General features: G+C 38.1%; 1 protein-coding gene across 3 annotated transcripts; it reads left to right on the top strand.

The window, feature by feature from the left end:
- Positions 1–30,497: 30,497 nt before the first annotated feature.
- Positions 30,498–108,454, top strand: MEI4 (meiotic double-stranded break formation protein 4). 3 transcript variants are annotated; one of them, XM_057412509.1, is made up of 5 exons: positions 30,498–30,548; positions 39,327–39,575; positions 50,786–51,345; positions 66,932–67,024; positions 107,187–108,454. In XM_057412509.1, exons 1-5 carry the CDS (start codon positions 30,503–30,505, stop codon positions 107,436–107,438), a joined length of 1,200 nt encoding a protein of 399 aa, XP_057268492.1. In that variant the 5' UTR covers positions 30,498–30,502; the 3' UTR covers positions 107,439–108,454. The 3 variants fall into 3 exon arrangements, with proteins under 3 accessions (XP_057268492.1, XP_057268491.1, XP_057268494.1); XM_057412508.1 differs by having other exon boundaries at positions 66,932–67,063; XM_057412511.1 differs by lacking the exon at positions 66,932–67,024.
- Positions 108,455–144,179: the final 35,725 nt, after the last annotated feature.

Raw genomic sequence — 144,179 nt, 5'->3', positions numbered from 1 at the left:
TGGCCAAAAGAATTGTCGTGGTTTAAAGCCTAGCCAGACAGCTTGTTCACTCACTCCCAGTAAGTGGTGCCAGCCTGAAAGCAATCGAGGGCCCCCTGGGGCTCTTCCCTTCCCCGCTCCTGGAGGGATGGGGAGGAGGATCGAAAGAGTGCAACTCCCACGGGTTGAGACAAGAACAGCCCAGCAACCAATGTACAACACAAATCACCACTGCTACCACCAACGACAACAATGGTAAGAGAAAATAACAAGGGAAGAGAATACAATACCACCGGCCAAGAAACGAGTTCCACCCGGAAGCCCGTGTCCTTCCGGGTAACTCCCAGTTACCCCCCCCCTCCCGCCCCGCCCATGACGTGCTGTGGTATGGAATACCTCCTTGGCTAGCCCGGGTCAGGCACCCCGTCTCTGCTTCCTCCCAGCTTCCCCTCCTCCCTGGCAGAGCATGAGCCTCACAAAGTCCTTGGTCAGGGTAAACATCACTTAGCAACAACCAAAAACATTGGTATTATCAGCACTGTTCCCAGGCTGGAAGTCAAAACACAGCACTGCACCAGCTACCAAGAAGGAGAAAAATTGACTGCTACTGCTAAACCCAGGACACTGGACTTGTGAAAAGCATTCGACACTGTCCCACACGACATCCTTGTCTCTAAATCAGAGAGACGTCAATTTGATGGATGGACCACTCAGTGGATAAAGAACTGGCTGGATGGCCGCAATGCAAAGAATTTTGGTCAATGGCTCAATGTCTGGCTGGAGGCCAGTAACGAGTGGTGTCCCTCAGGGATGGGTGTTGGGTTTTGTTTAACATCTTTGCCACTGACATGGACACTGGGATTGAATGCGCCCTCAGCAAATTTGCCGATGACACCAAGCTGTGTGGTTCGGTTGATACGCTGGAGGGAAGAAATGCCATCCAGAGAGATCTCAACACACTTGTGAGGTGGGCTGGTGCCAGCCTCATGAAGTTTAACCATGCCAAGTGCAAGGTCCTACACCTGGGTTGCGGCAACCCCAGGTACAGCTACAGGTTGGGCAGAGAAGAGATTCAGAGCAGCCCTGTGGAGAAGGACTTGGGGGTGTTGGTCGATGAGAAAATGAACATGAGCCGGCTTCAGTGTGCACTTGCAGCCCAGAAAGCCAACCGTATCCTGGGCTGCATCAAAAGGAGCGTGACCAGCAGGTCGAAGGAGGTGATCCTGCCCCTCTACTCTGCTCTCCTGAGACCTCACCTGGAGTATTGTGTGCAGTTCTGGTGTCCTCAACATAAAAAGGACATGGAACTGTTGGAACAAGTCCAGAGAAGGGCCACGAGGATGATCAAGGGACTGGAGCACCTCCTGTATGAAGACAGGCTGAGAAAGTTGGGGCTGTTCAGCCTGGAGAAGAGAAGGCTGAGTGGAGACCTTATAGCAGCCTTCCAGTATCTGAAGGGGGCCTATAGGGATGCTGGGGAGGGACTCTTCATTAGGGACTGTAGTGATAGGACAAGGGGTAACGGGTTGAAACTTAAACAGGGGAAGTTTAGATTGGATATGAGGAGGAAATTCTTTCCTGTTAGGTTGGTGAGGCACTGGAATGGGTTGCCCAGGGAGGTTGTGAATGCTCCATCCCTGGCAGTGTTCAAGGCCAGGTTGGACAGAGCCTTGGGTGAGATGGTTTAGTGTGAGATGTCGCTGCCCACAGCAGGGGGGTTGGAACTTGATGACCTTAAGGTCCTTTCCAACCCTAACTATTCTATGGTTCTATGATTTTAGGTTACCCACAGAAGCTGTCACTGCCCCATTCCTGGCAGTGTTCAAGGGCAGGCTGGACGGGGCTTTGAGCAATCTGATGTAGTGAAAGATGCACCTGTCCACCGGCAGAGGGGGTTTGGACTAGATGACCTTTAGATGTCCCTTCCAGCAAAAACCATTCTACGATTCTGTCTTCTGAGAGGAACTTGGCTTTCACAGCCTAACAAAATGTTGCCTGTCTATAATAACACATGTTAATATACCAGCGAAAATCTATTTGAACTAATAGCCACTGCTGGCACAAGAACAAATGGGTATAAAGGACTCTTAATAAATTTATACTGAAAAGAAGGTTTCTAAGCATCAAAGCAACTATATTTTGGAACAGCTTTTCTAATTGCAGCACAAAATTTAGTTTGGTTAAACAGCATGATCACAACCTAGATTAAATGATGTGATTGACCAAAATACCAGAACTCTGATGCTTTCCTATGACCTAGAGAGAAAATATTGCTGATTTTTTCTTGCCTCGTTTAATGTTTAGTTTCTGTGTCTGTTTGTTAACAAGAGTTTGTGAACTTGATTATACATTGCTCTGCTATTATTTACATACTTAACTACATCTTTGTCATTAAATATATATGAACTGTTTAATAATATAAGTAAAGCATTTTGTTATTTCAGTAGGTTAGATATTTTGCCATATATTTTTAATCTTTTAGTTATATTGATACATTTCAGTTTGGCATGCAGATGTGTAATGGCCATTCCCCTGTCAGGGTTTTATTGATTGTGATAGTTACTGGCCATTGCACCTCTCATGTCATTTATGTAGGCCAAATTCTCAGTGACCCTAAATCTGTTATCATATACATCTTCTTGCTTCTATTTTGTGGCATGGCAAGGAGCCCAACTTGTTATGAGGAAGATTTCCAAAGAAATGAGTATTACCTGTCTGCATGACAGTTTGGACTCGCAGGGCTGAGCCTTTCCCTGCACTGCTGTATTTTTAAAATCCACATTAATGATAACCCTGCAAGGTCTTGTACATGCTGTCACAGAGCCTATCTCAATACTTAGTATTTCATCTGTTAGAATATTTGACTCTCCTCACACACAGTTGGGGGACCAATTAAAACTCCAGAAAAACTATATAAAGTTTCTCATGTAATTAGACGTTTCAGGGCACGCTATTAAGGGCCATCTGTTCTCCTGGTTGACTGAGTTCAACTAAGAAATGAGATGTTTCCTTTTGTACTCAGGGCTCCTTATGTCTTGAGTCTATATTTGATTAATACTGCATGGGGGTGGGGGTTTAATTTATTTATAATGGTCTTAATTTGTATAGTTGGTTAAGTATGGTTTACCTTCCTACCAGGTAGGAAGTTGAACTGTTTAGCATTTGAGATGCTCTTTACTGTTTCAGCACAAACAAGTCTCTTGGTCATTCTTCTAGGAGAACCACCATTGCTTTTCTCTTGTTTACAATCTCCTCATCACCTGTTTTTTTCCCTTTCCACCAGTGATCCAATTTTGCAATGGAGTAAATGGTTACAACTAAAGAGAAATTGCCCTTTCATGCATTTTGAATTTGGCTATTAAAGCCAAGCAAATCTGAGCAGTACAGCAAAACATATGTTGTAAAGTTATGAAAACTGGCTTGCTGTCTCCTCTCTAACATCTGTGCAGTCCCAGTGAAGGCAACCTAAAATATGTCAGACTGCCGCACATAGTGGAGATACCCAAATTAACTTTTAATTTAGATAATTCTGCTATTCTGCTAGCCATGATGTGTCAATAATGTTAAGAGGAGAGTTCAGTCATTTTATATCAGTGCAGCTGGTTGTCTACACTTTTTCCCCCCAAGTGCCTCTAAATCCTAACAGAGCATGACATGCAGAAATACTTGTGCTTACATTTCTAAAAACAACTGATTTCTTCAGCTAGATTTTTGCACCGGCACACACATATTTAAAGTACAAACCTGGCTCCCAATAATGCTTTAATTTCTTGCATAAATTTGTGCAAATAGGATCAAAGGTCTTGTATGCTCTGCATATAGCAGTTTTCACAAACCTGTTCCAAGCTAGGACATTTGGTTATTCTGCTTTGGTTACAGCACTGTGCTTTGTCATATCTACTGGGCTTTGCTATTTCATCTGCTTTACATGCAGCAGAAGCTACAGCTATACGAATATTCAGACAACACGTTTATCCATTCATTCATACATTCCTTTACTCAAATGCAATACTGTATGAAGAATTAAACCTGAAATATGAGTTTATAATGCACTGTTGCACACTTAGCATTGCTAATGTCTCTGCTCTAGCATCACCCTTAGGCATGTAATCCCTGGCACTTGCCCACGCTGGATGGCTTCCTGTCAGTTTTAGGAATGGCTATCAAAATCCATAAGCAGTTTAAAAATAGGATAATTGTAGGCACTCAGGGTAGGATCATCTCACAGGAATTTAGAAAAAGTTAGTTATCAAGGAATGAGTTAGCTGCCTTTTGATCCTTTTAGTGTCAGCAGAGAATAGCAGGGATTTCCAACCTGCAACTATTTTCCCTGACTTAGGGAAGGTGTGTAATTAGGAACCTCATTTGGAGTGAGATAAATCACCTAGGAATCCATATCCCTCATCACTATGAAGAGCTCAACCTTTACTTGTCTAACTTTTAGCCCCCTGAAGTTACCCCAGCACACAATGTGCATTTCCCTGCCCTGAAATACAATGAACTTGGCATTTTTCAGCTATTATTAGCTGACTCTAGAGATGTTCTTCCTCCCTTTTGAGGAGAAAGGGCATGCATTGTTCTACAAAGAAAATAAAAATGCAGCCACTGTGACCATGAAGCTACAGCTGTTCATGATGTACACCATAATGAACATGATTAATACAATCGTCTGGAATTCATTATCTATCATGAAGGAGATGTGGATAGTTTTGGGTGTAATTGCAAAGAAAATTTAACTTTCTTTCTAAAGAATTCTCCCTGAAATTAACTTTTTCTTTATTATTATTATTTAAAGTGAGTGAAGTTGCTTGAAGAACACAACAATAGCTATTAAAACTTTGACAGATGTTCTGCTCTGGTGAAATGTGAAACTGTGTTAATTTTAACTCAAATAACATAGAGATAAATTGAGCATGTCAGAACTTTTTGTTACAATACTTTTGCAGACTGAAATACGTCTTTGTATTTTTTCCCTCCAGGAACTACTTTGTTTCAAAATTGTAATTATTCTATAATAAAAAACCTGGAAAAATGAACTATGATGGATTTATTTTTTCTTTCTAGAATGGGTCTTTCATAAAGTATCTGAAAGCATCAAGATTAGGGGAAAAATAAAATCATCCTAGAACTAGAATTTTCGTCCCCCTTGGATCTCTACTTAAAGGGTCATCTTGCAAAGGTGTTTTCACCTTGGGAATGGTCAAGTCAGCTGTCTGCTCCCTTGATGATAATAATGTGCATCAGTTCTCTCAGTTTTCATAAAATGGAGGATGGAATAAGTCACTGCAAAATGTATCATTACTACATAGTAAAAATACCAGGTTTATGGATTTTTCTTATATAATTTTCCGTGTGTTTTAAGACCCGTATCTTCCAGGTTCTGCAGTAGTGGCTGTGCTTTCTCAAGATTTAATAATCACCAGGAATCCTTAACATGTTCTTTATCATATTTCTCCATTTTCTTGCTTCATAAGACTACACATTCTCTTACAGAGGAACTGGGGGAAAAAAAAAGTTTAGTCTAGGTTTGGAAAATGGCTGTACTATGAGCAGGCTGGAGAAAGGTGATCTTTCTGTCTCTCTTAGCTTTTCTAGGCCCTGGCAAAAATATCTGGGCTTTTCAGGCTCCTCCCTTCCTCCTCCTTTTAAGCAAACTTAAGGGACATGTTTGCTTATAATAGAGAGTGAGTTGCTAAAGATTCAGTAGTCTCTGCTTTTCAGTCATGAATGTAATTTTCCATTTCGATACTTTACCTAGAACCACAGTGGATCCTTTGTCTCTCAGCATTTAAATTGAGATTAGATTTTTATCTAATGTGAAAATTCCTCAGTGGTATCTGTGTTTTCTGAGCTACAGAGGAAGTTACAGGAAATCACTACAGCCTGATCTGGCTGGAAGGACCTGTGAAAAGTTTAGACCTGTTTTTAGTGACTATCTTACCATGAGGTTGCTCCTCCTGCCCCTTCCGGAGAAGACGGAAATTGCACGTGAAGTAATTTATCCCCCTTTGGCAGACTCCCAAAGCCCCGTGTCCCATATGCCTCAACCTGTGAAGCCCTGAACAGCCTGGGTGACTGCTGTCTAATCTACTGCACTTCCTCACCGTCTGGGCTGAAGCAGCAGTAGGCACAACCGGGGAGCTCCTGCTTTGGGCAGCAGTTGTCCAAGACACTTGGGGAGCTTCATCATCATTGGGGTTAGCAGGTTTTTTTTGTTTAAATCTTGTTTTAGTAGAGGAATAAATTAAAATGCATACGTGAAAGCTCCCCTGTTAGGCAGAATATTTTAGACTCTGTTTTCAAGCTGTATTTTTATTAAGGGTATTAAAACCACAGAAAGAGTTTGTCATAGAGACTGAATGTTAGGAATATCTTAACAGGCAGAAAGAAGGATGAGTGAAAGCTTAGCAAACTAATATAGGCCTGAAAAATAAGATTTGATGACCTTTTAATCACTGGCTTTCTCAGTTTATACAGGAAGATAATTTATTTTCCCAGTGCTCCAGTTTCCTTCTGTACGGTGGGGATAATAACACCACTTGAAATAAGCCTTGTAGGGAGAAATGTTAAATATTGGCAGTTGCTTACAGGTCTCAATCAAAGTATTACACTATCTATTTACTTAGGGCAAGTAAATGCTACGTGTAAATAAAGAATTTCAAAGTAAAATAGATTATAAAATCATGACACGGTAAAGCACTCCTCTGATCATAGGGTACCAAAGGACCTGTGGTATTTTATGAGACATCTGTACCATGAGCTAAAAAAACAATAGGACATTAAAGAGCCTTTGACAATCTTCAGAGGGAAAGGGGAGTTATCACCTTTACATCTGAAATTCCAGATAATTACATTTTAATTAATCCGGTTAGGGATGCTATTTCTCACTTTCTCTCCCAAAGTGCAGCATGATACCACTATGCATTATTGAACAGATGCCTTACTTGACCCCAGAGATGACTTTTTCTTGGTGGTGGATGAAACAAGTCACACGCATTCCTTGACTAAATCACAGAGATATTGTGAGTAGCTTAATTAGATAATGCTCAAGAAGTGTTGTGAGATACTTGGATTAAAAGCATTATGTAAGACCAAATTCAGTATGAGTATTAATACAGTCTTGATCCAAAGAGTAATCTGAATAAACAAACTCTTTGTGAGTCACATACAAAGTGCTGCTTTGCTTCTCCATATAAAATATCTCCCACAACATTTAAAACATTTCTGTGGAGCAGAGGAGGGTAGTGCCGCTCAGAAGTGACAGGGATACGCACTGCCAGATGTGAGTCATCGCTGAACTCCAGCACTCATTTCTTTGTTCCCATTTTAAGAACAAGACACCTTGTTCCCTATGACAGAGTTGCCTACAGATGCCTTCATGGAACAAGAAATAAGGAACCTGCCAGACGAGGTAGGGGGTGGTTGTTTGGTTTTGTTTTGAAGTCTGGGGGATTATATTAATTCCCTGTGCAGATCTTTGATGACATGGCACAACCATCCTTGTCCCTGCGTGAAACCCTGCCATTTCCGGTATCAAAGAAATGTTCCCCTTGACTTCAGTGGAATCAGGATTTCCATCACGTACACGTTTCAGTATCAGGTTCTTTCAGGTAAGGAAACATGGAAATGAGGGCAATTATACGAATTTATGTAGCCATGTAGTCGATTTCCCTACAAAACTAAAAAAAATCAGACTGAAGCAAACTGACTTACAAATGTGTCTTGAGAGTTAAGTGGCAAGCACAGGTTTCCACTGCAGCTTTTTGCTTGGTAAGTTTTCTACATTTTGTGGATAGCTAGCAAATTTGGTATCAGATTTATTTTAATGAAATCTGAATGCATGGAGATTGGATTTCTAAGTCTAAGATTTCTATATTGCTAGGGTAGGTCCTTTTGCTTAAATACACATATCTATATTATACTGAAGACATCTTCTCTAGGATGAACATGAGTTGCTTCTATGATCTGCACTAGCTCTGAGTCTACAGCAACTAACTACATTAAGTCACGTGACTTTTGTAATTTTGTATTTACTTTTTAGTGAGTATTTTAGTATTTTAATGAAACGGGGAAAGTTATTTAATGTTACTGAGCTAGTTACAATAGAAATGTTATCACTGAATTGTGTTTTAACTTTAGAGGCAGTGTATCTATATCTGCACAATCCTTACTTTGAGTACTACCTAACGAAATATTCAAATTGAATACCCATTTTCTTTTCAGGTACTGGACACATATCTCTAATGACTACTCTTCACACAAACTCCACTTACAAGGCCAGATTTCCACATGCAGACTTCCTCGTTATGTAAAACTTGAGCTGACTGCCTAAAGCCAAGCATACAAATGACATTCTGAACATTTAGCTCGTCTTCTTCTTTCTGTTTACTTCTGTGCTTCATTATAATGAGATACATGTTTTTATGTATCAGGGATTATAATTACTTGTGTCCACAGAGCAGCTCACCAGAGAATAGAATTACTGCTTATATGTGGCTCAAGGCAAGAATTAGATTGCAAAGTCTGACACGGTCATGACTCTTACATTTTAATTCATCCACCTTCTGGAAGCACCTAACAGATTACCTATGCCTGTCCTAATTTTTCAATACAAAGCGATTAATCTCCTGCCTCCATAACTCATTCCTCACACCTGAGAATGAAGTTCACCTTACTCACAAAGACACAGAGCTATCTGAATTGTCACCTGGTGCAGGAATGGGTATAACACTCAAGGCAGCTGGCAATGTATGCACCACAGCCAAAGTCACAGAAAATTCTGAGGCCACAGAGACATGACAGACACTGGTGGGTACACAGGGATGGAAGGCATTCTCATCTTTTGGGACAATTCAAGCAAGGTCTTGGGGCAAGCTAGGTATTTACTGGGGAGACTTATTCAGGCTGAAGGTGACATATCCTTTCCTCATGCAGATCAAGATTCAGTTTGATGAACTGAGGATTCCTTCAAAACAGAGGCTACCAGAGAGCCTGTTCCATGTGCTCTCTGTAGGTGTCATGCATGCCCATCTATTTCCAGGTCCAGAAGTCAAAAGCACCTTTAGCATGGGAAGGTGCTGGACTACCCCTTACTTACCTGCAGAATGGGAGCAGAGGAAGGCTGCTGCCCAGTGTAAGTACCCATTCCTGTGCTGTTACACCAGCCTGTGCACTGCTGACACTTCTAGCTTTTTCTGTTTTCTGTCTGGTGCAGTTTATTTTCCTCAGAACTCTCGTGCTTCAGAACAAGAAGTCTCCAGGTTTTAACACAGTGTATCTGATAAGGCATTATGGTTTGTGCTATATGTTAGGCTAAACCAAACAAGTTAATCTATCAGCCACTAAAAATTGGGAATGTCTTTTCTTTGCCTATTACTAGTGAATTGTGGGCCTCCACATCACTGAAAAATATCTAGTACTCAGGTTTTCCTGGGATGGAATACTCTGTGTGAAGATTTCCTCCACAGCACAGAGCCCTGACCATCTACTCAAAGCTATATTGCAAGGCATGTATGCACAAGCTTATTTTGGGAACTACAGACCTAGCTGTAATGCAAGGGTTGGCCAAGATTTCTCCATAAGGCCTTGAAAAGGTATATGAGCTTCCAAACATATGGCCATCATGCTGTCCATGCTTTGACTGCGTGAACGGAGGACCCACTTCTTCCTCTATATTCACAGAAGCATAGTCTAGTTAGAGTTGGAAAGGACCTTAAGATCATCAAGTTCCAACCCCCCTGCCATGGCCAGGGACACCTCACACTAAACCATGCCACCAAAGGCTCTGTCCAACCTGGCCTTGAACACCGCCAGGGATGGAGCATTCACAACCTCCCTGGGCAAGCCATTCCAGTGCCTCACCACCCTTACAGTAAAGAACTTCTTCCCTATATCCAATCTAAACTTCCCCTGTTTTAAGTTTTAACCTGTTACCCCTTGTCCTATCACTACAGTCCCTAATATTCATATAAACTATTACAAACCAATAATAATTTCTCAGAAATTTGTCTCCACTACAGAAATGCTGGAAGTGGTAACAGAAGAGTGAATGAGCATGTTGTAAACATTGCTTATTCTGCTTTAATATCTCCTAGTAATAAATGTTCACAAACAAGCACAAATTAAGTCCATTCTGCATATTTAAAATTTATTTTACTTGCTTTCTCTTAATAAGACTTATGACTCACTATACAATTTTAAGTGTTTTTACAAAATTGCTTCAAAAGAGATGATTCTGTAGAATTTGCATACACTTGATAAATACCTTTGGAAGTAATTGTTCTTCTGCATCCTGTTAGTTAGAGAATAAAGACTGCTTAAAAAATTCTATTGAGACAATTCCTTATACCAAACAATAAAAACCACACCATTAAAAGAAGATTTAACGATGAGAAAAAAGTCTTTTCATGAGGGCACAAGTCTTGAATAATAACTTCAGCTCCAACAGTGATTCTCAGTTATTTAATGAAATCCTAGTAAGCAGTACTTTATTGCATATGTGTCAGGCTTTTTCAGGAAGAGAAAATGAACTTTGGTGCTAATCTGTGCTCTGGGAGTGAGAAGCACTGGGAAAATATTATAGCAGGGCATTTCAAACTTAATTTGCTCAGTTGTTTTTGAAGGTAGCTCAGGTGCTGATAGCATCAATTCCTGGTTCTCAGGCTGTGCACATACGCAGGGGAAAATGTACCACTGTCCTTTCCTTCACCACCCACTGGTTATGATCATTCATGTCGATACACAGTTCAGCTACCCAGCTCTCTCCCCTGCATCACTGTGACCCAGCTGCAGATTTCACCCACCTCCCATATTTACCCCACACCCTTCCTTCCCATCACACACCAGCCCCATGGTCAGCCAGCAAGCTGGAGTCTGGATGCATGCTGGAAATGTACGTCCTCCTATGCTCCAGCACCATGGCACAGGGGATGGTGTCAGGACAGTGGGTTGTCAACGGCTGCCATGGTTCATGGGAGTGAGCCACTCTCATGATTACCACCTGCCTCCTCCACGCAAATGCTCAGGTCAGCATCTTCATGGCTGCTGCTCTGAGATGTGACTGTGCTGTCAACAATACCTGTAGCCCAGCAGGGCAAGGTCTGCAGTAATGCATTAGGCAGTTGAGGTCACAATTCCTCTCACCTTACCCCAACTTTCTAAAGGTTAGAGATCTACACACTGGTCTGTTCCTCTTCCAGCTAATGGAAGGAGACAGGAACACCTGTGCTCAGAGCTGAAGATCCAGGTGAACCTCACCACTCTCCAAAGGTGCCTGTCCTCCACCTACAGGGACATCAGCTGGCTAAAATTAACTGCATGTGGCATAGCCAGGTGTCAAGAGTCTGCAGAGACAGAGCTTGACCTTAATGTGCACCAAAATGATTTTATCATTAACAGAACCTTTCTTGGCAAGCAAGTTTGTTCTACGTAAGAAAAGATCTGCATATCGCTCTCCCAGAATTCAGTCCTAATACTTTAAATTTCCTTTGCAGAGTTTGAGATGTGAAGCAATGCAAACAAAAAAGTGTTCTCAATTATAAAGACATATTGTCATTAGAAGATAATGAAGTAACTTTCTAAACCATTTTACAGCAGTTTGCCAATAGCACAAGCCCAGACTGAACTAACTCAAAAGGACTATAAATACTGATTTCTGAAAATTAGCAAAATAAATAAAACCATACTAACATTATCTGAGCAAAATTAAAGCTGGAACCAAGAAAAACAGAAGCATATTATTTGCATTTCTAAAAGATTATTGCTAGAAGTATACGTATGTCTATAAGTACAAAGGGGAAATGGAAACTGATATTATTCATAAATCAGCACATTTAAGGTAATATTACATAAGTAATGTCACAGAGTATTGATCCACTTAAAAGCCATAAAGCATAGAATAGTGCTCTCATTATAAGAAGTGCTTCATGATAAATAAGAGAACCACTGAGTAAATCATTCTCATTCATAGCCCACACGGAGGTAGATAAAGGAAATCAGTGGGACAAAAATCAGCTAAATCTGTCAGTGTTCAATACAAAGTTGTTTAGTGCCAAATTAAACTTTCTCAAACTTTTTTCTTATGTCATTTCTCTTTGATACTTTAAGTTAAAGATGTGTCCAAATAGAAAGCCTGTCATATCTTTCATTTGCAAATAAGAAATAATTTGATTAAATACAATTCATCAAATGGCACATCTGGTATCAGGATGTGATTGTGAGGCCCTTCCTGTACAGTGAATTACTTTTGAGCTTTTTTTGAGAAAAAAGTTTGCTTTCAAGCACTAGAATTTACTTTTTACAAATATAATCCCTGTACCTTCTTTTTTTCTTTTTTTTTTTTTTTTTTTTCTGATGGAGTTGTTTTGACTGATCTCAAAGTTTTAAAAGACAGTGAAAAAGCTCTGTTTCACTGAAGTGGAAGCCTTGATCAGGCATTGTTTTTCCTTCTTAAAGCTGAAATAAGTATAGAGGCATGCAACTCAGCACATTTACATCAACCTTTTCTTCTGCTCATGAACAAAGAACTAAGGTGTGGAGGAAGATGAGGACTTTCTCTGGGACAAGAGAAAACAATAAAACCTTCATAGTTTCTCCTTAAAATCCTTAGAAGACCAGCTCTGCCTCCCCCTTTGTGATTTATGGATGGAGGGTTTTGAGCTGGCGGAGGCTGGTTAGCATAAGGATCTGTCGTGGTTTAAACCCAATCAGGCAACTCGTTCACTCACTCACCCCCTTCTTTCCCTACACCTACTCCCGGAGGGATGGAGAGGAGAATCAAAAAGAATGCAACTCCCACGGGCTGAGATAAGAACAGCTTAGTAACTAAGGTATGACACAAATCACTACTGCTACCACCAATGATAATAATGATAAAGGAAATAACAAGGGAAGAGAATACGACATCTCACCACCAGCCAACCGATAACTCGCCCCCCCCAGCCCGACCAAGCTCTGACCGATGCCTCCTCCAACCCTGCCGTCTCCCAGCCCTTCCGGCTAACTCCCAGTTACCCCCCAGGCATGACGTGCTGTGGTATGGAATACCTCTTTGGTCAGTTTGGGTCAGGTGTCCTGTCTCTGCTTCCTCCCAGCTTCCCCTCCTCCCTGGCAGAGCATGAGACTCACAAAGTCCTTGGCCAAACCAAAACATCGCTATCAGCTCTGTTCCTGAGACGAAAGTCAAAACACTGCACTGCACCAGCTACCAAGAAGGAGAAAAATGACTGCTACTGCTGAACCCAGGACATTATCCACCCCTTATTCCATACCATTCACGTCATGCTCAGATCCCACATTTTCAATATACCATCACTCTTATCTTAGTGCATGGACTAGTAGCTATAAAGCTGCTGCGTCCATCTGGTCCATGATGTCAGGCTCCATCTCTTGTAACAGTCTTCCAGAGCAGGAGAGACTGTGTGCAGTGTTCACGCTCATGAATAACCTGGGCAATAGTGTCCATTGCTAAGTCCACCCCTCGATCATGAGTCCATCTCTATGTTGCATCTCTGCTCTGATGGCCTGAAGTGCCATGGGCCCACCAGGCTTAAAATAATTCACTGTCCCCTTCAGCAGTTTCTGCAGCTTGCTGCTGGGGACTCCATACAGCTGCCTTCCATCTCCGACGCTTCCAAAGCACTGGAGGGGCCCAGTGGACTAGATACTTGCCCATACTGTCCCACACACCCTGCCACTCATGACTGTCCAGACTTGGGGAAAATCTCCTGGTCCTCCTATATAGTTGTCTAACCCCAGACAAGAACCAAACCTGACTCTGCTTAACTTCTGAGATCAGACAAAATGGTTGTGGGTAGAACACAGTCTGTGTGTGTGCCAACATGCTGATCCCCATCACAAGTCAGCAGGCAGGTCCCAAGGATACCCAAAGGCCATTCAAAGCCTTCAGAACTCTCAGTTGATGCTGCTGTACTTGTCACTGGGGCTGGTGTAGCTGCTGTGCTTGCCGGCTCTCCCACCACCAGCTTCTCTTTTCCTGAGTCCAGCTCTTCCTTCTCTGCCTTGCTGGGAAATGCTGCGTGGTCTCCTGCATCCCCCTGGGGCTCGGCGGGCGGCTTCCGGGGAATGCTCTCGGCCGTCGCAGGGCTGGGCTGCTCCTCGAGGCTCGGCTCCTCCGCCGCCTTCTCCCTCTGCTCGGCAGCCGCCTCCTTTCGCTCCTCGACCGCCCCGACCTCCTCCACCGGCAGCCGTCCCCTCGCGGCCTCCGGCCCCGCTCCCGCCGCCGCTTGGTCCCCGGGGCCGCTCTCCCGGGCCGCTTCGGCTGCCGCCAGCTCCCGGGGCCGCTCCCCCTCGGCTCCCCGCGGCCTCACGAAGACGGAGGCGAGAGTGAGGGCCAGGACGGTGAAGAGCAGCCGGACGGCCAGGTACAAGTCCACGGCCACGTCCGTCCCGCCCTGCTGCTGGAGCCCCCCCGTATTACAAGCCATTGCCATAAAGCACAGTGAGACAAGAACCTTAGCCCAGGCTCCACACTTGATAAACACTAACACAGCAAATACCGGCTCTACGTAAGTTACAACGGTCTGAAGCTGTGAGATCAAGAGGAACAACTCTGAGAGCCAATAAATCAGCATTGTGACGAGTGACTATTAATCCGGTCAGATCTGTCGTTATCTCAACCCTTCGTGCCCCACGTTGGGCGCCAAAAAGAACTGTCGTGGTTTAAACCCAGTCAGGCAACTCGTTCACTCACTCCCCCCCTTCTTTCCCTACCCCTACTACAGGAGGGACGGAGAGGAGAATCGAAAAGAATGCAACTCCCACGGGTTGAGATAAGAACAGTTTAGTAACTAAGGTATAACACAAATCACTACTGCTACCACCAGTAATAATAATGATAAAGGAAATAAGAAGGGAAGAGAATACAACATCTCACCACCAGCCGAGCAATAACTTGCCCCCCCCAGCCCGACCAAGCTCTGATTGATGCCTCCTCCAACACTGCAGTCTCCCAGCCCTTCCGGCTAACTCCCAGTTACCCCCCCCAGGCATGACATGCTGTGGTATGGAATACCTCTTTGGCTAGCTTGGGTCAGGTGTCCTGTCCCTGCTTCCTCCCAGCTTCCCCTCCTCCCTGGCAGAGCATGAGACTCACAAAGTCCTTGGCCATACCAAAACATCGCTATCAGCTCTGTTCCCAGGCCGAAAGTCAAAGCACTGCACTGCACCAGCTACCAAGAAGGAGAAACATGACTGCTACTGCTGAACCCAGGACAGGATCATTTACTGAAATGAGGAAAAGTAGCTCTTCAGGTCAAATACTTCCATACCCTTGCCTTTTTTCAGTAGTTAATCAATACTGTCTTCTGAGACAACATGTTTGCTGATTCCTGTTGCAAGAAGGTTATTGCTGCAAAAGGGATCAACTGACAGATTGCAGAGTATGTATTATCAATTTGTATGAGTTAAATCTTTGTTGGCAGCCACTGATATAACTGACATAGCTCATATGGTTATTCTTTTTTTAATTGCTGTAGGTGAAAGCCAGATTTAAACCCAAGTCTTGGAGGTGTTAAGTTTCATGGTTACCTACCACTTCAGTAAACAGCCAGCTTCACCCATTCAGATTTCATTTAATCATGAGAAAAAAAAATAAAGAATCTAAGATTTTGTTTGATCTGCTTATAAACATTTTGAGATCCACTGCAAAAAATCAAGGTACAGTAATATTACTGATTGATACTTACAAATTAAGCATCAGTGAAGAAAATCACTGAAATGTCTGTAAGTCCCCAAATTCTTAGAAGACTGGATTTCTTCTAAAAGACTCTTTTCTCAATTAACTAACTTGTCCATGCTCAATAAAACTGAAAAGCTACTAAGCTAAGTTAATAATAAGCTAAGTGAATAAAGTTAATAACTATCAGAAACTGTCTGCTTTTTTGTTAGTCAGCTTCTTCTCAATCAGTTGTAACCAAGAACCCTGGTGTCTTACTGGGAATACTCCTGCCTCATAATAGCTTCTTACAGTAGACATTTCAACACCAAAGTAAGAAATGGTTTCCATGTAGCTTTAAATTTCCATTTGTTTCCTTTAACTATATAAGGAGATGGAATTTTATCCTCTCATATATTAAGAGGAACTACAAAAATTTAGCAACAGCCTGGATAGATGGTTACACATAATGTATTGAGTATTGCAGTAGGATGGGACATGCTATATAACACTATTCTATGATTCTGTGCTGCGTGCTGTAAATGTCATTGTGGTGGTTTAAACCCAGCCAGACGGCTCGTTCACTCACTTCCCCCCCTTCTTTCCCTCCCCCTACTCCCAGAGGGATGGAGAGGGGAATCGAAAAGAATGCAACTCCCGCGGGTTGAGATAAGAACAGTTTAGTAACTAAGGTATAACACAGATCACTACTGCTACCACCAATGATAATAATGATAAAGGAAATAACAAGGGAAGAGAATACATCACCTCACCACCAGCCAACCGATAACTCGCCCCCCCCAGCCTGACCAAGCACCAACCCATACCTCCTCCAACCCTGCAGTCCCAGCCCTTCCGGGTAACTCTCAGTTACATCCTGGGCATGATGTGCTGTGATATGCAATACCTCTTTGGTCAGTTAGGGTCAGGTGTCCTGTCTCTGCTTCCTCCTGGCTTTCCCTCCTCCCTGGCAGAGCACGAGGCTCACAAAGTCCTTGGCCAAACCAAAACATCATTGTTATCAGCTCTGCTCCCAGGCTGAAAGTCAAAACACAGCACTGCACCAGCTACCAAGGAGAAAAATGACTGCTACTGCTGAACCCAGGACAGTCATAAATCATTAAACCCTTAAAGGTCCTTAAGTAATTTACAAAATTTACTGGCTAGTCCACAAGTCAGTGTTTCAGGATTAATACAATACTGTTATGGGTTGTTGAACAAAGTCAGTGGTCAGTTCCCTTCTTTTTCCACTACCTTACTTTGTGGTTGTGATTAGCTATATCACCTAATGCCTTGTTGAATCTCCACTTGCCAGGTTTGTTACTATGTAGATATATTTCCATTCCCTATAGCCAAGTACCCACAGAATAACATGAATACTATTCTCTTTAAAATGTAGTGTCATTATGAATACTTAAGCACGTAAAAATCAGATTCACAGGCCAGTAAATATGGAATCAAGTCTATCTCAGAGGCTATTGTAAAAGTCTTATCGTTTTTCCACTTAGGCTTGCATATTCATTCAGTCATATGATTGCATCATTCATAAAGAATACTGGGATCACATCCTGACTTTGTAGTTTCTGTTGGCTTTGTAACAGTATACACTCCGTCATCTTAGAAAAATAAGAAGGGAAAAGAAAGAAAATTGTGTTTTCCGTTCATCATTGTTCAGCACACAGAATGTTACTCAGAGCTATCTGAAGTTCTATCTGAAAAATTTAGCACTAAATGGTTATTGAAATACACAAAGAACACACAGGAAAATTCTATTAACTTGATTAAAATGGAAATACAGATGTCAAGCACAAAAAAAATCCCACAAATTATTAAATATTCCTTTCATATCATCCTGTCCTTTATGGAAACTGTGAATGTAGATCACCTCTTTGTTGGAGGAAATTCCAAGCCAAATGCTATTACTGCCTTCTCTCATTTTAGAAGAAGTTGCACGATGTCAAAATGTTTTATTCCTACAATTTATCTGAAATTTTATTTTTCAGTATGCCTCTTTGTATATGTTGAGAGATATGTTTTCATGAAATGAATGGAAAGAGGGCAGTAGGAATGAAAAATGAAAGTCAAGGCAAAAATAAACTATAGTCACGTGTATCTGTAAAAATGCCAAGTATCCTTGACACTGGGATAATTGGCTGCTTTGAGTGAAAAAGGGTATAGAGAAGGCATTCCTCACTCAGAAGATGTATCAGCATTCATTGGTGATTCCCAGGCTTACCAGGTAGCAGCAGGAAGCCCACCTAGAGATGACCTGCAGTAGCCACATCTTTGTGTCCCCTGCTCTGGTCACTCTTGTTATGTAAAATCTCTGATGTTGTGACCAGCATAATGTGACCAGTCCTGCTTGTCTGGAGAGGTAAGACAGGAACAGCATGTCTTACATGGTGCTGGTGCAAGCAGTGTTTATCTCTTTTATATCATGATTCCCTTGCATCACTCACTGATTCAAAGAATGCAATTAGACTCACCCTAAATGAGAAATCCCTTTATGTTACATCCATGAGCAATGCCGTTGTATAAATTACTGTCAGTGAATAGGGGATGGATAAATAGAGGTAATTTTCTGGTGTGCATTCCTCTTTTATTAATAATATCAATAAGCAAAACCACTTGTCTTCTTAGGCAGGCTGGGGAATACAAGCAACTGCAACCGTTCATTAGCTCATTTACACAAGTACTTTTTGCTAAATATGCACATATTCTTGTATCCTCCTGCATGAACAAGATAAGATTGCTGGAGCTCAAAAGAAACAAAAGACAAGCCCAGAGGGACTGCAGATATTTATTTAATCCTACGACCATTTACCTGATTTTCTTAAGCTATTTGTTCACTTCAATTTAAACTCACCTATAACAAGGAATACACAAGTCACCAAACTTTGAGATTTAGACATCAAAACAAGTGTGTTTTAGCTGATTGAGTAAATTGAAAGAAATTTCACAGTCTCTGGCACATTAAAAGATAAAATTCTCCCTTCCCTTCCCCTCCCCCACATGCTAACACCTTGTCTCCAGAAACACACCACATGAGAAAGAAACTTGTCAATTACCAAAACTTTTAACACAAGACTGGCATTAGACAGAAATGTCTCAAAATTAATATAGTAAAGAAATATGGTAGTAATAAAGGCAGCTTTATTCTTTATTTTAATATTTCCTCATTTTGGTTCTTGGTTTGCAATATCGGCATCTCTTTAGTCTAAGCTACAAAGAAAGCTTCAGGATAATAGATCTTGCTTTAGGCACCAGCATTTGAAGGGAAAGGGGCAATTTAACATTTTTAAGTCAGTGGAACTGTGTGTGGGCAGTAAGGAAGAGGGACTTATATGGAGATTTACTGTGAAACAATTATGCTCCTGCAAGCTCTAAATCCCTCTCCTACTCACAATTAAAGACATAGATAACTTTTTAATGTATATCAGCTGACAGTTCAGATGATGGAACGCCAGTATCTATCATTCTCTGTTTACTTCTTAACTCTATATGGGGAAAATCAGCCATATGCAGAATCCATTTGGGACAAAAAGAGTTTGACTAGCAGTGTAGAGATCATTTCCAGTATGAAACTGTTCCATCCATCAGCTCTCTCCAGCAAGACACGACTGAATGTTTCATCTGCAGGCAGAGGAAGAGATATCAAAGGAGGAAGCAACAAGATCAGTGAGAAAGGGGAAACTCCTTTCAGGCAGAATTTAAAGCTCCTAAATGACTTCCCAAAAGCCTCTGTATGGATTGTTGATGGTTCTTTTTCTTGTTTTTTTTTTGTTTGTCCTTAGAAAGGTTAATTGCCAGAAAGCTTGATTTCAACTTGCAAGTTTTTATTCATAGGGAGAGAAATGCAAAAGGAAAGAGTATGGGATATTAGCAGGTACAATGAATCAAATCTTGAAGACTTTTTTTTGTTTGTGTTTTACAACTTATCCAAAACTCTAATCAAACCTTGCAGAAGCTTTAGTATTTCAGGAATTTGGCCTTCTGTGTTTAGCTGTGAAGCTCTTACCTCCACTTATAAAACAGAAGTACATTATTTATTTGTACATCTAAATTGTTTATTTCAGTAGTAAAGTTTGTCCAATCCACCAACAAAGATCACCTTTAATGAACATTACTGCTCTCTTCTAGCAGAGAAACCTATGAAAAGGATCCTGCTGGGTCCAAAGTACCCTGTGCCTCTCTTCCAGCTTTTTGGAAGCAGAGAGGCTTGACCACTGCAGGAGCACGGAGTTATTGCCTGGGGGATTCCACCTGTATGACACTTGGATTGTCAGTTTAAGCACTTTATAATCCTGCTCTGTGTCCTTGGCTTTTCCTCTTATTTTACAGGATGTAAAAGGAAGACTGACAAACTAAACTGTTCAAATAACAATCCAAATTAAAAGTTTGGCTTGCCTTCAAAATATCTGTAAAAATATGCCTATTTTCATATTACTTTTGAAATTTCTGTATCCTTCCTCCTCCCCTTCTCTGTTAATTTCACAGGAGATTCCTTACTGATCATTACTTGTCATAAAAATTTTGCAAGGAATATTTTTAAGGGGAGTTTTATGAAGATGGCTAGTAACAACTCACAATGACTACAGAGTAACTGAGGAGACCTACAGCTTGTCCTCCACCTATCAACATTTGTGGGTTCAAACCCATGCCTGATGCTTGAGACATGCTGTACATGCAAAACTGCATGAGGCAGTTTGCACATAGAGTCCATTTGCCTAGGTTATCTACTTGCCTGGCCCAGCAACTGCATGGAAGCCTGGTAGAGTCCTGCTAAAAGCTGAAAAGCATCAGCTCCTTCTGTTGACCTCAGAAGGAAACATAACCGTTTCCTGGGCCCTGACCCAAAGGCCCACCATTCTAAATGATATAAGGAAAGAGAAGAATGAAATTGATATGCAATCTTTCTTGAAAAAAGAGTCTATTCTGCCCATCTACCACTACTGGAAGTAACACCTTGACCTCCAAAACATTTACTGCAAGAGACACACAATCTACAGACTTCAGAAAATCTAAGTACCTTATATAGTGTTGTATCTCCATGTCAAAACCACTGTGTCACTTGTGTTCCCTCAGGATTACATTTGTCTCACTGAGACTGGCAGCACACTAGGACAAACAAGTAAAGATGGCAGGTACTGATCAACAGTGAAATTACTTACTTCCTTTTTATTCACTGACCCATGATTGAAGTGATTGAAGATTACCCTCCTAGAAAATCGTATCAAAAAAGCAGGTTCAGCTGATTTTCACCTCACTGGTTATTTAGGTGTATGTCTTTGCAACAGTGCTTTTGCTTTTGGACAGAAAGGACCCTCACTTTCATCTTAAAAATTTATATCCATATTTTTTTAATCAGCTCAATCATACCTGAGTAGCATATATTTGTGCAGAGACCTGCATGAAGAAAAGCAATAGAAATAACTGTAATAATTCTTGGTTCTTGCTTCCAGTTTCTGTGCAGAAAGTTTTCACAGTTCTTTTTATACAGTTTCTGTGTCTTGATGTTAATTTCAGTTGTTATTCATGTCTATTTAAATAAGAAGAAACTTTTTATGCAGCAGTGGGTTTTTCATGTTAGACATCAGAAGATGACAACCTTTTGAAGAGATTTAAAAACATACTTCAAAATGAGATACTATAGCATTTGGTTTGGCTGAGGTGGAGTTAAATTTCTCCACAGTTGCCCTCCTAGTGCTGTGCTTTGTATAGGTAGGAAGAAAGATGTTGATAATACATCAGTGTTCTGGCTACTGCTGATCAGTGCTCACACAGCATCAACAACATGTCTCACCAACATTGCCTCACTTCACCCAATAGACTGGGAGTGAGGGAATCCTGGAAAGGGATGTAGCCAGGACAGCTGACCCAAACTGACAAAAGGGATATTCCATGATGCCTGCTCAACAATAACAGGAGAAAGTGAGGGGGGAAGATGACATTCACTATTACAAAGTTTATCTTCCAGAGCAACTGCTACATGTACTTAAGCCCTACTTCCCCAGAAGTGGTTGCTGATGGGAAGCAGAGAATAAATCTTTTGTCTTTCCTTTGCTTACAGTGCCACCTTTGCTTTTGCTTTATTAAACTGCTTTTATCTTGACATATAAAGTTTTTCTCATCTTATTTTTTCCCCCACCCCATCTCTCCACTCCCCATCCCCAGGAGGTAAGTGATACAGTGGCTTATTGGGCACCTGACACCCAGCCAAGGTCAACCCACCACAGCTGCCAAATATTTTTAACATCTTAATATTTTCAACATATTCTTAGCAACTTCAGAATCAAAAGTGGATTTACCTTTATAAATTTTGTAACAAGATAGTTCTTGAGGTATTTGCAACTGGGACATTGGAGAATTGGCTACTAAGCAGAAGATTGCTTTTGGTTTTGTTTTTTTCTTTTTGAAACTGTTAGAGGATCATTCCATGTACTGTCACCAAAAAGCAACATCTAATCATCATGCAGGATACTTTAGCTTCTCAGTGATTCTAGAAATCAAAAATCAACACTACCTTTATCATACAGGGAAAAATAACAAAGAAGATAGAAATATTTCCTATGTACAGGTTTTCCCTGTGAGTTTTGTGGAGGCTTAGAACTATTTTAAGAACTTCTTATTTCATTGTTTTAAACTGAAAATACAAATCCACATTTTACTATCTTTTTCTTTTTAGCTTGAACTGTTTTAGTCATCTAACAATCCATTGTTCACAATTTTCTGATACTAGTAACTCAACATTTCTTTTCAAGGACTTGCTTTGAAAACTAAGCCTTTGTAAAAGTCTGATTTGAGTTGCACTTATGATAGTGAAGGACCCGTCAGATTTTCAATTATAAAATTTTATTTTCAAGGATATGTACATCATCTTTGAATACATTCAGGGACATCTGAATAATCCTTTTAAAGTTTCCTATATTTGATGGGATTTTTCAAGGTTTCTGTGAGCCACTTCGATATTTCACAGGGGCTTTCTTAGCCCTGTGGTGCAAGCTTACTGCATATAACTCACGGAACTATAATTTAAGCATAGAAAAACAGTATGGGATGGCATTTCACACAGTACTCCAGAGCAATTTTTTCAGTTATTTGGAAGTTCTTTTAGAAAAACGTAAGTACTCTATCCTGCAAATGTGCAGAGAATTTAGAATTGTGGAACAATGGTTTGGACACATGCTAAAACCTACTCTAATTTATAATCAATTTTCTCTAATTATCCAGTTTTTGAAAACTGAATTAACATCAGTGCCTCAAGTGTTTTTGGAAAATATAAATAGTAGCGTTGTGTATGGCCCTTCATTTCACCACAGAAGGAGAAAAAAAACACTGCATAATTTCAACCCATTGAAATAAGTCCTTCAGAAAAGAAGGTAACTAAGGCCCTGTGAAATTTACAGGTAATGAGTTTTGAGGGCAATGTAAATGGAAAGCAGCCACTTTTGAGAGAGAAAGGCAAATTAATGGAAATAAACTTCCCCTTGATACCCCCAAATTTTTTGTTGCTTCATGTTCTCTGTCAGCTTTGCTAACCCCTTCCCTTATGCTTTACTGAAGACAATATTTTTCATCTTTCTACATTTAAAGGAGTTTGCTATCTTTGCTCATTGACCTATTTCAACTCCGAATGGAGTGTCTAATGACTAAGAAGTGACCTATTTCCTACGGAAGATAAGCTGAAGCCATCTTGAATACAGAATCATAGAATCATAGAATAGTTAGAGTTGGAAAGGACCTTAAGATCAAGTTCCAACCCCCCTGCCATGGCCAGGGACACCTCACACTAAACCACATCACCCCAGGCCTCGTCCAACCTGGCCTTGAACACTGCCAGGGATGGAGCATTCACAACCTCCCTGGGCAACCCATTCCAGTGCCTCACCACCCTAACAGGAAAAATTTCCTCCTTATATCCAATCTAAACTTCCCATGTTTAAGTTTTAACCTGTTACCCCTTGTCCTATCACTACAGTCCCTAATGAAGAGTCCCTCCCCAGCATCCCTATAGGCCCCCTTCAGATACTGGAAGGCTGCTATGAGGTCTCCATGCAGCCTTCTCTTCTCCAGGCTGAACAGCCCCAACTTCCTCAGCCTGTCTTCATACAGGAGGTGCTCCAGTCCCCTGATCAGCACCATGGCCCTCCTCTGGACTTGTTCCAACAGTTCCATGTCCTTTTTATGTTGAGGACACCAGAACTGCACACAATACTCCAGGTGAGGTCTCAGGAGAGCAGAGTAGAGGGGCAGGATCACCTCCTTCGACCTGCTGGTCACGCTCCTTTTGATGCAGCCCAGGATTACGGTTGGCTTTCTGGGCTGCAAGCGCACACTGAAGCCAGCTCATGTTCATTTTCTCATCGACCAACACCCCCAAGTCCTCCACAGGGCTGCTCTGAATCTCTTTTCTGCCCAACCTGTAGCTGTGCCTGGGATTGCTCCGACCCAGGTGTAGGACCTTGCACTTGGCATGGTTAAACTTCATAAGGTTGGCATGTGCCAACCTCACAAGCATGTTGAGATCCCTCTGGATGGCATTCCTTCCCACCAGCGTCTTCTATCAGCCCTTCCCTCTGCTGCTGTATGAGAGACAAAACTGGGCGAGATAGACTCTGGACTCACCTACTGTAGCATTTCTTACGTTTTCAACGTATGTGTGCGTCCATCCTTGGTGTTACTCAGTAATGGACTCAACAGATAGGGAGACCTGGGTGAAATTGTATTGATTGACAGCCTAAGGAACGAGCTGTGGGACACTGGGATCATCTCTTTGGCTTGGTATCGATGTTAAACTGAACTAACTCCCAGAGCATTCAGACAGTCTATCTGATTTGTTTTCCACAAATAAAATAAAAGTAGTGAGAACAGGCCGGTCTTCATGAATACTGACAGAGCAATTCCTAGCTCTGAAAACAAATGTAGAAGTAATTACTTCTGAGGAAGAGAGGGATTCTAGCATACAAAGAAACACCAGTGGCAAGATAATAGGTTTCTTTGAACTTTGACAAAACTTCAAAACTTTGAGCAGTCTGGAGCACTTAAAGTATTATTCCTGGAAAGGCATTTAATAGGAAGGAATAGTTTTCAGAGGGCTACTAAACACTTCAAATGATGAGAATGTCTGTTTCTTACTTGTTGTAGCATCTCACTCTCAAAGGCCATAATTGTGGTTGAGAAGATATTTTTGTTATGACATTTAAAGGTTTAAGAACATGATCTGTTGTGTTAATATTGTTCATGTCTGTTCACTATACAACTATGAATTATTATGAAAGTGTAGTAAAAATCTAGTCTGGCTGGTTCTGAGTTACGGAATATGAGCAACCAGACTTCTGCATAATTTGAAAAATGTTTAGATTCCCCTTTTACGCTCCAATTCATGTAACTTATTTTGACATATACCTGCCTTTGGCACATTTGACAAAATCTGGTTCTGAAATAAGCAAATTATGCATCTTAAAACTGCCTACCTCAATCACAACTGTGCCACATTGCATATTTATTAAAGGCCACATTTTCCCTTGTGAAAAATTTGTGTGTATATGCATGACTCTCAATGAACTCACACACATATCTCTGTGTAGAACACAGCGATAAAGCATAAATAAAATAGTAGAGTTGAAGAAGGAATTAAAATGATGAAAGCTATTGGAAAATAACTCCCCTCCAAAGGCAAAGTGCATGGGAATACAAGAGGATTATCTCCATAAATACATTTCTTGGTCCAATTGCACCTTAGGTTCTCACAAATAAGTGCAGAGCAAAACTTTTGATTAAACTTCAGTTTAACTTTCCTACAGACTCTAAGGAATTATATGTATAGCACATTTATCAAGTATCACATGTACTCCACAGAACTCAAGATTTCTTTTTTCTGAGATATGAATTATCCAAGTAACCTACATAAGAATTTCACTCTGCTGACTTGCTGCTTTTTCTGTCATTGTTCTTCAAATCCTAGAGTTATACAATCAATAGAGCTTACAGTAAAAAGCAACCAAATTTTAAAGTTGAAATGAAAAACTGTGCATTGATTTTACATACCGTAACTGAAAAATCAAACTGAATTATTTCAACAAAAATTTAGAATGTAGTTGGAACTAAACTTAGTAGAATTTAATTAGAACTGAATTTAGCTCATTTTATGAACTATACTTATACAAAGGTTTTCATAGATTTAAATAAAGCATCCTTCCCTCTAACAAGGGTTTTAGTTGTGTTGTAAGTCAGCTGTGTGGCACAACCAGCCTGATATTGCACACTGCATGACCTGGATAGCACTGTGATAGAGCACAGGTATGCTGTCCAATCCAGAAAGCAACCTCTATGTTGCTGTGCAGTACAAAGACTGTGGATACTTTTTAGCAGAAGACTTCTCAGCACTGCCTACAAGTCTCCTGGGAAAAATGACACTGACAAAGGTAAGTGCCGAGAGAGGAGCTTCTTGAAGGAATCAAAATTCTTACCCACATACAAGACTGCCAGGCTGAATGCAACTTCCTCCAGCGTAGATCAGAGCAGGTATGTCCATATACAGTGCACAGCCTCCTATAAACATCTGATTTTAGGTGTGGAATAGAAAATTCTCACAAAATGCAGATGGTAGCTACCTTGAACACTAGCACCACTACTCTTGTCTTAAGCAGGCTAGCATCTGGCAATTTTTGTGCATGAAGTGTAATGAAGTGAGTATATTCCAAGAAGTGAAACGCATTTTATCAAAACTTATACAAGACCCATTCTAGTCAACAGAAAGACATGGATGTTGTAACCCATGGCCCAACTCACACCCAATATTTGCACAGAGGAATGCCAATCAAAATGACTCAGGTTTAAACCAGAATAATGTGGATATTTTAATGCACTCCATTTCCTGCATTGTTAGGCAGTTAGGGAGGACTGCTCAGATGCTCTTGGATCCCAGCCTTGTGTGTGGAACTGTAATCTGAATTTTGTATACCCTAGGATAGCTATTTGATAGCAATTACCTCTTCCTCTCTCTGCTTTACAGACTTCATAAAGAAAACCCTGTGGAATTACAATAAAAAGTACTAAATTAAGTGGAAACTCTTTTTATATGTCCTTACTTTAATTTTTCTTTCTTTCTTTCTAAGTGTTTGCTGTCCTATACAGGCAAAAAGGAAAAAAAGCTTTCACACCAGTGTTTTGCTAGTCATCGCTAGATGGTGAAATGCAAATGCAGAAAACTCGGCTATACTATCAATCACATTTATTTTTAAACATCTCTACACTAACGTATGACCATCATTCTGATTCCTCACTAACATGATTTTACCCTTTTTCTTACCTGGTGGGAAACTTTTAGCATTGATTTCCAGAAAGTGAAATCCTTTGAGGGAAAGTTTTTCTCCTTCTTTAGTACATATTGTATAGAAGAGAATGGAATCTGCTGTCATTACTTTTATGTAAGTGATAACATTTAAATAAAGCACTGTGAAGTATCTATTCATAACAGAGCATACTGTCAAAACTGATGGCATGTTGCCTCTTAATGGTAGCAAGTTTTGTTTGTTTTGTTGTTCTCACATTATGTCTAACTTTTTAATGTTGCTTTTATAGAATGTGGCTTTCATTGCATCAGAAGCTGAAGTGTTATCTTTTTTCCTGATGGCAATGTTTTATTTCTGAACAGTAACAAAGAAGTCATTGCATAACTCCCTGAACATCCTAAATCAGATGATTTGTTTAGAATTGCAGATTATGATCAAAAGGACTACTTGAGCCGTATTTCTGTCATCAGAATTACATACAGAATAGTCATCACAAACATAATCTATCTTGAAAAGAGCATGATGCTGAGTAATGAAGAACTCTGATGTCAAAATTTTTATTTTTAAATAAATATGGCACTGTAACACAGAAGAATGAAAGCTCAACTGAGAAGACACTGAAGTTCCTGCTCATGATTTTCACATGCTTTTCTCAAGATGGTGTATCTCTTGCCCCACATCTGCTGAACAAAACTGCAAACTACAGCAGTTGAGACAGCATATTTCATATGTGTTTTCAGACACTTCTAGCTCTTGGGTAAATTCAGATGCATAAAAAATATAAAGATGTCTGATGAATTCTGAAAGATTGCAGCTCTCCAAACACAAATTGTTGTTGATACTGCAGGCATCAAGCAAAAGCAGGGCCTGCATGTCTGACAGTAATCCAATCCACTTACTTTCAATAACTGATTGAAGCCTGTGTTTTGGAGCTTTTTCTCAGTTGACCACTAACTTGTTTGCAATTATTCAGCACATGGATTGGTTAAATACTGAGAATTCATGACTTCTAATGTGATTAAACACCTGCACTGCTTTTATGTATAGTTATTAATACAGGCAGCTAATTATTTTGTATGACCTTTTACCATTAATATATCCTTTGACTGTTCTGGAGATCAAAAGCACCTTCAGAAAGAGAGATCAAAAAATTTATCTGCAACTAGTAGAGTCAGCTTCCTTCATGATCTACAGACTGTTTATTTCAAAGCTTGATTTAACTGTTGGTTCACTTGAGATTACATACAGTGCTAATCATCCCATGTTTTGATACCAGAATGAGAACTGCGTTTATTTATTGGCTTTAACATCAATTTGCACATGTGCACAAATGCATGTGCAGACACACACATTGCTCATTTATGAAAAAGTACTATTAGATTATGCAATCACTGTGAATATTTAGTGCAGAGAGTTAATACAAGTTCTATAAATAATTTTTGTAAAGTGCTCTTCAATAGAACAGGATCACACATCTCAGTGAACCTGTGGCTGATAGTTCCCATATTTGCTGCTTTCAGATAAATCGGCTTTTTTCCGTTTTGAAAATATTGGGATGCTTCAATTTATTTTAAAGGCAAACCTAAAAACTGTAAAAACTGTAAAAATGTATACATTGGTTGGTATTCTGAAAGTTGGATGCCATGATTTCATAACTTCAAGACACGTTCGTTTTAACTACTACTAGCCCCATATAAAATAAGGTATGTATAGGGGAGGGTGTTAATCTAAAATTTATCTAGCTCTTAGATGTTTAAGTACAGGATAATCATGCAAAAAAACATCCCTCCAGCTGTGTAACGGTAGAAGTTCTCAGGATTGTTACGTGCCTCTCAGTAAGCCTACAACTGCAAATAGGACTGGTACTCTAACAAATAGCAGAGACACCTTCTTTTTTAGAACACTAACAATGTTGCCTTTGCCCAGCTCTGCTTTTGAGATTCAGCTCTCTGTATATAAAGCCCAGATTTGTAGCAAAAGCATTGACGTCCCTGCCTCTTTTATTTCAGTCACAGTTGAAGACGTGGATGTTCCTATCTATGTAATAGCTGTCCACTTTGCAAAGCATCTGCACCACTTACGTGCGCAAAAGATGCACAAATAGTGATAAATTGTAGCTGCTGATTATGTCATCATAATAAAAGGCTAGAGAATGTTTTATATTTTTTTTCTCCTGGGTTTCACTGAGAAAGTAGTGCTGCCAGAATGAAAATAGTCTCTAAATTATTAAGCGTAATTTATTTTTGTCATTTGAAGTCTAAAATGAAAGTTCTAATGTGTTAAGAGTTTTCTGTACTTTGGATGGTAAATTTATTTTTCCAATTAAAAACAAATAAGTACATTACTTCAGAAGTCTACCACTGTATATATTGATAAAAAGTTAGCTTTTTTAATAAAGTTATTAAAAATAAAGTTAGATTTCCCAAGAACAAAAAAAAAGGGGATGAGAATTTTAAAAGTACATCGTTTGTCACATCTGAATACTTCTGTCTTTAGAAAGATCAATCCCCCCCACTTAAGAACTTGATGTATTGTGACAAGCCTAACTGCACCTAATGCATCTGACTTCATTACTTATTTCTTATCTTTCCTCCTATCCTCCATCCTCACCGTTTTCAACTGAAAAGACTCCATCTCTGGCCAACAAGTCTTAACACAGCCTTTTCAGCACAGTTCAGGTAAAGAATGTAATTTCACATACACAATTTCTTAAGTTAACTGGTGAGCTTTGATCAGTGTTTCATCTAAGAGGCAGCTTCTATTTCCAATGTACTGTTAAAGAAATACTGTTTGAAATTTTATTATCTTATTTGCTCTTAAAATATCCAGATTTAGAAAGTGTCAAGGCCAGGCTGGACAGGGCTTTGTGCAGCCCTGTCTAGTGGAAGGTGTCCCTGCCTGTAGCAGGGGGGTTGGAACTGGATGATCTTTAAGGTCCCTGCTAACCCAAACCATTCTGTGATTCCATGATGTTAATCAACAAAACAGTTCAAGAGACCTTCATGCAATTTATAGCAGTAAAGATGCCACTACTGCTTTAAGTAAAAGCATGAGGGGCCCTTTCAGGTGACTGAGGTGAGCTCAGGCACCTCGACCATTAGCAGCCTGACGGTGAAAAACAAGCGTGGGGCCGGAGGCTGCACCTGCTCCCCTCCACAGAGCCAGGCTTGCCCAACCCCTGCCAGCAGCTACGCTCCCTACCCTCCCCGGGGGAAGCCCAAGGGGTCTTCAGAGGTCTCCTACAGGGCTCCCCTGTTTCCCTTTCCCTCACCTTCTCGATTAGAGGCAGTTTTTGCCTTTGCATCAAGGTGGCCTTTGTCCCTCATCTCGTCCGTGCTTTGCGAGCAGGAAGTTAGGCCCACATCATGAGATGAACACAAGTAGACAGAGGACTGCCCGTACTCAACGGCTGCCACCGAAGTACCCCAGGACCGGGCCTAGGCGAGGGGCTGACGGGGCCCAGCAGGGGCAGTGAACTCGTGTCCCGCCCCCCGGAGCGGCCCCTTAACTCTGGGCGCCCGGAAAGGCCATTCCCAGCCTCAGCTTGCTCATCTCCATGGAGCCGGGCAGCGGCCCCGGCGGCGTGGCTGCCGCTGCAGCAGGTGGGTTGTGGCTCGGAGCCGTCGGGGCTTTCCGGGTGGCAGCGGCCTCCCTGCGGCTGGGCGAGGGCTCCGGGCGGGAGGCAGACCTCTGGGGAGGTGCCCCCCAGCCTGCCCGCTGCTCGGTGTCGTGGGCTGCTCGGCTCAGCCGCGGCTCTTGCGGCGTCTGGAGACATCGTCGCGTAAACCCCGCGTCTTTTGGTGGAGGTCGGGGGTCTGCCGAGACAGCAGAGGCGGGTCAGGCTGGATGAGGGCGGTGGGGCTGCCTCTGTTTGAGGGCAGCGAGTGGGGAGCCTCGGATGGGCAGGCTTGGGAGTTCAGGGATTGCTTTCCTGAATGTTGTTTATTTGGTTTGATTGGAAGGAAGTGCCAGCCTTCACATGAAAGCTGCACCACTTCTTTGTTATTAATGAAGAAGCCATGTATTTCTTCTGTCTGCATGTACTCAGATTCTTAATTTTCTGATATCTGACAATTCTAATCTTTTTTTTCCCACTCGTTTCAGCCGAGTCACAAGTAAGAACACTGTATTGTCACAAAGTTATATAGGGTCGATGTTCGAATTTGATTAACATTGTTAGTGCTCTGCTTGTTAGAATAAGGTTGCATTAATTATGCAAGGACAACGGAAAAGAGTTATAAAAGAGTTACTGGAAAAGAGTTATCAGTGTTTTTACCTGAAACTGATTACTGGTAATTGGGCGGAATTAAAGTGTAAAAAAATTACTTGTCTATGGACTTGGCTGCAAATGCTTGGCAAGTCACTTATTTGCCTCACTCTTTTCAGCTTTCAGTGCTTCATAAACTAATATTCAGACACTAAGTATTTAAATGTGGTTATAGTTATGTTAGTATTTATAGTGTATGTAAGACTTCATTCTTCATTGCATACTGCATGCTTTTTGAAGTACTAGATTTTTACTGTTCCAGCTGTTCTCTCCTCCTTGTCGTCTTGCAAAGATTTGCTTTCTTTTGAACAATTTTATCTTTCATTCTGCCCATATACAATTTGTGTAAGAAAGCCAAGAACAAGGCTTTTAAAACGCAGCAGATGCTGTTTAGTAACTTAACCTGAAGGAAACTTGTTCACTGAAAGATACCAATCTTGCAGATTAGAAAAACTGTGGAAATTAACCAGTTCAGGTAAAGGCTGGAAGTGTGCAATTGAAAAGGAAATTATGGTGATATTTTAATCAATACACTTCAATGTGGGAAGAGGAAAGGTGCGAAATAATCCCCGTATAATACTCCAAACTTCATGATTGCCTTTTTTTTTTAATTAATTCTGCTTTGAAATTCTTCATTTGAGGGCTTATACAGTCTTTGGGATATGTAGAACTTCAGAGATAACAGCTGCTTTCTTGTTGCAATTTGAGTATGTTCCACAGTCGAAAATGCCAACTGTAAATATACATTTTCTGTAATTATTATTAGCACATATGAAACTTAGACTATGAAATTCAGGCAGTCATTTACAATCTCATAAAGCTGTAATGAAAAGTATATCCTCAATTTGCAAACTAAATTTATATCCATTTATATCTGTGATATCCAGACGCTTAAGTGATCACAGTTTTGGTACAGAAAAGAAACCTGTGCTGGCATAAGAACGGATAAATTGACACCACTGAGTTGCACTTTGATTTCTGAACTGTAGGCTTTATTCCTTTTTCTGCATGTCTTCAAGAAGTAAGAATAGTAAAGGGAAACATGGTACTCTGTGCTAGATTTGTTAGATATCATTGGAAGTGATACAGCAAAAAAGGCCTGTTTGAAGAGAAGAAAGAGTGCAAAAGGAAGAACTTGCAGCTTGTACAGAGAACATACACATAATTTAAAACAAGAAATCTCAGGCCTACATTAGTGTTTTTCACTTGGCCTGTTCTAATGCTAGTAGAGCAGAGGTGAATCCTTTAGGACTTCTGTGGTGCATAAGCTGTCCTTGCTGTCAGTACTTTGTAATGCTTTTTCAAGAAAATTGCCAGAGTTGAACTTCTGAGTGATTTGGGATTATTGTATGTTAAATCTGATATGGTATTTCTCCTCTAGATGGGCCAGCACAACAACATGTTAGAAAAAAGTTAAAAAAAACCTGTCAGATGATTCTGTTCAGAAACCAAAGTGCCAGACTAGTCCAAACCTGGAGATAGTCTAAGCATATAGTTATGGGAGTATCAATATACTTGTAGTATCTTAAGTTGGGAGTTTACACAGTTTCACGTGGGAGGAAATAGTTTCCTCGTGTGATCTCACTGAAGAGTGATGCACAGTAACTTTATGAGGGGCCAAACTGATTGGTTTATTGTCTTTTAATTCTGGGCATACTTGATGCTTCCTGTGTGTTTTGCTTTGCATTTGTATGCTATTTTGTTTGTGCACAGACAGTGTTTAAATATTCACAAGGTTATTCTCACAAGATTTTTCCATGATTTTGGGGGTTTTCTTCTAGAAAGCTCCCCCCCCCCCCCCCCTTATTTCTACCACCACCTCCCCCACCCCCAAGATATTAAAAACAGCTAGGATTACAAATTTCTTTTAAAAGAAGGTGCTGATTTTAAGCTTGCAAAATTTCTCTTATTAGTTAGTCACTTAAATAGTTTTTTTGACTGTCTCAGCTTTAGGTGCCTGAGAGGCACCAACTTGTCTCACTGAAGTTAGCTGTCCACAATACATGTATGTGGAGCTGAGCTAGTTAACTATCTGTATAATCCTGGGAGGGAAATGAGTGTGTTCACTGGCCATGACTTAACTTCATCACAAAGTAGATGCACAAATCACTTGGCATATTTTCAACATTTAAAATACCTGTTTCTGTCCATTGATCATAAAGGAAGTCTAGACAGCAAGCTCAGCTATAGCCTTCTAAACTGAGGATTTATGTTGTTAAGAGGAGAAAAATCATACCTCTAAAAAGTTACTGAAATACTGAGTGATTATGCTTGCGTATGTCTTTAAGTGCTATGAAATGCTTATAATTGAGGATCTTTAAAGTCTTAAATTTTTTTTTATGTTATTTGGTTTTGGAGAATTTATACGAGTTGATTTTTAGAAGCAAAAGTTATTTAAAGGTTAAATGGTTAGAAGAAATGAATTCTGTTACATTTTAATCAACTTTCCTTGTGCTTTTGACATAGTGTATTTTAAATATTTATTGTTTTCAGTATCACTTTAACATCTTGACTCCATAAAAAATATAAATGCTGGCTTAGTACCACAGGCTCATTGCTTGTGGAACTAAAAGCAACTGAAAGCAATAGGCGTGTGGTACTAAAAGCAAGTTTTTCCCTCAGTTAGTATGTCCACATCAGATATCTTTGTGTATTGTGAGTGTAGGTTGTTTAAAATTGACACTGTGGAGTAGCCTTGGTTTAATATATGTTTTTACAATAAAAACTGCTTAATTGGAACACAAGGCATACTTTAGTTCATCTTGATTATGCAGCTGTCCCATTATCATTATTTATTGTCTATACGAAAGACAGTATTATGTTAGGCATGCCAATTAAATCAAGTTTATTTTATTGTTTCTTAATGTTATGGCCTTATGGGTCTGCAGCTCAGCCCAGTTCCGCTAGAGCACTCACAGCATTTTGTGCTCTATTATAATGAGTCAATATCTTGGTTGCTATTGTATAATGCAGAATGAGGTTACAAAGATGTGGGTAATTTTTTCACCTTTTTCTGCAGCGTGTAATTGATAGACTAGTTCAAGTAAAAATGGTGGCAAAGAATCAGTTTTTCCTATTATGTTTGTGCCTTTAAAGACACACCATATATTTAAATTTAGGAAAACAATTTTTTGGCTGTTACATACTATTTTTTAGGGTTGATAAAGATTTTTTAGTCATGTAGTAGTGATGAATGACAGTTGCCTCTGTTCTGACAATAGATATCCTATCTGTTTCAAATGTGAAGAAACTGAGTTGTTCAATGGCTTGGAAGTTAAATGAGTTACAATATACTTTGTGCCTTACTGTGCTAAATTTTAAAGTATTCTATATGATCTGAATAAAAAGTAAATGTCCCATTGTAAGCAATTAGGTTTTGTCTATGAGATTTGCAGAAGTTTCTTCCATTGTTAACCATAAATTTCATGGGCAAACTTAGAGACCATGCCTAAGGTGTGCGATTCTGTGGCATAAATGAATATTACTCAAATGTTGAATTGCTTCAAACAAGATTGGTTTTATTCTGAGGTGCCTTAAATTGCAATATAACTTAGCCCAGTTTCCCCAGTTGCTCTGTGGCTTCCCTGTTTCCAAGGTCAGACGGAAAACTGTAGCGCTCGGAAAGGTAAATTACCTAAAATTACCCACCTCCCTTACCCATAAAAGCCCCTGAAAGACTTCTTAAACACTCTAGAGCTGAGGATTCACATGTGCAAAGTGAGTTGCTCATTCCTTGTTGGGTGGGTGCAGTACATGCTGCTCTTCCTCTGGGTAGAAGAACCAAGAGCTGGCTGGGAAAGACCAATGAGCATGGGCCCAGGAGCTGGGGAAGGCTTATCCCAAGCTCACTGGCTTTTTCCTCAGGGAGCAGACCATTTTGATCTGACTGCGGACTTAACTGTACCCCTTTCTAGATTACACCTGTCTGGGAAGCTGATTTGTCTAGTTCAGGAGTGCTAATGCAAAGAACAATGAAGCAATCATGCCTGCACTTCTTTTAAAGACAGAAAATTATTGTTAACCCTGTGAACCTGTTGTTGACAGTGGTGGATTTCTGGCATGAGGCAAAAAAAACCAAACAGCATCCAGGGTACTTTTTTTTTTCCCTCTTGAGACTTAATTTGGTAGCAGTGAAAGCAACTGCTGTGAATTCAGGGGCTGGGCTGTTCAGCTGTGTGTAGTTAACAGTGAAAAAAGAAACGAGGTAAGAGAGGAGAGGATCTTCTGACAGCTGTGAGAGATTTCTAGGAGAGGAAGGCATGTTTTTGTACCAGTATAGGCTCAGAAATTGTATTTGTTTCTTGAAGATGTCACATGTTTGACCTCAGCTTCCAGACTTTGACAGCATGTTATCCATATGAAAGTGGGGTCTACTAGCAAAGTACATAAACAACCCTTTTGTGGAGTTGCAAGGTTTTTTGAAATAGGATATTTTTATCACTTGTTAAAATTTCTTTAATGAATGGTTTAAGTTTAGATGCAAGTTTCATGGCTTTAATTGATGTTTTCAATTTTTTAATAACAATGAATCTTTTAAGGCTTTAAACAGTAATGTGTAACCTTTGACACTTGGAATGGAGCTGATTATGAAGCTTCCGACTGAGATGAAAACTGAAAAGGTGGTCATCTGAAACTAGTGTTTTGTTTTTTGCTGATTTTTTTTTTTTCTAATTAGTGGGAAGTGTTTCTTCTTCACATGTTGCAGAGAGAGTCAAAACCAAGGTGAGACTTGCCAGAAAGGTATCTTGCTGTAGTTAATGGTGTAATATGAGCTGCTTCATTGAATGCAGTTGCAGAATGCTGGGACTAGCAGGTTGAGAGTAGGGTGGTGCTTATGAATCAGATTTATCCTGGTTCCCTGTGTTATCCTGTTTACTGTTTATATCTGTGGTCCTGAAAGGATCTTACATCACCTCTTAGTTTCCCTTGGTTATGTAACACAGAGCTGTACAGGACAGTTCCCGACTTCATGTAATTATTTCTGCAGCTAACTAGCTACTCAGCAGCCTTCCATGGCTAGGACCTCAGCAGGGCAATGGGTCCTCAGTGTGCTCTCCCTGCATGAGAGTTAGAAGGCTGGAGAGAGAGGGAGGTGTCTCTTGCGTAGGAAATCTGGAGACCCAGTCCTGTTTGACAGCAGTGTTAGTTGTGCCTATCCTCTGAGTGCGCTCACAGTATCAGCTTGTGGGTTGAGAGGTTTGCATAGGAAACTTGTCACAGGGCAGTATCTGTTGTTAGGCTCCTAGCAGAGTTTTCAAGGGGTTACTGGTTCCCTCCCTAGCACTGAGTAAAGGGTCAAGTGGAGCTTTGTTAGTAAGTAGTTATTATCCCTGAGTAACTTGGATACCAGATGTATCTTGGTGGATAATTCTTGATCCTGTCAGTTCCTGTTGGACATATTTTGGCATTAGGGGCTAGGCTTAGACTGGTGACTTCTTTCTGCTCTTGGCCTAGTTCTATTCCCAGATTTCTGGTTTGGTTGTAAATCTTCTTTTCTGTCTAACTACTGGTGTCATTTCTGTGCTGATATGAGCAAAAATGTTGTTGAGAAAACTCTGTAGCTGCCAGTATGCTTTTAGTGGAGTGCATTTGCATTTGGTGGTCTTTGGTGCAGCACTTCCTGAAAGGAACAGAGGCTGTGCAATTTTTGCTAATGCACAGTTGGCCAGCATCCCTATACTTCTAGCAGCATCATCCAGTGTTATTTTCTAAAAGATTTTTCCAATGGTTTTTTAGAGAGCACTTGTCCCTTTAGGAAAGTGTGAAAAACTTGAATCAATTCTTAAAACTCCTGCTTTTCATTCCACAAACTTCTCTTTTCAGAAGAGCTGTATATTTTCTAGAAAATCTTTACAAAATCCACTGTTTGTGGAAATAGGTATGGCACTATTTTTAATAATTACCTGTTTTTAAACTAGAGATTTTGAGTTTACAACAGAATTCTCCAAAAACTTCTTTGATTGTATCTTGTTCTAAGAAGAACCAACTTTGTGATGTGCTACTTTTTCTTTTTTTTTCTTTTTTAAAGGCATGTTTACAAGTAATTATTCCAGAAAATGAGTGATTCTTCTTTTTTTTTTTTTTTCCAGAGTGAAGGTACCTCAGTAAATTCGTTTGGTGTAAGGCACTTCTACTATAGAAATGGGTCTGTATAAAATGCTAAAAGGCCTCCATCAAAAAAGATATCTTATTACTTAACTGTATGTCCTAACTATTAAGGTGGAATGCTATTTAAGGTTACAGTGATTGTGATTTGTGGATTTAGATTTGTGGGCTGAGATTTGTAAAGTGCATAGTGGTGAAGTATCAGTGATCAAACAGCTGTGACTTTTCTTTGTGGTACTATGTCATGTGAGTAGAAACAAACAGAGCATGATGGAAAAGAAGGTGTTGATGGTAACTCTAATCATAAAAGGCATCTGACCATTCTTGAAATGCTGAAACTAAATACCATCCCCTGACCCACACTGGAACGTTGGTCCTTCTGCAGCTTCCCCTAATGTAATTTAAAGGAAGATGCTACTACTGACAGAGCATGTTACAAAGCACAAAGCAACTCTTATTTGTCCTTTTTCAAAACTAAGGTGAATCAGAAAGCTTTTGCAAAGTAGTCTCTGGAGGCATCAAAATGATAAACCAGCAGTGAAATCCATTTGTAAGGCATCTTTCTGCCTGCCTTAATTTGTGGCTCTGCTCTGTAAGGAGCTTCGTAAGAATGGAGCTCAACAGACACTGAGTAATACCTGGGTGAAATTTCTATTAAGAAGATAATCTGGGGAGCGCCTTTCAGGTTCAAAGCCAAAGATTTTGGATGCATTACTGTTACTTACTTATTCTTCTTTCAGTGTGATTCTATGTATTTTGCTTTATTCACAGTTTTGAAGGCAGTTCTATTACTTTCATGGTTCTGTATTTGTCAAACGTTTCCTTTGATGTATAAGGCAAACAAGAGTCTTATATCAGTTTGTTGTCCCACAGAGGTGCTGATCCTTTGAGGCTGAGAATTAACTTCAGCTTTTCACTGGTATTCTCAGATATGAGTGGAAAGGTTGTGTGAAAGAGATTTTTTACAAGTAAGAAATGTTGCAAAACATACCGTTTATTTCATGCATAACTGCTTTAAACAGTAGGTATAGATAGTAGAGTTCAGTTTCTAAAGGCTTACTCTCCCATTAGCTTTCAGAGTACACTGGTGGAATAGACTAGGTGTTTTTTGCCCTGACACAGTTTCAATTGGAGAACAGATTAAAACATAGCTATAGGTAGATAAATCCCAACGAATATTTGCAGTCTTATTCCTTGTGCTCTGTATGTTTCAAAGTGTAACTGACTGGCGTGTCTAAATGGACAGTATGCAAGGAATGCACAGGAATTGTTTGTGTGTTTCAGAAGCATTTGAAAGGTGAAAGAAATATTCAAAAGGTAGCTCTGGGTCCTACAGTGACCTTTACCCCATCCTGACTGTTTGCAACATAGCTGATGAAACCATCTTCATCACTTACTTTACTAGCCACTTGCATTACTTTGAAGATGTCTGCAGAGACCTCTCTGCAGCTTTGAGGCTTAATGTTAGAACTGCAAGTGTGCAATACCAGGTGTCCAAAATCAGAAACTAACAACAACCTCAGAAGTGTTATCTTTTGAGTATGGGGACTTTTTGATATACTTTCAAGAAATTGTATGTATTGTGCTTAAGCTAAGCATAAAGAAGTGCAAATGCATTCTTTTTCTGGGGGAAAGGGTCAGGGTTTTTTTTTAGGTTCGTGTCTTTAGTGCTTTCATCTTTGTTTTAGTGGAGGTAACATTTGCATTTAATATTTCACTAGGATAAACCTATTTGAAGTGCTTTCTATTTCCACAATTATTCTCAGACACTGCCTGAATTTTATTTTTACAGCTAGAGTGCAGTTCATGTATGTTTTATTCTCACGTTGTGCACAGATGCTTACATTTCTTCTCTTTTCCATGATGATTTAGAAATGCACTAGCAATAAGATAATTGGTCTCACTGTTGTACAGTTTTCAAAGCCAAAAAAATACCTTGCATAATTTCCTTTTAGCACAGCCTCATAGTGAAGTTACCTTTTTATTTTTTGTTTTTCTAATGTGATAGAAATCAAAGGCAGAAGAGAAAACGAAGTTTGGTATTTGAAAATATCAAAACTAGCATTGGCTTTTGCAATTATCCACTCAAAACCACCAGGGAAGAGTTGCAAAGAATACACTGAGCATCTTGCCAAAACTGTGTCTAAACGAGATTTTGGATGGAAATCGAAAGTTGAAGTGCTGGAAGCTGAAGTTCTTAGATTACGTCAGGAGCTTCTTTTGAACAAGATCTGTCCCAGGTTCTGCTTGGAAAATGGTAAGTTTCTGAAATAGTTTCTGACAAGTTTATGCATTGAGATTTTTAGTAGGTTCCCTGATAGAAAAGTTGATGCAGCTTTACTGCAATGCTTTCATACTGAAACAGTAGCTGCTTTATTGCCTTGTGAAAAGATTTCTGAATTCTAACTTTGAGAGGGGGAATGTATTAGACTTTGGCAAGAAGCTCTAATGTTTTGTTTTGGGGTTTTGTTTGTTTGGTGGTTTGGTTTTGTTTTGGGGTTTTTGTTTGTTTGTTTCTTAGTAATAGACCTTTCTCTCTAGAGAAGTGATTCAGTGATTGTTCATACTTAGTTACTGTTTGTGTTATTGTTTCTGTGTGTTCTCTGCAACCCTGTTACAGACATGATCTTTATTTAAGAATAAAAGTAACTTTCAAGCTGCTGTTTGCATCAGGTGTCTTAATGTTGTGAAGAACTGACTGCATTTGATGCATATGATTAGGAGAGATTTTTTTGTGGATTGAGCAGAACACTGGAAACTAAATCAATTCAGCTGAAATTTCAGTGTTCCAAGGCTAACTTCTTAAAGATTCTTTACCCTAAGCTGCTGAACTGAATAATACTATCTCATTTCGCAAAGTAAGCTCTCCTGGTTGCAAGACAGGTGGAGAAAAGCAGCTATCCCTAGTGGATAATACCTTTGAAAGACCAAAAAATGCTAATTTTCATTGCCCTAGTCACAGTGAAGTTGTTCATAGACCTAAAGTATGGTAAATCTTATGTAATATTCGATGTCTACAGCTGCACAAATTTTTTGCGCTTTCTTCATTATCTGTACAGGGAAGTAGCATGCTTACTCTACACTTTGTTGTTCATTTGACCCATTGTGATATTCACTAATATGGGTATGGTGAATTGTCCACAAAAGACATTCCTTTCCAGTATATCTCTGCTACCAACAGGCTGGCTGGCTTTGAAAAAGTCCCATGCTTCACAAATCAGTTCAGGAAGTGCTCTTTGTAGATATGTCTTTTTATTTTTTTATGGTCTCAACAGCCTGTTCAAACATACCTTGGGTAGCTGACCAAGTCTCATTTTTCAGTCAAGACGAACTTTTGTTTCAGTCTCTGTTTACCTAATGGAATCACAAATAGTAAAGGTGCATATGTGGTATTTATAATCCTTCTATATTGCTTCAGTTTCCCCTAGGTACAAAACCAATGCTCCACTAATTTGAAGGATTGGCGTATAGCTGCTTTTCACTTCAAATGTTTGTTTATATTTATGATTACTGTGTTGATAAATCTGTTAGACAGAAAACCTTTTGACATTTGAAATACTTATGGGAGTTCACATCAGCCCCACCTGCTGTCCAAGAGGAGTAGGGCACAGTCTTTCCCTTCAGTTTCTCTTGAACAGTTGGGTGTAAGAGAATAGTAAGAATGTGTGGAAAATCAGAACTGTATCATAATTTCTGTCTCTTCATACAGATTTCTCTTAATATTGAAAGGGCACTTTTGAGTTCTTGGAGTCTAGTTTTGAGACTGCCATTTTCTGTGTTTTCTTCTCTGTCTTCCTTTTGACTGTTTGTTTTGGTTTTGTTTTGTTTTTTTTTCTTCCCCCTCCCCCCACTTCCCCTCCCTCTTTAAACCTTGGTATGACATATGAACCCTTCTGATAACGGATTTGAGCCACATGTTATTTTGGAAAGAATATGTTCTTCATCAGACAGATATAAGTGCTGAATGAGCATTCATGTTTACAGTTACACTGGAGACAAATGCTCAGTCTCTTGCTTTGGAGTAAAGAGTGTTTGTTACTGATAACTGATAGTATTATCTATTAGTGAGGTCTGTGCTCTCTGGTGGTGATAAAGTTCATGATGTATATTAATAGCAGAACATCTGTGGTTGACATTTAAAGGTTGTTGCGAAGCCTGCCTGTAACGGGCCATTTCACCACTGGCATCATCTGCTCTGGTGGGAAAAAAAATCCTCTCTTGTGTGTTGTGCCAGTTTTGAGAGTTTTTGAGCCCATGGAGAATAGAAGCTAAAGGCTAGCCAGTGCTGAGATGAGGAGCTTGAACCTAAGTTGAGAGGAGAGGTGGTCTAAGTGGTGTTCTGTCCTGTTCATGTGAAGGCTACTACAAATTCATCAAGCCATTGTTCTAATTTGTTGTTGATGGTATAGTGCCCAAGTTTACCTGATAACACACTGGAGAAGTTGTCTTTAAGGCAGAGGATAGCTGTGCTTGTTCTTGTGGTCAGGTAATCCACAGATACCTTGGATCCTTTTCTTCCTGCACTCATTTCTCCAGCCTCATTTTTGGAGTTGATGTTCTGCTAACAGCAATGCAACTTTTAAAAGAATTCAAACCCTCATATTTTCTTTGGCTGTTTTGTATTCTCTAACAACTCCATAGATGCAAAAATACTAGAGTTTCACAAAATCCACCACTGGAAAATCTTACACAGTAAGGATCAGATACTGCATTTGCATCTGCTGCTGCCTGTTGTGAGCTGGAGGATTTGAGTCCTTCAGTCAAGGTTCACTTTGCAGCTGTATCTTCCTTTTCTGCATTCTGACTTTCCCACCTGCTGTTTGTAATAATAATAGTAGATCTTTCAGAGGCTTCTGGAATGATTAGACTGCCCATGGAGTTTCATTGCCCTGATGTGAGAAATTTGTGAGCTCTTTGAAGCTGTGATGCCTGTTTTCCTTCTCCATAGCTGCACACAGTATGGATGCACAAGCACATCAAGTAGAAAGAACAAAGTATCCCATTTTTAGAGTTATGTTGTCTGAATTATTTTTGACCCATGTGAGTACTTCTTTGTCCTAAAAGACCCTAGAAAAGTTTGGGGTTCCTCACTGAGGGGGAGAAACATGCTTTGCTACATGATTAGGTAGCATGAGTTGCTGTAGTTTAATGTGTTGTTTATAAAATCACCGTTGGTGAATATATACCGTGGTATATATTCACTCACTGTGCTGTGTCTGGAAGTTCCTTATTTGACTAAGTCAGCAGCTGTCTTTCTGAATATGAGGACACTAGTACTCATTTTACATGATGGTGCTTTTGGTTGCATGTCAGCTATCCAAGAAGGAGGAGAAGCAAATCTTTTTGTAATTGTCATTTCATTATTCTTCACCTTGCCAGCATTGTCTTGGAAACTGTCTCCCTGAGAAGAAAAAAAAGTCACATTAAGCAAAGTTTCTTACCTTATTTTGGTTCAGATTGAAATTTCACAGAAAGGAGGAGAGAAGCTTGTTGGTGTTTTTCCAAAAGGAAGAATATAAAATATTTTGAGCATTCTGTTGTCACTTTGCTTTGGAGCTACATGAAAAGGCAAAGCATTGATGAATTGATGGATTTATGGATTGAAGCACCTGTCCGCTAAGACAAATTCCTTAGCTGCTATCAGCTCATCAAATCAACAGTCATATTGTTTCTTGACAGCTTCTGTTCAAGAGATCTGAAAAGCCTGCAGCTGTTACTCCATCCTGAGAAGGCAGAAATGCAGTACTCTACCCTTTTTTGCCAAGCATGTATTTTAGCAATGACAGTTCAGAGGATATATGTTTATTGCTGTGGTTGCTTTTAGGCTGATACTCATGAGGGTTTCCAAATCAGTTATCCAGGGTATATGTTTAGCAAAACTTGTATTGAGTATGTATTATCTCTTCTTCAGCTTCACCTTCAGTCTTGGTTCATGTTACTTCCTTCTTATGCTGTGGGTAGGAATTTACTGAACTGTTTGCTCCTCTAATTAAAAAGGAAAAAAAAAATCATTCAGATTCTTTCCTTCCCCCCCGCCTCCTTTTTTGAATTATTCTTCCTTATACAGATCAGTTAGAGTAGAACTTAATCTGTCATGCCCGAAGTCCCCTCCTGTGTTCTTAACCTTCACAGTAGCATATGGTTGCCAGCCCACCCTACCATAGTGTGCCTGTGTTTAGGGAAATGCTGAACTCTGAGTCAGAATGTGATTAACATGAATGTCTGATTTTCAGCTGTGTCTTGAGGCTGTGTTTGATTTCTCAGGATACTGTCCCTGAACTTCTGCTTCCTGTGTCAAGACATATGGAGCAACTTGTATCTCTTCAGGAAATAAGAGCCAGAGACAAAAGTATTTTTGTATCTTCTGCTTCACTCCTTAACTTGGTGTGTTTCTCAAGGCAATTAGTTGTACATGGGGAAAAAGGGAACGACTTCCTTTGTAGATAAGTATAAATGAAGACACTTCAGTCTTCTTCTTGCTGAAGCTCAGACTTGCTGCAAAAGCAGAAGCATATAGAATTGGAATCAGCTAGCTCATCAGCTGAAGTAAAACTGATTATGGACGATACACAGCTCCAGTTTACCAGCAGCCTTGTTTTGGGCCACAAAATTCACCTGCTGCTTCCTTTTGTACTTCCCTGTAAGTCATAGCTTGTGTGTTCCTTGCCCAGTAGGAACAGGCATAAACTCTGGGTACTAACCTTAAAGAGCCAGCATTTCCTCAGTAGGCAAAGAAGACACCAGGTAAGTCCTGCTTTGAGAGCAGGAAGAGTGATAGCCAGTTAAATGTTTTTCAGAATAATTTGGTTTCAAGCCTCTGAAAGGACAGAACTCTCCACTATGACTTAAATAACCTACCTTGTGATGTTTCCTCTGCCTGCTTACATTAAAAGGAGCAGTGAGAGAATCTAATTGATAATAGATTTTTATTTTTTTAAGCTCGTTTTCAAAGAGATACCCATGAGATGAATTCATAAAGATCAAACCAAAATGTATGCAATTCTTTAGTGCATATGTTCTCTGTAGGCTTGTAAAGGAATCTTCCTCAACAGTGGGGGAACCAGAAGTCCAAATCAGACTAATAATAATAAAAACAGTCTATTCTAGGAGAAATTACTTCTCTCACCAGAAAGAAGATGAAATGGTGTGAAATGTTTAAAACTGCCCTGAATAGCACTTAGCAAAGATTTTATTTTCTATGACATGGTAGTAAGGTAGAGGAATATAGGCTAGAATTTTCATCTCATGCTTAGGAATGTGATGTTTCTGCATAAAGAGATTTTTCCTTCCTCCCTGTGCTCCCCACATCCCAAAGGCAGCCTTCTCTCCTTACACATCCATAAGGGCAGCCCAGTCTAACAAAGAGCCATCTCAGCCTTTTTTGTCTAAGGCATGATGGTGTCAGACAGACAGTCCTTCAAAACTGAACTGTCATTTGTCATCTTAAGTGTACTACTGTACTCCCATGCTTCTGCCAGTGGTACTAATGCACATCAGCAGCATTGCAAGTAATGTCTCACAACCTAAAGATTATTTTTTGTAGGAGGAAATTGAGAACAGATACATGAGATGACAAAAATGAAGTTAAAGTGTGTTTAGCTCTGATTTATGGGACTGTGGCTCTTGGAATATGATGATGAGATAAATCTGTTCCCTATAATTGTAGTGACACAATGGGGAACTTTATGAAAGCTGAGGCCTTTTCAGGATAATTAAATAAGTTAATTTGCAATCTGGAAAAAGCACCAGCTGGAGTGTAATGATTCACTGAAATCTCAGTACTGCTCCTTCCATGGATAACAGGTCTGTTTTGGTTTCTCCCTTTGAAAGCAGATGCTGTCTATCTTATCAGATGGCATTGCTACAGCTGTTCTAAGCACATACTTGGGGCAAAGGGACCCAGTAAGCATCCTTTTCTTTCCAGATTTCTGTGTAAGGAACCCATTCAGAGGCAAAACCAACCCAATTGTCTCAGCAAGAGAAAAGACATTATTATTTTATAAATTCCCTGTATAGGTAAGATGCATAGCTATTTTTAGGAATAAGGTTCATAAAAGCAAGTAGAATTCATAATTTATGGTAGATTCATCTCCTTTCTCCTGGGTAACAGAGTTATAAGTTTGGTGAAAACTGAATGTATATGGTAAAAGCACATTAAGAATTATGGCCATGGCAATTAGAATCCTGTTGCCTGTAAGTCTGTTGTGGGGAGCTAAGGATCAGACAATTTTTTTCTTTGGAAACACAGAACTACAGAATGGTTGAGCTTGGAAGGGACCACTGGAGGTTATCTTGTCCAACCCCCTTGTCAGGCAGGACCACACAGAGCCAATTGTGCAGGACCATGCACAGACAGCTTCTGAGTATCTCTAAGAATGGAGATTCTGCAACCTCTTTGGACAACCTTAACCTAACTCGAACATAGATTAGAGTTTCTCCAGCAGATCTTTGTTGGCCTCTGGATATATAAAACAAAAAAAGCTGAATATTTATACCATGTTGCATTCAAGAAAGATATTTTTAGTAATGCACACCCAAGTTGATTTCTTAGGGAGTCCACCTAATTTCAGCCTTCAGGTAGTTACAGCTGCACCTTGGTCATTGCTGTCTGCATTGGACAGTACTTCTTGCCTCTTAGTGGAGCTCAGTTTGTTTGACAATGCAGAGCGTTTTTAATAAGACATAGTTCAGTCAGGTAGTCTTCATAGGTAACATTAATTCCCTTAGTATCTTGAAATATCTCTTATCGAGCTAAAATCTCAAATTTCAGTCATCTCATTGAGATGGTCAGTATTGTAAAGCATGCAGTAGATCATTTGGTGTGAAAGCTGCTTTGTGAGCAGTAACTGATACAAATCTGTATGTTTGTCACCTGATTATCAATCCTTCCGTATCTATACTGCAAGTATTCATTATTTGATTTGAACTACAAAGGTTTGTGCTGTCTTCTACAGAAATCCCCTAAAAATGACTGTTTATATCCTCAAAATCCTTTTCACTTTGTACTGAATTATAAATGTTTAGATGCTTTATGTCAGCAAAATCCCTGACAAATTTAAGTATATGTTTCTAAGCCTTCCAGGAAGCATTTAATCCTGGCACCAAGCAGTTAATCTGAGAATTTTAGATACTCAGTCCTATATTCATTCATTTCTGAGAAATTATTGTGAAATGGTATAAAGTATGTCACCATGAATTACCTTAGCTTTAAAGAGAAGAGCTTTCTTGTCCAAGCTGGTTATAAAAACCAGCCAACCAAAACAACAGGGAAATGCAGAAGCAAAGTGTGGTATACATGGCTTCTAAAATTTCTTCGTTTAGAGGATCCTGGAAGCTTTCAATTGTTTTTTCATAATTATTTCAAAATGTTCAAGTATGTGAGACAATATTTTTTGCTTTGATATATACAGAAGTTTGGCTTAGAGTTCATGAGGAGGAGAGAGCGTTGTTTTTCTTCAGCCGGTTAGCTTGTTTAGTCACGAAAACAGCAGAATAGAGACAGGCTTACACATGAAGAAAAGATAAAGAAAACAGTCAATATGTGTGCGGAGATTCATTTTTTTTTTTTTTTTAAGAAGAGAATAAACTTGATTCATCATTCATGGAAAGTGCACTTGCGAAAACCAATCAGTGAAGATTAAATGAAGAATAACAGAGTCTCCTGAAAAATGTAGACGTGGAAAAGTGAATACAATAGGAAATAGTAAAAATAAGTTCACATATGTTTTCATATTCTTTTAGTAGTTATTGACTGAACACCTACTTGGAGAGCAGAATGCAGTATCATCAAAGACATCCTATCAATTGTAACTGAGTTATAAGAGAGCTTTATATGTCTAACATCATTGTTTTTTATTTTCAAGTGATAATCAATGTGTGTTCTCTCAAAATGAGAGAATATAAACAATGCCTAATGCTTGAAACAGTAGTAATTTTTTCCTTTACAGAATTCAAACCATGTCTTCCCTTTCTTATATCTGCCAACTTCAAGCCCGTTTTCTCTTCTACAATTCCTGGTTTTGGTGTAACTGCAGGTATATTAAGCTTTTAAAAAGACTTGAAGGCCATTTTATGATTTCACTGCAGTTTCATCAGCTGGGGACTCTTCCTCAGTTTTTAAATTTTTAACTACGTATAGGATGTGGCCTTCCTCATTCAAACACTGTGCAGTCTGTAGCAGTCAGTAGCGCATTGAGAAAGCATTTTTTACCACCCCTGCTCCTGCTACATTACAGATGCCGCATTTCTTATACTGTGTTGTGTTAGTACCGTGAGCTGGGTCATTCCCTTGTCTCATCACAGCTCGAGAATCCTTATGATCTGACTGCTAGCAACAGGCATTTGGGAGACAAAAGGTGTTTTCCTACCCTGATAAAGCAATTGGATCTTCCTTTTCCCTTTCTTATCCCTGAACTGAGTCTTGGTGTCTGTATTAAGGTGGCTATTCAGAAGTGACAGAACGTATTTGGGAGATGGATGGACTTTGGTGTATGCAAGAGCTCTGCTTTGTCAGGACTAGCTGAAGACTCCTTTCTCTCTAATCGTAAGACTGATGGACATCTCACTCTGTTCTGTGATCCCAAAGCAGTGTGTGCATTTGAGTTCTTGAGCTTCACAGAAATGCCTACAAAAGTTGGTTACATGTTATACGCTGTATGCATGTCACTCCTTTGTCCCTTGGATGACTGCTGGTTTTCATGACAGATACTTTCTGCAGTGGTGAATATGTAGAGTGCTTCAGTCTTTGCACCCCAAAGCTGTTCTTGTGACCTTGTCTTGCTTTGGGGAGCACACAGTTCTGATTTTTAGCTCCAGATCTTAAGGTAGTAAGGAGCTAAAGACCTAAATAGAATTCAGAGTTTAAATATTTCCTGAATCTGATGTGACATATTTAAGGCCGCTGTAAAATTGCTCATATCCAGATATTTCATTACCTGTGTAAAAGCACTGTAAAATTTTGTGGTGAGTTTATCATGCGCACTAAATTTTCATATTTCTTGTTCCACTGTATTTATAGTCAAATATTCTTGAAATTACTGTTTAAAGATTATTGTTAGTGTGAGGCAGGCTAAATGCTGTTTCGTTTTTTGTTTTTTTTTCTTGTACTTGATAACCACATGGTGTGATTATCAAGGCTACTTTCTCATGTGTGGGTAAGTACAAAGTGATTAGTTTACCTTCTTTCAAGAAGAAATAATTTGTTTCTAGACATTTTGAGGGAAATAATGAGTGATTTCTGGTAGGTGATTTATTTTTTATTTTTTTAAATAACTTCCACCTGCTCCCAGATGGCTAGAACATATAAATAACTGAACATTTTTAAAGCATTTTGTATTACTCGTTGGACTGGAAATATGCTGCTATCGGGGATGTACTGTAACAGGGTTTTCAGGAAACTCATAATGGCACAGGAGTTTGATATGTCAGTGAGTAGGAACCTTGAGCATAAATGCAATGTTTACTACTGGTAGGAAGGTTTCACTGAATATACTACCTCTTTTATTTGGGGACAGCCTGAAGTTTGGTTCCTACTGATTTCTGTATTATTTCTGTATTATTCTTTACTTCCCTTTTTTCTTCTCTTTTCTTCTCCTTTCTTCTACCACTGCTATTTCTTCCCCTCTTCCTCCCCTTTCAACAAGAGAAGCAGTGAACACACATACTTTTTTTGCACGTATTTCTTGCTTTGCTTCTTGACTCCTGGCATTACATCTTCTTAGCAATTTTCATGTTGCCCCATGGGTTTAAGAACAAGAACAAAATACCCACACAGTGAAACTCATAATAGATGGATTCCCTAGAAGGGCTTATTTTCTGTAAACAGCACCAAAAACAGCTTTCAGTTTTTTTTCTTCTGGAATGTCTTTTGCTCAAAACCTTAGAGAGAGAAGACATGAAAGATTGATGCCTGTTTTTGTTAGTCAGGCCATGGGAAGTGTGCTTTGCTTCTTTGCTTGCTTTTCAGAGTTCAAGTATGCAGGGCATTTGGGAAAAGTGTTAATATATAAAATGCTAGGCTGGCCTTACAAGCCCTGCTTTTGCTATCTCCTGCAAGTGTCATTTGATTTCCCTACAGTTAGCCCTTTTATTTTCAGTGAGTCAGTACCAATTGTGTTCAGTTTTGAGTATGCTTGAACATTACAAGGCATGAAACTCAACAATAAATAAACAAACCACATTTCCAGTTTTCATCTCAGTAGTAGTACCCTCATTGGATCATCTGGTCTGTTTTCTGAAACTAAAGTAATGGTAAGAATTCAATTTGAAATTGTTTATTTAATGAAGTCTGTATAAACTTTTTTCAGTAATGTTTTGTTAGTGTACAGAATACTGTAGTTTGCTGCCTACTGATGTTTTCTGCGTTAAAATGCTTCTTTTTAACTTGCCATGAAATAAAACATTTATTTCCCATCCGGCCAAACCATCTATAAGATCTTTTTATTCACTTAAGAATACAAACACAGAGGTATTGCTATGGACCCTTGTGGAAAATAAGAACAGTATATGCATTTTTTTTTAAGAGTGAGAGGAGAAGCAGTTTGTGGCTGTGATCCAGTAAGCAGGGCACAAATAAGAGCTAGTCAGATGGAGCCTTGCCTTGTGGCACTGAGATGTTTGTGTATTGGCCTTCCAATTCACTGCTCTAATGTCTTATGCTTGTTTTGACTGTAATCTTTTGGCACAGGTAGCATATAGCAGAGAGGGAGTCTGTTATCATCTAGTACTGAGTTTATGCCCAGAGGCACTGATTCAAATGTATCTAATGTGTGAAATAGAATGAAAGAGATTCTACAAGGGTGTATGAAAATAATTTAATAGTGTGAATGCTATGCATACCTTCTGTAATAAAGTTTGTGTGCCTTTGAAGAAGATGGTATAAGATAGATGGTAACTGAAGATATTTTTTTATTCTGAATGTTTTCCTCTGTTAAATAATAAAATCTCAAGTATAATGTTCTTTTCAACTTTGACTTTGTTAGAATTCCTTACCTGACATGGGGAGGAAGAGTACAAATAAGAGAGATCTCATTTGACACGGTTATAGTAATAGACCTTCACTGTCTTTTAAAAGCAGTCTGAGTTCTTGAGAATAAAAGTAATGAAAATGTTGGGGGACCAGAAATTTACATGCATTTCCTTCCCAGGGAATTAATGGGAGAAAAAATGACCAGTTAAATTGTTTGTGTGATGTCCACTTAAATTACATGTGTGAAAATTCAAAGCCATAAGGAATTTTAAACTCAGAATTACTATTCATCTTGCTATTGAGCATAAAACATCTTGCTCTCAAATACACACTACCTTCTGAAAGTTTATGTCACTTTCTTCCACAGCTAAATTCTAGTCATGGGAAGTTCTTGGGGAGCAAACATGTATGCTATGTGAATTTTGCATGGAAGCAAGAGGAAAAAGGATATATGTCACCTTCCATAAGCATGTATTGTAATTTTCACATTTGTGTTTCAGGAAAACCAGATGCCTCTGCTGAAACTCTTCTGGATCAGGAATTCATAAACCCTGTGAGTTACTCAAGCCAGCTAGAAGACTCTGGATGTGATGTCTCTAATGACTATGCATTCGATTCTTTAGGCATAGCTTCTGATTTTCACCAATCTGAACATAACGTTGACACTTCTAAATGCTTGTTGGAAAGAGTTCCCCCACTGAGTCTGTGCAGTACTAGCAAGGAGAAGTCTTTGACTGCTCCAGTGCAGTTTTTGCAACATCTGCTTGAAATAAGAAAACTGTCAGAAGAAGGAATCCTTCAAGCAGACTTCACAGAGCTTGAGAATGATTCTTTCACCATACGCAATTCAGTGTCTCAGTTGCTTGATGGACTGACTGTTTTTTACAACAGTCCTAAATTTCCAGTTTCAGATTTTCTTACTGAAGCAGTTTCTGTTTTGATCAGTTTCATAACTAATAATAAATTGTCTAACCATGTTTTGAAGAAGTGCTTCAAGAAGCTGGAAGAATTTAAGAAAAATCTAGTACAGATTATTTTAAGAAACAGCAGTGTCAATAGGGTAAGTTTAAAACATCTTCCATCTTTCCTATGCCATTTCAGTATACTGCAGTATTCTCCTGTATTTTATGCACTTTTAAAATATTAATTTGCCTTATTATATTTTGAAGGGTACTTTGAGATTTTTGTGATTGTTATTTTTTTGTAATATTGACTTTTTTTGCTCTAAAGCATTTGAAAAAGTTATTGCTCAAGCATGCGAGTTCTTCTGTTCTGCTCCTAAGTATGGGACTTTTTAAAACTGTTAAAATGGCAGATGAAAACAACTTTATAGAAAATATGAGAGAAAACCACATTGTTCCACCTGCTATATGAAAATATATTGTAAATATTCACAAAGTAATGACTATATGATTTCTTTATTCTTTCTTGTGCACCTAGATTAAATAAGTTGGTTTGCTTCAGATAACTTCTGACACTCTCTATACATTTGCAAATTTGTGTTTTAAAAGTAAGTCAGCAGATGAGTGAGGAATTCAGAACTAGCATGTCCCCAGCACCGACAGCAACAGGACTGAATTGCATTTTGTCTGCATTCATTATTCTGCACTGTTCCATGCATCATCTTGTTAGTTCCCTCATTCAACTGAAATATCCCTAGTCTGTCTTCACAAGGCTTCTCATAAGTACTGAATTCCATGTCTGTCTTAGGCTTTTTGGTTTTCGTTGTCTTTTAGAGTAACTTGGACGAGACATGGTGGAATTGTTTGAGACTTAGATGTACCAATATAGTGTCCACATGTATGTAAACTACACTACCATTATAGTAAATGAAGATTGTATCCCAATAATCCATGAAGCCTAATGAATGCTGACCAGGTACTAGGTCCCTACTTTAGGATGAGCTCAAAGTTGCCTTTAGCAAAATGAGAAATGAGACATCTGCTACACCTGTGGACAGATAGAATCATAGAATGGTTTGAGTTGGAAGGGATCTCAAAGATCATCCAGTTTCAGCCCCACTTCTGCTAGACCAGGTTGCTCAAAGCCCCATCCATCCTGGCCTGACATGACATGTCAGACAGCACTGGTTGCATGTATTTGACATAGCCATTTTCCACCAGTTATCTTTGTGTTTTGCTATTGTTCCTATACTTAAATGAAAATTATTTTGAGAAAGTTTTTCAGCACAGTGAGGTTAATCTTTCTCTGTCCAAAACCTGTTTTTAAGGAAGAAGAAGCAGCCTTTCACTATTCTTCAAAATCTTTATTGAAATTGTGTTCACTGATTCATTTAGGTAGGAAAAGAAATTTGTCTCAATTGCAGATTAATCCCATTTATTGTGTATTAAGTATTTACCCAGAATGTAAATATCTGGCAAATATTACTGCTAGACTTGGAGGAAGGGAAGAGGATGTGCCTGTATTTTGGTTAGAAAGTGTTCAGAAAGAAATCTTCATATACTGAAGCTTTTCCAGGACTAGAGCCTTGTGTCTCTAATACCAGGGTGTTTTTTATTTCAGTGTTGCCATGGTGTGATACTTAGTTTTTAATTAGAGGTATCCATGGCCAGTGTTTTGAAAGAATGTGAGTATACATACCATTTGTGTGGCATCAGGAATAGAATCATGCAGGTGTGACTTTTTTGTGTGTGTGTGATTACAAGATAAAGAACACAGCAAACTTGAGCAGGGATTCATTAAGGACTTCTTCATAGTTGATTGTGTCCAGCGTTTCCACCTGTTCTTCTCCTCTGCCCAAAGAAGAAGATAATAAATAATTAAAATAATGTTAATTCTAGGAGAGCAATCAAAAGGTTTTCCAGAAATGGACTGCTTGTTGATTGCAGGAAACTGGCAAAGCCTAAAGTGAGAGGTGACACATCTTAAATGAGAGAAAAATATTCTGATAGATCAGGATGTTTCAAGTCTGCAAAGTGCCTTTATAAGTCATTCCAGAAGGGTGGAATATGTCCACTCAATTTGCAGGTGGCATCTTTTCTCTGAATAACTTCACTAAACACATGGCTTTTATGAGATGTTTTATATCTTGCTTCCACAAATAGATTGACTTGACAGTCGTTCCTATTGACAGCCACTACTTCAATCAAACAGATTCAAAGAGTTTAAAAATGATATAGACCAATTATTAAGGGATAACGCTGGTAGTTAGCAGATTTCTAGAGAAAAAGGAAACATGTATGTGGTAATTTCATTATTTATAAAGATTTATTAAAAAATCCTTTTTAGAGGTTTGGTTTTCTTTAAACTGAATTGAATATGGAAATAAATATGTAGAAATCAGAATCAGTAGTGGAGACTGTATAACTAATTCTTCATGTGCTGTGTACCAGATATCTCCTAGGGACACTTCATGCTTCAATTTTAATCATCACTGTTTACTCAAGCAGTGATTGAAATATCAAGATTATAGGTTTAAAATAAAATTACCATTAATTACAAGGCTGTCATCTGGAAAGAGTGGCAAACTATAAATTTGGGTTCCAGAAGGATGCTTAAATCCCTTCAGCATAAAAATGTTAGGAATTTTGTTGTAGCTAACCTTACAAACTGTCAAAAAGCTTTTGAGAGCCGCCAGTGCAGCTATAGTATTTGACACAACTTTCCCATTGCCATCCTCACCTATAAAACTGTTATGGACTGTCAAGGAGCACAAAGGGCTGCAGAAACACCTTCAAAAAGTGAACAAAGAGAGAACTGGCTGTGGATTACGCTTAACGCCTCATCTTCAAAAGTAGTCTCAGTGTTTTGCAGAGCAAATTAAAAATTGTTAAAAACCTTTGAGAATTGGAAAAGAAATAATTATACCTACATTAGATGCAAAGGAAGAAAAACAGGAGCAGAATTACTTGCTGTAGCTGTCGAGCCCTATTGTTTGAGATGTTTCTAATTATAAAGCACTAGAAGCTGTAGGAACCAGCAGACATACACTCCTGCTTTTCTGCATGGATTCAGTTGCATAAAGCTGTGCATTTTGGATAGTATTTTGACCTGAAATGCCAAACCATCACAAGTATGAGAGGGAAAAAAAGAATAAAATCTATCATTTAGGAGAGGTAAAATAAAATATTACTTAAAAAACCTCCCCCAAAACCTCAAACCCAAACATACAAATCAAAGAACTGCTAATGAAAGTAGCCTCTCAAATGTTGCTTTTTAATTCTTTTTCTCTCTCCATGTTTGGAGAGTAGCTCAGAAGTATGCACACAGCTGTCAGACCCACGGTCTTTTGGAAGAAGCCTTTTAGAAATACCTAGAAGGATTCTCAAGTCACTCCTGTTGAGGGTGAAGCATGGGTGCTCTAAATCATCTAAAGGTCATGAAAGCTCTCAATCATCTGCTGAAAGGCCTGCCTCTGCACCTTCTGCTGACATCCCTGTATGGCTGCTACAGAAGAGCTTGTGAGGATCCTGTGTAATTCTGGTACAGATGAGCTGTTGCTCTCTGCAGTCGGCTGTTATAAAATCTGCTATGGTCACTGCTGATCTCTGGAGCAAGCGCTTTGGTTGTCACCGGTTTCTGAGTCCTCAGCACTGAGACCCTTAGAAGTTTGTTGTGGCTGTGTGTTACTGGCGCATTGCCTTTTGAAGTGCAAATCGTTCATTCATGTTGAGTCACTCCGCTATCAGCAGAACCACTGTCCTATTTGTGCAGGTTCTTTGTAAGTCCTGCTTTCAAACTGACAGAAGTGTATTACAAGAAAAGCTCTGCAAGACTGTATTCAGTTTGCTGAGCCACTGACTGCTTTTCAAATGGACTGTTCTCTACTGCCTGACAAAACATGGGAAATCATTTCCCATGGAAAACTTCTGTAAATGCTATGGTGTGTAATTACAGTTCCAGTGGAGTAGAAACTTTGTTTCTTCTGCAGAAAGGAATCACAGGAACATTTTTTTCTTTAATCTACCCATTTTGGATTTGACAGCATCTATCCCTATACGTATCCACAGGGACATAATGAATGTGCATTTCTCGTGCTCCTAGATGCATTACTTGCTCACTGGCACTAAGATGTGCCTGTTCTCTTAAGGTTTGTCTCTGTTGTCCAAGGTGTTTTGGAAAAAAGGGTTATTTCTCCTATATCAGAAAAATGCAACAGTCAGAAGCACTGGGGATTGCCAACTCCCTGTGCTGTTCAGAAGAGCATGTGTGGTTTATGTTTCTGGTGAAGGTTTTGCGCAGCATCCTGAAGCCCTACCTGGAAACCTTCTGTGGTGAACTTGGGCTGGCTGTAGTTTCATAGTATATGGAATCAGCTTTAGAAGCCAAATCCGTGTAACAGAAATTGAGGTACTTCATACATGTCTTATTTACATCTCTTGGATATAGAGCTGTGTAAAATGTCAAAACAATTATTTTTAATCTGAATTTAGATTCTTGTTTGTTGCTTTGGAAGTAGAATAAAAATACTTCTATATCTGGCTTCTTTCAGGGCATTTCAGCTGTATTCAGAGCTGTCATGGACAAATACAGTCACAGGGTACTGCATTACATAAGATTTATGCAATATGATCCCTAGTTGTGTCACCATAGTTTCTTAGCATTGTTGAGAGAAGTTCAGTTCGCTGCTTGTACTTCTTTTAGGTGCAGCTGATACTGTAATTTGGAGCATGGCTAATGGATTAGCTATGTGCCAGAAGATCCTGGCCTTCACCCTGGGTTCTGTATAGAGATCTGTGACTGTTTTCTTGGACCTTTTGTTTTAAGGAATTAATCAAAACGCTAGAATAGAAGACAGTAGTACATTTCCTTCAAGATTCTTAATGTCAAACTGTATAGGGCTGTCAGAAGAGACTGCTTTCTTGTGCCTTCAAGATTCTTAATGTCAAACTGTATAGGGCTGTCAGAAGAGACTGCCTTCTTGTGCCTTGTTCTTGTTCAACCATCTGCCCCACCTCACTCATAATCTTTTTCAAACAAGACCCAGAAGGAAGAGAGATGTGTTTCAGTGAACTCTGGTCATTTGCTTCTTCTCATGCTGTGTTTAAAACATCAATACTGACTTAGAAAATTTTATCAAGAGTCATGAATTGCTTGCTCCATTCAAATAATGAAAAAAAAAAAATCCTTATTGTTCTGTGCTATTTTCTTCTCTCTTTTTTTTTTTTTTTTTTTTAAGCCCCTTTGGAAATTGTCTACTCTGCGTTCAAAGTAGTTTTGAAGTTGGTTTAACAGTATCTTCATGGATACTGAGACATGAGCGCAGTGTCTAGGAACTTTTCTTACCCTGTTTGGGACTTTGTGGCCTGTTTCCATTTTTCTCTATGTGTGTTCCTTAGTGTCCTGGTTTCAGCTGCAACAGTTATTATTCTCCTTTCTAGTAGCTGGTGCAGTGCTGTGTTTCAACTTTAGCCTGAGAAGAATGCTAACACACTGATGTTTTAGCTGTTGCTAAACATGCATTCTGGGTAGTAACGTAATGCCTTTACTGATGTTTGTGTGAGAAAAGATTCACAAATCTTCATTAAAATAACAAGTTGAAAGCTAGTACAGTGAAAAGCAGAAAGAAATATTTTAATCTTATTGGCAATTATATAATTAAATATATGGAAGTGTGCTTCTGCAATTGAAGAAGTAGACATCAGTTAGAACAATGGTTTTGAATCTTATCTTGGATACAATTTGTATGATTCATTAATGATTGAACTTGCTTGGAAGAGAGTAATTATAAACTTTGATGGCTTTAATATGTGCAGCAGTATATATTTGATACGTGTTCCAACTAGTTGTGGGTGACAGTAAATTTCCCCATCCATGTATAATTTGCAGTATCTTTTGTTAGTAACTGCCGGGACAGTACATAACTGTTTACAAGAGTCTTGCCTTCTCAGCGCCAGATAAAAATTAAAAATAGTCATTCATGGCATTGGTGGTTCCCAAGTATAAAACTAGTGGCCTTCAGTTTTCCTAAATTGAGTCCCAAGGGGAATACTGTAGTTCTTGTGCCATGGTGTGTTTTCATTGCCCAAAGAATTTTGCTTGCATAGTGGAAGAGCAGTTCATTTGTATGAATATTAAAATGTGTTGCCAGGATTTTATGGTCTAGTAAGAGTCAATGTTTTAATCTCTTGATTGTTGAATTAAATTTTCTCAGCAATCTGTTGTCCTATGTAGAGAGCTGTTTGAGTCAAATGGTAATCAAAATCCATTGTCTTGTAAATCACTATAGTCTAAAGCAATCACCAAAAGACTGACTTTCATTTACTTCAGTAAAGTGGATCAGAGTAACTAACTAGACAGGAATGAATGAATGAATGAATGAATGAGTGAAAAAAACTTTGTCTGACTCTTAGACTTTTGTCCCCTTTGCCTCCTCAGGCAGCCTCAGCTGATACACATCATGTACTAAAGCTACAATTATTGCTGTTACAGAATGAAGTTAGGAAGATTTATTTTTTTTTAACCATAAGGGCAAATTTTTTTTTATGGTTTCCAACCTCACTGTAAAGCTTTTTGTCAGCACAACTCTTTTCCTAGTAACAAATAATATAATTTCCTGATTTTAACCACGTAATTAATTAGTATTCAGGGTATAATAGATTATTTCCACTAGGAGGAGAAAAAAGGGATGGGATGGGCCTTTGCTTGATTTACAAATTAAATGTGTGAAGGCCCTTAATGAAGTAATGCCGAAAGTTCTTGATTTTGTTGAATAGGATACGAAATATATATCAAAAGCTGTTTATTTTTTTTACCTCTGTCCTCAGTCTCTGTCCAGTGAATGCTTTCTGTCAAAGCTCTCCTAACTTTCTGCAGCATTGCATTAGCAGTGTCAGTTTGCTTCTTTGGCATCTCTGTGATATTTGCAGCTGAGACCATGTGGAACAACACTAGCATCAGAGCATACCCCTCAGTCCTTCACTTAGCATGGTTGTGCAAAAGCACTTGAATTCTGTCTAGGTCTTGTCTTCTGTTATTCTAGCCATATTATTGAACAAAAGGAATAGTTTTGGTTGGTTTTTTTTTTTTTGTCTCAGGGGTACCATAATAAGGTGATTAGTCAAAGGAGTTATAGGACCACCATAGCTCCATCACAGCATTACTTACCCCAGCACTTTAGTTCCATTAGGGTCACTTCCAGATAGAGGCCTAGGGTTGTTCCTGCTGTAAGGATTGTCTTTTCATGGAAAAGTTCAGTTTGTTGCTTTTAAACAGATAAAATTTTATTTATTTATTTATTTTGTCTTGTCTGAAAATTACACCTTCTAGTTTTTGAAGGTGGCTGTGTATCCCAAGGGGTTTTTGGTAGTAGACCTCAACCATTTCTTAAAATATGTGTACATACTTTAATAATAAGAATCATAGGGTTTCTTTTGGTTGTTTTTTTTTTGCCTGTTTACTAATGCACGTTTTCTCATAGCTTAAATTTATTATGCTTCCCTAGGAAATACTTTTGTGTGTCCAAATGGAGGGGATGTTCTGGTGATAGGACAGAAATTAAAAGTCACCTCTGTAGAGCCTGCTATCTACAGCCAGTTGCAAAGACAGTTAAGTATTCTTTGCCTAACTTCTTAGTGCTCAACTGCAGTGAAATCTACAACCCTAAACAAGGTACCTCTGTTCTTCCTAGGTATGCATGCCAGGTACTTGGCATCTTTAAGTGGTACTCCAAGTAGCTCTCACACTGTGGGCAGAGAGAAGAAGAGTGCAAGATTGGGAAATAAATGTCTGAAATCCATTTTCATTTGCTGGAAGTGTCTATAAATCTTAGATACTTAAATGAGACATCGATTTAGATCCCTGAATTTAAGTATGACCAGCTCACTCCTTAGTTTAAAAATCTAAAAGCTGAAGAATACCTGTTTTCTGTAATTTATCCAGTGACTTTTTCTAAGCAGTCCTCAGATAAAAGATTTTAATCCGTAAATCTTTTGCTCTCAGTGAGCTTACACTTAACTGCTTAGTATCTCCTACATCTATTAACATGGCTTGGCAACTCAGCATCACCAGGCAGATAGGCAGTTTTTCACTCCTCTAGGCTTCTGACCAGGACTAGTTAAGAAGGAGGAATAAAAAGTAATATAAATTCTAATCTCTTAGGGAGGGAAAATTTTGTATCTAGAGTTGCTTCTTCATTGTCAGTAGAATATTTACACTGGTATTAAAAAAATGGGCAGCAGTAACATCAGAGTTCTCCGAGTGGCAGCTGATGTGAATGCTGCTTGTTTACCTGGGATTAATAATGGCGTCCTGTTGACAATATTTACTGGATCCAGCCTCTTGGATGAATTAGGTATTTAGATGCTTAACTCATGAATCCCAAGAAGATGCAGACGTCCTTGTTCTCTGCCAAGATAGCATTGTTTAAAGTAAATTTGTCAATGAAAACTGATGCCAGCAGGATCCCTAATGTCTTTAGGAGTTAGCTGGATTTCTTTACACATCAGATTCTTACAGTCTTCAGATTAACTGATAACTTGTGTTTGCATGTCCTCAAGGAAAGTGTTGCCTTTCCTGTAAAGGTGATTGGGATGAGATGATATACGCAAGGTACTTGGTTTTAGTGTGTGGAAGTGGGTGTTACCATTTTTAAGGTAGAAACTAAATTAAACATGGCAGTGATTTGCAGCCCAGAATTCTAAGGACATCCAGGTTGCGCTTTAGTTTTGAGTTAGGGATTTTTTGGTTGGTTGGTTTGCCTTTTTTTGTTGCTTAAAAAAGACCAAAAAACAAGCACAGAAACTCACAACAGCGTCAGTTACATGTATTTTATTCCATCAACTAAGTGTCATTGTTTTTTATTTATTATCCAACTCAGGAGTATGTAGTGTGCTCAAAATGAGAAAGACAAGTCTTTATCCTGTTAGTCAGCATTCAAGGATCACTTCTTCCAGGCTCAGGATCAGAGTATCCCAGTGGGTAGGAAGTCAAGTAGGGGAGGCAGGAGACCAGCATGATAAAACAAGGAACTGCTGGGCAAATTCATGCAGAAAAAGAGAATTTATGGATTATGGAAGGAGGGGCTGGCCACTTGGGAGGAATATAGGACAGCTGTTAGAGAATGTAGGGAGGCAATTAGGACAGCTAAGGCCTCCTTGGAACTTAATCTTGCAAGTTGGGTTAAGGACAATAGAAAGGGCTTCTTCAAATACATAGCAGATAAAGCTAACACAAGAGGCAATATAGGCCCACTGCTGAACGAGGTAGGTGCCCTGGAGACAGAGAATATAAAGAAGGCAGAGGTGCTGAATGCCTTCTTTGCCTCTGTCTTTACTCCTGCAGTCTCTCCCCAGGGGACCCAGATTCCTATAGCCCCAGAAGGAGTCAGGATAAAGGAGGAGTTTGCTTTGGTAGATGAGGATTGGGTTAGGGATCAGTAAAGCAATCTGGACATCTATAAATCGATGGGTCCGGATGGAATACACCCGCGGGTGCTGAAGGAGCTGGCAGAGGTCATTGCTGGGCGACTCTCCATCATCTTTGGTAAGTCATGGGAAACAGGTGATGTGCCTGAGGATTGGAGGATGGCAAATGTCATGCCTGTTTATAAGAAGGGCAAGAAGGAGGACCTGGGTAATTATAGACTGGTCAGCTTTACCTCCATCCCTGGAAAGGTGAAGGAACAACTTATTCTAGACACCATCTCTAGACATATCAAGGATGAGGGGGTCATTAAGAGCAGCCAGCATGGCTTTACCAAGGGGAAGTCATGTTTGACCAACCTTATAGCCTTCTATGAGCAAGTAACTAGGTGGCTGGATGATGGTAGAGCGGTAGATGTGGTTTTTCTTGATTTCAGTAAGGCATTTGATACTGCCTCCCACAGCATCCTCATAGATAAGCTAAGGAAGTGTGGGCTTGATGATCAGGTAGTGAGGTGGATCAAGAACTGGTTGAAAGGAAGAAGGCAGAGAGTTGTGGTCAATGGGGCAGAATCTAGCTGGAGGTCTGTGACTAGTGGAGTCCCTCAGGGGTCGGTGCTGGGACCAGTGCTGTTTAATATTTTATCAACGGCCTGGATGAGGGAACTGAATGTACCCTCAGCAAGTTCGCTGATGATACTCCTCCTCGCTGGGAGGAGTGGCTGACACACCAGAGGGCTGTGTTGCCATTCAGCGAGACCTGGACAGGCTGGAGAGTTGGGCGGAGAGGAACTTGATGAAATTCAACAAGGGCAAGTGTAGAGTCTTGCATCTGGGGAAGAACAACCCCATGTACCAGTACAGGTTGGGGGCTGACCTGCTGGACAGTAGTGAAGGGGAAAGGGACCTGGGGGTCCTGTCGATAGGAGGATGACCATGAGCCAACAAAGTGCCCTTGTGGCCAAGAAGGCCAATGCCATCCTAGGGTGCATTAGAAAGGGTGTGGTTAGTAGGTCAAGAGAGGTTCTCCTCCCCCTCTACTGTGCCTTGGTGAGGCCGCATCTGGAATATTGTGTCCAGTTCTGGGCCCCACAGTTCAAGAAGGACGGGGAATTGCTTGAAAGAGGCCAGCGCAGAGCCACAAAGATGATTAGGGGAATGGAACATCTCTCTTATGAGGAGAGGCTGAGGGAGCTGGGACTCTTTAGCTTGGAGGAGACTGAGGGGTGACCTCATCAATATTTACAAATATGTAAAGGATGAGTGTCAGGATGATGGAGCTAGGTTTTTTTCAGTGATGTCCAGTGATAGGACAAGGGGCAATGGGTGTAAACTGGAGCATAGGAGGTTTCGTGTGACCATCAGGAAAAAATTGTTTACTGTGAGAGTGACAGAGCACTGGAACAGGTTGCCCAGGGGGGTTGTGGAGTCTCCTACATTGGAGATATTCAAGGTCCGCCTGGACAAGTTCCTGTGTGATGTACTCTAGGTTACCTTGCTCTTGCAGGAGGGTTGGACTAGATGATCTTTTGAGGTCCCTTCCAACCCTTGGAATTCTGTGATTATGTGAAACTGAGAGAAAAAGTGAAGTAAGTTTAGAATCAAAGAGATGGTATTATTGTAACTGTAGAATTTCTAATGCAGCACGCTTTGTGTTTGAAAGTTAGAGAAGTTACCTGGGTAGCAGTGTATCTCAATAACATGAAACACTTTATAACAAATTTAAAATGAAAGAATAATTAAAGATTTAAAGATAAATTATATAAAATGCAACATGAGTTTACCAGAGGTAAACTGTAGCAGAGCAATGTAAGAGCATTCTTTGTAAAATAAACTGTGTTTACAGATGGAAGATTTGGTAGCTTTTGTCTCTCTGGTGTTCAAGAAAGTATTTGTTATGGAACACATACTAGAAGAATAATGAAACTGAAGAAGATATTCTTTAGTGCTTTATTCTTTTGTGATTGATTAGGAAAACAGCTAGAAGAAGTAGCAAGAAGTTGTGCTGTGTACCAAATGTTTACAACTGTCAGGAGTAGAAGGGGAAAGGTTTGTGTATGTCAGTCAGAGGACATACTACTTAAGGGTAGTCCAGTCTCTGCAGGTGCGCTGGTTCTGATCTGAGTCTATCCTTGTTACTTAATCAGTAAAACCCTTCCCTTATGCAGGGAAGGAGAGGATAAAGACCTAGGAAATCTGCTTCTGCCAGAGGTCTTGATGGTGTGAAGAAGCAATAAGGGGATGGGGGGAAATGGGGAGGTGGCTGCAAGTGTCTCTCCGCAGCAGTTTCTTTGGTCTCTCTCTCTCCTCCTTGACAATGTAGCGGCAGCAGCCGACTTGGCTTATTTTAGCCTGTGGACAGGAGCTAACAGATGCACTAATTGCTGACTCTTTTGCTAGTGAATTGGTATTGGATTGTATAAAAACATGTAGGGAACCAGAGGCACCCTGCTGATAGTGAATCAGAGAGTAGGTTTTAGGCAGCCATGAAGAAATAAACCTGAAAAAGATACTTTCAGTCTGTGAGTGCACTTTCACACTCCCAGTCTGACATACAAGCTTCCTGGTCAGCAAAGACAACTGGTAGGAGTTCATGTAGTTCACTTCCTTGGAGATCTTCCTTCTTTACTCCACAAATTCAACAAAGCTGCACCTAAGCCAGTAGGTTGCATGTTTACTTCGGTGAGTATCATAATACGTACTGCTGGCATTTCTGGCTTTTCCAGTATAATTCACCAGAGTGTTCTGACTTTCAGAAGATTTAGTAGACAGACTGTAGGTTACTTATTTCTCCATCTCCATCCTCTGCACAGCATACAGGTACTGTATTGCAGTAATTCTTTTGCAGATACTGAAATATTTTAATTTTCTTAATTTTTTGCACCTTTTCTGAACCTTTTCTTAAACAAAAAAAAAAAAACACAAAAAAACAACAAAATAATTGTTCACCCCTTTTGCATTTTTCCTTGGGTTTTGTAATATTTTTGGTGCATGCAGTCAAACGTGGTAAAGAGACCTGCCTCTATTGTATGTCACACTGTCTGCCAGAATGTTTTCAGCTAAAGCTCTGCAATAAAGTCCTGAAATACTGTAATATAAAAGGCAGCTTGCAGCAGCCAAGCTAACTGAGGGTCCTAGCAGAGAACATCAGGTTTAAAAGAGTGAAAAAGATTATGAAAGACAAAGGGCAAAGCAAGGGCTTGAGATGAGGTTTACAGAGGAAAGAATTGGAATAATGCATCAAATCCCAAGGCTTGAAGATAGGAGAAACAGTGCAGCATAAACAGGAAGAGAGACAGAATGACAGCTGTCAAATTAACAAAGGAAGCAACATCACAGTAAGATTAAAAAAGGGCTACTAAGGTTCTCTGTCCAAAAGTGAAACTCTCAGTTGACATTGATGAGTTAGAAAAGAGGTTGGACTTCAGTCAGCAAAGGGCAAGGGTGATGTGAATTCAGAGGCAAAAATGCTGTGGTTTTTTTTAACACCTCACAATTTGAGGATACCTGTAATAATTTTTTGCCTTAGTCCTGTATTGCCAAATATGCTAGTCACTTGGGGAAGAGGACTATTACTTGGCATGAAAGCTGTAAACAAGGGAAACAAACTGTGGTGCAATGTTCTTACAGTTGTGGGGTGTAGTATATCATGGCAGCTCATGAAGCAGCTGAACTCAGAAGTTCTGGATAGCTGTAACTGAAGAAAAGTGTAACACATTCTGATAAATGAATTCTAAACAAATAATTTGTAAGTAAAGATTTTTATCCCAATTTTCTGAGGAAACAAGACTCATAGGAGTGTGCTGTTTGTTTTGCTTGTCAATCTTTTGCTCTGACTTGTCTGTGTGGACGGGCAAGGGCCTAAATGGTAGGTGACAAGGTGCATGGGAAGCTGCAGATCCAATGCTGCATGTGGGCGGACCAGCGCATGGATAGCTAGAGTTAGCTCAGGAGTTGACAGTCGTGGTCGGACACTTCCTGGTTGCCTAAGCAGCCTTTTTTCCAACCAGATTTGGATATCCCACTTGCCCTTGGTCATCGTGCTTGTAGTAAGCATGGTTAAAGTCCTTCCCAAAGCTTTGCTCGCGAAGCCAAGCCGTCAATTTCTGAAACGGATAGTGAGTTCGAAATCACATGGGAAGAAGTAGAAAGTCAAAAAATACCTTCCAGTAGGCTTTAAAATCAGTGGCTGGGTGGAGGAGAGACCAAATCATTATGCTTGAGGCAAGCAGAGCATTATATATTCAGTTTGGCAGCAGCAGGCCAATAATCCACATGTCCTTCCCAGCTTCTGGTATAGCATTGCTCTCTCTTGCTCTACATCCTGAGGAACATGGGAAGAGAGCAGAAGCCCAGGTGTTAGAGGAGAGTTGGGGACAGATGATGCAGCTCCTGAATAGTGAACTGAGCTCCATTATTTTCTTGTTTCTGATTGTATGTTTTTTACAATCTAATTTTCTGACTGCTTTTACCTGAGAATCCCTGAAGAGCAGAGGTTTTATTTCATCTATACCATTAAGCAAGCCCAAGGGATTAAAAGATTTCAGTTCCTTTTGTAACATTTCATAGACTGGGGAGCTAAAGATATGCTTTTATCTTTAATGAATTTGCATACTATTTGAACTAGTATCCGTTTGAATGTTTCCAGAGTTTAATTAGTAATACATGAACATTGCTCGGAAACACGAAGACTTACTTCTGTTCACTATTTACAGGTTCATTGCTTATATGCTATAAATTTTTCTATTTGATTTTAATGCATATAGCCTGAGAATGTTATTTTTAACCTTATTTTTTTGTTGTTTCCTTTTTTTCCCCTTAAAATAAGGTTCCACCAAAGTAGAATATTAAATCCATACTCTTTAATTAACCAGTTAACAAGTGGGATTTTTCAGTGGCATCGATACCCATATCTCAAGTATCGTAAGTACAGTCAGTACAAAATCCCTTTTACTTCTTTAGTAGAGGCTCAGGCTTTAAATTTGAATATCTAGTCCTACAGAATTCCAGCTAGAAAATGATGACTTTTCTAAACCAGAAAGGATACCGAAATATTGTGAAAAATCCTATTTTAGTTAAATCTCAGCTGCTAGCATTAATAACTACAAAAAAAATAAAAATGTTCATTGTTTTCAGTAATTTCCAGGACGATTCATACAGTGCAAACTTGTGAAGGGGGAGCAAGTATCTTTATTTTTGTATATATATGTGTGTGTGTGTGTGTGTGCTCGCGTGTGTGTGTATACATACATCAGCTGGCTAGTGAACTAAACACGACTGTTAATAGGATGCAGTGGTCTGCTTTCAAGTGGTTAAGATGTAGTTATTCTTACACATACAAATTTGGGTCATATATCCTTTTGTCAGTCAAAAAGACTCATTTACAAAGAGATACTGAATGTTAATGTCATAGGGGTATACATTATATAAAAATATAGGTTACACTTTAATGTGTAATTTAATGTGTATTTTTTCTTTGAAAGAACTGCAATACTTTTATATATAGAAATGACAATTTCTTCTACTAGTGTTTACTTTAGGAGAATAGTAGGTTTTATTGCATAATAGCTATACATTTCCAGTACAGAAAACAAGAGAGTTGGTTTGGGTTTTTTGTTTGTTTGTTTATTTTGGGTTGTTTGTTGTTTTTTTTTGTGGTCTTGTTTTTTGTTTGTTTATTTTGTGGTTTTTGTTTTTGTTATTTTATATATATAAATAAAAGACTGTGGGGAAAAAATTGCTAATATAATTCTCATATAAGTTCGTATCTCTTCTGTGGTTCAGGAGAAATGCTTTGGTTACAGCTTGTTAAGCAACAATCTGATAATGAACTGTTTGAATTTGAAAATATGGTGTCTTGTGTTAGTTAGCATTTAATCAAGTTTGTTCCTGATAACTCTATTGACAGAGAACTCAGTAAAGCTCTTAACTTGCTCATATAGTTGTTTGAATTTCAAAGAATTCGTTTGTTCATTTGTCTACCTGTGATGAACAGAATTACCGTATGTGCAGGGCAGTTACCAGTTTTCTACGACAGCAGATGGGCAAGATGACAGCTAATGCTGAAAAGCTACCAGCTGGGGATTTCACAATCTTGCATGAGTTTGTTCATATGATGGTTTCCTGTAGTGCTAATGTTTCAAGAAAATAAAGTTTCTGGGCAATGGATGTGGTTTCTCATAGATCTCATAACGTGTGTAATTAATAGAGTTTTAAACATTAAAATTCTGAATTTTACTTTTTTATTTAATATGTAAATCACTTTTTTATTTAAAGTCCTTTTTGGGGGTAAAAAGGATTACATATATTGTTATTTTTCTTTAGTTTCAGGCACTGCATGCTGTATCACACACACTGGTTTTGCTAGGAAGGAACACCATACTAAGGAATTCTTTAATATCTCTTCTACTATCAGAAGTACGTAAGTTTGCTGAGCAGCTGTTGCAGGCTCAACAGGTATTGTCATCTTTTCTTTTGGAGAAGAGCTAAAGAGTGGTGTTTGGAAGTGTTTTGTATGTATCTGTTTCATAAAAGGTAATAAATGGATCCTTCTACAGAATATGCAGGTTTAAGAACCCAGAAAATGTTAGCATCTACCTTTAACAGCAGGTTCAAAAAAAGAGATACCAAGTAAAAGAAAATTTCCTTATGGCCAAAGATAAAATTATCAGACTGTGTAATATATAGAACGTATAGGTTTTAAGATCATGCTATATAATTTGGAAAAGGCTTTGAAATAATTAGTTAAAACAGTTATTGCAACATGTAAATTGTTGTCTATGCCGGCCGTAATACAATGTAGGTATCCAGCTGAACCCACAAAGAAGTTTGTCTGTCTCTACCTCATGTAAAACTGGGGAGTTACATTATTTCAGAATTAAATTTTATGTTTCACATTATAACATTAATTTTCATGATGCAAAAGTTATCCAACACTTAGAATTCTATTTAATTTCTTGCATTGAGTAGGAGGTGAAGAGCAGAATCGAATGGGGATAATATTTTTGATGAAAGTTATTCTTGGGTTAAATCTTTTTTTTCCTGTAAACCACAGGGATTTTGGGGGCTTTGATTTTGTTTGTTTGGTCGTTTTTGTGTGTGTGTGTGTATGTGTTGTGTGTGTGTGTTTTGTTTGGGGGTTTGTTGGGGTTTGGTTTTTTTTCTGGTTTTTTTTTTTCTGTTTTTTTGTTTTTAAAAAGGTAAATAGATGTTTAATATTTGGAGAAGAGGTGTTCAAAATAAATTGGGTTTTCATAGATATTTTCATGTATTTAATACAAACTGTTCAGTTTCACCAGGGATTATGATTTATCCTCGAAGGGTCAATAAAAAGAAAGCCTGCAGCTTTTTCTTCGGTGGCAAATAAAGCTGCTGATATATATATATATAAAAAACATTAATCATAGGTATATCTAGTTTAATGCTTTAAGTGTTGCTCAAACAGTCTAAACTTTATTCTTTTAATCTGTAGTTTATGATATGGGAGTAAATTCTGACTGCTGGCAAGGGAACATGTAATTTCCAACCCAAATTTCTTGTATGTTTGAATTATATTCTGAAGTCACTAGTAGCATACCAGAGTTATTGATGGTAGCCAAAAGAGAACAGACTTTAAACAAATGGAAGGATAGGAAAGTATGTACTTAAAAAAAAAAATAAATAAAAAAAAATCTCTTTTTTAATTTTAAACAAGTTGCTTATTAAATCTCACCTGTTTAACAGAATTAGTCATCCCTTCTTTCAGCAGAGTTATTGCCAGTGGCAAAAACTGAATGCTCCACTGCTCCACACTAATTAAAAGTTTACATTGAGCATTCCACTTGGCTAAGTTACTACAGTACTAGTTAACTTTGCCATACTGTAATTAAGTATTGCTTTTGTATTTGGTACCTAAAATTTATTTCTAAAAATTTTTAAAGTAAGTCTGATGCCTCTTTGGCTCTGCTTTATGTTAGAAAGAACCATATATTTGATTTTAAGTTTATAATTAGAGAGGTTACAGAACTGTATAACTTGCAGCTGAGATGCTGGAAGTAAATCAGTATCCTCTGATTTTAAATGTAAAAGATTCTCTTTAACTACAGAAGTGATTTGGAATGTTTGAACTGGGAAATTACTTTATTACCAGCAGTGTAATTTGTTTATTTACAAGAAAATATTAGAACATTTGGTTCATATATAAATATGGAGAAGTTGATAATTTAATCCCTGAACGATTTGTATACCATAGCTGGTGTAATAAATTGCTTACATGCCAGTTTGTCTAGGATGGCTTGATACCCCTAGTTTATATTGTTGTTGGTTTGTTGGTTGGTATTGCCACTATTTCTCCTTTCCCCCACTGTCAAGAAATGGAAACCTTTGATGGTACTTCTAGAGCAATTGAAGAAAGTTGTATCTAGCACTGAAGGGAAGATGTCAGTCTAGTGTGTGACAGTTTCCAGAGAGACAGAGACTTGTATTCATTTATGGACAAGGGGAAAACAAAAACAAAACAAAAAAGAAATTTTTTTATCTTTTAAATTTATTCTGTTTCTTTATACTTTGTATATGTAGAATGAAATTTGAGACGGTAAAATGCATTTGTTACTTGACCTTTTCAGCTGCAGGACTGTCCTGGGTTTAGCAGTAGCAGTCAATTTTTCTCCTTCTTGGTAGCTATTGCAGTGCTGTGTTTTGACCTTCAGCCTGGAAACAGAGGTGATAATACCGATATTTTCAGCTGTTGCTAAGTAATGTTTGCCCTGACCAAGGACTTTGTGAGGCTCATGCTCTGTCAGGGAGGAGGAGAAGCTGGGAGGAAGCAGAGATGGGGCGCCTGACCCAGCCTAGCCAAAGAGATATTCCATACCACAGCACGTCATGCCTGGGGTGGTAACTGGGTGTTACCTGGAAGGACACGGGTCTTCTGGGTCGGACTTGTTTCTCAGCGGGTGGTATTGTATTCTCTTCCCTTGTTATTTTCTCTTATCATTGTTTTTGGTGGTAGCGGTGGTGATTTGTGTTGTACATTGGTTGCTGGACTGTTCTTGTCTCAACCCGTGGGAGTTGCACTCTTTCAAGTCTCCTCCCCATCCCTCCGGGAGTGGGGAAGGGGAGAGACCCCAGGGTGGGGGTGGCGGGGGTAGGGGGTGGGCCTCGATTGCTTCCAGCCCGGCACGACTCACTGGGAGTGAGTGAACAAGCTGTCTGGCTAGGTTTAAACCACAACAAGGACCAAGTCCTTTTTCAGGTTAAGGCTTCATTACCTGCAGCCCTCCATCTCTCTCATTTTAATTACCTTGTATTTGTGCTTGATGCAAATCTTAGCCATTATCAGTCCACAGAACATTTTTTTTTTAATTTTTTTTTTTTTTTGGTTAAATAGCCCTTTCTGTTCACCCAGAGAAATAATCTAATTCTTTCGTATTCAAGAATTTAGAGCCACATTTACATAAAGAGAGTTGCCTGCTCTGCTTTTGCTTCCTCCCACTAGGTTGTCAGTCTGCATTCTTGTGGTACTGAAATGCAGTAGACTGTCTCTTTTCCTTTTTCAGTTTTCCTCCTTTATTTTTTGTTTGTTTGTTGTTTTTTTACCCTTTTTAGGGGGGAGGGAATTGATAACATTATTTATTTATTTATATTTTCATCATCCAGCATTACAAGTGCTTCTTGGAAGATTAATGTGATTTGACCAGCCAAACACAAATGCTGGTCTGGAATAGGACTTTCATATAATTTTACCAAAGCTTATGGGGCTTTCTTTTGAGTCCTTTGAAAACACTTTGCATTTAAGTAACCATCAGAAGAGTAAATGAGCTTCAGGCACTTAGGTAAAGATGCCAGTTAATAGATCTAGAACGATAAAGTAGTTCTGAAATGTTCATCTGCAAACACAGTGTTGGTCGTCTGCGGAGAGCGGAAGGTTCAAGGTTCTGAATTTGAAGCAGGAGCTATGCATCTCTCTGTAGCTGACTCATTGTAGGATTTGAAAAGCTGCAGTTCACATAGGAAAAGTAGCTGAAGTTATGATTTGCTTAGCATGCTGCGATGGTAAAGGTTTTAAAGCTTGTGCATTCTTGTATTGTGCTCATTTGCAAGCCCTTATACATTCTGTATGTGATAATTATGTCTGGAAATAGTGCTTAACAAAAACCTTTCTACTTAACACAATAGGACACTAAACTGTAGTAATTCTGACAGCCTAATTTATGGACCTGCTTCTGAATCTTTCTGACTTCATGTAGGATTACTTATGGTAGTCATGATTCTTAAAAATACTTTTTTTTTCTTGTTTTATAATCAAAACTAACAATACAGTATCAGTTTGAAACATATCAAGTGACAGCTTTAAAAATAATCTTCATAAATACTGAAAATAGAAATTGCAGAAGGATAATACCTTACATAATCAAACTTCAGTAGCTGCCAAGTATCCTAATCGTCTTTTGTTGCTTAAGCAAAACTTCCGTTAATTGAAAAGGCATTTGATGTTTTCCAAGTAAGATAATCAAATTAGGGACTCTGAACTTTAGCTATGATTAGAGGTGTTTATCAGTTTTGTTTTTTGTTGTTTGGGTTTTTTTTGTTGTTGTTGGCAGATAGGAGAAACAAATCATCTGGGACATGTATTAACTTCACTTAATCGACCTACGAACATTTGGTGAAATATAGAAATTAAAAAATGAGCTTATTCATCCAAGAAAATTTCTGTGTTTTTTTTTTTTTGACTAATCATAATTTTTTTAAAAGTTGAAGTTGGTTTCCAACACTGACTTGGATTAAAACCAAAATTCCTTTTATTTTTTCTAAAGGAATCATCTAGGTATCTTAACATTTTTGTTTTAACTTCCCCATTAAGACTTGAGCTAAGTTATAGTTTGTAAAATATTTGCATTATGGTATAGGCAATTTTATATTCAGTCATTTCTTCAAGAGGAAGTATATTCAGCTCAGGTTACGTGGTTTGTGGGTGTGTATTTTGATACTTACTGAAAATTTTTTACTTTAAAATTTTGACTGATTTTACTGAGTTTGTATCTGCATCTTCCTGTCTATGGCCCTGGTTATCTGTCTGGGACCCACAGTTTTAAAGAGCTATCTATGCCCTTAGTTTTACAACTTAAAAATACAGGTTGAATGTAGGAGAGTGTATCTATCTAATGAACTACATACTATGCAGATCCCCCTGCATATTTTTATAGTCCCCTAATTGAATATATCTGTTAATATATCCCCCTCGGCTCCCCGCAGCCTCATGAAGATGGAGGTGAGGACGAGGGCCAGGACTGTGAAGATCAATGGGACGGCCGGGCACAAGTCCACGGCCACATCCATCTCATTCTGTTGCCGGAGCCCACCCGTATTACAAGTCATTGCCATAAAGCACAGTGAGACAAGAACCTTAGCCCAAGCCCCACACTGGATAAACACTAACACACCAAATACCGGCTCTAAGTAAGATACATTCTGAAACTGTGAGATCAAGAGGAACAACTCTGAGAGCCAATAAATCAGCATTCTGACAAGTGACTATTAATCCGGTTCAGATCTGTTGTTATCTCAACCCTTCGTGCCCCACACTGGGCACCAAAAGAAACTGTTGTGGTTTAAACCCAGCCACACAGCTCGTTCACTCACTCCCGCCCTTCTTGCCCTCCCCCTGCTCCCAGAGGGATGGGAAGGAGAATCAAAAGAATGCAACTCCCACGGGTTGAGATAAGAACAGTTTAGTAACTAAGGTATAACACAAATTACTACTGCTACCACCAATAACAATAATGATAATGGAAATAACAAGGGAAGAGAATACAACACCTCACCACCCACCAACCGATAACTCCCCCCCCCCCCAGCCTGACTGAGCACCGACCGATACCAAGTCCAACCCCACAGTCCACTAGCCCTTCCAGGTAACTCTCAGTCACATCCTGGGCATGATGTGCTGTGGTATGGAATACCTCTTTGGTCAGTTTGGGTCAGGTGTCCTGTCTCTGCTTCCTCCCGGCTTTCCCTCCTCCCTGGCAGAGCATGAGCCTCACAAAGTCCTTGATCAGTCTAAACATTTGAGCAGTAACTAAAAACATGGGTGTTATCAGCACTGTTCCCAGGCCAAAAGTCAAAACCACAGCAATGCCCCAGCTACTAAGAAGGAGAAAAATGACTGCTACTGCTGAACCCAGGACAATTAGAATATGCCAAACATATCAATTAATATTAGGATATGACAAATTAACGCGAACTATGCGAATAATAGAATTTCTTTTTAGTATTTTGGATCAATATCCTGATATTAGTATGGGAAATAAAAGTAACTAAGAAGCCCGTAAAACTGTGTAGTTACCCTGATTTTTTTTTTTACCCAGGTAGGATGAGTTTTTTTGGTAGTAAACTCTCAAGCAAGTTAGTATTTTGTTTTAATTCATTGAAGCACTTCATCATGTACTTAAAGTGAAACTCCACTGCTTGGGTGACACCAAGACACTGATTTCTAGGCAAAAGCATATTAATATAAACTCAGTTGGATCCCTTCGTTCTTTTAATTTTATTTATGTTTGATATATATATTTAATTTTTATCTCTAGTAGGATCCTTTCATTTTTCATAAATACAATTTATAAGAATACAGTAACTGAACCTTATCGTACCATGGAATAGAAATTATCTGATCCCCAATTGGATTTGTACTGCAAAGCAGATATGATTTTGAGATACTAAGAGTGCTGAATGATACTGTGAAAGATGGATTATTTTTCAAATGTTGAGCTTCTCACCATGATAACAGATCTTCCTACATGATAACTGTTTCAAAGACAAGACCAGAAATAACACATACTGGTTCAGTGCCCATTTCTATCCCCACCCCACCCCAGGTGTTAATTCCAAGGGGTCTGAAAAAGAAAATTAAAACCCAGAAAATAGATTTGAAAATAGAAAAAGGAAGACATAACTGCGAGGCTCTGGAAAGCCTTCTTCTTTAGCATTTGCTGATACATAGCTTGTCTAGCATTACGTTTTTATATCCCATTACCCCCTGAACACTATTTTTCCATTTTTAAAACTTTACAATATTTCTGTCACAAAACCTATACACTGAATAGGTGGTGTTTTTTAAATCAAAACACCAATTTATATGTAATTCTTAATAATAACTGTAAGTGTTAAGTCCCAATCCAAATGTGAGTGCTAACTTTTCCCCTGAAATTAATGATACAGTTACACTTCCACACAAGATATAGGGTGGGATTCTTCCTATTTAGTTTAGATGTATGTAGTAGACAGTACTGTCTACTTCTTAAAGATCTCAGCCAAGCAGCTAAGGACAACTAAAACTTTTGCCAATGTGAAGACGGAACAAGGCTTTGTTGTATATTACATAAATTCTTGAGAGTTGGTCTTATTACAGTAGAATAGCTTTGTCTCAAATAAGCCAAAGGAGTTAGGCATACGGTGGGATTTGTTTCACTTAACTTTGGATTTCTGTGATGCTTGCATCTGATTTGCTTACTTCTGTTTTCCTTTATAGCCAAGGGAGGGAAAGGCGTTTCTTGTCCCATCTATATTGGATGTACATAATTATAATAATTGGCCATAGAGTCGTCTGCTTCTCTCTGGCTATGAGGAATGAAACTTAAGTTGATTAGCTGAAATACAGATATTTACGTTGTAGCCATCTAAAATTAAGAGAAGAAAATCCCATTGTATCTCTGAAGATTGCTTTTGGGTGATCTGGGCCAGAGCTGTTATGCCAGGAAGGGCCTAATCCTACAGAGCAGTTGTAATAGATAGTAATACAAAGTGTACTTCTGTCTGAACACTGACAAAATCACGCAAGTAAACTTATTAGATGTTTGTAACAAGCTATGTTTCAGATAGTGTAGTTAATAAGTTAACTTAGTTCTCAGGTATTCTGCTTCTTGAAGTGTACATGTTGGAAGAGACCGATGATGAACTAGAGTGCAGGATATGTGTATCTAAGATTTTTGTAACATGCATGAAGCTGTGGTGTGTCTGATACATATGCCTTTAAATAGGAAGCTCTGTTAAACTAACCGTGCTTGCAGGCAACGTATTTGGGAAGAAAATGAATAAGGAGGAGCATGAATGCAGTATGATTATTGAGCATTTTCTGAGATTTTTGTTGCCATTCAGCACTGTATAGCAGTCATGTCACTGAAATGTCAAACTACGTGGCAACAGCTCTGTGTGCAAGCAAATGAAGGGATGAACTATTCCTGTGACTGGAGAGCCATTATTTTTTCTAGCATGCCTGCAAATTAGAGACATTGAGAATGTCAAGATGGACTAGCTCAGTTGGTAATCAATCCATTAGGGTAAATGCAGTTTGCCTGGAGCTGTGTTCAGCTAGATAAGAGAAGGTTTAAAGTGCTAAGGACAGAGCTATTAATGTCAGGGCTTGTCTTCGTAATTCTTTCTCCATGCAGTCATTCTGTATCCAGTGGATGCTCTAGGCAGGTATAGTACCCACCACATGCTTTATTCTGAATGAGAGCATACCTGATGTGATGTTGAAAATTCATCAGATAAGCTTCTCTTTCTAAGAAGTCTCCTTTGTTTATGCAATTCGACCATAAGTTTATTTATGTTGTAATACAGCTTTTTTATGGGTTAGGAAAAAAGCTATACTATTTTTCCCAGATATGGTAGATATGGCTAAAATCATTAATTAGAAAAAATAGCTGACACTATCATGCAGCTAGAAAAGCTAAATGCATTTTGCAGTCCACTGTTCAAGGTACTAAAATGGCTATCCAGCATATTTGGCTTTTTGTAGTTTGTATTGTTGAATTCTACTGACACGTCAGATTATTAATACTTCACCCAGGTAAAATAAAAGAGATCGATGCCGTGTGAGCTTCATTAAAATAATTAAACTTGCGTCTGGACACCTGCTCATCCTTTTTTAGATTTCATTTCCTTCTTTATGTTGGTGAGCACAGGTTGCAACATATTTCACATTGTGAATGGTTAAAGATGCTGCAAAATAGTGCTCTGGGTAAATGTAGGATTATTTTTCATTCCATGTGACTGTTTATGCTACTGGTAACAAGTGAAATAATGGCTGGATAGAATAATCAGTGGATCTGCATTTTGTCTCATAGATATGCAGCTAGTTTAGAGATAAGTACTTGCAAAAACATAAATCTCTCCCCTGAAAGACAGGAGTGAAAGAATCAGTCTAAACTCGGTATCTGTCAGAAGAGTGCCATACACCTTTGAAGTGTATATCAGCTTTTGCTGCATATGTCATCCCCTATTACAGATTAGATTTTAAGATTCATGTGTGCCAGACAGAACTGGACAATGACAAATGGTTCATGCAGTTTCTCTCTTCCCTATCATACTTTCATAAAATGATAACACTAAGGAGAAAGGAGTTTTGAAGTACTAAAAAGTAGCAGGGCTTTGACTGCACTTATGTGCTTGGCAAATTGAAGATGACATGTAATCAGAAAACCTCAGGTGTGTTTGGGAACAGAAGCAACAAATATCGATTCCATGAGGAGAACCCTGTATTATTGTCGAGTAGAGAATTATTACTCTTAATACTGGTGAATCATCTCATTCATGAAAACATAATATTGGAAAAGGAAAAATGCTTAATTACAGATATCAGAATATATTATACCTCAATGAGTAAATAAGTAATATTCCTGGAAATCTCATTGTTTCAAATCATGCACAAAATCCAGGCTTTAAAAAGAACCAAACTAAACAAAGCACAAAAAAAACCTGCCAACCAAACAAAAGAGAGAAAAAAACCAACCCCACCAACCCTTCCCCCCCCCCCCCCCCCAATTTGATACAGATTAAAAAAAAAAAGAAAAAAGTGCAGTGAAATCTTATCTGGGCTGATGTTGCTTTTACTTCATTATTCTCAGTGTAACTTCTGTTCTTTTCCTATGTCTTTCTTTACAGCTCAGTTAATCCTCTTACATGCTTGAAAGCAGAATGTGAATAAGAAGCAGCATCTGATTTTTTGTGGCATATGTGGTATATCTGCTAAGTCTGGAAGACCATTTGATTATTACTTAATCTGTGTCTCCAAGTAGGTAGTTTTAATGCTCCTGATAACCTCCTCTCTTCATGGAGCATTCTTGCTTACTGACAGTGATTTGCAAAATGGAGTGATGTTATGGAAAATTAAGCACCACTTCCTTAATGTTTTTGGGTATCGGAGTTGTGTATGTGAATTAGTGTTTATACCATAAGTGCTCTTAAAGTTTCAATTTACAGGCAAAGTAACATTTTGTTGCAGATTTACCTTTGATTTTCTTTCTTCTTCTGGAGGATTGTTTAAAGTTTTCATTATCACTGAATGCACAGTTTCCGTGTCAGTCGCTTTGTAGTGCTGCCTTAGTGTTTCATATCTTCATAGAGTGGAAAAGAGAAGAGTTATAGCCATAGAAATTACTGATAAAATGGATTTTTGTTTGGAAGAGTAATTACAGTCAAAAATTAAAACTGTCTTTAAATTAGTTAAATATAGGACAATGTAAATGGAAACTATGAATTTGTAGAGGGTAGTAATAAAATCATCACTTCATTTTTCTTTCAAATCATTATTTTCATTTTATAGGACACATCGAGATCTTTGAGTTACTTAGCTTTCACACTCTTGCCTCTCTTCAAACATGTGGGACAGACCTGTACATAATGATTTAGATCATCAGCTTGCCGCATTGGGACCTCATTTATTGGTTTGGGGTTTTTTGGTAAAAATACCTTTGAAGCTGTATTTATCTACCTATAGAGTTTATGCATAACCATCAGTGCTTTAAATCACAATGCCAAGAAGATTAACTAATGTTTGTTCAGTGCTTTCCATAAAATGTTAAAGTGCTTTTAAAACTCATTATATAGCTCACTGTGAGACATTATAACCATGAAGAATGTGCAGACTGACAGCTTCTGCATTCTGCTGTGGTGTGCTGTCAAGCATAGAACAGCTGCTTCTGTTCTTTGCATGTTCTTTTTTTTTGATCAGCAACGAGTTTGATTTGATTCTGCTTGTGCTTGGATTGAACTCTGGATTTTCAAGGGACCACATAGATTAGTTTAGATTGTAAATTGGGGAAGGATGGCTGTAGTGCATTTAGAGTTAGGTTTATGGTTAGAACAGGATGTAGGTTTAGGATGGCAAAATGTTTGAGAGGCTGTACTTTGAAGTGTTTACCATGACCAGCCAGACTACACTTGTTCTGCTAGCTTGCTGTTAAGCAGGTTAGATTTGGTGTTAGAGCAAGCTCGCTGGTTATGTGCTCAATTTGAAACTATGGCAGGCTGCAGTTGTGGTGGTGGAGGGGTTTTGGGTGCATATGCCTATGAACTGAACTGAGTGGGAGCTGCTGTCCCTAGTTTGGCTCCAAAACAAGCAGAGTTTTCATCATGCTGGGTTTTAACTGATGTACAAGTCATTAATAGAAGAGGTTTATGCCTGGGGTGAAAGGGATTGGCTACCTGGTATTTGTTTTGTAGCTAAAGTTGGAATTATAGTTTGCATGGCTGAGGTGTGCATGTGGTGAAATCCAGTTCTGTAGTTTATCATAAACTTAGTCTAGATTTTGAGTAACAGTACTCTACCTGCCTGGTTAAAGCTTGATCTAGTAGGCCAGCAAACTACTGCTATGCCCGGAGGAGGAAGTATGTTTCAGGACTGGTATCATTAGCAACTCCTATTCATTGTTAGATTGACAGGATTTCTAGTATAAGTTTAATTTAGGGAGATAAAATATAATGAGCTACAGCTGAACATGTTTACAGAAGATGTCAGAGAACTAGACTTGGGGTTGTCTTGTTTAGGGTTTAGGAGTCAAGGTTGTTGGTTTTAGATAGGCACTGATGATGTAGCCTTCTCAATCTACAGCTAATTCACTGGAGGTAATATACTGGTGAGTTAGGTAAGTGTAGGAATGAGAAGTGAGCCTGGGACTCACAGGGGTTTGGAGATACAGGAATAGCATGCTAGGCTAGGTTTGTGGAGAAGGAGAAAGGGGACAGCAGCTGAATGTGTTTAGATTTGAGTGTTAGTGACATTAGTTGCTGGGTTGGTGTTAAGGTAGAGAGCAAGGCTTAGATGCTTGGATTGGTGCAGCAGAAAATGCTTTCTTAAAGTTGGTGGTAAAGTATGCTTGGTCAGGATATGATTTATATGGCTTGATTAGATTTAGGATTAAGATACTGTTGGTTGCAGTCTTGGACTTGGATGAAATACAGGCAACTGGATGCCTTTGCTGGGCTGAACCGCAATTGTGTATGCACACGCACGCACACACAGTCACAGAATAATTTATGGCAGCACAATCTGTATGTATATCTTCTAGAATTATTTCTTTCCTGCTGGAGTATACATTTGAAATGCATGTAGCACTGACATTACAGAATTAAAACTCATTTTAGGAAATAACGTTCTTGAATCCACTCCAGTTTAACTTCCTAATATACAAAAATGATTTATTTTCACTTGATTCCAATAGCAATTCACATAGGGAGAAATAAATTGAGTAAAACGCATAGAGCAAGAAAATAGGGAAAACAAGCAAAAAAATGCGTGTATTGTTGTTTGTTTGGTTTCTTTTTGTGAATGATGGCATCCTAGGTTGCATGATTACAGTGCAGCCTTTGAAGTTTTAGCTTGCATGTTTTGAATTTCCTGGTATCTGTCAATCCCTGAACTGAGTTGGCAAAACACAATTAAGCCTCTAGGTTGAAACAAGATTGTTTTGCCTCTATTTCATTCTTATAATTAATTCTTTTATTAGAAGTTACTCCTAGTCTCTCCAAGTTCTCAGAGTACTAAACTTCTAGCTGGGATTGCTGTTTTAAAGAACTCTGTTTTGTGTAGCCTTATCATTTAATCAAAGGTTTTTTTTTTGTAGTAGCTAGGCTTAGCTACTACGTTTAATATAGAATACTGTAGGGAACTGTGTATGACAAATCCGAGAGAGAGTGTGGTAATAGAGAGATAAAAATCTGAGTAGTAGTTCTGCCTATAGGAATAAATTATAAACAGAGCTTAGTTTAGGTTAATTTCTTCAGTCACTCATTTTGAGTTCTTCCTACACATTTTTATTACGTGAACTGTAATTCAGTCCTGTTGACTAACTTAAACAGAGTGAATTCATTGAATGAATCATAGAATTACAGAGTGGATAAGGTTGGAAATGACCTCTGGAGATTATCTAGTACAACCCCACTAAAATCAGGCTTAACTAGGACAGGTTGCTTGGGGCTGTATCTAACCAAGTTTTGAATTTTTTCTGGGAATGGAGACTAGACAGCCTCTCTAGGCAGCCTGTTCCAGTGTTGATCATCTTTATCATAGAAAAAGAAAATAATACATTTTGTGTTTAAATGGAATTTCCTGTATTTCAGTATTGCCTAAGGTGTCCTGTTACTGGAAACCATTGAGAAGAGTCTGGCTCTGTCTTCCTTACTCCCTCCCCCACCAGGTATTTATAGACATTGATGAGATTCCTCCTGAGACTTCCTTTCTCCAGGAGAAACACTTCCAGCTCTCTCAGCCTCCCCCTGTATGTTCTCATCCCTTCATTATTTTTTATGACTCTTCACTGGTCCCACTCCAGTATATCCAGGTCTCCTGCTGAGGAGACCAGAACTGGACCCAGCACTCCAGGTGTATCTCACCAGTGCTGAGCAGATGGGAGGGATTACTTCCCTCAACTTGCTGGCAATGCTTCCCATCACGCAGCCCAGGACACAGTTGACACAACTCTCACACAGCAGAATTCAGCCATGTTGTAGATCAGATACATGATAGTGTTTTTAATCATAAGAGCTTGTTTTTATTTTGTAAATTTTGGCAAATGTCAATCATTCAGGCTGAAAATTTTTCTAAAGATACCTGCCTCAGGCCATTTTTTGTATTTGCCTTTTTTTAAATTTTAGTTTCTCTGAGTGCATGCGTCCAGGTTTACAGATGAAGGCGGTAAGTGTTAACAGCTTTCATAGAAGCCAAAACAAAACTTTGTTTTGAATTCATGCAGTTCTGTGTAATGGCAGGCATTGTAAAATCATGTCTTAGGCAAGATTGGTATCAGTGATGAATTTGAGTATTTAAAAGATTCTTTTGTAAAAGAACTAAAGTATTACCTTCCTCTGTAAAAGCACTTACGAAGTTAAAGTATTATTTGTGGTATGTGTGGAATTATACCAATGATTTAATTTAAAATAAAAAAAAATAATTCTTTATTCAGGGCAGAGACTGAATGCTACACATTTTGTGCCCATGCTATAACAAGGACAGAAAAAGTACTGAGTAGTATTTCTTCTAATTGAACATTATCCACCCTCTATAGTAACAGAAACCGGTATCCCTGAAAAAAAAAAAGGAAAAAAAACACCCCGTAACCAAACAGTAAGTGATCACATAATTAAAGATGTAGACATAAGAGAGTTAAATTAGGCTTGCAGTGTCATTGTATTGATTTAGACTTGCCATTCCTAATAAAAAGCAGGTAACTAGCAGTACATTAGGAAGCAATGTAAAATAAATGAGAGAATTAATGTGCAATATTAAAGAACACTGTCTGTAATCACAGATCTTAATTACCTCACTGTTTTACAATTCTTCTAATGAATCCTTTGACCAAGCTTTGGAATAACCCCCGCTAGTTCATTCTACACGGTGGTTGCTCAAGAATCGCTCAGCTCTACTTAGCTTAGATGAAGGTATGCTTTGACTAGTGTCTGAGTTTAATGAATTAGCAGTTTATACCTACATATTTTGTCTGTAATATAGGAGCTAATTCCAGTTTGTGTTTTTGTTAAAGTACAGTTTTCTTTGATACAATTTTCTTGGATTCTTAAGATTAACTAATGATCATATGATAGACAGCTCCTTCTAAACTGTGCCTGTCTCTTGAAGTGTAGAACCACTGTAGAAAGAAGCAGAAGAAGTTAACTTTCAGGGAAGATATAAAGCTGATGAGACTTTCCTTATGCATGATTTAAGGCCAATGAAAGGAAGAGAGTTTCTACTCCCATAGAGGTTTTAGAGGAGTCATGCAAATTAAACTGCCTGCAGAATTCTCTTTATGTCATACAATTTTGTTATTTGGTATACAGCATTACTAGTCACCTTTAAAGTGTAATTTTTGAAATTATTGAAGACTTGCTAATACTTTGCTCAAAATTCATCTGTTTTCCATAGATAGTGTGCTAAATAGGCCAAACTGTAAAAGGTGCTCTATGATGAGGAGCATGGAATGTTGCCCAATATTTATTAGAATTGTGCTAGTATTCTGTAGCACAACTAAGCAAGTTGTGTTATAAAGAACCAGATAGTGTGGCAGGAAGGTTGGAAATAGATGATCTTAAGGTCCTTTCTAAACCTAACCATTCTATGATGAAAATGTCAAGAATATGTTATATTTACTCAAAATAATAATTATTGGTGATTTGTATTTTGGTATTGTTTTTAAAGTTTTCAGTCTATTTAAAAATACAGTAAATCATGGAATAGCTTATTTGTACATTTTATAGATCATCTGCATGGGATTCTTTGTGTGCATATTTAATCTGCTTTAAGATACTGTTGACAAAATATAAGTTTCCATAAAATAATATAGAAAAGAGAGGACTGAGGGGGAATAGGAGTTGTAATAGTCTTCCAGACTGTTAAAAGTTTCTGTACAAGGAGTAGTCCTTATGACTTCTGGAGTGAACAAGAAGAAACATACTTGGTGGTTAAGGTTAGATACCAAACTACTTTTACTTAACGTCTTCAAGTACATTCATGATGAGCATCTTTTGAGGGTGCTCAAAGTATACTTGAACCTATCTCAGAGTGAGGATCAGGATTAAAGTACTTGGAGACCCTTTCAGCCATAAATCTCCACTCCTATTTATATATTATATTGACATTGATAATTGTCATCAAAATTTAAATCAGTTGCAGGGAAGGGGGAAGGAGGCAAAACTCCACTGCAGATGTCCTCTGTCCTCCTGACTATTGGAAGAAACTGAAGTACTATTCGAATGTCATATGTGGATAGTAATTTTGGGGGAAATGGTATAATGAGGATTTAATAATGCTAGTAAGTCAGAAAAGAGGTTTTACAGAAAATTCACAAAATCTGACTCATTTTAGAAAATTACTAACACATCCCACAATCAGGATTTCAAAGTGAGGGAGGCTAAAACCCTTCTTCAGGCAGTTATAAAAAAATCAGGATGTAGATTAGATGTGACCTGGCAGGGATTTTAAGCAGATCAGTTTTGTGCAGGAACGACTGGTTTGCATCAGAGAAATCCTCTTGGGGGTTTCACGTTTGGTGTCCTGTGAATTCTGTATTTCTCAGGCAGATTACTTTTGATGTCCCCATTTATATTCAGTATTCACTGTAACACCTGTGTATAATATATTTTATCTATAAAGATGGAGAAAACAGTAATATAAGAGAGCTCTTGGGAACTGGAAGAAAAATGTGCCTGATGAGTTGGACTGCACCATTGATCGAGCCCTTACAAGAGTTGTGCTCAGTTACAGTAGTGTCATATGTACATGTAAGGATCTGAATAATAAGTAGCTTCCAACTGTGTTCACCTCAATAGCATTTCAGATAATATGTACCATTCTGGGTTATTTTATGCTAATGACAAAATTAATAATAATCAAGAGCCTTTTTGCTCATTTTTAAATACTCCTATTTATAATAAGAGCTGTTCTCCAGAATGGATTTTAGCATACATTTCAGTTTCAGAGCACACTACTTAGCTTCCTTGCAAACGATTTAAAATGCATTTGGAAGTTAAATTATATTACTGATTCATGGATTCTGAGGTCAGAAGGAGTCATTTAGTCCAAATTCCTTCCTATACAGGTGATAAATTTTTCCAGAAGCTGAATTTAAGACTGTGTTATTTATGCATCTAATCAGAAAACTGTTACTGATTCTGTTTATTGTTTACAATTATTATTCTCTTCAATCTTAAGTAATAACTTCGGAGTTTTGGCTTTCTCAGTCTGAGTTTTATTGCCTAGAATTAAGTAATAATTAACAAAAAAAAAAAAAAAAGAGCCCTGATCTACATTGTTAGAATATGTTGAAATAGTTTACAGCTGGAAAAAGTGTTTATATATAAAGTTATATGGTAAGTGGATAAATAAGTAGCTAAGTTATGAATGGAGTATAAGCAATTGTCTACACAATTAGTTTTATGTTGATTCAACGTGAATCAGTAGTATTAACTAAATATTGATTTGTTTTGTTACTTGTTAAAATATTTATTTGAGGAAGAAATCCAACTGGTGGGAGCAAAATTTTTACTAGAATTCATTTGAAAGAAGCATTAAAAATGCTTAGAATGTGCCAGCAGTTTTAGTATCAGTTAAAATAGTTGGGAATGAAATAGTCCTGGCTTTGTTGTGGTCTAATTGCATTCTGTATGATGCTAGTCTAGTTAATTAAAAAGCTAAAGACCAGATCCAGAGCTTGTTGAAATCTCTAGAGGACTCAATTTTCCAGTCAAACTGGATTAAGCGTTTGGATTTATAATATGATAGTATTATACAGTTGCTGAGTTCAGATACTTTTAAAATAATAGAATAATGATTTAGAACAAGAACTGAGAATTTATGTAAATATAATAGAGTTTCCTTTTATCTGGGGATTTATAATTGTATTTCTTCTACTTCACATAACCCTTACTTTTATCAGTACTTTCTATTATGCCCCTATGTAAGACATGATTTTGTAATTTTTTGTTCCATATGAAACAAACTGTTACTTAATGCTACCTGCACTTGAGCAGTGATATCTGCCTTAGTTGTCTTTTCCTACCTTATGCTCTGAAACAGGATTCTCTATATACGTTTCCATATTCACAACGTGTAGCACATTTAGCAAACCTGTACACTATTTGCATTTTGAAACTTCTTGTCAGCCACTTCTGTTATGATTCCTCTAAGAAAGCAACAGCTACAGTAATATATATTCAGTAGCAAATGCGGACGTCTGATTTAAAGAGAGAAGAACAAACCTTAATAGTCTCAGATGTCTGTACTATTTTGTGATTTTTCATGTCATCCATATTTTCTTTGTCATCTTCCTCTTGTTAGAATAGTCTTAAATTGTAGCGTAATATAGTCAAAGAAAAAATTGAATGGAGATTTTTGAGGGATTATCAGGATACAAAAAATTAGGTGTTTGAGATTGCTCCAGCAATTCAGTCTTACTCCTTTTTAGTGTTGGAATGGGGAAGAAATGTTATGTTTGTAATGCAAACCCCTAAAAAATACAGCCAAAATAAGCTGTACTAAAGATAGCAGAGATGAAAAATACATAGTGGTGTTGCCATGGCAAAGCTTTCCTTCTTTCTGGTGACAGGGGAGGCAACTGGGAGGGATCTTGCTTTTCTGTGTGACCCTGGTACCCCATCAGTCTCAGGTCCTGTGTGACAGCACCCCAGACAGCCTGCCACCAAGCCTGCAAGCAGCAGTTCTCTCATTACAGCCAAAGGAGCATTTGCTGACTTGGCACATTGGCACATCTTTTGTCATCCTGAGGTGCTTCTTGATTGATTCTCCTGCCTGAAAAATGAGGGCAGAGGAACCAAAGCGGGGTGTTTTAAATATCCTTGACGACAACCTTAAAGACACTTTACTGTCACTGGTGCATGTATGAGAAATTCTATTAGAATAGCAGATAACATACAATGTGGCTTTTAACTCTACGTACATCACCACCCGGAAGCTCTCAGATTTTCATTTGTTGCTGTCTGTTGTCTGATTTTCATTTGTTGTTGTCTGTAAAGAAGTGTTCCTCATACCCACTTACTCTTTTAATAAGCAGTATTAGGAAAGAAGATGACTTTTTGTTTCTTCTCAGTCAGTGTCAGTGTACAGATCTGAATTCTTTGTGAGCAACTGAGGGTGGTTTATGTGTGCAGAAGTAATGGCTCTCAATGAATTTATGCACACTCAGGAACTGGTGTAACACAAACATGGCAAATGTTATTGTAATCTGGCACAAGGCACTGACACTTTCTTTAATGCATTTGACTTGGCGGCAGACAAGATTTCTAGAATTTCACAAAGTTGGGCATGTGTAGCCATTTGATCTATAATGTCTTACATTTGAAAGTCGTCAGTGTTCCAAATTCAAAATTCCAAAGAAACTTTAAAAAATAAAATAATTCTAAAGGGATGTAAAAGAACAACTTATTTCTAAGGAACCTGTTTCCTGCAGTAGGAAGTTTAAAGCGAGTCAGGATGTGCAGTCAAATGCATCCTGTGAAACAGCAAGAATTTCAGGAATTTTTAGCTGTTAATGTGATTTTAAAACTCGGTTGACAGTGCAGTCTGTGTTTTTTAAATAATTACATTGAAATTGAGGCATATTGATTTAATTGCCATTGAGGCATATTAAGGGTCTGCAGGAGCAGCAATGAATAATTATCTTTGTCAGATTATACCCGTTTCTGTGATTGGCAAATGAAAAACTCATTTATTTGTTTATTGTTTTTTCCAGAAGCCTGAGTAGTTAAGTGTAAATCATTGCATCTGAAAGACAAACTCAGATATAGGCAGTTGCAGTTGACATAATTCTAAAAAGACTTTCAGGGCTTTGTTGCTGTGGGGAAATACTAGTAATTAATGTGAAAGCTAGTAAGCACATGTCTGCCTAAGGTTATTAAATGAAGCATAGATGGGTTTTATTAGTTGCTAGTTGTATCCAGGAACACAAACAGTGAAATGTAGTACTTAAATTGTCATCTTACAATTACTATTTGAGAAATAACTGTGGTCCCTGAAATGGTTAACCATAATAATAAATTTTACTTTTTCACCTCTTCATGGTATTTTGGAATTAATTAACTATGTAAAAGTAAACTATGATTTTGTGCTTTAATCAAATATATGTTAATGCCAAGATCTTTCTGGGTAGAAGAAAGGTCTGCTTCCTTTGATACTCATTTTTAGCAAACCAGGAAATATGTTTGTATTGTACGTAACACTTTTTGCACAGGGAACTGTGGTTTTGTAATAATCAGTATGAATGCAGAGGACAGGTCTATGCTCCAGTTAATTCATAACTGTAGTAGCATAAAGAAAATTCCCTAACAGGCAGACCCCACAGCCTGCTGGACAAATACATTACCTTGTCGAAATAGATCTTCCAAACAGTGATCTTGGGCTTGATGTACACGTATGTTTGATGTTTTAATGTGGGTCTTGACATGCATTAATTGTGAGAAATACTACAAAGTTCTGGAAAGAACTTGAGAGCATCTTTTAGTAGTGTTAGGCTGTTGCAGATGATGTTTCATATCCCCACTTCTTCAGTTCTGTCCACAATATCATATGGAACAGAAATGCCTTTTCTTCCATTTCAGATTTGGAGGAGAAACCACTCTTGACTATTTGTTTGCGGTTTTCTTGCATAACTCCTTTTCATTTTCCTACCAATATTTAGTAGGGTATCATTGGCTTTATCTGTGGTTTTACTTATATTCCTAATACACTTTCAATTTCTTACTTCTTGTTTTGGTTTGTATGTTGTGGTTTTTTCTTTGGTTTTTTTTTTTACTTTACAATTTATTGATATTCTGTGATCTTTTTAACTTTTCTTATCAGTTACTTGCATTATGAATGTTCACCCTGCCTTCAGTGACATTAATTGCCTTCATTTCTATTCCCTATGTATAGAGTATTTAATGTTTTATCAGTGCTTTCACTTTTTGTTTTAATGGGTTCACTTTTGCATCAACATATGTCCTCATTTGCAATGTTGATACATGGAAAATTCAGCTGACATACTGACAGCTTACAAGGAAAAATAGTGACTTCTATAGTTTTATCATCTTTAAGATAAAACTATATATCTTTCTGAAAGATAATTTTAAATTAATTTTCTGGGAAAAAAGTTGTGATTTTTTTTTTTCCCCTTCAATTTTCAGATCAAGCAGTGTGGTCTTTATGATCCCTTATAGATTTAAGATTGAAGACTATGTAAAAACATCATAATACATGATTTAATACTTTCAGATACACAATCAGTAAAAATTTGGAATTACTACTCTGGCTTTGTCTGTGTTTGCTGTAAGAAATTTTAAGTCAAACTATTCTGAAAATTAGAGCTTTTTTTATTTAGTTTGTTTCTACATGCTCTTTCAAGAGCAGTGGCTCTCTAGAAATGCGAGTGAATGGATATGAATTTGGAATTAGGAAAGGTAGGACTGTGTCATAAGATGTGAGAACAACAGCAGTTCAACTTTCAAAGAAGAATGTTTGAGAGTTGATTTCTAAGTAATCAAAGCAGCCGCGAAGGAGGGCTTTATTTGTTCAGTTTCGTGGAGTGTTTAGAATTTCAGCCTCCTGCAGCCTGATATACACACACAAAATAGATTGTCACAAAATTAAGGAAATGCTACAAACAATATATAAACAAGGGCTGTATAGTTGTAAATTATGAAATAACTGATTTCTTAACATCTTACCATTTTTTCTGGTTCTTAATTTGTATGCCTGCTTGCGGCTAATATTTGAGACTGAGCAGTGGATGTGATTTCCTAGTTAGGGTATACATCTCAAAGTGGGCTAATGAGTCATTCCGTGTCCATTTAGCTGTTTGCTGTCAGCCGGTTTTTGCTGCCTTTTTTACGTCTTTCTGCAACTCTGTCAACTCTGCATTTTTAATAATTGTTCCCTGTTATTTCACTCTGCAGTTTGCTCTAAGGCTGTCGCTTTTCCCAGTTTCAGAACTTCTTTGTTTCAGTTGACTACATTTAGAAGCTAAACTGCTATCATCTTATTTTTAGTAAATATTCATATTTTTGTCTTGTATGTTTCTTGATTTTTAAAAATGATAGACATTCTGTGGACTCTTAAGACTGTTAGATCACGTAATTGAAAAAATAACACTGTGCTTTCATTTGTAACTAGTTCCCAGTGTGAAATCTTTCAGTAAGCTCCTGGTATAGTGCTGGGAAAGAGATGAATATTTCAGAATAGGCTTGTCAGGAGTAGATACAAATGGAGACAGCTATTCTATTAAGTAGAAGAAGTTACAGAAATGGGTGTTTCTTAAATTTTGTTTTTCCATGCAACTTGCCTGTAGTATTAGAGTTTACAAACCCTAAGTGATTTTCTTAGTTGAGGCACCTCAGTCTTTCATTTCAAGTTGGAAATGGGAAGGAGATTTGCGTATGTCCTTCTAAATTAAGTCAGTACATAAGAGGGCTTCTAATGTCCCATATTTTTACAGAGAATTACTTTCTTAGGAAGAGAGAGATTTATACATTCTGATCAGTGATGTAGACTAACAGATTGCACTGTTCTTTGCAGCTGCTAAGTTCTCTGCCATACTACTTGAAATACCACTTACATAATATTCACATTTCATTAACAAGCACAGCAAAACCAGTCTGGGACTTACTTGTGTACTTTCCACAACACGTGGACAACATAGAAGGATTACCAGCACAGGATGGCTCTAGTCAGATACATTCAAGACCAGGTTGGACAAGGCCTTGGGTGATATGATTTAGCATAAGGTGTCCCTGCCCATGGCAGGGGGGTTGGAACTAGATGATCTTAAGGTCCTTTCCAACCCTAGCGATTCTATGATTCTATGATTACATTTTTCCTGTCTTGCTATCTCATGGTTTCACATAAAAACTATTCCTAAGCATTATGTCATGCTAATTTTATTAGAGGTCGTTCATATTTGTATTGCATTTACTCCTTTTTCCTTTTATTTACTTACACACCCCAATAACATTTGGAGTTCGTTCTCATAAGAGATTATCAAATTAGCTTCAGTCTTTTAAACGTCTCTGTCAGTATGTTCTAATGGTGTTACTATCATGCTGCAATTCAGAACTCGATTGTCCCTTTAGGGAATACAGCAGCTACTGGAGTAATCACTGTACTTGAATGAGTTAACTTTTTAAAAAAACAAAAATCAAATAAATACTTTTACACTTTCACAAACCTAAAAAAAAATGTACCTATGTTCCTGCAAAATTATTCCCACCAGTCAGGGACTGTTTTCTCCAAGGCTTTTAATATAAATGCAGGGGAAGCATTACGAAAGAACAAGTCCTCGACTGCTGTTCAAAACTGCTTACAAACATCAATATTGTAAAACTAGCAGAATAGCAATTACAGTCTGTTTAGAATATTAATGTGCTACTTTGCATAAAGTATGCCTTTGTTATGAGTTCATTTTATAGGTGAGCCAGTGTATATTGTTTTCAGTATGAAATATGACAGTGGTATTAATAAAGTCTTGTTGCACATATTTCTATCTCTTAATATGCAATTAAGCACAGTTTTAAATCCTAAGATAAATCATGCTGCACACTGCAAGAGCAAATTAAAAATCGCTCTAAGTATTTTGTCATTCTTTTTCATCAGTTAGTGTAGCAAGGTGGTGCTAGCTAGATGGGTTATTTTAATTTTTACTCATAAATGTAATGATAAAATTTTTAACCTTTAAGAGTGAGTTCTTTAAATTTGGTGTCATTTACCAAGTACAGAAGATAGGTTCTTATCTATTATTTCCTTGAAGAGCAACTGTTCTAAAGCATTATTAGGATTATGAGGCAAACTGGTGAAGATACAGATGATAAGTTGTAGCAGACTTGGTCATGTGGTAATGTCTTCTCAGAAAATGTGTAACAGCCTAGAAAGGGTTTGGATAAAACCAACAGACTTGCAAGGTTTGTACAGTCGTCTATTCTGAGAGAACGAGAGGTTGTGATTTAAAGAGGAAACAGCGTATAAACCAGTGTGTGGTATAAAGAAGATAAACTGAGGTTTTTTCTGTTACTTTTCATTATGCAAGAGCTAGATGGCATTGAAATTTGAAGGTAAAAAAAACTTTGCATCTGAGAGACACCTTTGTTCAAAGGTAATGTCTAAACTATTTTCTTTTCTGATTTCCAGATCCTGCACAGGAACTTTCTAGCTACTTTTCTGTGTGGATGATATTCCATGAAAATTCTTGTCATATGAGTTTATTCTCTGTAATGGTTTTTCTTTTCTGCTTTACCTTTTCCCTTTGGACTGTTGATATCACTGCAGTTGTGTTTCTCACTAAGGCAGTACATACAATACTTTGTGCTTCTCTGATGATCCACATCTAATGGATTCTAAAGGGTGAGTAAGAAGAGTAGATTTACTGTGATTCTAACCTTTATCTTCTCGGAAAATGTCATTAAAAGATGCTGCAATTTATATAAGTAGTCTTAAATGTGCTAAAGAATTCCAAAACTTCGATGTTTCCTCGAAAAACCCCACTCAGTGTTTCTGAATGTTTCAAAGCTGTATCAATTTTTCAGAAGGAGAATGGGGCACCTGGTGGCAAGGATGGGAAGACTAGATACGAGTGGAATAATTATTTCCTTGTTACAGTAGTCTCTCACCTTCAAATAGTGCTTGTTGTTAGTAACAGTGCATGTGGATTACTTCCATAAAATATTTTAAGTGTTACCCACCTGATTTGTTCAGCTGTTTTTCTGGTACAAATGTGGTAAGAAAGAGTACTGGTTCAGGAAGAATATTCTACTGACCGTCTACTCTTGGTGTTATTACAGCCCTGCTAATAGTCACATGTATTTCTTCTACTTTGCTGTTGTGCACTTTTGCTTGACAATAAGGCTGTGTCTTAAGTCAGGCAGTATGAATTTAGTATTCAGATAGAGCTGTGAGATGAAAGATGTTTGTCCCAAGCAATGATGTTTTCCAGTTGATGCGTGAAGAAGGCAGAAAACTGAGTTTTCAGTTTCTTCTACCTTTTTCCAGCATTAAGAAGAAATTCACAGACCTCTGTACCATTACTGCTTTTAGTAATTTTGAGTGGTTTCTAGAAAGCTAGATGTCATCTGCGTGAAAGTCGTAAGAGAAGTATTTCACAGTTCAGCATATTCTGTATGCTGGGATGAGCCTGCGCTTTTTTTCCCATTTTGATCCCTGAAGCATTTCAGCCAGTCATTCACTGTAGTTTGATCATATGATCCCTGTACTTCCTTTTGAAGAATGCATCCTTTGTTGGCTAGAATATTTCTGTTAACAAAGCCATTTTATATCTGGCAAAGTCATTAATAATGCATCTCCACTTTTAAGCTATCTGATGAATAGATAGATTTAAAAAAATAAATAACAGCATAGGTTGGGTGACTTTTCATTTTGTTTGGGTGGTGGGGGGTTGTTGTTACTTCCGTGGCCGCATGAGAACTAGTTGATGAGTGTAAATGTTAAGTGTAGAGATAAGCCTTAGGAGCATGACAGTGGATTTGGGAAGAAGTTGCACTTATTTGCATTATCAGCTTCTCCAGCTAATTATCAAGCTGTCTATACAAATGCAAAGTTATGCATAAACTGCCCTTCTTCACCAGTGTTTTTGTACTGACTTCAGAGAGAATTTTCCGCCCAAGGGTTATCCATTCTTCATGAGTTTGTTAGACACAGCAGTGGTTGTGCTGATACTCCCTGTTGTCATGGTTTAACCCCAGCCAGCAACTAAGTACCATACAGCCACTCGCTCAATCTTTCTCCTCCCCCTGGTGGGATGGGGAGGAAAATCGAAAGAATGTAAACCTGTGGTAATAAATAAAAGTAAAATATAGTAATAATAGAAGTAATAATGCCATTAATAACAGGGGAACAAAGAAAAAGCAATAGAACTCAGTAAACACAAGCTCAGCACCCACTGACTGATACCCAGCCTGACCTGAGCAGCGATTTGAGCCCTTCAGGTAACTGCCCCCAGTTTATATACTGGACATACCGTGCTGTGGTACAGAATACCCCCTTTGGCTAGTTTGGGTCAGGTGCCCTGTCTGTGCTTCCTCCCAGCTTCTTGTGCCTCTCCTCACTGGCAAAGCACGAGAGTGAAAAGTGCTTGATCAGAGTAAGCGCTACTTAGCAACAGCTAAAACATGGGCGTGTTACAGCATTGTTCTCAAAACAAAGCCAGCTGCTAGGAAGAAAAATAACTCTATCCCAACTGAAACCAGGACACCTGTCAAGCTAGATGTACCGTTTTCCTGAGGATCACCTGCTAGTTTGAGTCTCTGTGCTTACCTAGAGAAATGTCTTTCTCTATGATCATCTACCTATCAGTAACTTCATTCTTTCTAATGACAGAGTGGGTGAGATCTTTCTTTTTACTGAATATTTTAGAACCATAGTAAGATCCCTTGGCTTAATGACAATCACTTTTCAGAAGAATCCCATTGTGTGGCTCATACTTAGAGAAGCAGTGCTTCTGGGCCATTCCACAGGTACAGCCTGAGTTGGATACACTGAAATAATGGCATTAGTGTCACCCAGATGAGGGCCTAGTTTGAGAAAGTTTGAGATCGCTACCCTCACACTGTAGATATACCCAAGAGGCCTGATACATTCCTCCTGCAATTTATCACCTTTTTTTTTGTTTCAGTTTTGACTATAACCCCTGCTTTAACATTTACTCTGTGTTGCAGTACAAATGTGTATACAGCCAGAAGCTGCTCCGTGTAGTTTTCCTTACTTTCTTTCATCTTGAACCACTGTTTACTGTGTCCCTTTTCAAGGATGGTGCTCATGAAGATCTTTCAAAACAGGTTTTCTTCTGATCCTGAAAACAAGAGCAGCTTCCTGTAAAAGGAAAGCAATCTCTGCAGCACATAGGTTCTTACTGCCTTTTTTTCTTTTTTTTCTTTTTTTTTTTTTTTTTTTTTCAAAAAGGAGTGGAATTAAAATCAGTCTAGAACCCAGGTACTAAGTTCCCTCATCTGTACATAAGCATTTGAGTTCCCTCTGATACAAATCTCAGACATTCAAGAGTTGGGAAAGGGAAAAAACAAACAACAGATTTCCTGCATGTTGCTAAATCCCTGTGTCGCCTGGGGCAAAAGGGTTTGGAACAAATCATGTGGCATATTTTATTTTGGAAAGAGATTATAGCTATCAGTAAAGTTTCATGGGAAGGTGAGACAACATACAGAGTGGTAATGGCCCAAGGCTGACCTTGTACAGTTCTGAATGCTAGAGTGAGATCTCACAGAGGAAACAGTAGGTGGAAGAAGCCTTTAGGATTGAGGAAGTCAAAGTTTGTCAATTATTACTGGCCAGAGAACTGAAAAGAACATTAAAGGAACCGTAGTTCTACGTGATGATAATCACATCTCCAGTAGGGAATATAACATGCACAGCATTACGGAAGAGAGATGGATGTGTGACAAAAACAAATGACATTCTCAAGAGTTTGTAGACTGGAAAGCTTAAAAACTTTTCTGAAGCAATGGCTGTATGCCAGTATAGCATAGGTGAACCTGAATTTGATCTACATGAGTTAAGTTTGGTAGCAGAAACAGTTGCAGCATGAGTTTCTTATTGGCTAATTTGCTGTCACCAGGAAAACTTACAAGGAATGTGTTACATGGCTACCTTAAAGCCATTAAAATGTAGCAGTAGTCTATTTCTTATTTGTTCACAGTTTGCAAATTGCTGTATTATCCCAGAAGTGTTCCCCTCTACTATGGCATACATATTCTTTGCAAGAGCAGTGATAGCAATGGAATGTATAAAAGCTCATATTCAGGATAGTGACTTTCTTCTAGTAATGTAAGTTGGAGCATTACAATAGGAGGCTTTCTTTATGTTGCAGCTGATGTCTTTCACTCAACAGGAATGTTAAAATTACTGTGCCAGGTAGCCTAGACCTTCCAATAACTAGAAGTTTCCTAGGAGTCGGTTGCAACATAAGAAAGATGATCAGTGCACCTTAATTTTAATGGGGTTAGATTTTGTTTCTTTTAATTAGTCAATCTGTAATGACTTTTTTATCACATTTTTGTAAATGTAATTCCTGCAGTCATCTGAAATAATTTTGAAGAGCTAGGTCACCTGTGTATTTAGTATGATTTCTTAATATGATCTTTTAAATCTTTCACAGTGGTTTTATTCCTGCCTAAATAAATTAAGCAATTATGTTAAATTTTGTTAAATTGACAGCATTTTATCTGTATGAAGTAGTAAAGAAAAAAAGAGGAATGCTATTGTGTTACTAATAGCACTTAAAGAAGCATTGCTACATTCTTGTATATATTGCCTACTAGTAATTATTAAATAGAATGAGTTGATTGTAAATAGCTTTGTGTGTAAAATGAAGTAGCAGGTATTTGAATTGCTACATCTGCTCCACACTTAGGAAGATGCTTTATTTCTTGTTCCAGACCGTTTAATAAAAACAAAATAAATCTGCCTCAATCTGAAGTGTAGCTATCCTTTTGAAAGGCTAGTAATCCTCTGAAGTGTTGGAATTTTTTTAATCTCATCAGGACAAATTTTTAGTAAATACCATGCTATATCTAACATTGCATTCTGATTGCACAGTAAATCTGACGTTAGAATTGCATTTCGCCTACTGTGTGCTCATTTAATAATTGGCAAGTATTATGGCACCTGCAGAAAGAACAGAATGATCTCTGAGAATCTATTCTGAATGTCAGTTACCTTTAATCCTGCTAGCGCAATGCTAGATGTTGTTTTACACAAAAGGTCGTGATCTCTTAATGGTGGTGATGATTAGGAACTGTTGTCTGTATCTTTCTTGAAATTGTATTAAGCTCTGAAATTATTTAGGTAAATGAAATAATTGCATTTTTAAACTCTGATTTCATTTTTAAACTCAAAACATCCATAGTTTTTAAGGGAACATGAAGAGATATGTATCTTTTTTCTTCAGTTCGTAGATTTTCTTATGTGCTGGTTTTAGCTGGGGTAATTTTCTTCTTAGAAGATAGTATGGACTGTGTTTTGGATTTGTGCTGGAAACCGGTGTCAATAATGCAGGGGTGTTTGTTTCAGTTATTACTGAGCAGTGGTTAAAAGGGAGTCAAGGACTTTTCTGCCTCTCACCCTACTAGTGTGTAGGCTGGGGATGCACGTGAAGCTGGGAGGGAACACAGCTGGGACGGCTGACCCTGACTGACCAAAGGGATATTCCAGACCACATGGCATCATCCTCAGCATATAAAGCTGGGGAAGAAGAAGGAGGTGGGGAGGATGTTCAGAGTGATGGTGTTTGTCTTACCAAGTAACCATTACACATGATGGAGCCCTGCTTTCCTGGAGATGGCTGAACACCTGCCTGCAAGAGGGAAGTGGTGAATGAATTCCTTGTTTTGGTCTGCCTGTGTGCATGGCTTTTGATTTACCTGTTAAACTGCCTTTATCTTAACCCATGAGTTTTCTCACTTTTACCCTTCTGATTCTCTCCCCCATCCTGATGCGGGGGAAGTGAGCAAGCAGCTGTGTGGAGCTCAGCTGTCAGCTAGGTTTAAATTATGGCAGCTTATTTTCTGCTCATTTATTTATTTATTTATTTATTTTCCCCAAGGCTATGTTCCTGTGGGAAGTTCAAATTAAATAAAAAATGTATTTTGTGCAGATTCAGAATTCAGAGATCTTAAGAGCAGAAGAATTTCTGGTGATCGATGAAGTACAATTTGAAATACCTCCTGTGTATTTCAAATTCACATGGCCCCGCTGATGGCTCAGAACATGGTCATGCCAGTGCCACATTTTTTCTTACCTTCTGTTTTCCTGAGATGGGGGAGGGGAAAAAAATAAAGAAGAGCAAAAAGAATGGAGGTGGGAATACAACAGGAAAAGGAATGGCAGGCCAGGTTGTAACTGGTAAGGATAACAGGAGAGCTTTTCATACATAATTCACCTAATGTTATGGCTGGTTCAGGCCATTAGGGGATATCACACCCTTAGCTGGAAGGTGGATTTGAAGTCTACAAAATTTACTTCTACCAGATGCAAGTATGTTCTTGGTTTCCAGTGGCGTCAGACTGACACATCGTTGCGCTGCTGCTGTTTATGTTATTCTCTGGTGGGTTTGTTTGATACTATGACATTCTTTTATGCAGCTATCACACTGTATTCACATGAATTAAAATCTGTTTCTGGAAACTTCAGCTTAACTGAGTATTACCAGAGTACCATATGAGCCTCTGCAGGTACCTTTATGTCAGCATTCTGTAACAGGTCTGTCAAACATCTCAGGCATTTGCCTAAAACACTACCTTTTAGGTTTCTCAATGCAGATGCTGTTTCACTGGGCTTTGTTCAGATCTTTTTGACTTTGAACATACTCTGAGCCCCAGTTGGGCTTCTGTTTCTAATTATTTCTGGAATCGATGTTTCTGCTTCAAACATAATTGTTTTAAATCTCTCCTTTTAGGAGACTTCTGATAATTTTTAGCTTTATTCTTCTTAGGGCTTTGGCTTAGCACACCCATGTGATAAAATCATCTGTACTTTTGCTAGGGTAATCAGCTCTTAGACAGCCATTTCAACTGCAGAACATAACCTTCAAACAGATCCTAGAAAGGGTAAATGAGCCTGTACCACCTCACTACTTGTCAGTTCTGGGTAGTCTTACTGAACTGTGAGAAGCTTTCACATAAAAAAATGATATGGAAGAGAGAAAAATCATATGCTTCTGTTGCCATATATAAATATTTCTAAATTTTATTCAGCTTTCTTCTAGGTCATTTCAAATCCTGGTATTCCCAGGTTTGTCATTTCTTGATAGCATCCTGTTAGGACAAGGAATGAGGCCTGCTCTAAGTGACTCTGTATGTACTTGCTGAAAATGGTGGTGCTATACATCCAGATTTTCATTTAATTTTGAACCCACCAGCATCTTTTTGTTTAGTTAAGGCCAGTTGCGCCATTGCCAGCTGACACATTTTTGATTTACAGAACAATACAGATGACAGGTTCGGCCATGTGCAAGCTGTGACTTACACAAGAGAACTTTCCCCAAAATCCCTGAATGGAAGTCCACCTATTCCAGATCAAAGCGTAGAAAGCCCTTGGACTTGGGCTGGCTTGGTATAACCTAGTGTATTTAACTTAATAATATGGTAATAATACCAATATTGATGATGATGCTCAGACCACAGATCTTTCTTCAGTAATTCTTCCATGATCTGATTCAGATGATACAATAACTTTTAGAATTTTAAATTTTAAGCATTTCCTATACATAATCCTTCCTGTATTTTTTTCTACATTCCTTTCTGCTTCAAAAATTGAAAGAAAAACTAATTGGTTTCTGACAGTCAATTTATAGTTTAATCCCCCTTCAAGTTTATTTTGCTTTCTTGTGTTCTGTCAGGATGCTGCAATTTCCACACAAGCTGCAGAAGATTTCACGTTTCAAAAGGATCTTTCTAAATGTAACTTTCTTTAGAGTTACTCCTGGCATGCTGAGTTTCAGAGGCCAATCTTGAACTGCATATCACTGCTTTCCAGCACCAGTTTCACTGTGCCACTCACAAGTTCTAAACTGCTGCTCTAAAGCTCTTAAAAACCTGTCTTTTAACACTACTGTGCTGCTGTAGCATTTGAAAAGAAAAAAGAAGCACGTATTAAAACTGTGAAAATGTCAGGAAAACTACCGGTTTGAGGCTTTCCACAAGAGTATGATGGAAAATTAATTGAAAACTAAAATTTGAAAGAGGAACCATATTTGCTCACAGTTATTTAGTTGCTGTAAAGCCTAAAAAGATTGTAGGAAGCAATCTGTTCCATTTTCTGTTTTGTTATGTTTTAGTCAAAGGAGTAATTGCTTCTAAAATTAAGCATGTAGATAAACTTTTAGATGTACTTTGGTGTACTCATGATTTCATGATACTTTAGATATTGTATGATTTTCAGTTAAATATTTTTGCTTCTCTAATTTCTCACATACTTAAGCTGAATAACCAACATCAGTTTTACATTGCTAAATGCTATTAATCCATTCAAGATTTATTTTCTACATATATATATTCCACATAGTTTTAAGTACATTAAATAAGAAAGTAGCACTGCTTGTGTATCCTGTCTAATTTTCATTAAATTACAATATCCTACCACACCTCTTGAGTCTTACAGTTAGAATTTGTAAGACTGATGGTATTCTTTGAAAACTGGGGGGAGGTTATGGGATTTGGTGACATAATTGTAGTGGAAAGCTGGTGATTTAGGCAAATGCTAGGATCGTTGAAGCATCATTATTTTGTTGTCTTGTTTCAAGATATTATCTAAGGGAATTATTCATCCATTTTTGGCAACTAGTTTGTGAATACATTATATGGAATACAAATATTTTCTTAAAGATTTTTTCTGTACAATAAACTGTAAGATTTTTTTTCCAAAACAAGAGAAAGATAAGTAAAACATTTCTTCCTAAACCAGAGGTTGATTTAGTTGAATATATCCCTGAACAGTTATACAATATCCAGCCTCTAACTATGAAAACAGAAAAATAACTGCATAATTAGAAGGAAATCTGGCTTCTTTAGCATTGTCTTTTTTTTTTATTATTATTTATGAAAAGTATACAGAGACTTTGGAAGATCTTTAAGGTCCCTTCCAACTCTAACCATTCTATGGAAGTGATTCAGAAAGGAGATGTCAGTTTTTCTCTTACAAATCTTAGGTTTGTGTTCCAGCCAGGTTTGTCTTTTTCCTCACAGGGCAGTGCCTAGAATCTCTTCTCTTGCTTTTTGTCAGGGGTTTTGTTTTGTCTTGTTTTTCTTGGTGCTTCTCTTTTTTTTCTGCATCAGATAATGACTTGAAAGTGTGAGACAACTTGTTTTATTTTATATTTTCCATCCCTAATATTTGAAAAGACAATTTTCCTAAGTCAAGCTGAATGTGAGGCAAGGTTATTATGCTTTTAGAAAAAAACAGAAAAGTCTTATGACATGAAAAGCATGTTCAAAAGCTTCTTTTCAAAAAAGAATGAATTATGAACAATTGCTAAGTATTATGAAATAATAAGTGTGTATCTTGCATTACTGTCAGGATTCTCTGTGTTAGAGCCACTAAAGCAAAGTTGTTAGTGTTTATTTTCAGTGTCTTTTCTAAAGATATGTAAACTTCTACCAGTAAATCTTCTGGAACTAATACAGCTATATATTTTCAGCAATCCATTGTTTTCTGATGAGTTTAATTGAGAATTTTTTATTGTTGTTATTCAAAACTTAATTTTATTACCTTAGTGTCATTCTTTACCTATAAAAATGTTGTATGTTTGTTTATTTTCAAGACTTGCTTAGATTATTAGCACTGCTGTAGCTTTGAGATTTCCTGTAGGATGAGAATTTCTTATGTCTATGAAAAAACATCTATTATATTAATTATATGGTTATTGCATATGGTATTCCTACACTTGCTTGTGTTAAAGAATTGCACTTCAAACAGTGATGCTAGGGATTTGTAACCTCTCACCTTTTTGCTAAAAGCAGAAGCATGATATGTATAAGGCTAACCTAGGGCACTGAGTGGAAATCTTGAAGGACAGGCAAGTCTGTGAACAGAAGAGTTCTGTCTAGGGAGGCCCATTCAAGCATCAGTTGCCATCAAAGTACCATAAGGTTTCTTGTCTGGGAGAGCTTCCTTAGCTCTTTTAAGAACAGTTGAGAACAAGAAAGAATACGAGAGCTCTTTTCTGTCCTACTTCATGCTTTTCTAATGGGAAGTAGCTACTAAATGGGGACACTGATGGGTTGACAGCTTGTATTCTTTCTGCTTTTCTAGGTTTTTTTTTTCTGGTATGTTAGAATAACTTTGATACGACACTTGACCTTCTGGTTATAAAATCTGGATGCTTATGTGCTAAGTTCTCCATCTTTGTCATTGTCATTATCTCAGTTTCCATTTGTAATTAGCATCTTATTCATAACCACATCAAAATCATCTGTCTTCCATCCTTGGGTCCCTGAAAGCTAAACAGAACACTGATAGAGAAATAGGACTTTCAAGATGGGGTAGGAGCTGAGGCAGAAGAAAACATGTAGTAAAGTCTGTTGTCAGGTTTTTTTGTGACCCGCTGCAGTTGAAAGTCAATGTAAATTGTATTAAGGCTCCTTTTTAGAGGGAAGTATACATCCGAGGGAGCTAAAACCAGGGGGTTTTTGCTTTATAGTTGGATTGACCAGCCTCTTTCCTCCGCTTTCCCACAGTTCTATTTTGCTATGAGTTTACAGGAATAGAGGCAATCCCTCCTCCTCTGACAGGAGAAAAACTGAAAGAAAAACCTTTCTTTAAGGGTTCATAACTGAGAAATTACATTAAATTATTTTTATTGTTTTTTTTTTCATCCTGATAGTGACTTGCATGCAACTGTCGGGTCTAGAACTTTTTTTTTTGTGTGTTCTTTTTTAATTAGAAATATGCTTAAGTAGCTCATTTGTTTTGGATATGATAGATACTTACAAAGTCTATTTCAGATTCTTTTCTAGAAAAAAAAAAAGCAAACCAAGAACCCCCCCAGTTTGCTGAAGTTTGTGAAGAATTGACATTTTTTTATTCTAGAATAATTTTTTCAAAATGACATCTGTGAAAGGAGTGACAGGTCAAATTTATGCCTTGTAGATTGGAGTAAAATAGATTTATAAAGTTCCATTATCCCAAGAAGGTTTCAGTGTTTTGATTGTTCTTTCTCTAAATGTGATTTCTTAGTGGCTCATTGAATAAAAGATGAAAATACTTTGAAAGTTGGGGGTGGGGGTATAAATTTAAGTAAGGAATTGTAGGTGATGTGAATTTTGCTTTAGATATGGTAAGAGGGTATAAATCAGTTTGAATTTGCTTGGCAGATGAATATTGCCATGGTTAATGACAATTATGATTACTGGTGGGGATATTAGGGAAATACACATTTCAAATCATGAAACAAAAAGCAATTAAAGAGAAATGCTAATCAACTAAAACCAGAATCCTCAGTTGTGGCAGTTTGCAAGGTAATTACCTTTTAATCAAATATGACACTATTAAAATCAGAACAAATATTTCTAGTAAAGTCTTTCATGCATGCCTGCCTTAAAATATTTTAGAGATGCTTATCAGCATGTTATTTAAAAACTGAACAGCAATTAGAGATAACTTCTTTTATCCTGCTGTGTGCTTTCTTATTCCATGGATGTTGATGGTTTTGTGGTTTGATGATCCATGTAGAGCTTACTTACATGCTTGTAGATCATCCAGTTAAAAGACTTGCTCTGTTGTTTTGAAGTAAAATACCTATTACCCAGACGTACATGCCACACTCTGAAAAATGTTTGTCTTGTGTTTTAGACTTGAGCGCAACAATGAGTAGCCTAAATAGGGATTTCTCCAAGGAAAAACAAAGGGTCAAGAACAGAATTCTGTGTGAGAATTAATCTTCTTTGTTTATAAAGTGAGAATGTATTGCAACTTGAGAAAACAGTTCAGTCATTCTTGAAATGTATTTCCACTAACCACTTACTTGGATGGGATGGGTAAGGTAAAACAGTGTTGGTTTTACTGAAAGCTTAGGTTTGTCAGGATTACCTTAGCAAACAAAAATTTACTAAATGCTTATCACTTGTTGATAGCGTTTCCAGCCAGTCACTTCTTTCTTATTTTTCATTATGATGATTTAGAAACTTTTTTCCTAAAAAGTGATGATGTCAAATATGTCTCCATTAAGGGACTTGTTTTTATAATTACGTTCCTTTTAGGACAATTGTAGTGGTAAAATACAGAAAATAATTTCAGAGAAGCATCCCTCCTATATGGAGGTATAGTGAGCACAGAAATAATTTTTCCCTAAGGAGGGGACGGGCTGAGGGGTATTTTTGCTGAAAATAGCTGAATGGCAGATTTGGTTCTGTTCTATCCTCCATCCTTAACTAAGTGATCACAGCAGCTGGTGCTACTGCAGTTCCTACTGCCTCTTCTTCCGTTGAGAGGAAATATTAACTAGGCTTTAGCAGTTCCTGTTGTTTATTTCAGTCTACCCTTTATGCTTCTGTGAAAAATATGCATGTAAAAGAATAGAAATACCAATTGTTAACACTTGGTATTTCAGTGAAGGTTGAAATAGAATTTCATGGGACATAGAAAAGACACCTTGCTAGCAAAAAGTTACTTCTCTGATGAATAGGAAAAGTTTGCCAAGAAATGGAAGTGACAAAAGTTGCAAGAAAAAATTTTTAAGAAACAAAGGTGTTAGAATAGGAGGGAGAGATTTGGGCAGAACATTTCTCTGCTAAAATAACCATCTTCAAGAAGTGTCAATTTTATCCCTTTCTAAACAGCAGAGCTGTATAAACACTTATCTTTCCAGTTGAATTAAAATTTGTATTAGTATGCCAGTATTTTATATAGCATTATATTGTGTATAATTATTTTTTGCAATATATGTTTAAACTTACTATCTTCATGGGACTAAAAAAAGCCTAAACAGATATTAATAAATTACAGGGATAGAGAAAGAGGAAAGGGTTTTGTCCTTAATCGGACATAATGATGCTTCTCAATGAATTTTAATGGTTTTAATTTTGTAAAAAAAATCAGCATTTCAACATTGCATTCTAAACCAAAAAGAAGTTTTCCTGAGCTAGAGCTGGTTTTGGCTTATTCCAGAAAGTATGCAGGTGTTGCTGAAGATTTGTCCATAGCCTATATAGTGGCATGGAAGCAAATACTAGCTGCTGTGAACATACTCTCCTTCTTTTCATATCATCTTTGTTTGCACTGGTAAAGTATTGTCTTCGTTCTGTAGGTCCTTTGAGATGTAAAAGGAGTAAAACTTATTTGCCTATACTCAGAAGGCAGCATCAGTCTTCTGCATGTGAAAATTCGAGCCCTAACAGACTTCATCACTAGAAATGAGTCGTGGCTGGTAAATGGCTTAAGACTTGTACAGAATTTCTTCCAAGCTAATATTTATTCTCCTGTTCTTTTTTTTATATTGCTGTTATTGAGGGCACTTGAATAAATTATATAAATGTGCATGAGCCACTAAGCCAAAAAAAAACAAAAATATTCTAAGTGCTGGTTTTGAGCTTAGAATATCACTTGGGATTTTTTCTGAATCTGATTGAATAACCTTCAGAAATTACATCAGCCATTCTGTGAAGGTTATTTCAATTTATTATGTGCCTTCAAATACCTAGGTTTTGTCCAAAATTTTGCTAATATATTCTATATAAATAAATCAGTCCAGTAACACAGCAGTAGCTTGGAATTTAATCCAGGACCATCTGATCTGTTGCTTTGCAAAGAGAAAGTATAATAAAGGCTCAGGGGCTTAGAACACAGATGGCGTTTTAGCATTATGACTGTCAATGCTTCCTACATTTTGAGCAGTTTCCTTTAACATATTAGTACATGGTTTTATGATGCCATTGTAAAGAAGACAGGTTAGAGAACTTCTTCCCTGCTTTCAAATTATGTAGTAAGTAGGTGTGCTATTCCAGGTGGTCACTCTGTAATGCAGGAGAAGCTTGGAGAATGAATTTCAGCCGAAAGCTTTGATGCTTCTACATTCTGAACTTGGTGATATAAATATATGGATTCTGAATGGCAGATCATCAAATCCAGCCAGGAGGTCCTTGCACCCATTGTTTCCATCTTATGTAAAGCTTAATCTTATGTAATCATTCCATTTTTTTTTTAATCATGTAACTTTAAAGTTTGTTTGGATTGAGTACAATTTCAGAAAAATTAAAAACTGAGGTGTGTGCAAAATGCATCTTACTGCTAAAAACCACATTTCCAAATACTTAGGAAAATTTGGCAAGGACTGATCTCAAAAAAAAATAAAAATGTCCAAAATCCATATTGCATACCCATCTGATCAGTAAAAATACTGATTAAATTAAAATTCTTTCTGAAAAATGGGGTTAAATATAAAGTTCTTTAATGTTGGTGCTAGGTGTTTTGGAATCGTCGTCTATATATGAGGTTTGCTTTGCGGATGTACCTTCTGAATTTTCTGGATGGACTAGCTGTGTGCATATGTACATGTACATATGTCACTACCCACTTACACACATTGATGAGATTAATAGGACTGTTACCTGATTGCCCCATTAGGTCACAATAAAGGTATTGCCTCTACAAATTGTGTGGCATAAATTTGCTTTGGTAATAATTGGGTCAGTTAGTACTACAAAAAACATCTAAAGAAGAGATGAAGACATGTTTTGTTCAGATTATATTAAATGAGTTGCTAAGGTTAATAAGCCTTGAGCCAGAGAATGTTCTAGATTGTTGGTTTGGTTTTTTTTTCCTGGTTTTATAAAACAGTGTTTCAAAGTGCATTTGTCCCCTGAAAAGCAATTACCTCAGAAAATACTTCCTCCTTTCTTACCCTATCTCTGCAAAGTCAGTTCTGTGTGACTAAAATAATTTTCCTTTAGTGCAGTAGTATTTGCAGAGGAAAGATAATTAGTTAGCTTGTGGTTTCTATTATCCACAATCAATTAGATAGTTTATGAAGTTACAATTAGTTGCAGTTTTTAAGACCCACTGAAAGTAAAACACAATTGCTTAACTGCTTGGAAGAGCCTGAGGTTATGGGGATAAGTGAAGTGACATAATTTGCCTTTCTAAAATACTTTCTATTGATTCCTCATGTGAAAGGAAGATCTAAGTGAGTTTACAAGGCGAACACTTTAGAATCAAAGGATTTTGCTTGTAGTGTACTTCTAATATCCAAATTACAGGAACTAGAAGGATAGAACTGCAATTTTAAGGTTCTAAATAGTAATTTTTCTGGGCACAATCATATTTTATCACTGTAAAGAGTTTCAGGACATGGTGCATCAGAGGATCTAGTTTAGAAGGGGATGATTTATATCCTGAAAGTCCCTGAGAACTACTTGGTTGCCAAAACTCAGATTTCTAACTGGTACTCCTAGCTTAGAGCTGCTGACTCTGATGTAAAGCTCTGCTTGTGCACATGCCTTGGATACCGTTGGACATCCAAAATGGCAATAGATACTGGCATTCAAGCAACTGAATCCCACTCTCTGCTTACCTGTGTTGACTGAATCAGGAACTGTCTCAGCCTGTTGATGCCTGTGTTTGGTCAGATGATTCTTACACTGAAAGTCTCAAGAGCAGCCTTTGTAGGCCTTGAGAAACATCTATTCCCTGGAAATTCAGGAAATTGCTAATACCAGTTATTTTTTTGACTTAGAAAGCTGTAATTTAGTCTAATAAGCCAAATAAATACATTTATTTCACTAGTATTAGTTAACGGTCAAAATAGTCAGTGTATAGACATAGATTTCTAGAGTCAGATGCTTGGTGTTTGGAGAAACAGACTCTCTTATTACCTCTGCTTTAGAAGAAGGTTTTCCCTAATTACACAATTTGATTTAATTGAACTTCAAAAGTATGAAAATACTTAAAATGTTTTTCCTTTTATATTTGTTGCTGTTTGTTGTGATACGAGTGTCAATATCAAGTTCTTGACAGCAGCTTTTGAACTCCAAATTCTTACCAGCTTCTAGAAAGAGAGAACTGGAGCATGCAAGGCTAGGGATAATATTTTTCAGTGATTAAGCTGATTTTCAAGATGTCTTGAAAACTGATCAGAATTACTTTGCTACTTAGAGGCTTTGCAGTAGGTTTGCTGTTGTGTCCTAGTGGTGTCCCTGAGGAGAGAGTTTACCTGAAAGACATTTCCTTCGGAAGCTTCAACACAGATTTTGTGTTTAAGACCTCCTCAGAAAGACAAAGTAAGTAATCCCTGAGCCACTATCTACTGCAGAGGAAGATAGTAGCAGCTTTACCTGAGGAGCGTTGAGTTCCTTCTTTTTGTTAGATTCTGCACTGGAATAAAAAATGACTTATTTGTGAAAACAACTATTATATAACAAATTTCATACTTTGGAAAGTCTAGCAGGATGCAGTTTAGGTTGATAAAATGGATACTAAGTCATAGACCCATGTTGAAGCCTAGAACCACCTGCCTTTGTACCAGAGGCCTAAACAGTTGTTTGTCCATTTTTTAAAATATAATTAATTTTCTAGCAGCTAAGATTTTACCTTTCAGTTCTGATAATCTGTCTACTGTAACTTCAGCCTTTTCAGAACAAGGTCATCTCATATTACTGGTTGATTTGCTGTTAAGGAGGACACGGAGTTTCATTCCAGACATCTCCCCACGCTTTAATTTTATATCTACAGCAGATATTCTGAAAGCTTCAGTTTGAAACTGCAGTTCCAAATACAGGACAGATAAATTTATATTAAATAAAGACTTTTAATGACTTTATGGTTTGATCAGTGAGCTTATTTGACAAAATGACTCTTTGTCCCAGATATGTAGTACTTGCTTGTATATTTTCTGTGGAGAGTGAAAGTTTGGACTTTTTATTTCCTTTCTAGAGGTGTCACTTGAATTTGAAAGTAAAAAGAAAAATACTTTTTACTCAGAACACTAAAATCCACCAATTATAATTATATGCCTAAACCAAAGTGTTTGGTGGTGGTGTAGGTCATTACTGTATGTCACAACCTCTGGATAATTAGGCAGAGAAAACCCTCTGTGACTCATGAGCAGGAGACATGAACAGGAGATTATGTTGACTTTTCATTTTGTAATATGATGGAGAGATAATTGTTTGGCTCTTATCACAAAAAGGAAAAAACATCTTAGAAGTAATTATGCTAAGCATATAGCTGTTCTGATTATATACCACACATTTTACCATTATTTCTTAAACTTCCATCTGAATACTGGGCTGCAGAAATGTTTTCACGCTGTGCTTATTATTGATTTTTCTTTATTCCCAGATCCAGACCATGTATGATATTACCCAGTATGAGAATATTTTTCCTTTGTGCATGATTCTGGAACAGCTTCTTCAAAATGAGACAGAAGAAAGTAATGTTTCAAGCACAGACTATGATGGAGAAGAAAAAATCAAATTTCTGGAGAACCTTGATCAAATTATTCTTTGTCTCTCAGATGAATTCCCTTTGTTTTCTTTGTTTTTATGGAGAGTGAATGTTCTTTTGAACTCTGCTCAAATTCAAATTGATTAAAACAAGCAGCCTACTTTCTAACAGTGCATTTGTTACAGGATTGCATTGGAAATTTTTGAGCCAGACAGGAAAATTGTCATTATTGGAAAACATTTACTTTAAACTGCTGTGCTATTCAGCAGGTTCAGAGATAATGCAATTTATTTCCAATTTTAAATACAGAAAAAATGTAATAATCCAGATGCTGCTTCGAATAAATAGTTTCTCATATTGGAAAACAATATGTTGCTGTTTGCATACAAAGTAAAGATGGCAACAAAGGAAGTTGTTTCAAGTGATGTTTAAAATAAGCACTATGAATTTTAAAGTTAAGACTTAAAGGGTGTATAGAGCTTCAAAGTTAGGAAAATAATGCCTGTCTTTTAAGAGTTGTATAGCTTCTCTGTGCTTTAGAGACAATAGTTGGTTGGCAGAAATAAAAATGTTTATTTTTAAACTTGGTAACTTATCACCAAAAATTCTTATAGGGCAGACTTAGTTTCTAATTTAATCGAAAGAGTCCTTGCCTGAGCAAAATAAAATCTGGTGCTCAGTTTTGCAGCTTTCTTACATTGATTGTGTACTGTTTGGCTTTACCTGTGTATGCACAAACATAGGCAGCATAGGCCTAATTCACTCAGAGTTGATTAATGATTTCAAAGATCTAATCTGAATGAATTTAACTCTTTTAATGATTACTTTGAACTTTTCTGTTCAAAATTAATGAATATTGACAAAATCCCCTTTGTATATTCATGTATCATCTGATTTTTATATTTTTATTTCTGTGTAATAAAATTATATTCCTCATAATAACTGTGACATATTTAAACAAAATCATCTTAAACATGAAGGCCTTTAAAATCCGAGTTCAACAATACCTTAACTGATCCAGCATCTGTGATAAATTTAGAGGGTAACTGTTCATGATGAACAGCATTTTTTGTCTAATAGTTAAACAAAATTTTAGCTCTATGTCTGTTAGTAGTGCATATTCACTGTAAAGAGAAAACCTTTTTAGTATTAGATCTTGTCCTTTCCCTTGCATTTGTTTCATCAGCTCAGTTTTTGTGTCAGCAAAAGTCTCTGAAACGTGGCTTTTAAAAATATTGTAAATAATTAATCTTGTTAATTTGAATGCATTTATTTCAGATAATAAACCCTTGTTTTCTATGTATGTAAAATATATTAATATTTTTAAAAAATACTTACTTTGATCTTGTATTGGCTCCCTAAAGAGTGATTCTTACACTTGTTTAGACACAGGCCACTGTTCTGTTTCTTAGGCTTTGTGTTTGGTATATTAATATATTTGGTATATTAATGTAACATTTGTTTAATGCTTTCTTTTAGCAAACTTTCTTTCAACAGGAATGTTTGATTTGCAAAACAAGTGTTCCTGAATAGTCACATTAGAAAATTGGATAAGTTAAGCCAAATTAAAGAAAATAAATAAGTATGTAAATTTGGTAGTCATTCAGGAACTACTGTGCCCTTTTTGTTACTGCTTTACTTCTTTGTTTGTTTCATTAAGGTAGAGGATCAGTTCTTCCACCTCCCTCCACAGCGCTGAAAGCATGATTCCAAAAAGAGCAAGGAAGGGAATAAACAAAAGGAACTGGTATCTAATTGATAAAATCATTTTCATTTTAATTTTTTAAAAAAGCTTCATTCAAGTGTTTTGTAAAGACACAAAACACAGGAGGATACTGGAATCTATGTAATAGCGAAACATGTATTGTTTCAATATTCCTGTTCTAAAGAACAGTTTCAGCACTAGATTGCACACCACTGCATATTTGCTCATCTGTTGGCAATAAATATTTTGGTTATTAGTAAAGCAACTCAGGCACAAAGGGACACATTTTCTTCTTTATAGGTTGTAGCATTTTCTCACCAGTGAGGTCTCTATGCTGCTAAAAGAACAATGGATATTTTGGGAAATACACACATCCTTGATAAATCTTGAAGTAACAGCTGATGAGATATGTTTTTCAAAATCTTTTTCACAACATACAGAGAGAGGGGGGTTTGTGTCCAGAGATGGAATAACTACATGGCACTTTCACTCTGACAGGGATTTGAGACAGTTTGTTACGCAGCTTTGACAGTATTGGGACACAGTGAAAATTTCCCTCGTAATGGCGTTGGAGCAATTTAGGCACACATTAGACTCTCTGTAAAAGTGCTGTTAACTGGTCACCTGGGCTCTCCTTACCTGTTTCAGTGCAAAACTAAATAGTGCGGTTGAACCAGATTAATGAGCATACCTCAGCTTTTGCGGGAGCAATAACCTTTGCAGCCAGAATAGTAATTAGACAGATTGCTGTCTTATGTTTCTTAGAGAGATTTTTCACCAAGATGAAACTCACCTCAAGATAAAGATGCACAATATGTGCATTTAGATGCTTCTGTGTAGTTGGAATGTCTTAAGTTATGAAACACAGTGTACCCTAGCAGTCTCCAGCTACTACTTCAAAGGCCTGCAGATCTTCCGTAAGTCTTGTGTCACATTTTCTCTCTTTATGTAGATGCTTTGGAGCATCTTTAGTGGCAGTATCACTAAATGTGTCTGTCTAGACAACTGAATCAAGCAGTGATGATAGCATGAGCATTCAAACATAGCTCACTGACACAAACATGCATTTAGGTATCTTAGTGAGAACTTAATCCCGCCCGTGTGATATCTTACCTGTTTGTAACAGTAGGAAATCCTAAATTTAAGTTCATGCTCTTCAGACGAGTTCTGGTTTTGTTCAGTGACTGATAGATGTAACTGGAGTAAACATCACTATCTTTAGTTTTGAAATAAAATAGAATGACTGAGTCCCTGGACTTGGCTGTTACGGGTGAGGATTTGCGACCTGGTTTGAAGAAACCTTTCTGCAGCTTGGGCTGTAACTGTCTTAAAGTACTTTAAATAGGTATGTCTACATCCAGCTTTTACATATCTGGCCTCCAGAGGGGACTGTCAAATTCAGAGAAAGTACCTATGGCCTTTGCTGAGTGGAGACTATTCAGTGTCTCAAAAGAACAATCTCAAAGTCCCATGTGCTAAGTGTATCCTGTCATAGGCCAGAAGACTAGGAAACATGAAAAAAAGTACTTGGTCTGACCTGTCATGACTCCCTGAAGTGTTTCACTTGGGTGACCCTTAGTTTTAGAATTAACAGTACAAGGATATTTCTTTTGTCTGGCTGATTTCTTCTTTTTTTTTTTTTTTTTGGTAAATATATGGACTTGAGAATTTGGGTAAATGCTCTGCAAAGGCAAATTGTTCAGACTTTTTATACGTATATGCACACAAACATATGTTGAATTATGTATTTGTATGGTTGAATTAGCAGTGCTTATTAGTTAATGGCCTAATAGTAGTCTGTGATTTTGTAATTTTTAACCCTGCCACATTCTTAGCTTCCAGGTGGCTGTGTTTTTTACTCATCTTGGTCTGTTTTAGAAAGAATTTTATGGTAGTGTCTCTCTTTATGAGAGTAGAAAAATTGTGAGACAAGGAAAATAAATTTTTATTCTCGTACAGCTCCATTAACTGTTCTACTTTCTAAAGAATTCTACATGCCTACTAATGACAGCAGTGAGTGGGATTTTGAAGTGAACTTTGTCAGGATATTTTTGTAAACTTAATTTGGAATCATTTGGTAGTCTGTGATTTACTGGGTTTTGGTAATGTTGGTAATGTGGAAATTAAATTATACCTTTAATTCTGTAATAATAATTATTTTTTTCTTTCAGTTATCTATGCATTGCTAGTTGACAGAGTACACTTTATAGCTTACTGTGGTGCAACATTCAGCTGACCTTCATGTGATCATAGGAGAATTCGGGTTGGAGGGAACCTCAGGATCTCCAGTCCAACCACATGCTCGAAGCAAGGGTAGCTGTGCTGTCAAAGCAAGTTGTCTGTTGATGGTTCAGTATTCAGTAAGATACTGAAAACCTTCAAGGACACAGACTGCACAACTTCTCTGGATAATCTCTCCTCCTGCTTTACTGTCTTCATGGTGAAAAACAAAAAAAAAATAATCCTTATATACAGTCTGAACATCTGTTTCATTTTATGCTTAGTGTCCTTAGTCTTCCCACCACCCAGAGCCTGGATCTGTCCTTTTGATACCTTCCCTGTAGGCACTGGAGGGTGCTTTTAGGTCCCCCTGAAATTATCTCTCTCCCAGGCCGAACAAGCCCAGCTCCCTTAACCTTACCTCATAGTGGAAATGCTCCACCCTCAGTGATCTTAGTGGACTTTGAATATGCTTCAGTTTATCAATATCTTTTTACTTGATGCCCAAATTAGGCAGTACTAGCCTAGATGGAGAAACACAAGTGCTGATGAGGGGGGTAATCCTTCCCCTTGATCTGTGTTCCTGCTGACAAAGCCCAGGATGCTGTCAGCCCTTGTTGCTGCCATGGACGCTGCAGTTGTGAGCTCAGCTCACTGCCCACCAGGGCCACCAAGGGCTTTGCCCACTGAGATGCTTCCCAGCCAGCCATTCCCATGCTGCATGACTTCACAGGCTGAATACTTTGCACTTGTTCTTCCTGAATTTAGGAGTCCCTGTCAACCCATTCTTGCAGCCAGTAGTTTCCTCTCAAGCACATCAACTGGGGCTCCCGATTTGGTGTCATATGTAGATTTGATAAGGGTGCACTCCATGGCCTCCTCTTCAGGTCACTGATAAAGATGTTAAACAGGACACGTCCCAGGGTAGCTCCGTGTGTGACATTTGTTCGTCCGTTAGTGACAGGCAGCCAGGTAAAGTACAACCTTAAGCGCTACACTGAGCTTGATTATCAAATATTATTTTAGCCACTGGTTTTTAACCTCTTCAGCCATCAACAGGTTTTAACCACCTGTTTAACCTGGTTTGTGAGGACACTGAAAAATTGTCTCAGCACCTGTGAATGTACACCACCTGATTCCATCAGTCTCGCACAGAAATACCCTAACTTGATCTTCAGCTGCTCCTAATAATTCCTTTCCTTGAACACTTGCACTAAGCAGAAAGGCCTCGGAGACTTTGTCATTGAAGATAAAGGCATCAACTTCATCAGCCTTACCTGTGTCTGCTGTCACTAAAAGTTTCATCCTTCATAAATCTTTAATTTGATTTAAAACCATCTGTGATATACTGTGATGTAAATCAATCTGAAAGTCATCAGTAATGTAATTAAGTTTATCTTTGCATTTCCAAGAGATCTAGCTTTGAAATTTCAGAAGTAACATCAGATTTGTATAAAATCATTTCATCTGAAATTCAGTTTAGCTTAGTCTGTTTTAAAAAGCTATAGGTTGGGGTTGATTAATATATGTTCATATTTTATTGATCTAGACAAGGGAATATAGATCTCTTGCTGGTATGGGAACAGAGGAATCAGAATGACTATCAAACAAAAAAAGTACCTTACAGCTTCTGCTTTTTTATTAGTTCCACAACTGTCCTGGGTTCAGCAGTAGCAGTTATTTTTCTCCTTCTTAGTAGCTGGTGCAGTGCTGTGTTTTTGACTTTCAGCCTGGGAACAACGCTGATAACTCCAATGTTCTTAGTTGTTGCTAAGTCATGTTTACTCTGACCAAGGACTTTGTGAGCCTCATGCTGTGCCAGGGAGGAGGGGAAGCCAGGAGGAAGCGGAGACAGGACACCTGACCCAAACTAACCAAAGAGGTATTCCATACCACAGCACGTCATGTCCACTATATAAACTGGGGGCAGTTACCTGGAAGGGCTAGATCACTGCTTGAGTCAGGCTGGGCATTGGTCAGCAGGTGGTGAGCGGTTGTATTCTCTTCCGTTGTTATTTCCCTTTTCATTATTATTATTGGTGATAGCAGCAGTGGTTTGTGTTATACCTTAGTTACTGGACTGTTCTCAACCCATGGGAGTTTCGATTCTCCTCCCCATCCCTCTGGGAGTGAAGGAAGGAAAGGGGAGGGGGGAGTGAGTGAGCGGCTGCGTAGTTCTGGGTTACTGACTGCACTTAAACCATGACAGCAACACATGTACATGTGTAGCCTACAGGGACAGCTAAATAGAACAAAACAACATTTACTTCTCAGAGGTGGAAAGCCGTACTCATAATTTCCTTTACACCACAGAAGTGCAAGGCATTTTCCAAAACTGACTGCAAGGAAACACTGCAGTGCTTCTTGTCTGTGAGGTAAAATAGCAGTAATTTCTGAGTAAGGCCATTAAAAATACAGTATTTGCATGCAGAACCTCTTGTAGCTCTTGCACAGTAGCAGTTCTTTTAGCTATCCTCAGCATATCCTCTCCGACAAGGGGAAAAGCAGCTCAGCCCAAAAAATAGACTGGGGAGAAGATGAAGAAGGAAGTACAGATGAGCAGGAGCCTTTGACAATGCTGAGGTGCTAGGTGGGAATATCACATGACTGCGTGACAAAGTGAGATACTGTGCAAAGATACTGGTACTGTAAAAAATCATTTAACCTTCATTTCAGAGACAAGAGGGAAAAGACACAGGCAAAATTAGATTGCTTTTAAGCTAAAGCATTGTTACCTCACTCCCTCACAGCCACAAACCTGAGTCCAGCGTAATCAGTTCTAACCCTTAAAAAACTCTCTGCCTTAGTGTGCCTTCGCAGATTTCAGTGATCAGGCTGAGAGAGTAATAAAGAACTACAGTCAAGATAATAACCAAAGGACTATGTTAACATTAGCATCTTACCCTGTGTCAATTTAATAGTGAAAAAAAGGTCAAATTTGTAAATAGTTTTAATTCATAATGCTAAGCACAAAATCAGGAAAAGCAAAGGATGAAGTTTTATAGGTTTTCCTTCAGTGCTTGAGCAGTTGTTCATATATGTACCTTCCCGTTTAATGCTCAGATAAGTCTTGCCCAGCTATATCCTTGTAACTTTCCTGGCTTGTTGCTTTTTCATCCATAACATGCCAGGAGTCTTTTTCTGTTTTGCAGCTCTTAATTGCCTTGATTGAGATAGAGTTTCTGCAACTTCATCCAGATAGTGTGCTTCACTTAAAACCTTCTTTAAGTCACCTCCTCTTATAGAAATTTTTTGCCCACCTTAGCTACGTTTCTAGTTTTCTCTTTTTTTCTTATAAGTAAAATCACTTAGTCTGCACGTTCTTTTTTAATTAAACAAGCAACATTAGTTTTCATTCTTGTTTTAAGCCATTCCTTCAATATAATTTCTTCCAAACTTGCTGATTTCAAATTTATCGCAAATTCTTTTTGTCCATGTCGTGGTTTAAACCCAGTCAGGTAACTTGTTCACTCACTTCCCCCCTTTCTTGCCCTCCCCCTGCTCCCGGAGGGACAGAGAGGAGAATCGAAAAGAATGCAATTCCCATGGGTTGAGATAAGAACAGTTTAGTAACTAAGGTATAACACAAATCACTACTGCTACCACCAATGATAATAATGATAAAGGAAATAACAAGGGAAGAGAATACAACACCTCACCACCAGCTGACCGATAACTCGCCCCCCCTAGCCCCGACCAAGCACCGACCGATACCTCCTCCAACCCTGCAGTCTCCCAGCCCTTCCGGCTAACTCCCAGTTACCTCCTGGGCATGACGTGCTGTGGTATGGAATACCTCTTTGGTCAGTTTGGGTCAGGTGTCCTGTCTCTGCTTCCTCCTGGCTTCCCCTCCTCCCTGGCAGAGCATGAGACTCACAAAGTCCTTGACCAAACCAAAACATCGCAATCAGCTCTGTTCCCAGGCCGAAAGTCAAAACACAGCACTGCACCAGCTACCAAGGAGGAGAAAAATGACTGCTACTGCTGAACCCAGGACAGTCCACTATTAATATAGTTGTACTGAAGAGAGAGAGACTCATTCCTGAGAAGAGCAATGTTTGCAAATCGCCTGCTTACCAGGCTTGAGTTCATGTTTGAGGTAACTCACTCAGTCTCTGCCAGCCAGGAAAATCCTCCAGTGAACAGAAACAGTTTTAAGACACGATCTTTGGGGTTGTTCAAAAGGGCAGTCTTCTTTCTTTTCTTATTTGTGTAGTTGCCAGAGATTCACCTGACTTGATGAATGCCAACCCAGCACCTCACAGAATTCAACTCTTAGGCATGTGAGGTATAAAAAGCAGCACATGTGCATTCATCAGCATTTTCTCCATCACAACATGAGAAACTGTACACTGCAGATTTTAGCACTTACTCCTCCAGGAAGCTGTGGTGATTTCTTGCCTCCTCCTGTCAGCTGCTGTTTCTGGTGTTTCTGCTGTCAAAGCATAGCTTTTTGTGATTATCGTTAGTGAATTTAGTTATGTTCTTTGAAGACCTCCTTTCCAGCCTATAGAGACTGAAATTATTCTCTGTAACTGTTCTCTCCTGACTCTGGCATGATGGTACCTACAGATTTCCTAAGTATACTCTCTGATACATTCAGCCAGGTTTGTACAGCCAGAGGAATATTATGAAGGAAAAACTCCAGAGGAAACAACTTGGAACTCCTGTAAATTACTGTTATGTACTGAAAGAAGATAAGACATTGAAAGCAAAGGTATTATTACAAGGGAAATACAGAGCCTAATCTGTTTTCATCTAACATAAATGAGCTTCATTGATTTAGTGAAGCATTTACTTCATTTTTCTGCTGAATGAAGTAAAAACTGTGTCAGCCTAATTTTCTATTTTTGCAACATATTGAATTAACAAGATAAGTTTTCATCCACAGAAGGCTTTGAACAGATTTACATACTACTCCTTTTGTTACCTGAGTAAGATACTGGGGCATCTCTACCTTCACAGCCCTTCTCTGCATCGTCTTCTGGAAATTTGTTACTTTTGGCCATTGGGTATTCTGGGCTTTGTATTTAGTACCAGAGAGGAGGAAATATATCTTGAACTAGAAAAAGAAAGAATGAGAGACTGATCTGGTAGCTTACTATTTTTCTTAGGGACTGACTCCTTTGAACTCTTTTGGTTTTCTTTTGGTTTGTTTTGGGTTTTGGGTTTGGTTTGTTTGTTTGTTTGTCTTTTTTTTGGGGGTGGGGGGGTTGGCAGGGGAAGGTGGGGGGAAGAGGGCTAACTCTTTTAATGGGGGAATTCTCAGTACCTGTTTTCAGGACTCTGAATTTGTGGGATATCAGGATGTCTCACTGATACCTCACTGGTACTCATTACTCATGGTAATGAGTCCTACCAAGAGCAAAGTTTTTCAGGCCTTAGAGATATCAAAGCATCTTTCAGCTAATCTTTCTATTTATTTCAGCAGCTATCCATAAAAACAGCTCTAAGGACCAAGGTAATTCCACACTGACCTTAGAGTGAGGCTCTCCTGACTTCACAATACAAGATTAAAAGAAAGACAGATGAAAATAACTAAGAAGCAAAAAGACAAACCTTGATGAGATATATCAGAAACTGTGAACTCCAGTGGAATTTTCTAAAAGCTTTCAGCAGTAAGTCATCCTTTTAAGGGTTCGAGGGGCATGACCAAATTGTGCCGTGTTAGTTCCTTGCCATTAGGCTGGAGCTAGCACAGGCAGCAGGAAAAAATTTCCTACAACCTAGTGCAGTCTCCTAAGCACTGTGCACTTCTGGGGTCTGCAGCCCTACCTGGTTTGCATTGCCAGGGCAAGCACCCCAACACTTAGCAGGGCAGTTCTCTCTGCAGGTCTTCTTAAAAAAAACTAAGCATGATCTGCTTCCTAAATACAGAGCCAGTTGCAGGTTTTCATATGTTCTTGTAAAAAATATGAACCTCATATAACTGGGCAATGGAGATTGCTAAAATCCCATTCGGTGTTCTTTTTTCCTGTTAATGATCAGCTTTTAAAGCAAACAAGAAAACTCTGTTTCAAAGGAGACCTTGTTTTTCGCTTTTTGGTTTTGTATAAAAGGCTCTTTTGAGAAGGGAGAATTTATAAGAAATTAGGCAACATTTTAAATGTTAGTCTGCCACCATTAGAATATAAGAGAATAGATTATTTTGTATGTTTTTGGTGCAGCTATTTTTTCCACTATTCAGAAAACAGGTTGTTCTATTTGATCCTTTTAAAGTCTACTCATATATTAGAAGCTAATAGAAGCACAAAGGAAGCCTGTTCCGCATGGATACCACTTCACTCCAAATTCCTTGTTGCACTAAGGTAATGCTGCAAGCATTTCTGTGTAATATTAATATATGTTCTTGAGCAGTGTACTCAACTTTTTTCCTCCTAATGATTATGCAAACTAAAACTGCCATCCAAAACAAGGAAGTAAACTGGGTATGAACTTTAGGATTCTCTTTGGCATTTCTATATTTTTTCTCCAAATGAGAAAGAAAATCTGTTTAAAATAATTTATGCTGTAGTATGAAAATCACTTAAGGCAATAATTGAAACAAATAAGACAAAGAAATATATATCAGTCGTGTCTATCACTGGGATTAGTTTTGGCACTTTCAAATTTTTTCACTCATTCTAGTAAAGTTGAAGGGGGTCCTAGAGGCAGGTTACATTTAAGTAATTTCACTGTGAAGTTATTTCACTGTGAAGTTAATGATCCTGTTCTGCACAAAGTGCCCTTATGGTTATTTTGAAATAAACCAAGGATTTACATTTTTAACAGGGGAAAGTGTTGATGGCTGAAAGGCTTTAAGTGTTCTGTGACTAGACTGCACAGATGACACATTTGCCATTACTATGAACGCTTTCCCTCATGTCTTGAGCTTTGGTTAGGCAGACCATACAGTGTGAGCTTACCTGCACCTGTTTAGCAATTAGCAAGAAGAGTGAAGTGCTGAAATTGTGTGATTACCTTCAAAATAAAACATTACCAAGGTTTTCTTATGTTGGTGATATTGAAAAAAATAAAGTTGATATTTCACCTTTATTTTGGTTGCTGTAAGCATGCAGACATTTTTTTTTACATTCCTTAATCAGGGTAACTTTGGGTGGGGGCTTTTTTCCTGTTTCTGGTTTATTAATTTATTTTAACTTCAGTACACACACATAATGCAGGAATTGGCCAGAAAACAGAGGCATGAGTTCTAAGCTCCTATAGCAATCCTGCTTCAAAGACCAGAAAAAAGTATTGGAAGTTGCACTGGTGAAGAAGCCTGTGAAGTTTCCCCCTTTTTTTTCTGTATGTCTTCTGGATAGATTGTTTTCAAAAACATTTTGAAGAAAAGTGCTTATCATAAGCTAACCATCAAATCCACTTTTTGGCACAGTGACAATTTATGTCAGCAGCACTTTGAAGGAAGATTAGAAATTATAAGTGAACAAATATCTTACTAATTTCGAGATTGATGAACAACAGATTGTTTTACATGTTGTCTTGGTAATGTGCTACCAAGTGTTGATAAACAGGAATAGATCCATTTAATATTCTGTGTCCCTGATCAGATCTTAGATTCTTCGTTTGCTTTCATTTATCTGACTGTCCCCTGTGATTCAGACTTTCCAGGCAGCATTATTTGTGTTGATATCCTGTGAGCTGATTTAATAATAACTGTCTGATAACATTATAATGCTTGGAGAGTAGTAATTTTAGCTGTGACTGTTCCTTGTTCTGATTTGTATGATTGCGGCCTTCCCTGTGCATGTTGCAGCTGCTTGTACAAAACCACATACATTATGCTGGATACATTAGGCACTTAAGACCACTAATGCTACTGGGAGTTTTCATGCATTAAGATTCAGACGTGCATCCTTTTATTTTCAGTACAAGAAGTGACTAACCTCTTCTAACTGGTCTCTGATCACACTGAAATAGGTGTTTCAGCTAAAATGGGTCATGGTAGCTCATGTCAACTGGGATGGGTTTTGGGTGTGAACAAGAACAGTTCAGTTGGGCATTATGATCCCGGGCAACTGCGATCCTGAGCATGTGGAAGTAATTTTGAGAAGAGACCTTATCAGTCAGTTCAGTTACATTTAGGAAAAAATGTCTGCAACCTTACTGACTCCTCTCATGCACTTAACTCCTTTCTGTCTTCCTCCCTTCTCCTTCCTCATTTTCTTCTTGTAGTAGATACCTCTACTTACCACATAGGTGCAAAGAATTACCCTAAGCCAATACGATCTGTTCAGCTTCTCACAAAATATATTTGGGGATGTACCTTGTTTTGAGAAGTGACACCAGGAGGCAGTAGTAAGGATATTCATTCTCTCTTCTCACACAGTATCCGTCATCCGTCCAAGTGTGAAAAGTGTGGAAAATCAGTGATCCCTGTTCAGTCTTTCAAAGAAAGGCTTCTGGACAGGTATTTCCAGAAGAGATATAATCTGTGGCTCCTAAGTACTTTCCTACCATTTTGTATTTAAGACACATCCTTCTTGTCGCTCTCCCACTGATTAATACTGAGCAGGACCTTACTAAGCATATTGGCTTTAGATGGGTCCTTGCCTGCTGTGCTTCCTGCTGTGATTCCGGTTCTGAGGTGTGCAAGATGTGTGCCACCCTTGTGAGACCCAAGATTCAAAGGCTGCAGCTCTACTAGCCACAGCACCAGTGCCCAGGGCCTTCCTCTGTCCATCAACCCAACTTAAATTCTCATAGTCTTCTAATCATAGTTGCCATGTCCAAAGCAGCTGTTGAGGGATGGTTCTTGGCCTGTGCAAGCACCTGAGCTGAGCTGTAGGAAATCACAGGGGGAAATGCTAGATGACAAGTGCTAGAAGCGTGCCACCAAGGACAGTTCTGGCATTTCAGCAATAGGTGAGTTAACTGCTCTGCCCCGACACTCCCTAATTCAGTGGTACAGGCAAAATCCTTACGTTCCTAAGGTCATGCAGAGGTTGAAATAGGTTTTTGCACAGACATGCCTATTTGGGTATATGTGTTGGCAGTTCCCTAACATCTAGTTATGTGTGTGTTTACAAATTCCATCGTAATGTTTGTGCCCTTTGCTTTAAATGATCCTACCCAGAAGGAAGTGTCGCCAGAGGTTCTCAGAAGGTCTGGAAGGGGTGTCAGGGAAAGTCCTAGAGGAAGCAAGGGAGCAGAGCTTTAGGCAGGTGACAAGCCACAATGCCTGAACTCCCAGGAAGGAGAATAAAGGGAATTTAGAATAAAAGGGTTCCTGAAAAGTCATCTAGTGCCTGTGGTTCCAAAGTATGGCATGTGAGAGCTAGATCACAAATCAGCAGTTGGAGGCAGGAAGAGATCATCCTGGGCTGAAACCTCAAGTATATTAAAGATTATTTTCTTCCTGAAGGCATTAATTCTATTTTTTTCTATTAAGTGAAAAAGAAAATTAAAAAAAAAAGTGCTTTATTTTTTTCCCATGATTAATCTTTCCTGTTGATTTCCTTGACTTTTTTGTGATTTGTAAGTTCTGTCCTTATGCCCTGCATATGTTTACATGTCGCTAACACGTGCAGATCACTTAAGACAATGTCAAACGTTGTGGGTCTTAACACCTTCTTCTGAAATGCACATCAGGATATCCATCTGCAGTCAATTTGCCAACATTTATCATTACATTTTGTGAATGCTGCTTTCGTCAGTTTTTAATTTACTCAAGTTGTAGCAAGTATGAGCCTAGGGGAAACTTCCAAGGTGAAATTCAAATGGCAGTCAGCATAAGGTCCCCAAGGCAGAGGAGAATAAGCCAGGCTTGGAGAAATGGTAGGGGTCCTGTTATATAGTCAGATTCCATATCCAGCACCTCTTTAAATCTTTGATAGCATTGCTGATCTTATCCTTACATCTACTCTGGTGTTTATCATCCTGAAGGAAATAGTAACTGTAAATATGTTTACAAGCAGATTCTGAAAGTTACTTTTTAATTTCTAAAAATCGAAGCCAGCTGTACCCAGTTACTAACTTCTACCCATTGAAGAGACGATCCTCTAGCACAGAAACTGTAACTTATAAAGACAAAAAGTATGAACACACTAACTTAACTTGTGAATAATTTCAAAGAAAATATGTAAAGCATAAGATTAATATGGAGTGAAAGTGCTGACATATCAAAATTTGCTATCATCCAGAGTTGTAATGAAATTCTGATAACGCTTTGCATTAAATATAATTTCTGCAACTTTGCAGTTTCTCTTGCTTTCCCTACTGGAATCTTACCTCAAAATTTCACTTTTATATGTTTGGTTTTTTTCTGTTTTTAAATATATATAGTATATATATTATACATTTATTTTATTTATATTTTACTTGTATATTTACTTTTATTTTAGGCTTATTTCTTTTACATGCCATAATTTGGTACATAAGTTATGCAAACATAATTTGTTATTAATATGCCATAGCAACTGAAGATTCCATTATTTGAATTGTTACTTTATTTTAAATCTTATAAGGAAGTGTTGTTCAGTTCTGCTTGAAATGTGTTGTCAATTCATTTTTGGTGCCTTAAGTTTGAAACATGAGGGGTGTTTAAAGTCGCCGTCTCCTAAGTAAAGTCTGTGGCACAGAACAGCAAAAAAATGTCTTTAAGTTTGATTTTTGAGTAGTACTTACTACCAATCTGATGGCCATAATTTCATATAATTGCAAAGTTTGCATATCCGACTTGAATTACTAGACTTCCTACAGCCTGTTTTTGTTTATCCTTTGTATGTAGTTCCAACTTAAACTCTGTAGTTGTTTTTTACATCCACTTGTCACATTCAGAAAATAATTATATCCAACTTAAATATAGAGCAGGATTGCTTCAGTACTTTGTATTCAAAAAAGCTTTAGAGTACAAGTGGCTCAATAAAGTACTAATAATTAAGGATTTCATTCAGCAGATCAGATTCCATTAAGTACAGCTCAAAGTTGTTTAGATGTGTCAACAATTAATTCTATAGGAAAAAATGTTATTCATTAATGAGTTGGAACCCACTGGTATACAACTCTTTAAATAAAGAAACTCTAATTATATCAGAATATAGTCCTCTGATGGAACAGCTACAAAGTTTGTCTCTTTCTAAAAGCTTTTCCTAATGCCTCACTGATTTCTATTTCCTACTCAATAAATTATAGCCTAATTAGTGTGAAGCTTTGTTGTAGAGAAACTGCTTTCATTTTCTAAAATGTTAATCTTCTCAGTTTTCTACTTTCAGCAGTATTCCATCTGAAAATCATGCTGCTCTACATCAGAGTTGCCACTTAGTCTGATGTTACAAAATGCTGAGGTGATGAGGGGTGTAGAAATATATGTTTACTTACTGTCTCACAGCTGCCTAAATATTATTTAAAGGTAGGGCTCATCAGCAAACAAAATTTTAATTTACTGATTTTTTTTTACATTAAGTTACTTCCAGCACAGCAGAAAAGACAAAGCTTCAACCAAGATAGATCTCTTACCTAGACCTCAAATCAAGCCTTTTGCTCATCTGCAATCTGGATAAGGCAGTATCTTGAACCTGTTCCTGTCACCTTGTCGGCTTAGTTTACAGATTGCCTGTCTCACAACTCAGGTATTCTTGCTGTGATTAAGATCTAATTAACCTGGTATTTTAAACCTGATTAAAACTTCTACACAAATTTAAAACCTTTCCGAGCAATTTTATTTTTTTTTAATTAAAACTTCCCTGAAAAAAAGGCTTGTCTTTCAGGAGGATATTTTTTCTAAAAAAAAAACGTTTTCTTGAAAGATCCCAGTCAGCCTATTAGGTGCTGGGGGGGAAGGGGGGGGGGGGTTGGGTGTGGGAGGGGTGGTTTGCTGCTATAAATCATGCAGAGCACTTCAAGATAATTTGTGGAGCAATTAAAATAGCTACTAAGATTTTATGGTGTGCAATTATGTTTCTTCCATCAGAACATCATTAGGAGAAAACTTGTTTGCCCTTGCAAGTAGAGCTTGTTAAACGTAAAGAAAAATGTGACTGGCAAGCAATAAAGGGCAGATTAAGGGACAAATAAGATGTCCAAGGAGTTCTTTATGAGCAGGGCTTTTTTGTGTGCTCAGCTTTTCTTTTTCTAGCCTTCCCTGGAATGAGAATAAAAGCTCAGAAATCTCACTAAAGCCCATATAGTTGGCTGACAGTTTTAAATGCAGCTTCATGCATAAGTAGTAAATGTACTAGGTTGTAGTTAAGTAAAAAAGTAGTACATGCTGAACTTGTGTATTCAATATTCTGATGTGACATTCTCCTGGTTTTCTCAGAGTTTTAGTCAATCTCCAAAAGGTATGGGGTTTGGAACTGTAGGCAAATTCAGGTTGGAAAGGACTCCAAAAGTTCTAGTCCAACCTCCTGTTCAAAGCAGCATCAACTAGAAGGTTGGTCAGTGGTTTATCTATTTGCATTCTGAAAAATTCCAAGGATGGAGACTGCATGACGTCTCTGGGCAGCATGTTCTGCTGTTTGCTTGGCCTCATGGGGAAAACATTTCTCCTTACCCATTCTTAATCTCTTTTGTTGCCAATCATCCTTGCTATCTCACTTCTTTCCATGTATCGCTGGCTCTGGAGCCTCGATAGTCATCCTGCAGGCACTAGGGGATGCTGTTAGGTCCCCCTGAAGCTATCATTCCTCCAGGCTCAACTCCCCCCCTACAAGGCAGGTGCTACAGCCCTGACCATCCTTGGTGCCTGCACAGTTCCATTTTATCAGTTTTTCTTGCACTTGGAGGGGGAGAAGAGGGTGCATTATGGGCTGCAGCAGCATTGATACAGATTAATGAGTACAGATCAGAGGAGAATTATCCCTTCACTTTATCAGCTAGCCTTACTGCTGACACAGCCCAGGATGCTGTTGGTGCTCCTTGCTGCCAGGTCCACTGAAGGCTCATGTTCAGCTCATCTGCCGGGCAGCCCCAGCCTGTACTGCTGCAAGGGGTCCTTCTTTCCCAGGTGCGGCACACTGTCTTTCCCCTTGCTGAATTTCAAGAAGTCTTTGTTAGCATATTATTCTATTCTGTCTAGGTCCTTCTGAGCAGTGGACCATTCACATGATCAACTGTCACAAGAAAATTACATTTTACTTCTTAAGTGAAATAATGTTTTGACAGATGTATCAGGGAACTGCCCGAATAAAGTATACAAATGTATGCATAACATTAAGCATATATGCCAAAGTAATTCTACCCCAATCCAAGAGTAATCCTTTTTTAAAAAAAGTTTAAAAAGTGTAAGTATACGGAAAGTAACACACGTGCCAAGTAAAACTGAGTCCATTGGCCATTTCAGCACTTTTTCAGAAAAATGAGCTAAGCATCATACTACACTGTTGCAGAGTTGGTAAACATTTAGCTCATAAGAGGCGTGAGCTTTCAAAATATGAAATCATTGTTCTCCGCATCCTCATACTGATAAGGTCACAAGAAAAAATAAAGACCAATAGCAGATAATTGGTAGTAGGGTTGTTTGTGTTTTAAACTTCTTCATGATTAGACATAACATTTGAGGGAACACTGGAAAATTAGACTTGTTCAGGCTAATGAATGGAAGATATAGGGAAGCCATTAATAGCAGCTTTCAAGTACATAAAAGGTGTATTTAAATATTGTATCTGATTCTCAATTTTTTATTCATATGTAACACTGAAGTTTACAGGGTTACTGGCATGTAATAAGCAGAGTGGAAAAGAGTTGTCGGAGGGAGCATCCTCTAACTGAACTACTGCTCAAAAAGGACTGATTTAAAGTGCAAACAGAACTAAGTAATGCTTTGCTCTCTGACAGAAACTTGAGCTTTCAGCTGAAATGAAAAAGAAAAAAGCCCAAATTAGTTTGAAGTATTCATTCTGTTTAACCCACTGGTGTGAGAACAGATAAAAATTGAATTAGAACAAAGAAATAAATGTCCAAACCACTTACTCATATAAGACATACCCATGTTTTAGGGAGAAAGAGAAGGAAGGAAAAAGAGGCCTCTCTGTTTACTTGATAGGCTGTTCAAAAGTTCAATGCATTTGTATCGTTGTTTTTTTTTCTTGCTAGCACCCCCATAGAGTGCTTTTGCTGTCTCACAGCCTTCCCCCTTTTGGAGATTTTTTTTCAGGACACAAGGGAGTGCGAGAGACTGTTTTTCAAGCAATGTCAACATTTTTAGGTATCTTTCCATTTTTGATGGCATTACCAGGAATTGAGAATAAATTTAAGTTCTATCATTCCTGCTCTGTCTGTAAGACACAGAATATATGGGTTCCCTGCAGTTTCTGAGATTTACCTAACTCAGAGGACTAGTCTACCTGTGGTTTACCAAGTGTCACGTGAACTTATTCTTCAATCCTTTCTTTGTCAAGGGAGTACTGCTTTTCACTACATGAAACAGTCCTCAAAGTTGGTCCTGCTGGTGATTGGGAAAGTTAAATGTACGATTATCTCCTACTTGAGACTCTTACACTGGGTAAATGAGTTATCAAGGTCCCGTATGAGACTACCAGAATGGAGACTATCCTTACCTCTGTCTCCATCAAGTGATAGCTATAGCTGGTTATGATACAGGAGATGTCAGTAGTGTTTCCATTACTGACACATACCAAGCTGCTGCCTCCACTCAAGTACAGTTTATCAGGCATTATAATCTCTTGGTGCCTTGTGTAGCCAAAAGCACTAGCTAATTTGTGCCTGTACTTTCTGCTGTTCTTTTGGTTAGACTCCAAGCCATGTATGTCAGGGACAAGGTTTGAGTCATCCAGTGTGTGTGTGCCCACAGGTGATGACTCAAAAGTATAAGAGAAAGGTTATTTCACACATTCGTGTTTATATGATCTTCCGTGCTTTTGCTTAAAGACACTTTAAAATTAAAAACTGAATTGCACTTGAGTGAATATTAGTGCATTCAGGTGGGGACCACAGGCACACCTCTATGGACTGCTCCACTAGTAACATATTTCTTGAGTTTGATTCAAGGGAGTAACTATTTTGATAGACTAGCAGAAGACAGCCTAAGTGAAGTTATATTTTGCAGTGCCAGTCCCAGAGCAATAATCACACTGAATTGCTTACAAAATTTACTACCCACATGTATGAAGCTGTCTGATGCTGATTTAGACAGTATATCCCTGTTCTAGCATTCATTTCTATTCTTTCGACCCAGTCTCTTCCCCAGTAGCATATAGACTGGTATAAAGTTGGTCAATCTTCATCTCAGCCTCTGAATCCTCTCTTGTCTTGGGCTTTAAGCTAGTGCATTCTTTTCCCACTTTCTTGGCCTTGGCTTGTGCTTGATCTTGCAGCTCCTGTGTTCTCTGCCTCTTCTGGTTCTACTCTAGTCTTGGCCTCAAAGTCTTCCTCCCATTTGACCTAACAACTCCCACCAAGAACTACACAGTTCAAACAAGACCTCAGACCTTAAACGTCCACTTGTCTTGAACTGCTCCTCTGTTCGTGGTTTGATGATTCAGGTTTTTTGGGAGTTTTGGTTTTGGCTGGGTTTTGGGTTTGGGGTTGGTTGTTGGTGGTTTTTTTTTTTGGTTGGTTGGTTTGTTTGAGTTTTCTGATTTTTTTTTTTAATTTAGGCTATTAACTGATTAAGTTCAGTTAAGATGAAAGAAATGTTGCTGGAGTTGTTAATCTTTCAGTACTTTACCTCTATGTTTAAGTCATCTGTTAATTTCTGCAAAAGAAGTAAGAGGAAAAACTCATTCTAGCCACAGTGAGATTTTAGGATTTGAATGAAGGGAAACTACTTTAACTTCATTATTTCTCTTCATTTAGCAAAATTTATTTCACTGCCCTTTTGGGTGAACTCCCTAAGTCAAAGAGCTACATTAAGTGTGGATATTCAGATTTTACAGCTGTTAAATCAAGGCCATAGTGGCAAATAGGGCATTGGTATGGATATTTTTTTGGCTTTTATGTTTTCTAAAGTGATGCAGTATGTCTTCTAGCACTATCTCTATGCATGACTTGGAGGTTCTTTTGTTTGTTGAGTTTTTTTTCTAAGACATTTTTTTATGTCAGTCTCACAATTTATTCTCTGTATTAATTCAATGACTTGATGGTTTCAAAATTCAGAAGCAAATTATTGTTGATTCAGTGGTTGAATCACACAGTCTTTGATTTGATATATTCATTGTTTAATTAGCTGAACAATTTACAGTAATTTAGCCCCAGTCATTGTTATTGTTATTCACTTCTTCCTCTAATCATAATCTTCACACAGAGAATTGATCTTTCAAATTACATCGACTCCAAGATTGTCAGTAACTTAGCAAATATCTTCATTTACTTAAGCCATTTTTCTAAATGACTAGTTTTGTCCCCCTAAAATGAACTATAAAGTCACTAATGAGAAGCAAATGAGAGTCATGTGCTTTGAGAGGAAGGTACACCACGATTACATGCAAAGCAGAGAGAGCATGGTGCTCTGTCAGTCAGGATCTTCCAGTGCCCCCAGAGTGGTATGGGGTAATGTGTGGGGTATCTTGAGGAAGCTGTGGATGTTAAATACTCAACATTTGGACTATCCACCAAATTCAGCATGCAAGCTACCATCTATGAATGTCCTGGGCTCAACCATTCTAAACATTATACTAAGCCTCTGAGCCACCCTGTGACTCAGCAAGGAGCTCTCTGTGAGCCAGAAATGAGGCTTTCTAGGAGGTTAATTCAAGAGCAATTCACTCAGTAGAGCTAGTGACCACTAGCATCGCTATTCTTTGCTCCATGTGCAAAATGTGCCTTATTTTTTTTTAATGTATGTTAAGATAAGCCTAGAATAGCATAGACATTGAGCTCTTGTGGGACAGCTCTCTTTCATCCTGTCACCATAAGAGACTTTGTTTTCACTTATGTAGCTGGAGTTCATCTTTCTGGAACATCATGGTCCAGTATGTACACAGGATTCCAAATGTTGTTTCACCAGGTTCTTCTTGGAAATTTGTACTTCTATATTCTATTAGCAAAACTTTCCCTGATACGTTTGCTGTTTCACAACAGCATCCAATTCCTGGTTCATTTATCCCACGATGGATACAAACTCCTTTAATATACCTCTCCTCTGTGATTTTTCTTCTGTTTTGACAATTCTTCCTAACTTTATGTCTGTTGTCCAGTGATTTCATTATTATCTTCCATTATCTTTGGAAAATATTAATATTCTTAAACAATCATAGAATAGTTTGGGTTGGAAGGAATCTAGTCATGTAGTCCAGTGCCCAAAGAAGTGTGGTCCAGAAAACAAGCTTCAGTGAAAATCCTCCTCTATCCTTTTAGTCCAACCTGCTATAATTTTTTCTACCCAACATATTTAGATTGTACATAGTTATGCTTCTTTTGCTGTCTGTGATTCAGAAAAGATGATGCTGTTCCTAGTTACCATTTTGCAACAGTACAAATTTGGAAAGGGCAAGTGTCAGTAGATGTGGTTTTACTTTAAAGAAATGTCATGGGATCCCAAATTGATTAATACATGAACTACATTTGTCTTATTATTATGCAAGCACATTTGCTTGTTTATGCTTTTTGAGAAACCCTGATCTACATGTATTTCTTCCTCTGAGAAAATAAATAAATCTGGAGACCTGGCCTGACACAAAATCGAGCATTGAAACAATTCCATGATGTTCTCTAGGCATATTATTCCTGACTTTATGTGACAAGTTTATTGGAAACATTCAGGTAAAATGTTCTGATTTATTGCATTTTCATGGTAGATTTACTGGATGCATAAAAATGCAGCGAAATTAAATAGGATTTTCATGAAATTATGCATGCAATAGCATTTTGGTGTGAGTGAGAGATCACAACTTTAATTTTATCTTAATGTGTGCTTTGATCCTTTACTCTTCTATCAGTTGTATAGTCTTTTTCAGCCCTGTTATTTTTTTGTTAAATATTTCAATCATGCTCCAATGTATTTGTGAAAAAATATGGCAATGTAAAGTACTGGGATTTTAATAGGTGCTATATTTGGTGGGTTGTAAACTTGTTATAGGAGGGCATGCAATTAAAAATGTATGAACAACATATTTCATATTCTGTGTGAAACAGGAAATGAGAAGTACATCTTGACCTCTTCAACATCATCTGATGACTTATTTTAAGCAGAGCTGTGATCATTAATGTTAAGAAATGGCAACACTGCCTTTCTCACTAGCAGTTAGTGGGATGTGCCTACAGGGGAAACAACACTGCAACTCCTTGGCAGCCTCAGAAAATACAAAAAATTAGCAATAGTAAAGACCATAGATGCCCATCTGACTGAAGACGAAGATCTCCAGTCAGCTGAGACCAAAAGTCATGCCCTGGGAATGGAAAGATTGTTCTGATGCAGGGTATTCTGTAAAATAAGCATGGTTATTTACTCAGAGGGAATAATTATGGGTTTCCTGGAGACATTGGAAGGCATTAAGTTTCTCTATTAGTGTGATAGTTGAGGGATTTGGAATAATTTTTATATAAACATTCAATATTGCTTGGGAAGCTTGCAATAGATTATGAGGTTTAAACTGTATTTAAATTTCATAAATTTGCTCCTACTATAATGGGTTTGAAATAACTTTATGCAGTTAAATTCACAAAACAAGGATAACTTAAATTTTTCTCTTTAGGTCCCCAAACTTACATTTACATTTAAAAATAGAATCTAAATGTCAGTTTTAAAGATTATTGATGTAGCAGTGGGAATCAACCCATGTGTTCATTTCTAAATTCTAAGTCTTCTTGTCATTGCTGAAGAACAGATCCTGCACTAGCTAAGCAGTAGGCTTTTTTTTTCTTGATAGTATTGAAATAGGTTCAGAAAATACAGTCTGAAGTAAGAAAAGTTTTTCTCTCAAAATTTTTTTTCTTCCTAATCTTAGAAAAATACACCTATCAACATCATCTTGCTCCCTAATCTTTTATGCAGTAAACCTGGGGAAAATTGTAATCTTCAAAAGCTTTGAGTAATTTTTGGTTCAAATATTTCCAGCATGTGCCACCTGGGATGCATTGTGATTACTGGAGCAAAACTTACTTGTATTGAAAGACTGACATTTTTTGTTTAGCAGACTTTGACAGGAGCACTTTTAATGGCAGAAATCTTGAAAGCTTAACCAATTTGCCTTCTTTCTGCAGTAAAAACATTTTGTAGAACAAATTGGCTTTACTAATTGTTCTATACAATGTTACACATGAAGTGCGTTAGAATGGTTGCCAAACTGGTTTTAGCGTTTTACAGGGAAATCATTCTGTTGGTGAATGCATTGAAACAAGAGATGAAAAGCACAAACACCTTAATTAGCACTTTGTGTAAATGTGAACATTAGAGAACATTGCAAACCAAAAATATTGACAAAGCTTTTATTCATGTCCCCTGCAAGAGCCACATGGATTTTGACTGATGTGATAGACTGCAGTAGCCCAGGATTTCAGAAGTGGACAGACTTCTATTTGATGAGTAGCTTAATAAGTTTTATTACTTCAGAAGGAATTCACAACTAATGACAATACCAACTCACTCTTACAATAAATGTGTACCTAGTACACGTCACTTGGAAAACTGTCTTGCTGTTGAGTAAATAGGTTGAATACCTTGGAAATAAGGGGAAGTATTAAAAATAAACAAAACCAGCAAAAATACCCAAACCTCAAACCTTTCCGTACAATGCAGAATCTCAGTGTTATTCCTTTGTGTATCTGTTACATTACAACAGTGTGCTGTAATTGAAAAGATCACAATAAAAATCCATTTACTTCATTATTTCCATTAATTATGGGATTTTCAATAGGGAAACTCATTTATTCATTTAATTTCATTTACCCTTTCTCACTCCTCATAGGCAACTGTATCATTTTGCCTTTTTGATGAAAGATATCTAATATAAAATGGCAAAGATAAAACATGTTCAGCCTTACAAAGAAAGCAAATAAGCATTATGTCTTTGTTTCAAAATTTTTAGTAGGATTCTTTAAGAATTCACAATTATTGAAACTCTAATTTGATAGTCTTAGTTTTCTAGAGACTGTATTCCCAAATTTTAAATACTACCATTAAGCTAAGTCTGTGTTTGTCCGTGACTTGGTGCCATGTGGCAGTACGTATTTCCTTTTCTGTTTCTCTGTTACCATTAATGCCTCCGTGGAAGTTGTTGTTTAAAACTTAAGGAGACAGGATGACTTTGGAGATAGAGAAGATGGTAGTGCTGCGGCAAATTTGTAGGACAAGAAAAATGGAGGTGGCTGTGGTCTATAGTGAACTTGAGGAGGCAGCAGCTCTTGCATCTGACTGCAAACTCACCATCCACACCTTGTCAAGCACCAGAAGCCACAGCAAATCATCGCAGCTAGTTACCATCTTCTGAGCCAAGAAAAAGATGTGACAAACCATCTGTTTATTAATGGTGGAGAAATAAGAGGTCTTTTGTACGCTAATTTGACGGACTACGTGCACACCCTTCTGCTGCTCCTGCTACTGAACTGAGCTGCATCTGGCAATGGAGGGCAGCAGGCAGCTCAGCCTGCCAGCTTTGTCATGAACCCCTGCTGCTGAGTCAGCAAGAGCTTGTCTGCCCCTGCCCTTTGAATTCAGGTGCCCTACATAGTATCTGCATGTGGAGCACCTGCATGGTACTGGCAAGAAAGGGGATGTTGATTTTTCTAATCTACGATCGTGCAGTTTTTGCAATGGATCTGAACAGACTGTTCTTGAAAGCACCTCCAAAGCTCATGATTTAGTTACAGGAGGCAGTTCAATTGTATGTGGCTTAAATAAGTCCAGTATTTCTCTGAGCTGAGGCATTTTGTCCCTACTTGACACAATAGTGAAAAAGAAATGCAAGCAGAGCTAGTGGTCAGTAATTATCTCTCAAAAGTCCTATTTTATCCTCAGAACAAAAACAAAGGAGACACAAAATAGAAAGAACATTTCTTTCTCACAGGATAAAAAATTTTGTGTTTAAAAATCTATTTGTCCTTCTAAAATACAGATCTTAAAACTGGAATACTTTCCCAACAGGATTATTTTACAACTCATTTTCCTGCTGTGCTTTTTATTCTAGTTATGTCTGCACAGAAGCCAATAAATACATAAATTGTATATTTTGGATTCTAAATCATAGAATACAGTTTAATAACAGAAGTATTGTCCTGTGTGGTAGTGAAAACTCTGAGATTCAATCATAAAGCATGCATGCAAGTTACAGTGAAATATACATGCACAAGTGCTCACCTAGTTACGTTTAAGAGTTCACTGTCAGATTTTTAAGGTACAAAATCACTGTGCTCTAGAAGAGCAACTAAATGTTTATTGCATGTCGCAGATTCTCACTAAAACTCTTGATAAAGGGGGAAATGGATTAAGAAATAACTATTGGACCCAAAGGGCTTTTGCATTGGCTCTCTGGTGAGTTTTACAATAATACTGGCTACACAATGTGGTGTACCATGGAAGTCTAATAAAGTAAACAGTGCCTGCATTTCTGTAAACTTGAAGGCTTGCTGCAGAGAAATTCATTTTCCCAGACTGAAGGCTCTGTAGCTCCTTTTGCTGCTTTTTTTTTTTTTTTTTTTTTTTCCCCTGTAGAAATATATAGTATTTATACAGGTTTGCTGTGTGAATGTCACCTGTTCCAGCAGGGTGATTTATTCACGTCATTCTGGTAGCTATGGCAGGAGGATTTACTGCCTCATGCTAGGAGAGTAATATACTGTCTGATCTTCACTCTGGCTAGTGAAGAAGAGAAAATGAGACAAAATTATCTGAGCAATAAGAAAAAAGTACACCTTTAGTTATAGATGTGTTTTACAACACGCAACGATGTATTGTATGCGTACAGCATCATACATTTGTGTGCTGCACAGGAGTCCAATGCCAGCAGAAAAGGTCTAGATACAGCAAGGAGCAGAATAATAGGATGGAATTTAACAACTTCTGAGTTAGCAGTGGAAACTTTCAAGAATGAGCTAGTGAGAGGAGACTTGCATTATGAGAGACAAAGGCAAAATGTGCTTCAGTGCCAAAAGCTAAATTGTAAAGCAGGTTTCTGATACAAACTAGAGGTTCAGACAGGGAGAAAGTCTTCTGAATATACAATGTGGTGCAAACAGAGGAGATGAAGGGGAGGGCAAGTTTTGGAGGTTTAGAATAAGCATGGAGGAGAATGTATAACAGAGGTCAGGAGTCTACCAGGGATCCTTAAGAAGTTTTATTTTGCTTTTTAAAATACCACAAAAGCCAAGAAAAGTGATTGATGAGGTACAGCTTCTGGATAGCAGAATATATGCCACTTGCCACGCGGTGCACTTACTGTGAAGGCTTTAAGAGAGGATGAATAATAGTCGGGAAGGACTTCAAGTCTGAAAGTATTCAAGGAGACAGTTAAAGCAAACAATGGCAATGCAGGAAAGAACTGTAGTGAGATTTCAAGAGTGGGGGTAGATTTTCTCATAATAAAAATTATATGAAGAAAAATCATTTGTTAACTGTGAAAGCCTCTCAAGGCTTTCCTAATAATTGTGCTCTAAGAACAAAGGCAGAGTCTGAGATTCAGAGCCTAATCAAGGTGCTCTGAAGAAAATAATAATACCCTGTTGTTGACAAGCCCTCTAATTTATCCGAGATACATAAACAAAAGCAAAGCTTAGGGAGAAGAAGATACAACAGAATACATCAGTCTGTAAAAGATAAAATGAATCCACAATTGTTTCTGTAAGTTCTCACCACTCAAAACACACCTAGATTTAGATAGCTACATCTTATATGCACTGCAAGTGGAATGTAGTTTTAAATCTGAGGCAGGTGGGGTGTGGAGTCATCTAGATTTGGAAGAGAGCACTGTTGCATCAAATGAAAAGGAAATGGTGCAGATAAACAGCTGAAAGACAGGCCCTCCTGACTTTTTCATTACTTTGGGATTCACAGCTTGAACTCTGTCTTAGACCTGTATTCGCATTTTTAAAGGAGTTTTTTAAAGGAGTGGGAATGGATGGCTCTGGTACATGACAGCTGTTCTACACCAGGCCACCTTTTGTCATAGTAGGTAACCCTCTGTGGATTAATTGTGGAGTTTGAGGGTTTCTTTATCTTCTCTTTGAGATTTCATGCAGAATAATTGGAACAGAACAGGAATCCAAATTTTTCCCCCATGATGCTTAATTTCTGCAGCCCCTTTGCCATCACTCTCCAGCGTACTAGTCATTAAAGAGTTTTCTGAAGCCTTAGCAGCACTAGTAATTTGTATTATCTTTTGCCTTGCATGTTAAAGAGTCTTTGCTCCGTGTGTCTGGAGTAGGTACTAAATGCAGAGGCACAGAGCTATCACAGCTGTTTCCTCATTCACCAGCATCTGAGATAAGATGGCAAAAAGATCTAGGAATTAGCTATTTAGGAAAATTTTGGAGATGACTGGAATAAAATGGAACAGCTGCTCTCTGTGGAAGCTGATAGCATTATACCAGAAGCAGAATTAGCTCCCTTTAAGCCAAATGTCTCTAAATTAGGAGCAGACCCAATAAAGGACTTGACTTAAATATTGATGTACTATATTGGGATACTGTAATGCTGTCATTTGGGGTTTGTTCCTGAGAAAGGAACCCAAAGGCCAGTTAGGTACACAATTGTAATAGTCACTGTGTGAGGCCTGTCTGGCATGTCAGAATGAGATCCAAATGGCTAAAGCACTAAGCAAGGAATGCAATGAGTTGTTTAAAGCTGGTCATCAAGAAGGCTGGGAACGAAGCTGTGTGTGCTGAATTCTTGCCTTGATGTTTGAGAACAGACTTCTTACAAATGCCTCTGCAGAGGCCCTTCTCTCTGGTCTGGTTACCCTGTGCCATCTCTTCAGGGCATGTGCCTGTGATTATTCATTAACAGCAGGGCAAGGCTTAGCCTTCTCTTTGAAAGGATAGCTATTTGGTGGTATAGCTTGCTTCTTGGGCACATTTGAAAAGTTGAGCATTCAAAAAAGTTGTGGGTTCAATATTCTTCTTAGCCCCCATATTCCTGGCTATAGTCCTTCGTAAGATTATCTTAACCACCAACTTAAAGGTTACAATAGACAGGGCAGAGGGGCACCTTTAAAACCTTTTTAAAACTGAAGGAGGAAATTCATTGTCTGACACCTCAATGGCTATCACATTAACCAAGGCAGCCATCCTTTTCTGGGAGCAGTACTGTTCTGCATGACCCACCAGCTGCAATCACAGCAGAGGAGCTCTGCCAACCCAAACCCTCTTTACTGGGAATGTGTAATATTAAAAGTTTAAGTCAGAATTTTAAATACAGATTGATGATAACAAGGTAATTTATGAGAAGTTAATTGGCATATGGTGTACATCAAAAAAATTGCATTATAGTATAGGAGGAATAGCAACTCTGTGTGTTAATACTGATGATACAGAAAAAGCAGCACCTGACTATGTAACAGCCACAGCTGTGCTGCTACAAGGAGTCTAGGCAAATGAAATACAATCCATGTTTCCTGTACTGAGTATAATCAGTTGCCATTGGTAATTCACATTAGCAGATATGGGTTGATAGACAAAAATGATTCTATTTTTTGTACAATGCCATTTCTCTAAAAAAAAATAAAGTAAATCAGCTAATAAGTATGAATGTTTATATGGCAGAAACGAACAAAGGCAAAAAGACTAATTTGCTTGATAAATTTAGAACAATCATGTTGTGAATAATCATATAAATGTTGCATAATTTTAATTAAAAATGCATAGTTTTGGGGGACATAAGTCTTTGCTTTTGAAATGGAGTAAACACCTCCTTGATTAAAACAATGAAGCACCAGGTATACGGTATCTCTGACAGCTCAATCTTTAACATACAAGTCAGCATTTTCAGACAGCTCATTATAATCAGGCTGGAATAGTATCAGCAGTTAAAATCTTTTGAGAGGAATGAAAGAATATTTCATAAAAAAAGAGACGTAGTTGGAAGAGGATCCCTTCCAACCCAAACTATTCTATGATTCCATGATAACTTCAGGGCAGCAGAGATATAGATAAGTTTGTTGGTTTATTTTTACCTTAAATCTCCATGTAACCTAGCATGTATTTTACCAAGAGGAAAAAGGGAAGAAAATAAAATATTAGGAAGGAATGTGTTTAATACTATATGTCAGCCCTTGTCATAGATACATACAAAAGTGTTAGAAGTGCTTTCTCATTGTTATGGTTTTCAGCTGGAGTGACCCAATAAAAAAGAATGTGGCTTATTGAAAACAGAACATTAAAAAGTTAATTGTGTGTACTTTATATGCACACATGCACTGTTTGTTTACACTGTTGTGGAGATTCATACATTATATCCTCAGGCTTGTTATCCATGGGCCAGATGGTACTGTTACTTGCACCAGGTGAGGAGCCAATTCAGTATCCTTTCAAATGAAGCAATCAATGTAATATTGAATCGCATCCATCATTTGCTAGGGTTTGTCATTCAAATTCATTGAAGGAGGTATGGTACAAAATGCAGATAGTTCTGACTGTAAGGAAAAAGATGAACATATACTGTATAGCAGCAGGTAGACTACAGTTCCTGGTGTTATCGAGACTGCTAAAGCTTTCTTGTATACAGAGTTTATACAGGCTACAAAGGATTCTGGGGACTAAAAATCATCTCACAAGATCTGAAGAACACGAGGCTTACACAAGTATTCAGTGTTCTGACATGAAGAGGAATGAAGTAATGGTTAGGGTGTTGTAAGGATAATTGGCCTGACACATGGCAGAGAGCATCCCAGAGCGTCTTGATCAAATTAGCTATTGTTTGTGTGAAGGACTGTCTCTGAGACATGGTTCCACTTTGCCTCCCTCATAATCATTTTCTGTCAGCTTGGTTAGCCTATTTACTATTTTATTAATGATTGTCAGTTACTCATTCTGGTCCTAGGTTTCTTATCTAAATTTACAGATAAGGTGTTTTATTCTGATCTTGATCAAAAGGAACAGTCAGACTCTTTCATTAATTCCTTGTCATCTGGTTATTACGGAACTATTTTAAAGCTTACTACTTCTAATTTGACACATACAGGAGGATTAAATGGCAATGTAGAGGTGTTTTTATGTTGCAAATTGTGCTCAACAGTTGCATGGCATTGAAAGTATCTTACAGAGGATGCATCATTTCTAGCTGTATCTAAACATAAAGACTGATTTTGTTTGTCACCAGATTAGTGGATACTGTATCAGCTTTCAAGTTGTTCATCAAGAAGCTCTAACTAAAATTCTAAAAATCATGACCTAAGACTTGTGATTCTGAACCATCTTGGCATGGAGAAGATTAGCCAGACATATTGTGTCCCTGCTGAAAGACATCGCCATTGTGTCATTTTGAAGAAGTACATTTTTCTTCCAGTAACAATGCAAACATCTAAAAACCTGTAAAGAAATCAGAAATGGATATTTTGGGTTCAGTTATCTAATGTCCAAAATCAAAGCTGTTATTCCTGACCAAAAAGAAGCTGCCTAAAGATTAATTCATAATTCATCTAATTGAAACTTGTATTACAGACATGATCAGAAATACTACTGATGTATGCAGGTTTTTGACCTGAAGACCAGAGATGAGGTTGAGAAGATCTGGTGGGGACAGAAGGAAATGCACTAAGGTAGTCTGAGTCCTTCTTGGAGGAATGCATCCACAAATTAAATTGTATGTGAATTAAAGCATAACTGAAAAGAAATGTAGTATGACAAGCTATGTACATTTAAATTATGAAGGTTTTAATAGCTTACTAGAAAATCTTTGGGATTTATTTACTCTTATTTTTTTCCCCTCCTGCTTTCTGACATATTTATGGAATTTATATCATCTCAATCATTCCACTCTTACTGGAAGAAAAAACAAAATCATTTTATTAACTCCAGTGTCTCTCTGTGCTGTCAGTCCCATTATTATTTTTTTTTTTTTTTAATAGACCATGTTTCTTGGTTTCATTCTCTTGTAATATTGGGGCCTAAGTTGCTTTAATATAGTCTTATCAATTATAGTCATCTTACTGTGTCCTTTATAAGAGCTAGAAGGATTTCTTACAATGTGCCAAATTCTGAACTACATTCATAGATAGATGTAGCATTGAAAGGATTCCCCATAATTCATCTGACCCCACTGGTGCAAGCTCAGCAGATGCCTTATGATGAATATTTCTCTAACCTATTCTTAAAATCTTCCGAGCTTTGCTATGTGGACCCATGTAAATAAATACATAAATGAATAGATAAATGTAGTGTACCAAAAAAAGCTACATTGAATTAATAAGATTTTTTTCACTATGAACTTTTTAGTAGTCATTTCAGCTTTAAAAACAGGTTTAAGTCCTTTCACTTTAGCATTATCAGATAAAAATTATATTCTGTCATCTTTGCTTATGACTGTTCTCTATTCTTGAGAAGTAACATAAGTGAGTGCTCGCTCGTAATTGTGGCACTCAACATACCTGTGTGGTACTGTAGTCATTTCACTGTACATTACAGACAGATTCAACAGCCCCATTTTAGTCATTAAAACAGCTGAACCCCACTGGGATTCAGCTAAATTTCAGGTATCTGCATGCCCTTTGGATGCAGATACACCCCAGGCTAAATTCTCTTTGTGGGGATCTCAAAAGCACAGCTTGAGGTGGGATATGTGATGGGCTTCTTGGCTGGAGAGAAATTGCCTGATAGTTCCTGAAATTGCATTACGTTTACATCCAGCTGGTCTTGTTGGCTGAGCTTCTGCGTCAGAGGCAAAGTTGTGTTAAATGGCCAGTATAATTTGTATGTTGCGTAGAACTGCATCAGTTTGGTATTCTTCAAAATCTTGGATAGTTTTTCTTTGGTCTTCTGATCTAAGTGAGTGTTGCCTATAGCAACCAGGGAAATCTGTTTCCTGCTGGTTTTGTAGTGGAACCAGTGTATCTCTTCAATTTTTGTTAAAAAATAAGTAAGTAACAATCTGGAAATGGTCAATATTTTTAATTGGAAATTTAAATTGGAAGCAAGAGATTAAAAGAGAATGTGATTTCTGCAAAACAGAGCAAAACAATCAAGGCATATAACTTCTGATGAAAACTTAATCTCAACCTTTAAGAGGTTTTTTTTTTTGTCTATTCCAAATACCAGTTAAAACACCCATTTTAAATCAGGTATTGTAAACATCTTGCTGGTCTCATCTAGACTTATTCAAATTCAAAATTTAATAGCAAGTTCTGTTCTTATGACGTCGTGTGTGTGCAAAGATTAAGGATTTAATTTGATGCTTTAAAAATTTAATTTTCTTATATTTTCATTACTAATTTTGTATCTTAGATGCTGTAAAAATCACACCAATAATCTGGGTATAAATGGGTGTGGTATCTTTTTCCTAGGCTAATTTATTTAATTTGAATTTAATTTGATCAGTATAAAAGCTCAGCTTTTAAATGGTAATTTCATAATGAATTAATATGCTTAATAGCAATAGAGTCTATGAAAAGAATATGTTAGCACTGTCCATTGAGCATTGTTTTTTCTTTGTTGGGCTTTTTTTGGTACGAACTGTGCTACTAGCTTTGTTTCTAAATTACAGCCCACTGAGGAGTGAAATTATCCTTTGTCACTACAGTTACACTTTAATCAAACAGCACTAATCTTGTTACTGCTTATCACCCTTCTTTAGAGGGAAATAATGGCCAGGGCAAGCGGGGAATGGGGAGAGGCAGGAGGAAACTGCAAACCTCAGGGAAGCGAATACTCTAATGGTGACTGCTGAAGCTGCTGTATAAGTGGAAGATTGTTTAGTATTTCTAGAAGCATCCCTGGGATTGAGTGTAGTTTCTTTTGTATGTTAATTCTGGGGATGGGATGCAGTTTACCTGTCGGTGGATTCTGCACATAAAGGCAAATGCACAAAATTCTCAGTGCTTACCAGTGTTTAAGTTACAGTGGAAAAGACCAGCCTGTGTCTCCCTGTGGGATAGTTAAACGCTTATTCAAGGCTCAGTCTGAAGAATATTTTGACCCTCTAAGGCTATCTGGTGTGTGGAAGCATTTGCTCCTAAGTGTCAGCCCTCACCAGCCTGGAGGGAGCTGTAACCCCCTGGACTTTAGAGGCTGGCTTACTTCAGAGGATATCTTGCTTATCATCTTGCCCAGACCTTTTTGAAGATGAAGAGGAATGAGCTAGTTTAGAAAGTGTCTTGTCTCCTGTGTCAGAAGTTGTACCCATAAGATAAGTCCCCTATGTGTTTCTGATGGGGCTCAGCCTAACCGTGGTTCTGCCCTGGAGCGGTGACTGCCATCTCTTGGTATGAGCAATGTCCACGCCAGAGCTTTTTGACTTTCAGATGTTCTTTGCTTTCTCTACCTAATAAAGATAGCTTTATAAGTGAGATTTCTTGTCTTCTGGCACAAATTTATTGTCTGCAGGGGACAATTCTTTTTAATGTCTTGACAAAGATGGACTACTAGAATCAGGCTGTAGGCAAGGGGAAGGGCCAATTTTGCCATTCACCTCAAAAATTATAACCGTGAGTGCTGCTAGCTCCAGAACAGATCTCTGATTGTCTCAAATAATCTTCATTTCCACTGCAGTCCCATACATGCCCCAAGATCTGAAACATGGAGGATTTTAAAACCTCCTTCCCTTTGCAGCTCATCTCTCACAAATACAAAGATGAAGAGCAGTCTCAAGCATCAAACAAATAGGCAGAAGATCTCTGTAATTGGAGTGCACTGCTCAGTGTTTGTCTTCTCTTTTATGGCTGGGATTCATAGCTTGAGACAAAAACATTTAGTTTTCTGGTCAACCTGTTTTTTCTGGATGTAATGAGCACCTCTAAAGGGCCGTTTGTATAGTGTGTTTTACATGTGTTTTCACTTGTTTCTTTCTAATGACTGCAAAGGATGGAGCTGCTGGCATAACTACTTGCATAACTTACAAATTGCTACTTAACTACTAATTGGAATATCTAAGTTAGGTAAAAAAGATTCCACCTGAAATGCTTGCCTAGTTTTTGTTATTCATAAGGGATCTGTGCCTGTGTGGATGGGAACTCAGGTTGTGTTTATTTGTGAGATTTATTTGTTGGTAGGTTTCTGGCACATTGCAATGGTCTTGTGATAACTAAACATTCACTTCTCGTAAAAATCTGATGTGGCAAGATTCACTGTGAGTATCTCAGAATTATAACTCTTTTAGGTTTCTTTTTGCTGAAATAACTTGCCTGTTTGTGTTCTTCACTAAGAAAAAAAAATGACACATTTTTAGTTGAAAACAGGTTTCAGAAGAGCAATGAAGAGAGAGTAATAAGTGGAAAATAGCATGTATTTGCTTGTGAAAGGCAGAAGCAAGTCAATATTAGTCATACTGCCAAACAATTTTCAAGTATGGAAGGCTGCCAGAGCTCTTATGCTGGAACAGAAGTGGACTCCACAAGTTTGTTTCTCAGATAAGTACGGAAAATCGGAATAGCTCCTTCTGCACATAGCTCTTTGTTTCTCTCCTGCTGAAAATTTTCATTCCAGTACTTCACCTTGTTTGGTGTTCAGGCTCTTCCACTGTCACAGATTTGTGCATACTAGATAACTATCACTTATCAGTCCTCTTGCTCTGTGATGAGTCCACCTCTGCAACTGCTATGTCAGTGCTGACAGACCCTCACATGTCTTTTTGTCCTCCCACTTCTCAAACCAGCTCCTGCCCCGTGCTCTCCTGTGGCTTCCTTAGCCCCAGCCTCTGCCCTGGCTGCCACCATCTATCATACTAAGCTTGAGAATGCCTGAGGAAAGAGTGAGTGAGAGAAAGGGAGAACTGCTGTTGTTAATGGGCAGACTGTGAATGAAGGAAACTAATCCTGAGATCTAGGGCTGATCCTGCACCTCTTATTCTCACCACCTCCCTGTGAACAGTGCTGAGTTTCTGGGAAGAGATAGGAAATTACACATCCTCTTTGCTGTAAGCTCCTCTTATAGCTCTTGTCATAGGAAAGCCACTGTAGGACTGGATTTGACCATGCTGGGCATAGAAAGAGCTCTGTGGAACAATCTATTGCTGAGCATTCGAAATTATGAGGATTATTAGGGTCTTTTTCTACCATTCATTTGAAGCTACTATAACTATACAGGCTCAGGGGCTGAGAAGGAAGCTCAAGACACTTGTGTGCTTCAGTTTCCCACTGTGCTTCTGCAAGGAGTTTTTGAAGGTAGTAATTAAAGGGTTATCTCTAGAGCTAAATACTCTCAAAAGATCCCAATGTGATGAGTAAGGCTTGTTAAAACTGTGGGTGACAGCAGCAGGGTTGAGTCCTAATGAGCATTTGTCTACTAAGCAGCTATATGGCAGAGGTTGCTACAACTGAATTAATGCTACAACTGAATTAATGAAGTCATAAGATCAGGTAGTTTCTCAGTAGAAATGCACTACCTCAGCAGATTTGAGGGGGTATGTTTTCAAGGGTTTGTAGGAAGCTAAAACAGTAGGAACATAAAATCCATAAAAGGACTTTTCCTTAGTTCCTGTAATAATTTTTCTTTAAGAACCTTGTTGGAGAGCTTTAAAAAATCCGGGTATCTGCTGGATCATCTTTATCTACGCACTCACTGATGACCCTACTCAAGCACCAGCTTGCTAGTGCAGCAGGTACCAACACCACACTAACACCTTCCCCGCCGACTGTCTCTATCCATATGCTTCTTGTTCTTCATTACAGGCTCTGTAGTCTCGCCAGAGCTGAAAGTCAGTCTGGAGAGTCTGTGGTATGCAGGCTGCCCCCCCGGAGTCCTTTGCGTTGTATCATCAGTCCTCTGGCATCATCATTGTTTGCACGACAGGTTACTCATAAGGGACCAGAGGGGTGAAAAGCATCAGGCTGACTGCTCTGGTATGCTGCGGAGCTGAGGTATATGATGTTGCCCATGCTCAGAAAACAAAGCAAGAACCGAGCACTAACTATTAGCAAATATTATGTTAAATAGCAGCAAAATATTTGAAGTTATCAATAACCAGAAACAAGATGAATCACTCACAGGCTGCTATCCAAGTGTCTTAGCTATTATATTAACACACAATAAAAAAATAAATTGTTAGAGGAAGGCCCTTCCCTGCACATCTCGGGCCTCACATTCATGTGTATGCATTCATGCATGCATGCTCAGAGGACAGGCCATCTTAAGTCTTGCACTCCGACATACTTCTCAGTGAACACACCTAAATTGTCACTCCCGAGATTTTTGTCCGTTCACTCATTTATTCAGGCTGCTCTTCCTCTCATGCTCCTTCTAATAGCGTGGCTTTGTGGGCAAATGGGGTATAAACAGCCTTTGAAATTTTGAAAGCTGAATGTGTCTGATTGATCTTTAACAATGACAACAAAAATGATTTGGGATTCTTCCTTAAGGCCTATACTACTGACCACAGAAGTGGTGGATGAAGTCACAGTTATGACACATATGCTCCTACACTGCTTTCAGAAATACTGGCTCTTGAAGCAGTAACCCCTCAAACCTGGCAATTGTTTAGGTAAAGAATTTAGCTTTTTTTTTCCTGATGCAAACACTTTTTCTTCCTTCCAGAAAGCAGGACTTGTGACTATGATCCCGTGTACTATTATAAAAGACGTAATTCTTTTATGTATTATTGTATTATAGAATCATAGAATCATAGAATCAGAATAGTTAGGGTTGGAAAGGACCTTAAGATCATCTAGTTCCAACCCCCCTGCTGTGGGCAGGGACACCTCACACTAAACCATATCACCCAAGGCCTCGTCCAACCTGGCCTTGAACACTGCCAGGGATGGAGCATTCACAACCTCCCTGGGCAACCTATTCCAGTGCCTCACCACCCTAACAGGAAAGAATTTCCTCCTTATATCCAATCTAAACTTCCCCTGTTTAAGTTTTAACCCGTTACCCCTTGTCCTCTCACTACAGTATTGTATTAAAATAGCTGCTTGTCTGCAACTCTCTTGTAAAGCTGTGCAGCACGAACATCATGGGAGCACAAGAGAAGTCCCAGAATATTTTGG

The sequence above is a fragment of the Pezoporus wallicus genome, unplaced genomic scaffold (assembly GCF_028554395.1).
Source record: "Pezoporus wallicus isolate ANWC-B61680 ecotype Strahan unplaced genomic scaffold, APGP_CSIRO_Pwel_v1 contig_4788, whole genome shotgun sequence".
NCBI lineage: Eukaryota > Metazoa > Chordata > Aves > Psittaciformes > Psittacidae > Pezoporus > Pezoporus wallicus.
This window is presented reverse-complemented; position numbering and strand designations above follow the sequence as displayed.

What these genes read in the sequence shown, in the direction of transcription:
- MEI4 (XM_057412508.1), top strand. Translation starts at nt 30,503, where the DNA reads ATGGAGCCGGGCAGCGGCCCCGGCGGCGTGGCTGCCGCTGCAGCAG. An exon ending in CAGGTTCTGCTTGGAAAATG is followed by an intron (nt 39,576 to 50,785) that starts GTAAGTTTCTGA and finishes TTTGTGTTTCAG; the next exon opens with GAAAACCAGATGCCTCTGCT. An exon ending in GAAACAGCAGTGTCAATAGG is followed by an intron (nt 51,346 to 66,931) that starts GTAAGTTTAAAA and finishes ATTTTTCTTTAG; the next exon opens with TTTCAGGCACTGCATGCTGT.